This window comes from Coregonus clupeaformis, chromosome 37 (genome assembly GCF_020615455.1).
Source record: "Coregonus clupeaformis isolate EN_2021a chromosome 37, ASM2061545v1, whole genome shotgun sequence".
Lineage (NCBI taxonomy): Eukaryota > Metazoa > Chordata > Actinopteri > Salmoniformes > Salmonidae > Coregonus > Coregonus clupeaformis.
This window is the reverse complement of record NC_059228.1, coordinates 23637723-23781901: the sequence shown is the minus strand read 5'-3', so window position 1 is coordinate 23781901 and position 144179 is coordinate 23637723. Positions and strand designations below refer to the sequence as shown.

At 41.9% G+C, this 144179-nt stretch overlaps 2 protein-coding genes across 7 annotated transcripts; one reads left to right on the top strand and one right to left on the bottom strand.

The window, feature by feature from the left end:
- Positions 1 to 25179: 25179 nt before the first annotated feature.
- Positions 25180 to 99686, top strand: LOC121553193 (transcription factor COE3). Of its 6 annotated transcripts, none has more exons than XM_041866188.2 (16): positions 25180 to 25943; positions 26199 to 26355; positions 26619 to 26682; positions 26957 to 27012; positions 28718 to 28791; positions 30637 to 30705; positions 65359 to 65440; positions 67262 to 67403; positions 77131 to 77264; positions 77423 to 77549; positions 89815 to 89903; positions 95430 to 95495; positions 95597 to 95768; positions 95895 to 96080; positions 96314 to 96481; positions 97967 to 99686. In XM_041866188.2, exons 1-16 carry the CDS (start codon positions 25813 to 25815, stop codon positions 97996 to 97998), a joined length of 1749 nt encoding a protein of 582 aa, XP_041722122.1. In that variant the 5' UTR covers positions 25180 to 25812; the 3' UTR covers positions 97999 to 99686. The 6 variants fall into 6 exon arrangements, with proteins under 6 accessions (XP_041722122.1, XP_041722124.1, XP_041722125.1 ...); XM_041866190.2 differs by having other exon boundaries at positions 25186 to 25943; positions 67262 to 67379; positions 77134 to 77264; XM_041866191.2 differs by having other exon boundaries at positions 25187 to 25943; positions 96314 to 96403.
- A 16691-nt stretch (positions 99687 to 116377) lies between these two features.
- mgmt (O-6-methylguanine-DNA methyltransferase) lies at positions 116378 to 137350 on the bottom strand. Its single transcript, XM_041866483.2, has 5 exons — positions 137275 to 137350; positions 135542 to 135681; positions 127415 to 127581; positions 122423 to 122562; positions 116378 to 118629 (listed from the first exon to the last, which is right to left on the bottom strand). Exons 1-5 carry the CDS (start codon positions 137281 to 137283, stop codon positions 118501 to 118503), a joined length of 585 nt encoding a protein of 194 aa, XP_041722417.1. The 5' UTR covers positions 137284 to 137350; the 3' UTR covers positions 116378 to 118500.
- Between the last annotated feature and the right edge of the window lie 6829 nt (positions 137351 to 144179).

Genomic DNA, 144179 nt, shown 5'->3' with positions numbered 1-144179 from the left:
AAAGTCACTGAACTCTTCAGTAACGCCATTCTACTGCCAATGTTTGTCTATGGAGATTGCATGGCTGTGTGCTTGATATTATACACCTGTCAGCAACGGCTGTGGCTGAAATAGTTGAATCTACTAATTTGAAGTGGTGTCCACATACTTTTGTATATATAGTGTACTTTAAGCCTACCAAAACTGATCATTTTAGTAACTTAAGTTAGTAACTTGAGTCACAATTTGAAGAGATACAGGACCTTCAGAAAGTATTCACATCCCTTTACTTTTTCAAAATGTTGTTGTGTTACAAGGTGGGATTATTATTGATTGAATTGTATTTTTTTTGTCAACGATCTACACAAAACACTCTAATGTCAAAGTGCAAGTAAAATTCTAACATTTCAAAAAAATGATATATCTTCATTACATAAGTATTCAACCCCCTGAGTCAATACATGTTAGAATCACCTTTGGCAGCGAAGAGATTTGCACACCTAGATTGTACAATATTTGCACATTATTCTTTTAAATAATTCAAGTTCTGTCAAGTTGGTTGTTGATCGTTGCTAGACAGCCATTTTCAAGTCTTGTCATAGATTTGCAAGCCGATATAAGTCAAAACTGTAACGAGGCCACTCAGGAACATTCAATGTTGTCTTGGTAAGCAACTCCAGTATAAATCTGGCCTTGTGTTTTAGGTTATTGTCCTGCTGAAAGGTGAAGTTGTCTCCCAGTGTCTGTTGGAAAGCAGACTGAACCAGGTTTTCCTCTAGGATTTTGCCTGTGCTTAGCTCTATTCTGTTTATTTTTATCCTAAAAAACTTCCTAGTCCTTGCCGATGACAAGCATACACATAACATGATGCAGCAACCACCATGCTTGAAAATATGAAGAGTGGTACTCAGTGATGTGTAGTGTTGGATTTGCCCCAAACATAATGCTTTTGTATTCAGGACATAAAGTTAATTTATTTGTCACATTCTTTGCAGTTTTACTTTTTACAGGATGCATTTTTTTGAATATTTTTATTCTGTACAGACTTCCTTCTTTTCACTCTGTCATTTAGGTTAGTATTCTGGAGTAACTAGAATGTTGTTGATCCAACCTCAGTTTTGTCCTATCACAGCCATTCAACTCAGTAACTATTTTAAAGTCACCATTGGCCTCATGGTGAAATCCCTGAGCGGTTTCCTTCCTCTCCGGCAACTGAGTTAGGAAGGATGCCTGTATAATAAATATATAATATGCCATTTAGCAGACGCTTTTATCCAAAGCGACTTACAGTCATGCGTGCATACATTTTTGTTTATGTTTATTTCTGTAATTTTGTAGTGTCTTGGGGTATTGATATACCATCCAAAGTGTTATTAATAGCTTCACCATGCTCAAAAGGATAGTCAATGTATGCTTTTTTATTTGTACCCATCTACCAATAAGTGCCCTTCTTTGCGAGGCATTGGAAAACCTCCCTGGTCTTTGTGGTTGAATCTGTGTTTGAAATTCACTGCTCGACTGAGGGACCTTACAGATATTGTGATTGCAGAGACAGCGGAGGCTGCTGAGGGGAGAACAGCTCATAATAACGGAGCAAATGGAATGGCATCAAACACCTGGAAACCATGTGTTGGATGTATTTGATACAATTCCGCTCCAGTCATTACCATGAGCCCGTTCTCCACAATTAAGGTGCCACCAATCTCCTCTGTATAGAGATGAGGTAGTCATTCAAAAATCATGTTAAACACTATTATTGCACACAAAGTGAGTCCATGCAACTTATTATGTGACTTGTTAAGCAAATGTTTACTCCTGAACCTATTTAGGCTTGCCATAACAAAGAAGTTGAAAACTTACCGACTCAAGACATTTCAGCTTTTCATTTTTAATTAATTTGTACAAATTTCTAAAAACAGAATTCCACTTTGACATTATGGGGTATTGTGTGTAGGCCTATGACACAACATCTCAATTTAATCTATTTTAAATTCAGGCTGTAACACAACAAAATGTGGACAAGGTCAAGGGGTGTGAATACTTTCTGAAGGCACTGTATAGCCTACTGTGGTAGATGGCGCACAAGGGACATCTATTGGACATTTGGATACATTATTCTAAGTTCTTATAATTTAATTCTTCATTCAAAAATCTCCACTCGTTTTAAGTTTCATAACTGAAAAGCCCCAATTTCACACCTTCATAGAAATAATGTTTACTATGATTTTTCTATAATAGTTCTATTGAATGTGTACATAATCGGTGTACATTGTATGTTTCCTTTTTCCAAAGCCTTTGTGTGCACATGGGGTGTGTGCGCAAATGGGGTTCCTTAACCTCTAAGGTATAAGGAAAGGGGTATACCTAGTCAGTTGTACAACTGAATACATTCAACTGGAATGTTTCTTCCGCATTTAACCCAACCCCTCTGAATCAGAGAGGTGCGGGGGGCTGCCTTAATCGACATCCACGTCATCGGCGCCTGGGGAACAGTGGGTTAAAGGAGAGCTGTTGACTTTATTCCGCGCCTCCAGTAACACCACTGACTTCGATAGTTCCCCATCCCTTTGGGAATTCATTATAAGACAGCTAGAGGCTGCTTGTGGATGGTTACTCTGCTGCCTGTATGTTAACTTGTCACTATGACGCAAGGCAAACATTTGATGCAGTGGCTTTCTCTGGCTGTGGGCCACCTAGAGAGATTGATTGGTGAGCCTCCTGTTTTATCAAGGATCACATTCAGTTGACATGGTGCCTCAGGAGAAGTTGCCATTTCCCCCAGTAAAATATGCCTCATTACTGGCACACTCACAATAAAGGTATATTGACATCACCGGAGGCTGCTGAGGGGAGGAAGGCTCATAATAATGGCTGGAACGGAGCGAATGGAATGGCATCAAACACATGTATTTGATCCCATTCCGCTCCAGCCATTACCACGAGCCTGCCCTCCTCAATTAAGGTTCCACCAACCTCCCGTGATTGACATTGTTTCTCTCTGTGTAGTGTTACTTAGGCCCCTCAGCAACAACCTTGTCTCACTCATAAAAGTCGTCAGTGGGTATCTTTTCATATTATATGACTACATACAGATAAGATCCACTTAGGTGTTCATATTTAAGCAATAAGGCACGAGGGGGTGTTGTATATGGCCAATATACCACGGCTAAGGGCTGTTCTTAAGTGCCTGGATACAGCTCTTAGCCGTGGTATATTGGCCATATACCACAAACCCCCAAGGTGCCTTATTGCTATTATAAACTGGTTACCAACGTAATTAGAGCAGTAAAAATAAATGTTTTGTCATACCCGTGGTATACAGTCTGTTATACTACGGCTGTCAGCCAATCAGCATTCAGGGCTCGAACCACCCAATTTATAATATCTATTAATGCAACCATACATCATTTCATGCTTTTATTTTTTGACCAAACCATACAGTTTTGCAATCAGAAAATAGCATGTGATATCAGTATCATGCATATTTTAATCATCATGTTAAAGCACCTTGACCTATGGTATATTATTTTCATGAGCCATCAAAATCTCAAGCTAGATATTGTGTGTATGAAAGTCTGTCGAGAGGCTAACATATACGATATTCAGTGTGTTTTGCCCCAGTGAAGAAGCATCTGGTCACTTGAGCAGCTACACTCAAACTCACATATATAACACACAATACAGTATCACAGAGATCAATTAAACCTTCTGGATTCGATGTCGCCCCATTCCTCCATTCCACCCACCCCTCCCCTCTCCCCTGGTCAGTCTCAGACACAATCCAATGGACCTGTCTGGTCAGCTCAGGTGCATGAGCTCTGCCCAACCCTCGGTCTTCACACACAACAGAAAAGACAAACACAATCAATTATTCAGTACTGACTCTTGCTTGGCTTCTGTGATTTTCTCATTATTTCTCTGCTGTTGCTTCTACTCTCCTCTTGCAAGCAGAGAGGAGAAACTGAGAGATATGAGGCCTGAGGATTTGGTCTTGGTCTGGCTTGTTAAATTGGCCTTCAAAACTGTCCTCACTGCAGACCTACTAAAGAGCCCTATGGGTCTATATAACAGCTTGTAAGATAATATTCGGTTTGTTTGTTTCTTTTATTATATAAGAATACCTAACATGGTCAATTAGTCACACAAGTTGCACAAGTGCTACATAGATTATGTGTAGGGTATATAATTACCTGCACTTGTGGCTACTTTTTATTTATTTATTAAATCACACACAAGACATTTGTAAAGCTCTATAATGGTACTGTATAGTCATACTCTATAGTTTCAACAAGATACAAAGGGATGTCATTGCCTTTAGTATATTGTATTCCACTAGATGGCGTTATGTCACTGACTATAGAAAGAACTAGTAATGGCGTCTTTTTGTAGGCACTAACTCCGCCATGGTTTATTGGACAAAGCCTATGAGGAAAATGAATGCCGTTTTGGATAAACGCCGAAAATGAGGTCTGTGGTAAACACAGGCTTAGGAGACCTTATACCTTTTGTTCTATGAGATAATGTTAATCAACTAACATCACTTTTTTGTGAATTTTGAAGAATTTGTCGTAATTTTAAAAAACAAATCACATAAAGGCTTCATAATTAATAATGGTCATGTTAACTGACTACTATTATCTCATAGAACAAAATGTATAAGATCTCCTAAGCCTGTGTTAACCTCGTACCTTATTTTCGACATTTATTCCAAAACCCGATTCTTTCCCAATTAATTTTTCCCATAGAGATGGCTGAACAAACTAGAGGTAACTTATTTATTGGTTTTAGGACTACAAGCTGGCGAGCTCTATTCACAGTCCTTACAGCCATAGTAGCCCTCCTTTAGCATACAGGCCATTTTGAAAGATCAGCCTAAAACAATGTGAACAACTTACTGCCTACTTTCAAATGCAAACTTGTTTCTAGTGTTAACAATTATTCAATAGGACAGTTACCTCTTTTTTGTTTCACAATCAAAATGAATATATATCAAGTGAAGCTAAAACAAATATCTTTGTTTTAATTTGGAATTAATCATACCCGAATAGGCCATTCCCTGGCCTATTGGAATCCTTCTGTTATAACAACAGATAAGAAATAAGAGGGGTTCAATTGCACTTGGATCTTCTCTTCTTCCTACAGCCATGACCTCACTCTGGGGAAATGGTGGAGACTGTGTGTACCCTGACTCTCAATAATGCCAGACATTGAAGCATTGGCTCATAACATGCCACAGTACAGGACACGTTTAAAGGGCTTAGTACCTAATAAAGTAGCAAGTCTTCAAATCAATGTCAGAAGATCAGGGGGCCACTGGGACCTTTCATAACACATGTATGTGCAAGTTCAATTGCAGTGTAAAGGTTACACTTCCACATTGAACTGGTCCACTCTGAGTTCATGTACGCCATAGATTTCAAGAATTGTTTATTGAAGAAATGCAGCTTTGATAAATCTTAGGCTGCAGGTGTTTGAACTTAGTGTTGTACTCTGTCATTACTGTAATGTGTTTGGCAGTATACTGTAGCTACATGCTTTTCTGATGCTAAGAGATTTTAATATTTTCTATAAAGTACAATAAGTTGCACTGTTATTTTGTCACGAATTTACTTCAATAAATAATTTAAACAACACCAATGTAAATATGTCACAGATGTTATACAGTGTTAATAATGTTGCTAATTGAATTCAGGAGCTTCAGGAGCACAAACACACTATCTCAGTGATTAATTACAGTTTCTCCATCTGCGTTTCATAAAAGCTGTCCCTCTTTATCTCTGGTGAACGTGTCCTTTACTCGAACAGAGACACTCCTCCAGCATTTCCACCCACTTTGTTTGTCAGTCTTTGATCCACATTATTCCAGTTAAAGTTACACCCATGTGCTGCAAGTTGAAACGTTCATCGTTGCTCAGGGGAACCTTATACCCGTGGCGCATTATGCTGTTATCCTTCCCTTTAGCGGCAGAACTCTCCTATGGTGCGGGAGAAAAGACTACTCACGACAACATTTTATGATCTCTGTGATGAAACTGTTTCTTTCTCCTCACATGTTACATAGATCTGTCCATTTAATCCAAGATGTAATGTCACAGCACCAGATACAGCATTCACATTCTTTGTATTGTGACATACATTTTGAAAACGGCTGATGTTGAGCTGAAACAGCTATGAATATTATAATAGAAAAATAGTCAACCAAAACAACCTGTGCTTGTGTGTGTGATTGTGTGTGTGCGTGCGTGCGTGTGCGCGTGGTTTGAGATAAGACAGACAGACAGACATGAGGGGTACAAAGCAGGATTAATGAGTTAGCCTGCTAACTTGCCTAAATATTCTGAAATAACTTTCTATTTTTTAGAAAGATACGCTTGAAATGGGCATGGTCTAATTGACTCAACAAACAAAAAGACATAGGTTAGTTTAGATTTATTAATGAAAAGAGTTTGGGAAAGTCTGTTTGTGAATTATAGGGATGGTTACTTTAGTGCAAATAGACCTTAGAAAGTGTAGGCCTATTTCTGTATTCTGTATCCCAGACCTATAGGACATTTTATCAGCATGAACAAGATTTATCTCTTATCAAAGTGAAATAATTCAATAAATCTCAGAATCTCAGTCAAAATTGAAAGGACACTCTTAGTCAGATCAAAAATCAAATCAAATCAAATTGTATTGGTGAAATGTGCCGAAACCAACAGGTGTAGTAGACCTTAATGCTTACTTACGAGCCCATTCCCAACAGTGCAGAGTTAAAAAGTAAGACAAATATTTGCTAAATACAACCGGAAATAGTAACACAATAAAAACAACAATCAGGCTATATACAAGGAGTATCAGTACCGAGTCAATGTGCAGGGGTACGAGATAGTTATGGTAATTGAGGTAATACTGTATGTACATATGGGCAGGGGTAAAAGTGACTAGGCAATCTGGATATATAATAAACAGAGTCTGTGTGAGTGTCTGTGTGAGTGTGTGTGTGGTGTCAATATGCACGTGTGTATGTGTGTGTGTGTGTGTGTGTGTGTGTGTGTGTGTGTGTGTGTGTGTGTGTGTGTGTGTGTGTGTGAGACAGAGAGAGCAAAAGAGCTCAGTTTCCATGTTACTATGCTCCATCTCTGTCTGACGTGCACACACACACACACCATCTGGTCACTAGTGGAGTCACTGCTGTGTGTGTGTGTAGAGTCTAGTGAGTGTGCATAGAGCCATTGCGAGGTAGTCAGTGCAAAACAATTAAGAAAGAATAGATGGTGAACAACTATACTGAATGTCATACAGTGGAGGCTCCTCAGAGGAGGAAGGGGAGGACCATCCTCCTCAGTGAATCTCATAAAAATAGAAATAAAAATAGTGAAACATTAAAAAAGTTATCCTTTTTAGATAAAACTATACTAACTATATTCACGTCACCAAATAATTGATTAATACACACTGTTTTGCAATGAAGGTCTACAGTAGCCTCAGCAGCACTCTGTAGGGTTGAACCATGGTGTAGCCGGAGGACAGCTAGCTTCTGTCCTCCTCTGGGTACATTGACTTCAATACAAATCCTAGGAGGCTCATGGTTCTCACCCCCTTCCATAGACTTACACAGAGATTATGACAACTTCCAGAGAGCATCCTCCAACCTATCAGAGGTCTTGCAGCATGAACTGACATGTTGTCCACCCAATAAACGATCAGAGAATTAATCTAGTACTGAAAGCATAAGCTACAGCTAGCTATCAGTGCATAACATGTGGTGAGTAGTTGACTCAAACAATTCCAAAATATATATATGAGAGAGAGAGAGAGAGAGAGAGAGAGAGAGAGAGAGAGAGAGAGAGAGAGAGAGAGAGAGAGAGAGAGAGAGAGAGAGAGAGAGAGAGAGAGAGAGAGCTTTTCACAAGCGAAGGGAAAAGGTGAGGAGGAGAGTGCGCAGATAGATACGAGAATAATTATATATACAACGAGCTGTTTGTATGTGGCTGCTATGAAAGTGAACTGTGTTTGCGTGTGATCAGGGGTGTTAATTGCGCCGATTCTGTTGAAAAACGTTTCTTAAACGGAAGCAAACGAAACGGGGATAAATATAACTGAATTTATTCAATAGAAACTCTTGTTTGCAACTGTTGGACTAATGATTACACTCTAGATCAGCTCGATGCAGGCAAGACTGTGCAAGGAGGTATTGAATGTGTCACTGTCTGTCACCTTGATTACTCAAAATTCTCTCGACATGTGCACCTAGGTTGTACACTTTCATTCATAGGCTAGGTTGTAGCAACCTCATGATGGGTACAGGAATAATTCTAGCATCATGTAGTAGCCTAAACCTATCGATGTTACATTGAGCTGGGTGAATGGAATATGAATGACAGTCATCCAATATGCTGTAATAGAAATAAGGCCATGTTCATAAAAACAAAACAAATCCTCCCTCATTTTAAACAGCACTGACCGCCACTGATGTCATAACACTATAAAATCCAACAGGAATTGACATATAAATCCCACTGTTGGAGTTTGCCTGTTTTAGATTTGACATCATCTTTATGCAAGTTCAAAGAGAATGCCAAACAAATGAGCTAGTGAGTACAGTATGTATCTGAAATTGATCACCTATACTGTAGATTATGTTTTATGTACACCAGATGCAGTATGCTTCCCAGAGACATAATATGGGATAGTTGTAACACTCTCAATAGAGCCCTACAGTGGAGTAGTCATAATACCCATAAAACCTAGCGGTCAAACAGAGAAATGGTTCCAACTGTTTTCCCTCCGTTCATTTTTCCCATAGGGAATTTTAGAAACACTTAAAATAAGGGTTGTGTTTCGTGTAGGCTTACCCTGGCGTGACGTATTGATAACCATGTAAATCTCTCTTGGTCAAGGTGACTTTTATCAATATATTTGGATCTATTTACTCTCAGGTACGGAAATGCTAATTAGCATCAAAGTAGACACCATGCAAGACTACAAATCCCTGCAAGCTCCTTCACATCATCTCTAGCTGACAGCTTTGCTAGTAGGTATTGTGTCAATTTAAAACTTGCACAAGACAGCTCACAGAATTGTAAATTTAAAGACATTTTGCCAATTTATTAATTACAAAATGTTACTAACATTAGATCGTTAACCCAGAGATTCTTACCTTTGCCTCGATTCAGCAGTCTCGTCCAGATCATCATGGCATTTGTAGTTCTTTATGATAGCCACATTAGCAGCTAATTAGCATTTCATTTGGGGGGGGGGGTAAATACAGGCGAATATATTGATAAAAGTCACCTTGTCCTAGAGAGATTTACACGGTTATCAAAACATCACACCAGGGTAAGCCTACACGAAACACAGCTCTAATTTTAAGTGTTTCTAAAATCCCCTATGGGAAAAATAAATGGTGGGAAAACAATTGGAACCATTTCCTTGTTTGACTGCTAGGTTTTATGGGTATTATGACTCATACTGTGGTACTCTATATCTCCCATAAGGAACAAGCTAGAATCATGTGACTCACTGTGCACATGCTCAGTTTAGTCCTCAACCCTCATGCGAAGAAGCAAGACCTTGTGATATACTGCAGATTTTATTGACAAAAATCTGATTTTGAGATGAGAAAGTACTTTTTTTTTAAACCAAATTTGTTTTTGTGATGGCATCACCTGCTTTGTAGTTAGATTCACCAAACGTATATCAGGTTTATAACCAGTGTGTGTAGATACAGTATATTTGATATGTTAGCAATGCTAAAGTTGTAATATGTAGCTAAATTGAAGCTAGCTAATGGCTACAAGGGTCAGGGTTAGTTGTAACAAGCCTAAGGAGGTCTGGATACAATGCTGGGAATGGAAATTATTGGCCCACCAAGCCTGTACACCAGGACTACCATACCACCGTCATAACTGTGACTCTGATTGAGTGAGCATGTCCAACATTCACTCACTCACACACACAAAAACGTGCGCGCACACACACACACACACACACACACACACACACACACACACACACACACACACACACACACACACACACACACACACACAGGATTCACTCCATGTTGCTGAAAAGAAAGCTCTGCTGTTGGTACAGCTTTATGTAGGCCATAACAGTTTGTGGGCACCGTTTGGTACCGTTATAGTGTTGTGTTGTGGCTTTGCTGGCATACATTGTTTTGTTTTTTGCCCCACCAAGATTTACATGCTAAAATCGCCACTGCACAGGCCTAACAACATTTATAGTCATTTCAATTTGGAAAATGTACTGGGTGTGCAGAGGAGATGACAGTATGGGTCACTAGAAGTGAACCTGGCTATCAGCGGAGGCTTGTCTGGCAGCGAAACAGTTCATTCAGCCTCATTTACTGTCTTTTTTTTTACATAGCTGATATGGCTGACTTGCTTAAACAAATGTGGTTTCTACTGACAATTAAGATGTCCAAACTATGGCATAAGGGAACGATGAGCGGATAAGAGGTAATCCTTAATTTCGATTAAGACATTAATGAGCGAGCTAAGACAGACATAGTCAATGTAAGTATTAGTTCAGCACTTTAGAAATGTACAGCGACAGAATTCAGAACATGGGCCGTTCTTACAGTATTCTCCCTGTACACCAAGTCAGAACCGTAGGATAAATAAAGGGGGCATATAAGCAGACATTGACAACTCTTACAATATTTGATGGTGACATTTCACTAAAACAGGCTATAGGCTACATGTGCACCACCAAGTCAGAACAGTAGGCTAAGTTATGAGAGGGAAAGGGTCCAAATTATTAGGGTGAGGCACATGGGTTACTAACAGCTTACTACACAATATACACTTAGTATTACTTTCTTAGCTACTGTATACATATCTCCCTGGCATATTACATCATTAATGCAGCAGCATACAATACATTTTTGGACTCACCGTTGTGCTGTGCTCACTTGAACTGGAGGTGGTGCTTCTTGTGGGCAAATTTTGTCATGTAACTTTGTCATCAATGTCTGGCATTCTCTGGATTTATGGTGCTTTCAAGACAACTTGGAACTCTGAAAGAAAATAGGTTGAATCATGACGTCAGTGATCTTCGGTCGGAGCTCTAGAAAGAGGCCGATTTGGAATTCTGAGTTGGATGACCGTTCAAAACGTATTTTCCAAGTCGGAGCTCTTTTTTTTCCGAGTTCCCAGTTGTCTTGAACTCACTGAAGTCTGAGATTTCCTAGTTCCAAGTTTCCAATTGTTTTGAACGCGGCAGAAGTCATGCTGGATTGACAGCATAGCCAATACATTCAACCTTTTCTGGCCCATGGTGTGTTGCGTGTGAATGTTTATCCTTTCAAGCTTGGAAAAGAGACCCTTAAGCCCAGACATGGACCACACACCCTCTCCACAGAATAGCAGGCAGGGAAAGCAAAATAGTGATTGCTTTGCACGCTTGCAGTTAGCCACTGATTCCTTCCAAACCACTCATTGTTGAATGTGCGATTTCCAACTTGTTGTGTAATGTTTGAGTCCAATGGCCGATGAGCACCGACACGTTCATATACACCGATACGTTCAACACTGATTTCTCTTCATATGACAAGTATTGAAAAGGATTTGACAGTAGATTGTCGACGTGATTCATGATGATGACTGCTTCTCTAGCTTGCCAGCTAAGATTTTGAAAGTATGATGTTGACATGATCAGTCCAATCAAAGCTACTGTAGATATAATGTGATTTTATGTCATTTTATCGTTGGCCAATGACCTTGAGCCTTCTTGAATGGGCACTTCTAATGTAAAGTACCCAAGGGGGCTTGAACTTTCTAGCTCTCTTGTAGATTTTGCGGCGACGTAGTGTCCCCATGAATGACAGAACACTGAGCCAATCACGGCGCAACTAGAGAAGATTACCAACCCCTACGCTCTGTATTTTCCACTGGCTGCCCATCCACCACAAAAAGCACTAGGCTGAAACACTTGCATTTTGGAGCTGCCTTACTCAAGAAAGCAAAAAAGAGACCATGGTTGTATGCGGCTTTATTAATTCAAATGTATTTATTTTTTACATTGTTTTCAAACTGATATATGATACGTATTAATGCCAAAAAATATATATATATACAGTGGGGAGAACAAGTATTTGATACACTGCCAATTTTGCAGGTTTTCCTACTTACAAAGCATGTAGAGGTCTGTAATTTTTATCATAGGTACACTTCAACTGTGAGAGACGGAATCTAAAACAAAAATCCAGAAAATCACATTGTATGATTTTTAAGTAATTCATTTGTATTTTATTGCATGACATAAGTATTTGATACATCAGAAAAGCAGAACTTAATATTTGGTACAGAAACCTTTGTTTGCAATTACAGAAATCATACATTTCCTGTAGGTCTTGACCAGGTTTGCACACACTGCAGCAGGGATTTTGGCCCACTCCTCCATACAGACCTTCTCCAGATCCTTCAGGTTTCGGGGCTGTCGCTGGGCAATACAGACTTTCAGCTCCCTCCAAAGATGTTCTATTGGGTTCAGGTCTGGAGACTGGCTAGGCTACTCCAGGACCTTGAGATGCTTCTTACGGAGCCACTCCTTAGTTGCCCTGGCTGTGTGTTTCGGGTCGTTGTCATGCTGGAAGACCCAGCCACGACCCATCTTCAATGCTCTTACTGAGGGAAGGAGGTTGTTGGCCAAGATCTCGCGATACATGGCCCCGTCCATCCTCCCCTCAATACGGTGCAGTCGTCCTGTCCCCTTTTCAGAAAAGCATCCCCAAAGAATGATGTTTCCACCTCCATGCTTCACGGTTGGGATGGTGATCTTGGGGTTGTACTCATCCTTCTTCTTCCTCCAAAGACGGCGAGTGGACTTTAGACCAAAAAGCTCTATTTTTGTCTCATCAGACCACATGACCTTCTCCCATTCCTCCTCTCGATCATCCAGATGGTCATTGGCAAACTTCAGACGGGCCTGGACATGCGCTGGCTTGAGCAGGGGGACCTTGCGTGCGCTGCAGGATTTTAATTCATGACGGCGTAGTGTGTTACTAATGGTTTTCTTTGAGACTGTGGTCCCAGCTCTCTTCATGTCATTGACCAGGTCCTGCCGTGTAGTTCTGGGCTGATCCCTCACCTTCCTTCCGCAAACAGTTGTTGCCTTCTCACCAAGCTGCTTGCCTATTGTCCTGTAGCACATCCCAGCCTTGTGCAGGTCTACAATTTTATCCCTGATGTCCTTACACAGCTCTCTGGTCTTGGCCATTGTGGAGAGGTTGGAGTCTGTTTGATTGAGTGTGTGGACAGGTGTCTTTTATACAGGTAACGAGTTCAAACAGGTGCAGTTAATACAGGTAATGAGTGGAGAACAGGAGGGCTTCTTAAAGAAAAACTAACAGGTCTGTGAGAGACGGAATTCTTACTGGTTGGTAGGTGATCAAATACTTATGTCATGCAATAAAATGCAAATTATTACTTAAAAATCATACAATGTGATCTTCTGGATTTTTGTTTTAGATTCCGTCTCTCACAGTTGAAGTGTACCTATGATACAAATTATAGACCTCTACATGCTTTGTAAGTAGGAAAACCTGCAAAATCGGCAGTGTATCAAATACTTGTTCTCCCCACTGTATATATTTTTAATAAACAGGTGGGGCTCAAAACAAGTGGGGCTCATAGCGTTAAAGGGCTAGTGCGGTTAAAAACGTGATTTTCCTGTTTTGTCTTTGGTGATATTTCCACACTATGAGGTCGAAATCACACTCAGACTTGTGAAAATTATGATAATGCCCTTTTTGTGTAAGAGCTGTTTGAACAAAATGCCTGGAATTTCAGCTTGTTCAGGTGGGATGGAACTTTTGGCCCACATCACGATTATTATAATAGACCAATGACTGTTCATCTGGGTAAGGGGTAGGCTCTAGACCAGGGGTGTCAAACGTCCGGCCCGCTGGCCGGATCAGGCCCGCAAACGGGTTTAATCCGGCCCGCGAGATGATTTTGTAAAGTATAAAAATGAGCTGCAATTTTTCAATAAAATAAACTGCTGTTCCAATTGTGTCCACTGGATGGCGCAATAGCAATTGTGTTAAGCAAGCAAACTGTTTATACCGGGGCAGAGCAAATAGGTCAAGCAAGTGCAGCCAGTCCGGATGAGCTACTTTGTTTTGCCCGCGATATTTATTACGGCTTCTACTTTTAACATTATGTGCTTTGGCACCCTCATTGCCCCAATATGTCTCTGTCAAAAAAGAGAAAAGTGGACGCAGAGTGCAGAGTGTTCCAAGAAAAATTGTCATCCTTCTATTTATTCACGGAATTGAATGGGAAAGCTGTATGTTTGGTGTGTTCACAGCATGTTGCAGTGCTGAAAGAATATAACCTTCGCCGCCACTATGTGAGTCTTCATGCCGACAAATATGACAACTTTCAAGGACAGCGGAGAAGAGAGAAGGTGAATGAACTGTTGGTGGGTCTGAAGAAACAGCAGTCTGTGTTTACTCACAGCCGAGACATCAGTGACGCTGCAGTGAAAGCTAGCTACCTCATTGCTAATGAAATCGCAGTGGCTTCAAAACCATTTAGTGAGGGTGAATTTGTAAAAACATGCATGATGAAGGCAGCAGAGATTGTGTGCCCTGAAAAGCACCAGGCTTTTGCAAATATCAGCCTGACAAGAAACACAGTTGCAGACAGGATTTCTGACCTTTCAGTGGATTTGGACAGCCAGTTGAAGCAAAAAGTAAAGTCATTTATTGCGTTTTCGGTTGCAATTGATGAAAGCACGGACATTACAGATGTTGCACAACTGGCCATTTTCATCCGCGGAGTTGATGACACATTGACCGTCACCGAGGAGTTCGTGGAGTTGGTGCCGATGACAGATACAACGACAGCAGCTGATATTTTCACTGCACTCGTCGGCGCGCTGGACAGGGTCGGAGTGGACTGGTCCCGCGCTGTCAGCCTGGCTACAGATGGTGCGCCCTCAATTATCGGGAAAAACCAGGCGTTGTGACAAAGTTCAGAGAGAAAGTGCAATCTGCAAATGGAGGACGTGATTTTTGGACTTTTCACTGTATTTTTGCACCAGGAGGCTTTGTGTTGCAAGTCATTAAAGATGGATAACGTCATGAATAAAACAAAGCTGCGCTCAAGGCTCACGCACAAGCACTTGAATCACATCCTGAAGTTGGCTGCCACTCAGGATGTGACGCCTGATATTGATGCGCTGGTGAAAGCTAAAAGATGCCAGGTATCAGGAGTCAAATAAACTATGCAACCCCACTTAAAGTGCTGCATGAGACACCCTGATATAGTTCTGTGATCTGTGTTATACTTATGTGAATCACTGAGGCATTGTGTGTTTGTGTGTTGTTTGTCCTCAGAATTTCAAATAACTTGAGGTGTTTTATGATTAATAGTGATGTTGTGCTTTTGGACACACTGTCCTCAGGCTCCAGCTTTATGTTTATATGTTTTTATGTTGATGTGCTATTGTTTTTAATTGATTTTATTTTATTTGTATATTTAACCTATTCTTGACTCTGTGGTTCTTGCACTTGTTTGGGGAACAGGATTTCATTATTTGTATCTACATTTCTGCCTGAGAAATGACACCCTGATATAGTTCTGTGATCTGTGAAACAGTTATGTGAATCACTGAGGCATTGTGTGTTTGTGTGTTCTTTTTCTTTAGAATTTTCAAATAAACTTCAGGTGTTTTATGATTAATAGTGATGTTGTGCTTGTACTATTTTGGACACACTGTCCTCAGGCTCCAGCTTTATGTTTTATGTTGATAGTATTAAAACAAAGAAAACAATCTGAAGTTGTTGTTTTTAAGTTATATATACCATGATTTTACCGGTCCGGCCCACTTGGGAATAGATTTTCCTCCATGTGGCCCCTGAGCTAAAATGAGTTTGACACCCCTGCTCTAGACCATCCTATATACCAATCAGAGCTGTGTATGTAAAAATCTTCAAATTTGTTTCCTAATGACCACATTATCAGACTGAGCATCAAGGGCCAAAGGAGGCTCAGAGAAATACATGATAAAGTTATTTTCATTAAATAAACACACACAGTGATTTATTAGACATACAGTGATGATTTAAAAAATAAAATTACAAAGACTGCATGGGGGCTTTAACCTTTTACTGCAGTGGGCTAAATCAGGGTCACACAGAGTGATTCTTGGTAGTCTTAAACAAATCTACTTTGAAACAAAAGTATACACCTCACACACATTGTTAAGGGCTTAAAAAAAAGAAGACACCTTTACCATGTCAGATGTAGAGTTGAAATGTATTACATTTTGAGTTTGCATCCCAATATTACACTTTATTTACATCACAGAAGACTGAAATATAACAAAACTGTTTGACATAGAAACACCGGATTTTCATAGTAAAAAAAACAAATCTTTATTAATTGTGAAATTATTAAAAATATTAATAACATTCCACCATGAGGCCAAAGGGGGCGCTTTTGGTAATTGACTGCAGGAAAGGGTTTTAAGATCATCATTAGAACCTTCTTACTATGAATCTTTAGTAGCCAAAGTGTTTCCCAGAGCCTTTGTTATTAACTGGCTCTTAAAAACCTTTGCACATCTATGAGTGATCCAGACCACTTGTAGAGCAGACAAAGTGTGTAGTTAGATGCTTTTTTGCCCTTCCACTTTATTCATAGAATATATCGCTAAATATAGCCTAAACATCTTGATTCTGACTGTGACTGACAATAACTTCAGAACGAAGTTGACTACAAATACAAAGTTGTTACAATTGTTACAAACAAGTGAAGGAAAAAATTATGCTTCAAATGAAAACTGAGATGACTGCATTAAAAATACATAGGCTTCATGGGCCTATATAGGCTATTTCAATCATATTGAAATCAATTTCATATTCAATCAATTGAGTTATATTTTGTGACTAGGCTGCCAGTGGCTTAATTAGGCTTAGGCTTCCGGAGCTGGAGTCCAGAATTGTTTTGGTCCAGCCTTGAAACTTTTGAGGGTCGAATTTTGAAACTGCAGGCTGTATATGATATGATATATGATATGAGTTCCCATCACAGCATATCACTTACAGGCTTGGCAGTATGCCATAGAGAAAAACTGACCACCACTTTGTGACTATCATGGTTTCACCATTACTTTACTGAATACCGTGTGTCTCTAGCCCAAACTGTTCAAAATATATAATCAATTTTACCGGAGCTATGATGTTTTTATCTATTGTGAATTTGCGGGAAACATTTGAAAAATAAACCATGTCCAGGGCCATTTTAAAACTAGGCTACTGGTGGACTGCTAATTAGCTTATTTGTTCAATAACAAACAAGCTTGTTCAGCCATGTTACCTTAATAGTTAACAACCTGGTAACTGGACAGGCACAAATTTGGTTCAAGATGCCACATGGAGAAAGAGAGTATATGTTTAATCCTAGTGGGGGAACTGGGAAAACATAAATAGACATAATTTGGGTAGGGTGTAGTCCTAGGTAGATTTAGGTTATGTCATGTTGTCTTCAGGAGATATTCTGTTTTATTTATTTATTTCACATTAGCTGATGTAAGTCAGTGGAACAGTTACTATTCCTTATGATGGGCTATCATATTAGGCTATAGGAAAATCAGTGTGCTTGTCAGCAAGAACAGTACTGTTATTCCTCATACTACTTTTATTATTCCACTTCTTCCCAATTTTGCTGGTGTAACTACTTATTTGAAAACTAATATGCCTACTTGTGTCTTTGAAAATAAATTAAGAGAGGCTATGCATTTTTGTCGGCATTCACTAGGTAGGCGTGTGTGTCATGGACATGTTGATTGTAAGTCATAAAAATGAGAATAGGCTGTATTGAAATGCATATTAACTAAATTATTTTCTCATTTTAGTAGTGTGAACAAGTTGCTAGGCAGAAATGGCAACTGGGACTCTCAATAGCTCATAAACACAAAAGATCTTGCCTATGTATTGTAAGAATTTTGCAACTAGTCAGACTCAACCACCTTTAGATTTTTTTTGAAGGTGGGGAGACTTGGAGAAATTAATTGTTATATCATGAACATTTTCAAACCCCCTGCACTTGAGAAACATACCCCCCTGCAGGATTTTATTCAAGCCCTATTTTAAAGGGATAGTTCACCCACATGAATCTATGTATAAAAAAACCCAGATTGATGCATTTAGCTGTTGAAATTAAAATGGTATTTTTACGGGGGAGGATTCCCCCAGCCTAGACCCCCCTACTAGGGATCCCCATCTGGCTTTGGGCTAAGCCCCCAATGTCCTCAAATATTAGAAACGCCCCTGTAGGCTACCGTCTGTACTTTTTTCATCAATGTGTAATAATATGCCATTTAGCAGACGCTTTTATCCAGAGCGACTTACAGTCATGTGTACATACATTTTTACATATGGGTGGTCCCAGGGATCGAACCCACTACCCTGGCGTTACAAGCGCCATGCTCTACCAATTGAGCTACAGAGGACCACATGTAACTTTCATGATGTGTGACAACATGTGCACAATAATGTGCCCAATCTGTGATTTAGTGCATTATTATTGGGTAAGCATAATAAGCCGACTCAATAGCCTATTTGCAGCCATATGTGGTAATATCTCTCTAGGAGCTGATTCGTTGTCAGTATTGTGGAATAATTATAATGTTAAGGTAAGATTTGAATGGAGAAAGCTGATCAGAGAGCAGCGCTGCTTTTCTTTCGATCCTATCAGTATCGACACGGCCCTGGGCCTCGTTTCCCACAGCCTTCGTAGCGTTAAGATCATCTGTAGAACCATTTTACGATGTATCTTTAGTAGCGGATCTGTTTCCCAGAGCCTTAGTTAGTAACGTTGCTCTTAAAAACCTTCACACATCTATGAGTGATCCAGGGCCTCCTTTCCCAATTGCACTTTAACTTAAGCATTATGATGATTGTACCAGTTGCATCTTTATTTATGAGCTAACTTTTTAAGAGTGTTAACCAAACAAGCATGTAGAGCATCCTGGACTCAGCGGTAGAGGTAACATAGTAAATGTAAATCCGGGACACTCCAATTAGTATGATATGTTATGTTTGTATGGTATGTATTAATTTGTGGATTCTCTAACGTTAGCTAGGCTAGGGGTTAAGGTTAGGGTTAGGGTTAGGATTTAGGTTAAAGGTGTTAGGGTTAGCTAACATGCTAAGTAGTGGCTAAGTAGTTAAAATGTAGTAAGTGGTTGCTAATTAGCTAAAATTGTCCATAATGAGATTTGAACAGCAGGTCGCTAGAAGTTCGGTTGCTAGATGTTTGCAGTATACACCCACCCACCCAAGTAACCTTCTGTCTTATATAACATATCATACTAATTTGAGTGTCCCAGATTTACATTAAGCTACTATGTCAAGTCTAGTCTATAGGGTCTGGTTTCCCAAAAGCATTTTAAGGCTAAATTCATCTTTAAAACCTCCATAGGAGCATCTTTAAATCTCCGAGCCGTTTCCCAAAACCATCGAATTTAACATTGCACTTGAAATCGCACCTAATCTAACGCCTGCCTCAGACCACTTGTAGAACAGCTAAGGGCGTTGTTAGATGCTTTTTGCCCTCCCGCGTCACTTTATACACAGAAGATCTCTGCTAAACTTAGAATCACATGGTTTATCCATCTATATGTGACTGCTGATAACTTCAACAAAGTTGACTACAAATACAAAGTTGCCGATGTCTTTGCAATTAATACAAGCAAGCGATTTATAAAAATATGCTTCAAATGAAAACCGAGATGACTGCATAAAAATATAAACAGCATGTCTAGGCTATTGGCCTATTTCGTTCATATTGAAATACATCTCATGTTCAATCAATTGAGTTATATTTTGCTTCTTGTAGGCTACTGTCTGTAATGTGTCTCAATATATTTAATGATGTGTAGCCTAACGTGCTCAATGATGTGCCAAATCGGTGATTTAGTGCATTCATTGGGTAAGCATTATAATAAGCCGCCTCAAAATGTGCAGCCATAGGTGGTAATATCTCTCTAGGAGCTGATCCATCGTCAGTATTGTGAAATAATTATAATGTTAAGGTAAGATTTGAGTAGAGCGGCTGATCAGAGGGCAGCGATGCTTTTCTTTCGATCCTATCAGTATCGATACATGGTCTAACAACCCACATAGCGAACGTTCTCTCTATGTGCTTGTTTGGGAAACACTTAAAACGTTGGCTCGTAAATAACGATGCAACTGGTACAATCATCGTGATGTTTAAGTTACATCGCAACTAGGAAACGAGGCCCTGGTCTGGTGATAAAGAGTACCAGAATAGCCTCCTATTATGAGCGTTCATAGAGTGCCTTATGAATCTTCCCTGAAAACTCTAAAATCCTTGAGAATTTCGCAGACTCCTGTAGGTGGGGCAATATCACCGTAGAACAGCTCGTCAATCAAGTGGCTCAATGAGCGAAACAAAGATCTCTAGATTCAGAGGGAACACTACCAATACATGGCAGCATCTCTTTGGCCCGAGGACTGTAAATGCTTTGCTGGCATGCATGTCCATGTTCTCGATTGGCAATGGCAGTTATAATTGCCATGTAAAATGGTTAAGTTTGAGTTTTTCATTGTTTATTGCAGATGATTGAACACAGATTTAGGCTAGTACCTATATCATCTTCACTACTATTAATAAAGAAATCAAAATAACTGAAAGGACAACTTTCTTGTGTGACAATTTGTTGTGTGAAAATATCACAAGTAGGGGCTAGGCATATACTAGTGATCGGAATTTTTCAAGGGATTTTAGAACGGTATAAATGGGGAATGGTCATGCTGTTTTTTTGGCCTCCATTTCCAGGGGATATTTTAGATGTTAATAGCCCTGAAGTGGTCTCGGTTTCTTATTTAATTTATCTCGCCTTTTTTAAAATGTGAATCGCCCGCAGACTGCGCCGCGAGGCTCTAACCGTGCAGCAACTCTCATCATTGCCAGCAGAATGAAAATGCAAATTGTGCGCGCGGCCAATGCCCTTGACAGAACTCACCACTGCACACAATTAATAAGACAACTCTGACTCAAGTTGGTGACGAAAATATGAACTCGCTGTATCACTGTAAAATGCTATATAATAATAATAATAATAATAATAATAATAATAATAATAGATTTTACACTCAAATAGTCTCAATAAATTGCTCAGATTTTAGATTCAATCGAACTTGCAGTGCACATTTTACGCTCTTGAATAAAGCCCATGTTTTCGCTTGGTAAAATAAAATTGTCAAATATTTTGGGGTGTTGTGTCGAAATAAACTCCCCTTATAGATGCCTCCCTTTTCAGTAGTAAACAGTAGGGCAATAGTTTGGAGGCTACTCAAAGAAAGGAAGATAAACTATTAGGCCTACAAATAATGTAATCGAATCCATCTTCCTTTGCATACAATTGCCCGGGACCATTGGTTCAAACCCTTCTCATTCTGTTGGCGTAAAAAATGAATATTCGATTCATTTCATCACTGAGGAGAACAGATGCCCCCAATCGACAGAATATCTCTATTTTAACCAACGAGGGGCGCTGTCTATCAACTCCTTTTGCGTGTCCACATGTGACTTCAGATACACTGAGTGTACAAAACATTAGGAACATGACATATACTGACCAGGTGAATCCAGGTGCTCCCTTATTGATGTCACTTGTTAAATCCACTTCAACAGGTTAAAGAAGGTTTTTTAAGCCTTGAGACAATTGAGACATGGATTGTGTCTGTGTGCCATTCAGAGGGCCAATGGGCAGGACAAAATATTTAAATTCCTTTAAACGGGGTATGTTAGTAGGAGGTGTCAGGTGCACTGGTTTGAGTGTGTCAAGAACTGCAACGCTGCTGGGTTTTTCACGCTCAACTGTTTCCCGTGTGTATCAACAATGGTCCACCACCCAAAGGACATCCAGACAACTTGAGAAAACTGTGGGAAGCATTGGAGTCAACATGGGCCAGCATCCCTGTGGAACGCTTTTGACACCTTGTAGAGTCCATGCCCCGACGAATTGAGGCTTTTCTGAGGGCAAAAGGGGGTGCAACTCAATATTAGGAAGGTGTTCCTAATGTTTTGTACACTCAGTGCATGTTCATATAATTTATCTGTAAAATGCTGCATAGCCAATACTTGTTGTTGTTATGCTAAACTAATTATTTACAAAAATTGGGGGAAACTGCTCAGAATTTGGTTTTCAAATGTCTGAAATGCAGGCTTAGATGTAGACCCAATGCGTTTTTCGCTATGCCATTCAGTGTATTTTCTTATGAGTACATTTTCCCTTGTCTTTCATAATATTGTACTTATGTTTTTATTATGTTATCTGCCTATGTTACTCATTTGTGTCATATCAGATTGACTTTTAAACAGATGAGGCTACATGAAGTCTACACAATCTAAGACAAATAATTATGCTACAAGTGACATTTCTATAAAGAGTTTGATTCGTATGACCTATTTAGCCAACAAAGCAATAAAAAACAAGCCGATGTAAATGTGAACTCTTTGCAACTCTGAAACGAATTTTCTATTTCACCTTCAGAAACCAGTTGATGAATATACAAATATTGAGTAAAATAAATGAGTTTATTATGCATAGGCTATCTTGGTTAAACTATATTTCTCTTTCGAATCAAATTCATACGTGGGTTGTTTACTATATTTGACACTAGGCTTTTTGATCACAAAATAGTGCATGGCTTTTGTAAATGTGCATTAGGCCTATATACATTTTTTATTGTAAAAATGCTGAAAGTTCACAAAAGTGGCTTAAAGTTAAATCAATAAAGTTAAATCATGATGACTAATCAATGAATGTGATTATAATAGTTGTCCTAAAGTCCATAGTCTTCAGAACAGCTGGGTAGCGGCCGTCTGATTGACTTTGCCATGACATCTGGGAGGCCCGCTGGCCTGTGGCATGCGCATCGGCTGATGTCGCCATTTACATGCAAATTTACGGAGATCATGAGGGCCTGGCCCGGTAAATTCGTACAAAAAAGAAGACGTCACAATCAATACTGTGGAGACTCGTTCCTTCTAGACGGGAGGTCTTAGTCACAAGGCACAAAAGAGCCACGCGCCAATGATCTGAAGAAATTCAGCTTCATCACCATATTAGCTTTTGGGGATATCTGGGTAATCTAATAAAAAATAAAACATAAAGATAATTTCAATATGATCTAAAATATAGGCCATTGTGTATGATGAAGATGCTTGGAGAAAACAACTTATGCACATCCAGGAATCTTGTCTTCACTTACGTTCAATGTGGTAGGCCCCTATATGCCACAATTAACTTTTTGCGATGCAGAAAATAGTTGTAGCCTATGTGGCAAGTTGACCAATTGATTGATAGAAATAATAGATCAAAAATAAATATCAGATTCTTCATCCGTAAACTTGCAGTGTTATGAAATGGGAGATCAACAAACAACATCATTTTTTTGGAACGTGTGACTATAATATTATCTTAATGATGGCGAGCGAATTTTCCACGCTGTAAGCCCACCATGCAGATGATCCCGGAGAATGAGCCGAGACGGATTCAGGCTCCTCGCCTGTGTGTGGAGCAGCTGACTGCCTCTCGCCACGTCCAGATGGCTTCTGAACACAGATTTGCATTCATTTTCCTCTAATATCTTCTGAAATAGCGGGGCAGCTGCATTTGTTGTCAAATACGGTTTAAAGCCCCCTTTCAGGACAGCATCGTTACCTACGTGACGGGTGTGGAGATCCATTTTCCCTCTCCAGTCAACAGTATCAGATCTAAGAGGATTTGTCTCAAAGGCTCCTAATTTGATAATCAGATTTAAATCGGATTGGTGCGTGTAATTAGGGGTTAAGTTCTAATAAACGACTGAAGCCATGTTAAAAAACACACAGTATGGCTAGGACAAAGTTCTGTAAAGAAAGATAGGTTTGCAATCTCAAATGAACAGACACATTTGCTCGGTTCTGCTCCCAAGCCTGTTTTATATGTGTTCATAGAAGAATGGCAGTAAAAAAAAAAACGTGGTAATTGGGCATTTACTTGCTTGGCTTATCAAAACATTTCATTTTGACGCATGTATAAGGATATATATCTTATTATGTGGAGTGGCAATAGATCTTGAAAGAGGTGAAAGCAACAGCTTATTATTCACTTATCTTTGGCAGCAGCTATTAACCCTCAACACCAGATAGATTGCTGAGGATACATCTCTTCCTCTCTCCTACCCCCATTCCCTCCCCCCTCCTTCACATATTCACCCTCAATAAGGTGAAGGGTTTTCTGAAGCCATGGCTCGGACATTGGCTCTCCCCCAATTAATCAAAACATTATACTACTTATGACGTCTACTGTCATGAGATGAAAATAAGACACGATACCTTATTGTCCCCGAGTATTTTTAATACAAGACAATCCGGATCTTGGTTACATTAGAGGTCAGGGAATAGAAATGGAATGAAATTGCAGTCATTATGTTTTCCTGATTCATAATATCATTTGGAACATACCTAAATGAGTGGTGGTCATTTTCCAAACTCACTATCCACTTTCATTATTCTTGTCATTTTGTTTGCTAAAAACTTTTTCTCTGCATTATAGTGAACGACATCCCGAGGCGTTGCAAATATTTTAATATCTGCATCGAATTGAATTAATTAAAACACATTCAGTTTACCTACTCGGCCTTATTCCTATCGAGATTCATATTCGATGTCGTTTTCGATTAAAGATAGGCTACATTTGAGATTTAACAAAAATATGACACAAATTTCAATATTTTAATCCAAAACATGATTTATGTAGGCCTAACATATGGGCCTATTAAATATTGTCGTTAGCTTAGCCCACATTAGTGAATTCACGGCCGGCCATGTCAATCTTATGTGTCATAATACTCCCAATTAAATAACCTAATTAAAACATGAACATGCTTAATTACAAATCTTCTGAAAAATATAATGTACCATAACTTAAGCAAGCGTTCACAATAGACAAATGACCATTACAGGAATAGCTTTTTAATATAGTGAATGGATGTTGTGTGATGGTCACACCTCGTTGGATTCATATCATCGGAAAAAAAATCAACTCACCACATTGCAAGAGGAAAGTAGAGCGAGTGTTCTCAGGTTGCTTCTAGGCTATAAACGTATAGTATAGCGCCAAAGCATGACAGAAACCGTCAGAGATCCATATATGGTAAAAGCTACGCCCCATGAGCGTCATATTCTGACTTAGCCTCTCCCGTGGGTTTAGCGTTTTGGCTCCCGGGAAAGATTTCAGTCCTCGGGGAAAGAGGGCTTAGTTTTGCATGTTCCCATCCATCCTGCACGAAGCGAAAGGCCCCTTATCCACCTCTCCTGCGTACCGGGAACACCTCCACGGTGATCAGCTACTGCGTGTGTTTGTATTTTGGTGAAGCTGCACCTTTCCATTTCAGGAGTGGTTTATTCAACAGTGTTCTGAAGGTTTTGGATGTGGTGCTTTAGGGATGTCGCTACTTTGAGAGCATCATCCACACACAAACAACAACCATCGACTTTTTTTTGACAATAAGCATAACAAAAAGAAGGAACAATAGCCACAAAAAAATCATAGTCTGTTGAACAAGTCACTTTTCCAGTTTGTGGATACCACACGAACTAAGTAGAGTACTTTGAGAATTGTTCACATCGCTGCAACCCAGGACGGACTGAAGAGGGAGGCGAGACCTGTGGACCGGGTTTTTTCCCCTTGCAAGGCTGATACCGCACTTACGACATCCCGTAAACCCTCAAGGATAACTCTTTTGGACGTTTATTTACCCAATTTCACAGGAGGCTCTTTGCACGTCAATTGTTCTAAATGTTCGGGATTCAGGAAACTATATCGCGGGGTGGGACAACGATGAAGGAGGAACCGCTGGGTGGGCTGAATTCAGTCCGCTCATGGATGCACACAGCTGGGGTGGTGGATGCGAATACAGCCGCCCAAAGGTACGCATGCCAAATCATTTGATTTTCTCATGCATTTCTCATATCGACCCTCACTCCCCTGTATCAATTACGGTCTCCCAATGCCCCCCTTCGACTCTCCTCTCTTTCATTACATCATATTACCCTTATTGTAACAAATCAAGAAATCTCTCATACTCAAACGTGATTCCACATCTTCACTGTTTTCATCAGCTCCATCATCTATCCCCCGTGTCTGATACTTAACCGATATGGTCTCTTGTTTTCTCCCCGCAGCGGTGTTGGCTTGGCGCGGGCACACTATGAAAAGCAGCCGCCTTCCAACCTCAGAAAATCCAATTTTTTCCATTTCGTCCTGGCACTGTACGATAGACAGGGTCAACCCGTTGAGATTGAAAGGACAGCTTATGTGGACTTTGTGGAGAAAGATAAAGTAAGCGCTTCATGAGAATATAATTTATTGAATTTCATCATCTGTACTTTGAAATTAACTTTATGTATTTAGAGATGTATGTGGGTCAATAAGACAGGTCACGTGCAATATCGATTTTTTAAACCCCATTCGTCGATGACAGGAGAGTGGTTGTCAGAGCTAAGTCTTATTTTTGACAAATTATACATTTTAAATGATGAAATATCAGATAGTTAGATGCTTTATTTTCAACTCACCATCATCTCATTGTTGATTGTTTTCAGGAACCAAACGGTGAAAAAACGAACAATGGGATCATTTACAAAGTACAGTTGTTGTACAGCAATGGTGAGTGAAACAATTATTTTCATAAAGTCAGTATCACCCAAAAGATAAAGACTATAAATAATAATAATAATAATAATAATAATAATAATTTACAATTAATTGATTTGCTACTAAATAATTATTTACAGGTAAAAATATGTATGATGTAGATAATAGTTTTATAAATTCTCTCGGTTAAAAACAAATAAATGAATTTGTGTTTTGTCATCAAATGTACATCACATAGCCTATACAGCCCTACCTCTGTCTTAACTTGGTATCTTTTCTCCCCCAGGCGTCAGAACAGAACAGGATATTTTCATACGGTTAATCGATTCCATGACGAAGCAGGTATAACCTACTGTTACTCATATATTCATACAGCTTGCTTACACTAGAGACATTGCTTCTATACTTCACCTGCATTCTTCACGCATGCATAATATAGGCTAGGCCTATTCATGAAACGTGTTTTCTTTATGCAATCATGCATTGACTGAAATTACATTATAGACAGCGTGTAGACTTATAGCATGTTTTTCCGCAACTCTTAAGTAAAAATGTATCAAGCACTAAATTACCATAAGCTTAGCCTACAATTGTGTGCCTATACAATATAAATTGATGGCTTGTAATGCTGGTGCCTTCTGCCGATACGGATAAAGTATATCAATAGAATAATAAATACACTTGTTTTGTTTACATATGAGATATGATAGGCTATTGCATAATAAAGTAGGCTATTTTATTGATATGGAGTTACAAGTACGCCCAGTCATGTTTACTTGTTGAGTCCCTTATTCTAATCTGGGACATTTAGGCATGTTGCTAGGCTTGACCCATATTAGGCTAAACATAACTAGGCCTAATGTTTGGAAAGATATTCTGAAATAGCTCGTATTGCTGAAACATTTCCATTCTTATAAGAATTCTCGAAATTACACCCCTAATCTCATCACATTAAGGTAATTACACATCTGTAAGAGGCCTTATCTGATATTTTTCCACCATGGTGGTTGTTATTACTACTAATTTACCGAGGGTTACAGCAGATCATCGGAATAGAGCCGATAAAGCTTCCACCACTCCGAGGGAAAATTCCTCTGCGAATGATCAGAGTCAATGACGCAGAACAAGCAGTTTATGGATTTCTCTGTTTCTACAGCTGCAAATAGCGACATAAATCAAATCAATAGAGATAATCGCCCGGTGCTCAACAAATAAAAACAGAGCCATCAAAAAAGTAAAGTGGGGTTCAATCCCAGTAAGAATAAAACGTCAACATTTCAGAGTGTAATTGTGTATTCTTTCCTCCTAATCATATAGCCCCACTTTTCATTCAAAATGTCTTCATTTAATAAATAAGTGCTATGATAAATAAAATATGGCATGTTACAGTGCCGTATAATATGCTAGGTAGCCTAGTTAACTAAAGGGGAGCAAAGTGCCTCTCTTCAAGATAGAGAGAGGGAGGAACCGAGGGAGCGAGAGCGGCACAACTGATAGCTGCACACCATCTGTTTCAGCCAATGCTTAAAAATTACTCAACCGTACTGCCAGACACCGCTTTTTATCCACGGAAAGATCATTGTTAGCAGCTCAAAATAAACAACAGATTGCCCATTAACACTTTCCCCCAAATATCCACAGATTATAACCATATTGATGACACTTCATTGAAACTTCCCATAAAAAGCTTCTTCACATAGGCTAATTTGTTATTACAAAAATATGTCTAGGTTATAATAATAATAGTACTTATTATTATTATTATTATTATTATTATTATTATTATAAGTATTATTATCTGCTATTATCATTTGACAAACATTGTAACATGTTATCATTTTCGTACGTGTACAACATTACACTTGTTTTTTTCACCAATAACAACATAGCGTAGTTATATATTGGACTCAATTATTTTTGATTATTCTATTTTATTAAACATAATGCCGTTTATATTTAGGCTAATGTAAAGATGATTATATACAGTTGCTCATGTATTCAGATATTTAATGTAGGCTACACATTTGTGTCTTTATTTTTTCCAAAGGCAATTATATATGAGGGTCAAGACAAAAACCCTGAAATGTGCAGATGTCTTCTTACACACGAAATTATGTGCAGGTAAGTGTTGTTGTTTTTATATTTTACATTTGAGTCATTTAGCAGATGCTCTTATCCAGAGCAACTTACAGTTTTTTAGTGAGTGCATACATTTTCATACTGGCCCCCCGTGGGAATCGAACCCACAACCCTGGCGTTGCAAACGCAATGCTCTACCAACTGAGCTACACGGGACTTTTTCTCCACAAACTCAAAGATGTTGAAGAAGTATACAGTTATACATTTATATATTTTCTCCCCACACTTGTTTATCGTATTGGCATATGACACGGAATAGGCCTACAAGGAGTGGAATACAAACAGACTGGTACCCGGCTAGTTGTAGCCTACAGGGCCTCTTAGTGAATCTATTAGTCTGATGCCAGTGAGTCTGCGCCTCAAATCATGGAGTCAGGTCTTGGTTGATCCCACCTGTCATCAGTGACCAGCGAGCTTTTCAGCGTCGTTTAACCACGCAAATCTCAAGGTCTCATGTTCCTCTGCTATTCAACGGTGTCATTGATACTAAAAGGAAAAACGTATTTTGTTTTTATTGTTGAGCTCAGCGTGAGCTTTGTGAGAAGTTACTGAATTCGGATACTGTCGGTTAACCTTTCTTTTGTTTCACCGGCGCATTGTTCAAGTTGTTTGAGAGCAAGTGCACCGACCGAGAACTGAGAATGATTAGCCTTAAAAACAAACAAAAAAACTCATCACTCATACAAAATTTTATACATGCATCCATCACTTATTTGTGACACATGGAATATGGTGCGCTCTAGATAAAATGTTACTGTCAGTGTCAAAGAGAAAGTGCATTCTGTAGTGGGAGGCAGGTAGCCTAGAGCTTTGAGCTAATAACCAAAATGTCGCTGGTTCGAATCCCAGAGACAACAAGGTGAAAAATATGTGGTTGTGCCATTGAGCAAGGCACTTAACCCTAATTGCTCCTGTAAGTCCCTCTGGATAAGTGCGTCTGCAAAATGTAATAAGACTTACTGGAGGCTATCATCATTAAAGAGGGCATGAGGTTATAAGTAGCCTATAGGCCTACTCCATGAGAGTATTCTTCTGATCTTTTTCGCTCTGGTAAAACATTAAGTACATTGTTGCACTAATATGCAGTATTAATCAAATACACTCAACCTATCCCTGTCTGCATGTTGTGGAAAATGCACATCACGTGATTTGACTGATAGAATGGACTCGCAGTAGCTTTTCAAATGCATTGTCTGTCTTCACTTGCCATATGGCATTAATCAATCTCATTTAGACCTGTGGCCATTATACAAGTATACATGTTCATTTAATTTCAAATGGTAAGCAGTGGTATATTTGTGTTTAATTTCAGGTTTAATTAAAGCTCCAGTCAAAAAACTGGAGGTATACTGTAGGTTTAGAGAAAAGATGGTGGAAACATGTGGTGGAGGATAGATTAGTGCTTTTGAGGCCATAATTGATAAATGCCCCGCAGAAATATTGGTTGAGGGTGGCATCTTGCATCTCCCCCAGAAATAGCAGCTTGGCAATTAGAGGTAAACAAAAGCTGAAGCTGTGAAAAGTGACTCCCCTGCCTCCTGGCCCAGTCCCCTTTCTACTTTTCTTTCCCTCTTCTCCAGCGCTAAGGCAAACGCTGTACCACAAAATGTGTTTTCTCAATTTTCCATTTTAATTATCCATCAGCATCCATTAAAGGATAGATTTAGTGTACGCTATTTCTCTATTATTTTTTGTGTTCGAATTTAACACAATGACGTTTTACCTTAGAAGGTGGCATACATTTTTATGGATCTAATGTTCACTCTATGGTCTTATAAACAGTAACAGCCACTGTGGTGATCTCAAACACACTCTTTCTTCCCCTAGCCGGTGTTGTGATAAGAAGAGCTGTGGCAACAGGAACGAGACTCCGTCAGACCCTGTGATCATCGACAGGTAGGCCCCTGCTCCATGTCTCCTCCATACTGCTTTGATTGTGATTTGTGTTAGATTCAGCTCTGTTGGGTAGTGAATGAGTTAGAACTCCCAAGTGTTTGGGTGCCCAGGTGGATTGACTCCAACCTTCTGGTCAACTCTACGGGAACTGTGGCTGATTGCTCTGTGAGCAGGTGAGGGAAGTCTTTCCCAGGTACCTGTGCTCAGAGGGGCGGTCACCACCTGGAGAGGGGCGTTCAATCACAGGTGCATCATGCAGGGTATTCGTCTAATTAGCTAAGGGGTTTATCATGTTTTTTGTCTCATCCATTTTTTGTCTATTGAAGTGGTCATTATCCAGTGCTACGATTGTGAGTAAAGGTGGTTAGGGCTCTGTAGTGATATAATAGGAGTTTGTGCCAGTGACTTTGATCTGAACCTTTAGATTACAGTATGTCACATATATTACAGTTTTTGGATATTCAGAGAACATATTCAGTGAACATAAACTGCATATTGGCTACTTACATTCCTTCCACAAAGTATTTCTGTTATTCAGACTCCTCTATCTCACGGCTGAAAAATGAATATGCGTGCTTGTGTGCGTGCCCCCGTGTCTGTAGGAGGGAATATCCTCAGCATTGAGCCCATGTAACTCTCACCATGGAGTGCGGAGAGACAGCAATGCTAATGTTTGACTAGCCAGAATCACTGTTTGCTTAGCGGAGAATGCCTGGGATCTGACAGAGGGGACAACTCTCTTATTAGTAATCAAATAGGGCTGAACAGTTGTTGCCGCCACTCCAGAAGCTTCTCATGTATCAGGAAGTAGGGGCTGCCCTGAATGCCTGCCTGGCTGGATTACCACAGCTACTGCTTCTCTAGACAACTCTCTCTCTCTACTAAGAGAGCTGGTGTTCCTCTATTATGTAGGACTGGATGTAACATTATGTTGTGGCCATTATGTATGTGATTTATATCGAGCAGCTCAAGGCAACACTTATAATTATAAAGGGCTCTCATCATGTCTTTTATGAAGCTGATTGTGTAATTTATTAGTATTTATTGGATACAGTGTTCACACAAAAACCTAAAGTATGACAGATAAACATTTCACTTATTTCCACTACTTTTAAGTTTGCTTTGTAGTACTGCCATGCCGCTAGCTTTGGGGAGTAACTGATTACATTAAATCAGTTACATGTAAACTGATTACAAAAAAACGAACTGTAATCAGTTACGTTACCATAAAACATATTGTAATCAGATTACAGACACTTTTGAAAAAGTAGATGATCACTTCTAGGATTCATTTTAAATTCAGAAAGGATGTTTGTGAAAAATACATTAAAGCACTTTTTTGTTTTCTCAATGACATTCAATTTAGCATTGAAACAAGGTGCAAGTTTAAGTTTGTTCCACCTGAGTGAGTCTGACCACAAGTCAGAGACCACTATGATGACACACCAAATGCTTTGATGGATCCTTTTAGTCTTCTTCTAATGCCTCTTAAAGGGAAAGTCATCCAAAAGTAACTGAAAGTAATCAGATTACGTTACTGAGTTTGGCTAATCCAAAAATTATGTTACTGATTAACATTTTTGACAAGTAACTAGTACCTGTAACAGATTACATTTAGAAAGAAACCTACCCAACCCTGCTCGCCGCTTTTATTGCGTTGAGTTTCACACTCTATTATTCTTAATTCTGTGGGATAAAACATGTAACATAAGTACAATAGACAAAATGAATGCATGGAGAATTAACGTCAAAGAGGAAAAAAGGAGAAGCGGATGGATATTGTAAACTCAACCGGCTCAGATGTTCATTGTGACGGGAGTGAATGGGAGTAGAGTATCCCTTTCCTCACACAATGAACCGGTCTGTTGAATCACAAAAGCATATGTTCCTCATTAGACCCTCCCATTGTCTCCATGCTGTAACTATGAGCAGATCAGTTCACCCTCCCGGACCCACACTACTTCCCATTGACTTCACACTGACTAGAGGGGGGTTGCAGAAAGGCTAGTTCTGGAGTTTTGAGGTTTACACAATATCACTGAAGTGTTCTGTACTGCATGCACGTCACCCAGTTTATCATCCTGATATAGTAATTTTCAGTGAACATATAAGCGAGATTTTATGAAGCCTCAATGTGTTAGACTCTCTTGTTACATCTCTCAGTTTCTCATGCAAATTGTGAGTGGCACCTGTGCTGCAGTTGCTTCTGGCTAAAAGTGATTACTTTCAATTGAAGAGAGCTGAGAGTTTAGAATGTGAAAAACAGGAGAGAGGTCTGATTGTTAAATCAGTCATGTCTTAGGTATCTGCCTACATTACAGTATAAAACATCTAGTTCAGCTCTGCCACATTTCCTAGAGAAACAGTAGCATTGCCCAACCGTTAAGAAACAGATTTGGAGTGAATCATGGACGGCGTTGCCTTGCTGTTACATTTTCCCAGATGGTAAGACGGGAAAGCGCACACAGCTAGCTGGCATCTAGCAAGACATTAACTGGCGTTCCCATGGATCTGGCATATCCGACTGAGTTTGGGAAACTTATCATTCCAAATGTGTCCTATTTTCCTGTGGTCAAGCCAGACATCTGTTTACCCTATTTTCTCTCCCAGTTCGATGTAGATTTTCAGTAATTTTTTTGAAAGGAAAGAATTCTTTAAAAAAGTTAGTTAGATTTAAGCCTAACAGCTGTCACAAAGTTTCAATGCTGGTGGATCTTTAATGCTGCAATATGTAACTTTTTGGGCGACCTGACCATATTCACATAGAAATGTCAGTTATAGATCTGTCATTCTCATTGAAAGCAAGTCTAAGAAGCGATAGATCGGTTCTATGTGCGCTATTTCTATGCTTCTCGTTTTGTTTTGCATCTTTTACTTTCAGTTTTGTACACCAGCTTCAAACAGCTGAAAATACAATATTTTTGTTTATGGAAAATATATTTCACAGCAGTTTAGATGGTACAATGATTCTCTACACTATTCTTGCCTGTTTTGTCACATAAACTGAAATTAGGCAAACCTTTTAGAATTTTTGCAACCAGGATATGGCGGTTTCTGCATAGTGCATCTTTAAATATTTCACAAGTGACTTTTGATGTCATTGCATTATTCATATTTGTTTTCTGGGGAAAGAAAGTTACTATTGTGTGTGTGTGTGTGTGTGTGTGAAGGGAATCTCTAAACTGCTGGGTAAAGGCTGACTATTTCTGCTCTGACTGTACATTTAAAGTCTATTGTGTTCTGTGTGTCTATGCATACATATTTTTTTTTCTCTTTTAATCAGGAAATGAGAATGTTGGAAACTATGTTGGCCCTTGCAGAAACAAAAAGACAATGATTGAATTTGGGCATTTATTGTATCACTATCGCTATGACTACAGTACTTCTCAGATGGTTATAATCATATCTTCCCGTTATGAAGTCAGTGGTGGAACGCATGTCACATCTATAAGCTAGTGGCGCCTTAAAGTGAGTGAGGGCGTGGGTTTACACAGGCAGTAATTTGAGTCTCGAGAGTTATAGTGATGATGTGCCCAATATCTGATTAGTTGGTTTCCCCATTTACAGTATGTGTAGAGCAGCGCGTGCCAAACATAATTCAATTTGTGATGACTCTCCTGCCCTGGTATCGGTCTTCACTCTCCTGCATATTGACTTTGTCTTCTCCTGTGTGAAAGATTATATACATGGTCCAGGCTTACACCTGGATTTTGTAATAAGAAAGAGGAACATGCTGTTGGAAAAAAAGGAGCGAAAATGACTAATTCTCTATGTCAAAGTTCAAAGGTCGCGTGTATCACAGAGGAGATGCAGCAGATTAGGTGAGGATAGCAGAGGAGGGAGTGTGTTTTCAGAGCTCAGGCTGCCCATACATTAATTTTGAATCTAATGTATGTTCACACAGCTTAACATCCGTGTCAATTTACGCTCCCATCCAGAAAGGAGGACTGCGGACCAGACCAAATCATGTCAGCTCCGCTTATTCCAGCTTCAACCGCACTCCCTTTCACTTCCTGTCACAAAGGTCAAAGAGCACTGACCTCTGGAGGCCGCTCAGGCACTGAATAATTCATGACATGGACTTTTTTTTTTTTTTTTTTGTCATCAGCACACATTGTTGTGCTGTGGGAGGGTTTTATTAATTTAGCTAATTTATAAAGGCCTCCGCACCTGTTCACGTGTTAATGCAATAACATTTTTGGCCTAATGCCGCTCATTAGTGCACTGTACTTTTAAAATTACTGTGCGTTATTGTTCATTTGTGGAACACCTACGAGGTCATATCCCGGAGTGCAGTGCACTTGTTGTCGAGTTGTTTGTCAGCAACAAAAGACTCTGGGTCGGACCATCTCATTTGTGGTTTCTCTTCTCTCTACCAACAAATACGAAAATTGATGTGGTGGTGTGTTCCCATCTGGGTTTTGCATAAGCGTGATTAACTCCCAAGATGAACAAATGCCAGTATTTATAAGGTCAGCTTTTTGCGTTGCAAACGCTATGTAAATGAGAATCAGAAAAAGGGGACATTAAGCAAAATTATATTAATTGTCTCCTTTAATGTAATTTACATTTTTGGCTAAGCCCCGGACTGTCAAAGACGATTTCAGAGACCATTTTAATTACACATTAAAAAGAAGTGGTGTGTCTTCATAGAGGCAGTGTTTTGATAACCTGTGAAGAGAGGTCTGTTTATGATTGATTGATTGATGAACCACCTACAGTAAATGACATGTTTTCACTGCATCTGCTGAGGCTAATTAAAATTGCACCGTATATGTAGTGTTAATTCACCATCCATCCACAAGTGAGAATGATGCAATGCAGAGGTGCAGAGCAATGCACAGGTTGTGTTGTTGAGTTCAATGCTGGAGGTGTTTCTCATGGACTCTTTGTATCATTCAGTAGAGGAATTGGATTTGGATCGGGGATGGTGAGCATACAGTTTTGACGTACTAAACTGTGCAGTCGATTAAAGTAGCTGCCTTTGGGTCTAAACATCCACACACACATCCACACACACATGCACACTATGAATGCAGGCACACACACATCCGCATGTACACACACACACACACATCCGCAAACACTCAAACTTTTCATGTTCATGCCTCAACATTATTTCCATCTCCGCTTTTTATTTACGGCTGTTTTCAGTGTAATTTATTTGACAGATGTGAGTTTTTTGACACCCTGTGAGAAAGGAGAGAAGAAAGTGGCCACCGCACCCTGGACTGGAGTGATGTTTGAGTGAAGCCTGTCTCCTCTTGAGCCAGATTAGGAAAATCAGGAAGTGTTGAGAGTGAAACCTGTACTTGGCAGCTCTCTGTTGGCCTGCACTTGCCGAAAAATGAAACCCAGACCCTCTGTGCAGCCTTGGAGCCAGAAACTCCTTCCCACTGTTCCAACATCCAGGATTGGGTAATACTGTTCACTAAGCAAAACATTACCTCAAATTATTCTGCTCTGTTTCTTATTCCCTCCTCCCTCATGTCGGTTTTATCACAGTTTGTAAATGTCAAGACTTGTACAAAGACGCACAGTATAAATTATATTTTCCAAATGATGCTCTCATGTTTGGGTTCACATGAGTGGCGTCTGAAGGTAACATGGTGCCTGGCGTACCCATGGGAGACTCACCTCACTAGGGTAGGATTTCCCAGGGGCATCAGCTAATGGCAAGACTTGACAACAGCACAGAAGATGGGGGTGTTATGTTTTACTAGCGCTGAGCAGGGGTGATGACTTTAACATCTGTGCAGAGAGAGCAGGAGATGTGTGTGTGTGTGTGTGTGTGTGTGTGTTAAAGAGAGTGTGTGAGACAGAGAGAGCGAGAGGTGTGTGCTGTACAAGAAACTAGTCTGGACCAACAAAGTGACGGATTCGGCTCCAGCTTGACTGCACTGAAAGACGAAACATGGTTCCACATGTGTTGAGAAAGAGCAGTCCATCTGTCCATGGAGACAACCCCTCCCCCTTTTCCACCCCTCCCCCTTGTCCACCCCTCCCCCTCCCCCTCACCCCCTCTCCTTCTCTTCCCCTCGCCCCCTCTCATTCTCTCCCCCTCTCCCCCTCTCCCCCTCTCCTTCTCTCCCCCTCTCCCCCTCTCCTTCTCTCCCCCTCTCCGTCCCTCTCACCCTCTCCTTCTCTACCCCTCGGCCCCTCTCCTTCTCTTCCCCTCACCCCCTCTCATTCTCTCCCCCTCCTCCCCTCACCCCCTCTCATTCTCTACCCCTCTCCCCCTCTCATTCTCTCCTTCTCTCCCCCTCTCGTCCCCATTTTACTCCCCTGGTTCACTGTGCTGCCAGAAAAAAGGCCAGAGCTGGGGCGATGGGATGAAGGAATGGGCAAAGAGCAACATGGACCTCACACACACACACACACATGCATGTGTACATATGCACCCCTGTGCAAGCACACACACATTTTTGATTTGTAAAATGAGTGATATTTTTTGTAACAATTTTGATAGTTTGTGTTTTCCAGCTTCGGTCAAGTTTCGTTGTCTCCTATTACATCCAATAACTCTGTAGAGTATCATGGTAACACTGTACATTAAGTTGCCCTAAAGATGATTACAATCAAGCATAACATTTGGAAATGACCAAATATTGTGATGTTGTAGAAAGATAATTTATAAGTGTAATACACAATGAAAATCGTACTTTATTGAAAATTAAATAGAACCTAAGTAAAATGTCGCTCTGTCTCAAATATTTAACAGCTGTCCTTTATAATTAGACTCTGTAGCTGTTTAGTCTTCGTTTGGTTTCTTAATGCGTTAATGGTGCAAATGCTTTTTCAAACATCCTCGGATCCTATGAATCAAATTTAGGTCACCCATCACACTGTTTTTACACACTTTTTTTCCTTTTGAAAAAATATTTCCTTTCTTTCTTTTGGCATGTTTTCACTCCCATTAAATCCTTATTAGGTTCCCCCTAATTGTCAAACTAACTGTGGGGTGAACCTCAATCATAGCTGGCCGTAAAACAGCACATTAGGCCCTGGTGAGGGATATATGTGGTATTTCATCGGAGATGGAGTAATGCTGGGGTTTTATGGTTAAGTACCAGTTCACGCCCACGCCATTTGTTTCGCATTAGGCTGGAGGTTTTGTAAATCAGATCAATATGTTTGCCGTGATGTGATTCCTCGCTGGGATCTCCCAAGTCGTTCTTTCCTCCACTACTTTTCTAATGGGACCGGTTGTCGATGCACACTCTCTCCACCCACCCCTCTCATCCATCTCTCTCTCTCTCTCTCCATCCCTCCCTCCATCTCCACCTCAATCTATTTCCATTTTCTGAATGTAGCAATTTGTAGTGTGACATGGCTGAGATTAGGATGGGATGCAGTCGGAGGAGGATTGCATTGGACATGGTCCTGCTCCCATGGTGTGGGGTCACATGACAAAGATGGGGAATTGTGGGATGGGGTCATCAGTTACCTCGAGGAAACGAGCAGGTCTTCTGGTCGCTACGATGGCCCCAGGGGTGCCTGGGATGGATCTGAGGGAAAAGCCCCAGAGAAAGTCCTGAACCAGTGTCATTTATTAAAAGTGACAAGTTATTTCTAAGTATAGCTCGTTTTTTTTGTTGTGGCCCTCTGTCCACGAGTCACGTGGATATGATAAATGTAAGGATGACCCCCTCTTTTTACATATACACATCTTCCATTCAGTCTGGGAACATTTGTATTCTGTTTAAGGAGCTAGTTGTTATTGTTTGAAATAAAACAATACAGAAATTATTTGACAACAGCTATGAAAATATTTCAATATGCGTTCAAAAGTTTGTTGTAAAAAATGTGTCTTTGTAAATGAAAACCATCTTGTTGCATTTAAAACAATACGCTTCAACATCTATTTTGGTGGCGTAGTCAGATTCTCATAATTTTTATATTTCTGTAAAGCGTAACATTAGATTTTCCTAACCGATATTATTGTATTCTACAATAAGCCTCCTTTCCCTTGTGGAGTGGTGTGGTCCTTTTGACCCCCCCCCCTTTACAGCCTGCCCCAACTGTGTTAATGATATATGACAGAAATTTCCTTGTGCTGGTTCAGTGGCAAGAAAGGTCCTGGCTAGTCTATATCAATCCATCTGTCTTATGTTCCCTTGTCTTGAATTACCACTTGATGGAAACCTGCTGCTGGCTCCTCTTGCCAATTGAAATCAGATCTCCTCTACAGCCCGGTGTAATATTGATCCATATTCAACACCCAAGCTGCCGATCGATCACTATTGATTTACAATAAAAAACACTCCTATGCTTGTTCAGCACCACATTCGATACGGTGGATGAAAAAACAGCATTGTGTCTTTACCATGCAGGGACCAGAGCCATATAAATATGTGAGGAAATATGTGAGGAAAGGAAAATGTATTCTTGATTTGAAACCATGACAACATGGTTAGTGTACACCATCAAGTGCTGCAACAGAAACAATTATCCACTCCAGTCATGTGAAACAATGATCCATTCCAGTCATGAGAGACGACGATCCACTCTAGTCATGTGAAACAAACCAATGGCAATTGTTTAATGGGATAACACTTCTATTAGGAGTCATTTATTGAAGAAGTCCTGCCCCGTTTCTGAATTAGCATAGATCTTTATTTCAGTGGGGAAGTATAACTGTCACGTCAAATCTGTCTGAAATCGAAATGGAATGCTTTAAGCGTGGGTTCAGCCATGTGCACTTCAGATTGATTCCTGCATGTTAATACAATGACAAGACTTCCTGTGGCTTGATATGAATTGGCCTCTCCCGTTATCCCACTCTCACACACAGACATGCCCCTCCCACACCCTCACTATTAGAGCCCAGTGTTGAGTATAGAGCAGCGTTAGTAGCTCCAGACCATGTCATAGTCCTCCCACCCGACCCTCTGTAAAATAACTATTCCCATCCAGCGGGTCCGAGTCCCGGCGCAGGCCCATGGACATCTGAAAGAAATTATCCCCAATCTCTGACATCCAGGAGTTTACAGTTATATAATGATGGGGAAAACCACATGTCCCCTGAGGGAGCGCACATTTTTGGGATACCTCCCCATCTGTTTGGGGCTAAACTCAGGCCGGACCAACAGGACAGGATGGCACATTTTACCATCCCTGGTCCAGCCAGTCTGGAACTCATTACATTGTGTGATAAAGCAAATCCAATAGAGTTCCCTCCTCAGTGATTGTGGCACCATCTCTCCCCTGGTTGTCCCTGTGTAAGTGCTGGTTGTTTGTTTGTCCTGGAGAGGCTGACTGAGGGTTAATGCAGGGACCGGGCCAGCCAGGTCGGAGGCGACGCAAAACCCGAGCTGCCTGGCATTGCTCGGCTCCCTCACCGCTGGCCTTGTTTGGACTGCAGCTCCGGTTTGCTTTCTTAGAGGGAAGCTGAGCCCTCATAATCACTGGCCCTTCCTTTGGATGGGGAGCGTTGCACAGACCGGAGGGAGTGATGACATAGTCCGAGAGGCCTTGCCAGTCCACCGTCGTGCTCTTAGCATATTTATTTTCTCTGCTCATTGTATGGTTTAAGTCGCACCGTATTATGTTCGGCCCCTATGCACGTGCAGATCACTCTGATGTGATGAGGTATATGCTATAGACCTGTGGGCTTTGTTTTCACAAATCATTGTGGGGATTACTGACTGGCTGACCTGAGTGTAATCTTTATCAGTCTGTTGACCATATCTTCTGCTTTTGGCGCCTTCATAAGTGAACTGATAGACCCTGACACAAAGAGGATCCTTGTAAGATCTAAACCTATTCAATATAAGAACTCCCCTATTGTTATAGACTACCGAGCGGGGAAACGTGTGGTGAGACGGGATTGGCCACAGCACTTTTGATTTAGTTTAATAAAATATATTGACACAAAGCATTAAAAAGAGGGGCAAAGTGCTGTTTTTTAGACAGATTTGCCTCATAATTTTTCAACTCGCACACAATTTATCTGTCCTTCAGATCGGAGTGCTGCTGCTCTTTGCATGTCTTGACCAATCAGATTAACGGAAATCGCAGGTCGTGAAGGCCGGGCACCACTTTCTTTTGGTATTTATTTAGCAAGCGTGATAACACATCACTCCCGACAGATATAAGCAAAAACTCTTCCTTAAATGTAGCAGCCTATACATCTAAACAATAGAGATCTGACATGCTGGATGGCATGGAAATTAGACTTTTTCAGTCTGATCAACTGTAGGCTACTGTCAATAGCAGCTGTATAGTCTAGCCTACTATACACCCTGTCCCTCTGGCTAGGGTAAACGAAGCAGTAACGTTGTGTATTTATAGCCCATTTGTTTGTGAGAAAATGTGAATGAGATAAAATTAGGTTTACATTCAAACTTGGGCTGACTAGGCTACCTAGACTTTTCAAATCCAAAATCATTAACTGGAATTAATCAATAAACACAATAGCTGACAGACTGAGTAAATGTTTAATTAGGCCTACAGTTGCATAGGGCAGGACTACACGATGTAAACCTGCATAAAGCAAGCTCATCCCTGTGAGTTTTATTGTCCAATCATGTTATTTTCTCTATGCATAGAAAACCCCCTTCTTTATTAAAATATAATTCATATGAACAAGTACAAGTTTACTGCAGTTTGACAGGTTTTTCATCCTCCACAAGTTCAGGAATTTTCCAATAGTTTAATCAAAAAAACATGTGACTATGATTAGAAAAACTCTGGTCACATCATAGCCCATATTAGAACTGTTTACAACAGATGAATCACGTAGTACTGTATAAGGTCAGAAGTTTTACCTGGTTAGGTTACCAGATCAGGAAAAACTACGCCACATCACTCTGGGACCTGTGGTGCCACCTCTGCTACCGATAATGTTTTATTCAATGCCTCTGTTATGTTTTGTTATGTTATTGAAATGGCTTGTCGATTCGAATAGGGTCTACCTGGCCTGACAAAACAATCTCATTGTATCCAGTGGAGAGTGAAAGACATAGCAGTAGCATAGACTCACCAGAACACACAGTGAGATTGAAGGAGGGGGGCAGAGTGAGTGGCTCCTTCAGATGGAGATCCAGGATAACAACCCTTTTCCAGAGATTCCATAATAGGAATCTACCCAGGCTCGCCTATTAAGTTGCGCAAACAATGAGCAGAGAGAGAGAGATAGGGGTAGAGGAGATTATGTGGAGTGAGATGGACAACCCACATGGCTTCACCTCTCTGGTGCAAGTGCCAAATAGACACTGTCGGACAAGTCTCAGGTCATGCAGTCTACAATAGTCAAAGAACAGCCTTGCAAAAAGGGCAATTTTTTTCAGTCACAGAGGTGCATGACAAGATTTGTTTTCTGTTGGGAAAGGGGAAAGTACGACATGCAGGTCAGGAAGGTCAGTGTTGGGGTTAAGAGGTCACAACCTCTTTGGTACCTGAGCAACCTCATATGGCTAAGCCATTTCTCAGGCTCCTCAAAAACGGGGTTGAAAGGTGTGTGTGTGTGTGTGTGTGTGTGTGTGTGTGTGTGTGTGTGTGTGTGTGTGGTTGAGGGGGTTGAAGGGTAGGTTCTCTAGTGATCTATCATCAGCAGCAGAAACACAGATAGGATGGCAGCTACTGCAGCTAATCAGCGTAAGACAGATTGGAAGGACTTTCTCAGTTAAGATACATAACACCAGGAGCAGAAGGAGTCAGAAAGACTGAGTACAGTGGATGTTGAACTTTGACCTCTCATCCAAATAAAGAGTATGTAGAACAACTGTATAATCATCCAATGAAAATGCTTTTTTATAACCAAAGTGTTTTCTTCTTGTCATACATAAAAATTGGCAATTATTTTTCTAGTGTCAGTTCTACCAAACACGACATAGTCCCCCAATATCTCTAAAGTGGCATTTTTCTCAAAGACAGTCTATTTGTGTACAGATTGGCCTGTCACTTTGTGAAACAACATTCCTGATGTTTTATTGTTGCTCTGCCATCACCCTCTCTTCCTGTTTACAAAGTGGCTTTTTGTCGTTTGAGGGAAGGAAACTTCATCAGGTCGACGCTGAGGTGTGCTTCACATGTCACTCAGTGGAGCTCTCCCCTAATGAAATGCTGCATACAGATTTTTGCCTGCGGGCTCAGGGGGATAAGACCGTGGAAACAGAATGAAAAGAGCCCCTTTCCATGCACACAAACACACACACACACACACACACACACACACACACACACACACACACACACACACTTGCTTGAGTGCATCCATGTGAAGAGATCCAAATCTGCAATTTATTCAAATATTGATATTTCTACTTGTCAGGAGAAAGGTGCCTTGAAATTTCCTCTGAGTACTCCTGTCAGAAAAATAGCGAAAAATATGTCAGATCATTCATAAATGGAGTTCAGCACTGTGAAGTCAGTAGGGAACAGCTATATATATATATATATATATATATATATATATATATTGCAGGCCCATAGTGTAAACTTGTGTAGCAGTGTGTGTTTGTGTGTGTACATGTGGATGTATATTTATCTTCATGTGAATGAGTGTGTGTGTAGGCCATGTTGTGACTCCTGTTTGTTGTCTTTCTCCATCGAGACGCATCATTTCCCATCCTGCATCAGCCTATGGGAGCGTGGCCCTCCTGCAGAGGTCCGTAACTGGACGCTGCCCTCCATGTGGTTTGAATTAGGGCCCCTGAAGCTGTGAAGGACGCCTCAAATGACATGAGGCACTGACACACAAATTCCAATCTGCTGAATGGTGGAGGAAAATAGCTTTTTCGGGAAACATCCACGATTTTTTGGCTCGGGCCCGCAGCGATTAAAACAGGGTGGAAACCAATAACTCAATGAATCATGACTATTTGTTCCATGAAATCTGCCTCACTCAGTCACACCCACATGCACGTCCAAATTGGCTCTCTCAGATTAGAGCTTTTCAAACTAAACCAGAGAAAAGCCTTGTTCGGTACTCCCTTGGCTGAATGGAACTCTCAACACTGGGAGCAGATTAGGCAGACAAGGTTCAGATGATGCATGGGGCAGCGAGGCTCCATTGTGCCAAGGTGATACAGAAAAGGACCCAGTATCTCTCTCCGCTGGTCATGTGACACTATAGTTCATAGCTGTTGACGAGGAGCGGTTTGGCACAGCTTGGGACCCATCTGGGTGGTGCAGATACCCAGACAGGAGCTATTTTACAGCTAGGCATCTGTGTAGCTGAAGAGCTATTTAGCATATGCTGCTATACCGGAGAATGTGCTTCCACATTGCCAGTCATAGATTAGTGCTTATTTCCTAAAGCCCCATGGAAAAGCTGGTAGATGCAGTACAATACAAAATAATCATTTTGGTATTTGTGTTGCTTTAGAAGAAAACACATCCAATTCGACTTTGCAATGACTCCATTGAATAGTTTTTTTTATACAAAATAAAATAATTACCATGTTACCAAAATAATTGCATTACCACTTAGTCCTACATGTTGGAGCTCAGAGCCTAAGAGTTTCACTGTACCCTGCAATCACGCCTGCAACCTTGTACATGTGACTAATAAACACTGAATCTGAATCTCTGAATTTGAATCTTAATGGCTGATGTTAAGGCTAGGACCATGGCTGGCAGTTGAGACAATGCCTGTCCATCTGGCTGCATGACACCTTTCATGCAGTGTGTCCACAGTGGGGGCATGCTCAGTCGTCTGGGCTGCAACACGGAACAGTCCTCTGCTGACAGGGAAAGGGTAAATGTTTACCGCCTCAATCCCCCATTAACTCTGTGAAGGCACTTTGATCCTTTGTGAAAATAATTATATTGATTGGGTTGGTTTAACAAAAGCAATGGCTTCCACAAAGGAAGGATTACTTGTTGATACAGTAATAATATAGTTAGGGGTTATGAGAGTATGTGTGCGTTTCCGAGTAGTCAAACTAGTCTGTATATAAGTACTCCAACTGTCCATATGTGCGTCTCATAAGATTACACACCTCTTCCCACAATCAAACAGCAACATCTTCATCAAACTATTCAAATGAAGACATACAAAACTGGTGGTAACAACATTGTCTGATAACGACGGCCTTGTAGACCCTTTTGGCTTCCATATCTCTTTCTCTCCATACCATTCCTTTTCCTCTCTCCACAAGGCTGTCACACATTCACCCCATCACAGAGCGCTCCTCCACAGAGATCAGGAGCTCCTTCCCTGTCGGCGGTACTTTGTCACGTAGCAGAGTAGCGTGGAACTCACCCAGAGCTGTTTAACAAACACCAGCCCAGCCTGTCAATAGCACCTCCGCAAACTAATTGCCTGTTAAATGAACCATCCCCAAAGCTGCCCACACACGCTTTGACTCGAAGCGCACCTTGTTAGAAGACAAGAGACACTCTTCTGTTTATTTTTATAATCGTTGTAGCCGTGCACAGTCCAGTGACCGTGAGATGGCTTTTCTGTTATTCATAAAGAAAACGTAGTGTACAATTAGATTGGTGTGATTTTACTACACAAAGCAAGGGTTACAGTATGTATCATTTTATTTTTCTTGTTACACTCATTGCATGGTCATAGACAGCTCACCTTGCACCATCTGTTATTGTTGTGTTTTTTCTGTAGTCATTAGACGGTAGTAGTGTAGTAGCCCATTGGCTTGTCTGGAAGCCTGTATTAACAGTGCAGTGGGATTGACACAGCTGGGGAGAGCAGCTTGAGGCTGTACGCTCAGGTATACACAACAGGGTTCAAAGCTCCTTTCTGAATCCTGATCAGAGCGCTACCCTGGCCAACCGATGGCCTATTAAATATACATGGGCAGGGGTCAGATCTGGAGGTCCCCGCTTCCTCCCAGCCATGTGCACTTAAGCAGAAGGGCTGGGCAACAATAAAAACTCCTCTCGCTCCAGTGAGCTCTCCCCTGACACCTCCACCCCCAGTGTGTACGTCAAGGACAGCGCTCACCTAGCGCTACATTACAACCCTGCCTTTGTGAAAAGGCCAAATGGTGGATTTTTTTTACACTTGTCATTATATATTTATATTCAATAACACCCAAGACCACTCTGTCTCTCCTTCCTCTAGACGTTGATACAAAGAGAAAGAGTTTAAACTGTAGTTTTACTGTGGTGTGATGGTTGGACATGTGATTAAGTAGGCTAGGAAGCAGAAACAGCGAGGAATGCTGTAGTGGTCCTTCATGCCCAGGCATGATTAATATATTCAGAGTGACAGTCACTCTGTGTTGTTCGTTAAGCCTGCTCTGTCGGCCTAATGAAGTGGAGCAGCAGTTTATCAATTCACCCAGCGGTGAGCCGCTTGTGTCGGGATAACCCTTTTACCAGGCGTCACAGTGATCAGGTTGGTGCCCTTTCACCTCTAGCGAGTGTCCAACGAGACAGCGACTGTGACAACGACAACGGGACACACAAGCCTTCAATGGGAGATCCACTAAACAGGATTGGTGTGCGTTGTTGTAATCCAATGAAAAGGCAGATAGAAGAGAAAGGATGTTGACTGAATTGAGGATCATGAAAAGGGGACAAACTGGCTGTGTACATCATAACACACAACTTAGGGGGTGTCTCCATCAACAATTCCCCCCTGCAACTACGTCCCGTCCTCCCCACTGTTCCTTCCTCCATTCCACATTGCTTGTGTTCATTTAGACTGCAGTGACCTGCCTTACACACATCAGCCCTTTCTCTCATGAGTAATTGCGATGGTCTCATGTAGGATAATGTGGTTTAAACTCCACATCGCCTGTCTATTAGGAGAGACATGATGGCAACCACAAATAATAAAATACATATTTATTCCTCTATATGTGACGCTAACTAGGCAACATATCAAGCGGGTGCTGCTGCTAATGGTCTCTCTCTGTCAGATATGGTACCCTCTATTCCATTTCCCAAGGGCCTCGCCTCCACATATCTTCTGCTTCATTTTCCATGGTAGCCCGGTCGTAAATGCACATACACCTCATATATATTTGATAGTTAATATTTATCCTCGCTAGGGAAGTGCACTTTACATGTGGTAACATACGATTACCTGCGATTCGTATGGCAAAGAAACAAAAAATCAATGTGGATATATAATTCATGACAGAGGGGCTATCAGTTTTTATGGCTCTCTATCCAGGCTCATTAAATTTTTATCATAATTGACTGGAAGCAGGAGTTTTTAAAGCATGTTTCATTCCCTCACTTTCTACCTTTAATAATTAAGTCAAGTTTAATTGGTTGTATTTTGAAGCACCTAGATGATAGCACTTTCCAAATTCAGAATCATGAATTATAGACGATGATATGTTATGCATTAGTGTGTGAATGTATTTATTCAGCAAGGCAGAGAAGGTATGTCATTGCCCCCTTCAAACACCACTTTTGGCTGTTTAATGCTATGATATGGCGCTGTCTCGCAAAACTCCCTCACGAACTATGAACCCTGAATCGACTCCACTGATTGGTGGTCAAGTTGCTCTCTTGACGGCAGATTGACAGAAGAAAAATTGCTCTTTCAAATTTCACCCTTCATTCGTTGCAGTTGTTCTTCCACACATCAACTCTCTCCTCCATGTCTGAGACAGAGGCTTTATCCATTAGGCGTTAGCAAGGTGGAGGGCTGGACAGATTGAGGTGGGATGGAGGACACAGGGCTGGAAGACAATCCTACATTTGAGCACTCTGAAGGAAAATCAATCATGTCATCATAAGTGAGAAGTATGGATGAATTTCATCAGCTGGTTTCTGTCCTGTTCACGCCACTGGCTCCCTGACAGGTCTGTCCTGCTGATTGGCTGCCTCCGATTTTGAGATCTGTTGTAATAAGAGAGATGGGTCAGTAGTCTCAGTGCAGTTCTCTAGTAGTGTGTTAAGTGCACTACTGCTGGAAACCTCTGGTGGAAACCTCTGACAATGTGGTAATGGCTTAACCATCTAATTTTAAACAAAACATATTGAATGATTTTGTAAGAGGATGTTTCGCAACAATCTCCAGATATGATGAAGTGTTTTAAAGGGCACCAGGACTTTGTCTCTTGAGATCTTTACCCCATTGTTTCATGAGGTCACATATGAGCACTTAAAGCACTGTGGGTATAGGGTGTGAAACAATCCAAAATGGATGAAAGTGATGACATGGAAAGCAGCGAGGAGAAATCGACAGCTAGTTTACAGCCTTGTTGTTGATTCGAGCGACAGAGAGAGGGAGTGAGAGCGGGAGAGAGAGTGCGCGCGAGAGATAGAGAGAGAGAGAAGGGGTGGGTTAGAGTGGTGATAAATTTAATGGAAAAATCAAATACAAAACAAATTCATTCCTCTCCACTTGATGCTTGAGTCGTTCCTTTCTTGGCCTGTGTTAAGCCTTTCAAATAAACTGTCACTCCTTATCGATTGCATCTGAATTGTTACCGAGATTTCTGAAAAGTAGTCTTGACACACACCGTGCAAATGGTAATCTGGGGAGATGAGAACATGCAGACTGAACAGCCAACACTTCAGACTTCAAATAAAATGACTTTTCTTCTCACCTTTCAAATCTAACTTAATGCACTTTGTAGGATTGCACATTTCATTGATTAATGTGTTGTACTACAGGATATACAAATAGAGTATATCAACACCATTGCTAATAAGGTGTCAAGTTTAACCCTTGCTTGCTGTTAGACAGAAGGAAGCCATGCTCTCGGTCATTGGAATTGTTAATAAACAACAACAACAACATGAACAACAACAGAACCTGAAACGGTTGTGTCTCAGTTTGTTTACCATTTGCGTCATATCAGTGATGGAGATGCCATCATCAAATTCAACTGATATCATATAAAATATTCAGCGACCAGTTAAATGAACATTGTAAGTGACAGATAGTGAAATCAGTATGCCATGGTATGGTTCAGTTTACAGTATGTGTACAGTATGGTGTGTTAATTAAAGATAGAGAGTGTAGCAGTGGAGCTGTGTGCCAGTCGGAGCTGGGAGAGACAGAGCTCTGCTTGTATCTACTCATCCTCTAGCTGACAGGCCGGCAGCAGGAGAAAAGGATTTCTCCGGATTGAGTGCCATTTTCTCTTCTTTAACAAGGAAATTAGTGTGTAAAGGAGATCTGTCAGGATGAAGTGCAGCTTGACTGCTGCCACCCTCCCTCTCTGTCTCTCTTGCACCCCTCCTCCGCTCTGTCTCGCTCCCTCTCTCCTCCCGCACCTCTCTCCCACTCCTTCACTGTCTCTCTCTTTCTTGCTCTCTCGCTCTTTCTCTCTCCACTCAATGGCTCCCTCAGGGGATCTTCCTTGAGCATTAGCCGAACACATCCAATGTCCCAGCTACATGATTTCATGATATGATTTGTACCGGGGATTGAGAATAATCCCCAAATAAAGTTGAAAGTGAATGACTCTCAATAAGAGACACAGACAAGCAAAACCAAACCTTTTAGAGATTTTCTTTATCTTCCAGAGCATGAAAAATGAATTGGCTTTGCGTTAGATAACAGCATTTTAGCAACAAATCCAGCACGTTGTTTTGTCTTTTATGCTCATAATTAATTCCTACACAGGAACCTCATTGATATACATAATGCATCACACGCTCATTTAAATGTTCAGTTCCTCTGTTTTTGTAGTAGCATGTCATTACTCTTTACCTCTGTGTGTTTGGTAGAGTCTGCTACTCACTTGTAGACAAAGATATCTGCTGGAGTTGCAGGATGTCATAAATTGACAATGCAATTATAGTTACTTCTTACCCCTCTCTCCACTTTCACCCTCCTTATGTTAATCCTTTTGGCTCAGCATTAGTAAGAACTAACTTTCTGCCTCAAGTGGACAGGGATGAGATTCACCCGCATGTTTTAATCAGTCTGCTAGCTTCAGAGGTTTGTGGTAAAGAAGAAAAACACATCCAAGGCTAATTTAAAATGTGCTCTTGCATCCGTGATTGAAAACAGCCTCACAGGTGAGCAAGAAAAATACAATTAGTGAATTTCCGCCAAAGAAGGAGTTGCATAGAAAAAACACTGAGCACTATTTCTCCATCTGGCCCCTGGTGTGCAGGGAGCAGCAGCTGAGGTCCGCTTTCAGCCGTCAATCACAGCAGCCTCACTGTGGGGTGTGTATCCTGGTGAGATAGCCTAGCGCCAGTCATTAGCCAGCGCTGCCAAACTGTACTGGGAACTGCCCTGCACCACTCTTCACGGTGGTTTAAATATCCCCAGCACTGTGACAGGATCAGTTTAGCGATCTGTTGGATTGATCTCCTCTTTAAAGTTTGGCCTGAGGCGACTCTAATTGGGAACGAGGCTGACTCCCACTTCCCTCTCTCCCTCAACTGTCAGTCAGTGCTTTGTTTACTGAGGACATGCCCAGACCTATTTACTGAATAAAGAGGAGACGTGGTGAGGATGCTGCTGATCACTCCGAGGGCCACAGCGGGATCTCACCACTCTGGGGAGGGAACTCTGTTTTGGACTTTTTCGGCTGCTGACAGTTAGCTACTACAGTAACCATTACACAGAGGAGTGGTTTGTATTTTCTCTGTTTATCCTATGCACCCTACAAGGCATGGAGTGCAGACAAGGTGCTTGTATACCTCAGGAGAATTATTCTGACACCTTCCAACAGTATGCAACATATGAAGGGATGTTTACAAGGAAAAACAGAGGAGGAAATGTGGTTCACTTCCACCATCTTACATATGCTGCTTGTGGAAAATGAAAACCCAATTTGACAATCCTCCTGAGATATCTGGAGATTTCCTGATACACAGCAGCTTATTGTATTTGTTCAGCTTGCTGTAGGGCAGAAACCCTGAAATCTATAAGCCCCTAAAACCTTACAACCAAACCATGTACAGGTGTCTTGGCTACTGCCTTCCAGTGGACCATTCTGGAGGAGAGTGCTTTTGCCCGATAGACCACTTCCTAGTCCCTCTGAATGAATGCCTCCTCAGATTAACATTCTCGTTTAGGATGTTTTCAGTGGCGGTGAATAACAGAGCCTTTGGTTGTGCTGGAGAGGCAGGTCCATTGATGCCCATAGGGATTTATGAATGATGAAGTACAGGGCCAGCCACTATCAGAGGAACACAACACTGCTCTTAATAGAAAAGCATTTAACAGGGAGAGGGGAGGGGTGCTGGGGGAGCTTTCTGACACTCTACTGATAAGAGGCAGCTCTTCAGAGGTGATGGCGGTTACAATGAAAGACGATGGGGTGTTGGAGATACAATGACACAGATGTTGCGTCTGACAGCCGGTGATTTAGACGTGGGGGAAAGCTGGACCGGGAACACAGTTTCTCTATGAGCCACCCTTTAGCACAATAGCATAGCATAGCCGTAGTATCAACTAAGCTACGTATATGTAGATTCTACAGATGTATTTTTGGACATAAAAATCTGACATAAAAATCTGAACACAAACAAAAAATGTGTGTCATATGTACCTACCGTACTGTACATTGTAGCATACGCAAGCTGAGGAGGAGAAGAAGACAGATAGAGAGGAGTGAGAGCAGTGTCTCAGAGATAGAGAGAGAGAGAAAGAGAGAGCTGTCAGTTTGAGGAATGAGCAGGATAAGAGGAAGGGAGCGACTTGGCAGATGGGCAGAAGAAACCAGGAGTGCACTTATCAATTAAACATGTAAACAGCGAAAGCAGGCAGAGACAGAGACATTTAAATAAACATTACACCACACTGTAATTATGGTACACTCTGAAAATGCCACCATTTTAAACTGTCACCTCTCTCTATGCCTTCAAGATGAAGCCATTGGACTTGGCCTGAAGGCTTGTTTAGTTAACCCAGCCTTAGTTCCCCATCCTTACTTAGAAAAAGGTAATGAAACAGAGTATTGTTTCAGGGCAGAACTAACAGTCTCCTACTGTAACAGACCTCTGTCGATGTAAAACGTTAAATCATGAATGAGAATCCCAATCCTGTTGACATTATCATCTTTTTGTTGTTATTATCAGGTCTTTGAAACATTATTGATTAATTACGGACTCCTACTGTGGCAGGTTTGTTGCACGCAGAGTTGAGCTCACCAGGAGATCTGAGATGTATGCGTAGGAGAAGAAATTAGTAAAGGGAAATGTAATTAACATTCTCTCTCTTTTTCTTTGTTTCTTATCTCTCTCTACGTTGAGTGCATTTGTGGTAAAATGGGGCAAATATCCCCACTTTGACATTCAGCGCAGATGCTATCGCGTGGCCTTAGTATTTAAGAACACAGAGAAGGCAGACAGACATCTGTCAGTTGTTGTGTTTGAAGTGAATGTGAGTCGGCCGCTGAAAAACACACTGGACACCAGCCCATTCAGACCACAACGTCTCAGGTGTTTACAAACGGAAGAGAGAGTGACAGCAGAAACCAGAGATGAATGGAGGACTGGGGTTGATCTCCGTCCTCATCCTGTGTGTTAAGTTATTCTTTAGCTGCTCCCCCAGTGGGGTGCAGGGGAACAGGAAGTGCTATCCAGGTAGCAGACAAACACAGCCCCTGATAGACTCCATATGTATGCACAGGGAATTTGGGCTCGTCACCGCCTATTCATAACTTATGCCTCTATGTAGCAGCGTGAAGTAATATAATACAAATGAGTGGATGACAACAATAACAGTGATTGTCAGTAATTATGATTATCTTGAGTTGTTTAGTAGTATAGTAATGGCAGCAATAGGAAGGATAGGAGTTACACAGCGGTGGTTGTATAACAGTGCATTTTGATATCATTGTTAGAGGAGTGGCCATAGTCATGTATCTTCTGTCAGCTCTCCTCAGACCTGTATCTATTTCAGGTGGCGTGTCAAGTGAGAGCAGCTATATCTGGCTGGCAATTAAGCCTGCCCTGCCTCCCCTTGATGCTTGATTAGTCCGATTGATGGAGGAGGCCATATGTGGCAGAGTCAAAACTTGGCAGCCATGTTCCATCCTCTCAAATGAGAGGCTGGCAATAAAGAGGCAGGCTGCCCAGGGACGCTGCACGTATGTGGGCCCGCAGCGCCGTGATGTGGCCCCCTTTCTGGGGCCTTTCTCTGGAGGCCTAATGGCCGCTGTACTGTCCGGCCAAGTTCCCATAAGGGCCAGAGGTGGAAACTGGCTGGGGGTGTCACTGTCACTGGACGACCCCTCTGGGGTGCGAGCTGCAGGCTAGAGGGGGGAGCAGGGTTGGTGGTGGTTGTGTGGAGAGGCGGAGAGAGCCGAAAGCCATGGCCTCCTTCCCAGTCTGGCTCGGAGACAACAAAAAGAGAATGCTTGAGAAGCAGCGAGAGGAGAACATAAAGACAAGGTCAGCCCAGCTAATGGGCCGGAGCTGTAGGCTGCCTGGGGCGAGGCACACTTCTGTTCTCTCTCCCACACCACATCAGGCCTTCAAACACCCCCAAGTCTACTCCTCTCCTCTTCTCCTCTCCTCTCTCCACACATCCTCGGGTGATGCACCCCAAAGATCCCATGTTGGTTCCTTGAACACACACCTATTTTAAAAGACACACATGGTATTGCTACGATGATGTGTGGGGGTATTGAAGATCACTACTCCCCTCTCCACAACCCCCAAACCCCATAGCATATCCTAGTCCCTTGCCCCCCCCCTCCCCTTATAATTCTGTCAATCACTAAGGAGCCGAACTCTTCAGCTTGGTCTGCTATCCCCTATAGGGCATATTCTCAGTGAGTGCAGGCAGGCAGAGAGGCAGGCAGGCTGGCAGGGGGTGGACTTGTTCAAGGAGGCACAGTGTTGTCAGGTTGGCTGCCGCTGCTTGGCTCCACTCACAGACTACTTTAATGTGCAGCAGAGTAGAATAAGTGAGTGGTTGTGGGCACCAGCTGAGCTCAGCCTCGTCTCTGCCTGGTCGCAGTGGGGCGAACTGCTGCCACCTGACACTGGGCACCCCGCTCAGGGCTCCTCTTGGCAACGTGGCACAGCACACATGTCCCCTCATTTGGATGAAGATTCAGACGCACAGCACACAAAAGCTTTGCTCCATCCCCCCCTCCACCCCTCACTCCCTGTCTCCCTCTGTTTTTTTTCTCTCTCTTTCAGTTTTTACGGCATCATAATAATCTGGGTATCTTCTTGATTATGCCCCGTATTTTCTATTTTTTTATTATTTTATCCTTCTTGGAGACGAGTTTGAAATTGCCAGCGTCAGGACTTTGCTAATTAAAGTCATACTTTCAAAAATGCCATAATAACTGTTAATTAGCTTGATGCTATTTTCAGCATAATTAGCTAATTAGTGGAAAACCTGTACAACGTTTCTCTCTAATTACAGTATGGCTCCGCACGGCGCATCTGTGCCTTGACTCCAAATGATACCATTACAAAGTCCCATATTACGCATTCTCTCAAAACAGATAATTGCCTCCACAGATACTGAGAAACTTCAGTCATAATAATAGTGGTAATAAATGGACAGGCACAGACACATCCTCCCCTAGTTTATGTTTACTCAATATGGAAAGGAAAACATATTCTGGAAGAGATGCAGTGAGTTGGGAATATAATCTATCTAACTGGTAGGGTGATTTGGGTTGGGTGGGTAATGCACATTTTACAGGAAACTGCCAAAATCAGATAATAGTTTCAACATGAATACAATAGTGAAACAAATTGTCTACCGATCAACCACCTGCCTAGTATAATCTAGCAAGTAGAGAATCACATAGAATCTCTACATGACCGAAGGATGACCCTAGACCATGTGTATACCAGAGACAAATTAGGACTCGTTACGTGTGGGGATGAGCATGATTGGCATGACCTTTGACCCCTCTCAGCTGTGTCCATCCTCCTCCATGCCCTGTGCCTGACAGCCACCAGCAGTCTGACAGGGGTAGCGTCGGCGTTAGCTAATTAACGCACCACTCCAGAACCCCTTTCATTTATGGCTTCTGAAAGGCATTATTACATTAATTAAAGTACCAAGAGTTAGTCATTATGAAATGAGGAGATTTACATGGATGATAGCGTTTATGAATTAAACATCTCAAAGTTCCTCGCAGGAGATACCCGGGGATGAGTGTGGGTACCTAGCGCGACAGATGTTTGCCCCCCCCCGAGCTAACCTGTATGGCAACAAATGTAGGTCTTGTTTGGGGGTTTCAAAACTGGGAAGGGGAGAGAGGTAGGTTCAGGGTAGCTAATGAGCAGAGAAAGAGAGGGGGAAAGAAGGTCACAGGCTCTGTTCATCTGTAGATTGTACAGATGGTACTTTTTCATACAATGCAACAACGAAATATATTAATTCTAAAGATATTTTCAACGCTGACACAAACAACAGTGGTTTCTTGAACCTGACCAGTTGAAAGAGCTACAGCTAGTTCGTTATTAGATCATTATGGCCATGTGATCTTAAAGCTACAAACACTTTGAGAAATAAGGTCCTTAAACTCTGGCTTAGCTGAAGTGCACAGAGCAGAGTTGAGTGGCTCACTCAAGAGCTTGGACGATACACTTCTTTCATCTGTCGACTGGGATTCACAGAGAATCTCAAGAGGCTCTCTATCTCTGTCCTCTCTCTCTCTCCTCTTCTCTTCCCTCCCTCTCTCACCCCTCTATTCAGGAAGTTTGCCAGCAAGTGTCTTTGTTTACAATGCCAAGGGAAAATGTCAGAGATGTTGGAAAAATATTCTTAGAATCTTTTATTTTTTCCTTTTTCATCTTCCTAATCTAACAGTTTACTGAACTTGATAAGTGTCCTGTCAACATGCTAATCAAATTACTTCGGAACCAAAATTGACAGTTTTCATTAATTATACAAGATTATTCTAATTGCAATTCAAATTTATTCATTCCGAACAGAAGGTATTCAGTAATATTTTACAGAATTTGCATATTAAATGGAGGGAGTAGTGCATTATGCATGGTAATGTATGCACAGTTTCTTATTTTTAACTTCACGGCCATATGTGGTGTCGTTTTAGGAGCTGGTGAAAAGTCTAAGTGTGTTTAATTTGCTTGACAAACATTGGGCTGGAGCTTGTCAAGGGGAGTATTGTGAATGCCAATCTTTATTCCCTCTTTATTGATTACCCCAAACTCTAAACATCTGTATGTAAATGGCACTGAGAAAGATTAATTGAATCTTGGGATTAGTCAATGGCTGTATCACTATAAATTAATCTAATAGCACAATTGAAGTGTGCTGTATAAATAAATAATGGTACCTGGTTTCATCTGGGCTTATTGGCACATTTAAAATGGTTTGTAGAATTAAAGCATGGGGATTATAAGTAATACAACCTACCATGTAACCGTGATTTAAATAATATACCGCTATCTCAAAGTTTCCTCATTTGTACATTATTTACAGCTTTAGTTCAAATGCTCAAAGCGGTGAGAAACATTATGTTTGAAAAAATAATGGGTTCCTGGTTTAAAACAGCCATATTTACTTGGAACGCAAAACCTCCCAGTTTGTTCCTTGTTTTTATTTCCTAGAGCGGCCACTGAAGTGCAAACAGCTTACTGGGAGGCTGTTTACTATATGAGGAGGTGTGTGTGTTAGCTCCACAGGAAGAGGCTTGTACTGTAATGTAAGCGTAATAATTATCAAATAGCATTGGTGGCTCAGAGTATGGGCTTAACAGTGGGAAAGCATGTTTGATGTGTAGAGGCAGCCCATTGTGCATCCACACAGGATGACAAAATCTCACGGTTCAGGGAGCACATTAGTATGGCACTACAGTACATCCACCCGCATTCTAAAGGTGATTTCCATTTAGACGCACATTTCCTCATGAAGATAAATATGACTTGAATCGTAATTTCCCTGAAGTAAATAGAATACAAATACAACATAACACAGAGTCAGATCAAGCATCCTAATAGATTACTGTCATTTTCCATTTACATGGTAAGTGGTGAACCTTGTGGTGGTCTAGCAAGTAACAAATTGAATGTTTAATCCATCTCAGGGCAGATTGAGGATCTCAACAGACTGGTGCGTAGCTGCTGTGAGTTTTCCAGTGACTGCTGGTACATTAGATATTTCAGCTCTTTAGGGGATTTTGGAATGTCTTGGCATAGCTAAAAGTGCAATGCGGCAGATAAGTGTAATTTCTTATCATTTCTAAAGGTGTCTGTTATTTCTCAAATAGGCATTTGGACTTGACATAATTTATAGTCATGCATGACTCCCTCTCTAAATGCTACTAAACAGCTTCTAAATATATATTTAGTTGTTTAATCAATATTTGCCATGGCACTCAGTGTAAGCAAGATTAACTCGAACGCTCTCAACATCTCTTATAAAGTGTGACAAATGTATATTTTTATATGGCTTAATCTGTGGACTATGATGTTTATATGATACATTATTACAAACTAATTAAAGAAATCACTTCGATATAATTAGTCAGGTTTCAGGAAGCTCATTAGTAGTAATTTGCATGAAGAATAAGCCCTGTATTGGTGCTTCTAGACGGAGGCACCAGAACAGTGTTTTAGTTCTACATCAACCCCCATTGTTGGTTGTCTCGGCTGTCTGAAGCGCCCTGAGATGTTTTCAGTCATTGCCCCTAGAAGCAGCAGGGTGTCTTTCAACAGATTCCTCCCCTTAAGCAAGTCAACCTGTATAGGGAAGCAGACTAGTACACAAGCCAGGAAGAGTGAGAGGCAAAACACGATCTGTTTATCTGTCAGTGTTCCTGACAAAGAACTGAGCTGACAAGTCAGGGTTTCCCTCTGTGGAGAAGGTGGGAGGGGGGCTTCTGCACACTTACATGCCCACTCTGTGCCCAGTTTCATGTTATTTGCAAATCACACTCTTTGAAACTCACACAAACGGGTTAGACATGGAACGCTAGGAGTTTGTCAGCTGCCTTCACAACAGCTAGTGATCGCTAACAGTGTGCGGTTCAGTAGGAAGCTGCTTTCTCTTAGCATTTGCCTCGCTGTCACTTTCCCAACACACACGATGCGTCTTCTTCATGCTGGGCTCAGCTAGCCTACTGCTCTTGGAGGCATCTCTCCTCCCTCAGAGACTTCTCATCCCCCCTTTGGACTGAAGGAATCAGCATCTTACAACGACATAAACTCCCCAAAGAAATCATACTCCAAATGAGAGCTAAATTAATCATGTAGAAATATCAATGAAAGTAATCCACATTTTATGATTAACCCTCTCATCATGTACTGAGGAGAAATGGATGTAAAAAATAAAATAAATGAAAAGGTTTGTTTATCCTCTATACTATTTTCCCACCATGGACGAAATCCTCTCCTAAACATCCCGACAGAGAAGCACTTGTGTAGCGCTGATGTCACAGAGCTAGCTGGCCTCTCTCACAAAGGTTAAGGTATCATTAGCTTGCTCCATACAATGGCCATTCAAGCAGCCCGCTGCACTCCTCAGGACCCCTGAACAATGTTATTATTTGTCTCCGAATTATAAAGACAGGGTTTTGCAGGAAACCCGACAGGCAAAACCCTTTAGAGGTAAATGCTTCGGGCGGCTTGTGGGGTTTAATCTTGTTCAATTAGCATTAGCTTCTTTCTTTTGGACACAAAGACCATAATACATGTTCAAAAGTAAAGACTTTGGTTCAAAGTAAAGACTTTGGGTCTCAGGAGCCATTGACCATGTGTATTAGTATAGTGGCTAATTATTTTATTTCTTATTCAAGAGTCAATATTTCCCATAGTTGACTCCTCAATATCAATATTTTATACTATGAAATGTACACTGGGAGATGTGAAAAGAGGACAATCACAAATGCCTAGAATACTTTTAATGTTGTTCTAAGGAAGGTTCTATTGTACAGATTGTTAAAAAAGGAACATATTTCAAGCATGACCTGAAAATATGGAATACGCAGTAGGGGGAAACAGCGCCACTGGCTGCCCCATCACAGTTGTTATGGCTTTTGTTGTCGAGATGATGAGCGTCGCGCAACATGGTAAAAAAAATTGCAGTACATATCGTGCAATGATGTCCGAGGGAAAAAACAGTGTTGGTTGTTTGCTGTAACTTCTTTGTTGTTGTAATATCGCAAACGGACGTGGCTGTTTCACCATTAAGGATTCCAGATTTAACAAAGAATATTATAAATCACACATGTAAGTAACAGCAAATATTTTCCCTTTATTATTTTCTGGGTTTATAGTCACATTGTCAACAGTACAACAGATGTGTGAAGTGTTCTTATGTATTAACTGTGTGTGTGTGTGTGTGTGTGTGTGTGTGTGTGTGTGTGTGTGTGTGTGTGTGTGTGTGTGTGTGTGTGTGTGTGTGTGTGTGTGTGTGTGTGTGCATGTGTGTGTATGTGTGTGTGCATGTGTGTGTGTGTGTGTGTGTGACTCCATGTGTGTGATTCATTCCAGGGCGGTTTTAGTCCTTATAAAATATTCATTTTGGTTGTGCAGGGCCCTGTAATTGCCATCTCTCACCCTGAATTATTTATACCTCGCACAGACTGACAAAGCTTTGCCATACGGCCCCAGATGAATCAGAAAGCAGTCATCTCTGCTGCCAACAGCACTGGGCTTTCACACAAATATGGCAGCCACGTCTCTCAGCCTGGCCTGTCTTAATTTGACATTTTCTTTCCCCCCTGCCTTTTTCCTAGGAGTACAGAAAGGTTACCTGTTAGCTTTAAGCACACCAACCTGCTCCTTCTCTTCCTGCATCTCTCTCTCTGTGCCTTGCCTACATTACAGTCCACTGTGGCTGTGTTTTGAGACAGACTTAATGTGGCAGCAGTAGCAGAGTGGCTGCCTCATGCTTTATGATGACTGACCAGTCCTGACAGTCACTTTAGATACATGTATTATACATTAGTAATAAATAATAGCATGTAGAAGTAGACATGCATACGCACACAACTCCACAATCACTATCCTCCTGGATGCAATGTAGCTATGCTGTCAGTGAACGGTCAAAGCCCCCAAAGCTCCCCTGTACAGCTTCTGGGTTCTACTGTGTCTTTCTGCAGCCTGATCACTCCAAGGTGCCTGTGGAGGAGAGGGCAGGGGGAGCCTTCCAGGCCCTTCCAGGCACCACTACAGTACGTCCAACACCCTAAATACTGCTATTCACTCCAGCATCTGCTTATCTTCCATCTCACCAGTGCAGGGAGGTGTTGACTGGTATTTCCTCAGGCCCCAAGTCCAGAATGCTAAGCACTAATCAAAGCACAATATTCCCCCTAGAAAGACCATTTTTCACGCTGCTAGACCAGCTGGCTAGCAGTTTACACATTTAGGATAAATATTAACTGTATTGTTGATGTGCGTGATTATTGTATAATGTCAGCACCCTCCTCACCTGTATTGTTGATAAGGTGTAAGTAACAATAATGTATTCATAGTAGTTATACATATAGATCAATAGAACTGGAATGTTTCGAAATTCCAGCAAGAGTAGAAATAGTATTGGTTTTATCACTGAAACTAGCTGTTGATTCATTTTCACAGTAAAGACACATTTGACAGAAAATAGCAGAATTATTATTTATTTTTTACAATGTTTTTATCCATTGTACAGATATCCCAGATTCACTGTAAAACAACGAGTAGTAAACACACTACACAGCTTTAGCAGATTGTTGTGTGGTGACGGTAGAGAGCCTGGGGTTAAACATGTAGTATGTGCTGAGTTAGACCTAAAGCATAGCCCTAGTCCACTGTTACCCAGTGATGGATAGTTAGCAGGGCCACTGAATCTCTAGCTAACTTGCTACAGTAGACCCGGACTGGAGCCTGAAGGGAATCAGCTGAAGATGGTTAGGGGTGTGTTTGACGTGAACCATTTGTGAGACAAGCATTTCTCTTGCTTGAACAAGAAACTGACAGAGTTCAGAGAGGGATAGACGGAGAGAGAGAGTGAGAGAGTGAGAGAGTGAGAGAGAGAGAGTGAAAGAGAGTGAAAGAGAGAAAGAGCGAAAGCGAAAGAGTTAACTTCTGTAATGAGTCCTGCAGCCATGAACTAAATGAAGAGGGATTGACAGATCTGGGGATCCTCAAGTAAAATATTGTCAATGCCACTCTGGCCATTAGAGAACAGGAAATGGTGTAGATGATAGAGGGATGAATGGGGAGGTTTTATTGTTTGAATGTCTCAACAGCCCACCTCCCCAGTCATGGGGAATAGTATATGTTGAACAGGAAAACAATGATAGTGAAATGTTTCAGCAATAGCATTCTCAGCAATAGCATTCTCAGCAAAAGCATTCTCAGCAAAAGCATTCTCAGCAATAGCATTCTCAGCAATAGCATTCTCAGAGGAACGGCCCAGAGAGTGGAAAGGGTTAATTTTTCACCTGCCCAATAACATTAGATAGTAAGGAACTTGTTTCCTGATAAAGAAGTGATAGGATCTGTGAGGCTGGTCCCTGGGAGCTTGTACAGGAGTAGGGCAAATAATTGTTAATGCGGGGAAGGGGAGGAAAAACAGCTGTAGCTGATGAGGGAAAACAGCAAGCAACCAGCGTACGACAACAATGTACCGATTACTTAAAATCACTCTGGAATTTTAGAGGTTAATTTCTTTCATCAGTAGGGTAAATTAAGATGTGTCAGTACAGAACAACCCACAGGTAGACCAAAAAGCTTTCTCCCTTTTTATACGGGAATATTGTTTATAAGAACAAGCCAGTGTAATGGAGCCTGGCCTGTCAGAACAGGGACTTGAGTGAGTACATTTCATAGTAGAGTGCCTTACATAATGGAGCTGGTGGGGATGCAGAAGGCTTGACATTAAGACCCTGGCGTTTTGGAAAGCCAATATGTTATTGACCTGTGTACTACTATCTCAGTGAGGAGACCTGCTGTCAGCAGATCATTGTGGGGCATTGTGAGACGCTGGTTTCAGGTCTCCTCCATCCTCACTGAGGCCCATCGTGAGGCTCATACTGGGGTCTGATTGGCTGTGGCTGGGTGGTGGTCGATACGCACCGCCCTGCAACGATGACTTCACTGTCATGGCCGCCGGCTGTGGACACTCCTTGGTAGTCATTATTGCTGGGGCGCCAGTCAGGAGCTAAGGACTGTCAATGCCTGACACTCATGGATGTTTCAGTCTATCTGTCAGTGGTGAACTTCTGAAATGGGCGGTGTATAAAACACTGTGAAATAAATGCTGCATGATACCCTGTTAATATTGTAACAGTGCTGTAATAATACAATGGAGTCAATACTTCCCATTTTTCCCTGAATCAAAGGCAGAGATGTCAAGGAGTGGGTGACATCTCCCCCCTCCCAATTAGCTTAGCTCCTTAAATCAGGAAGCGTCTCCTCACTTCATCTGTTTGTTTTCTACATTTCTCCTCTATTTGATGGTGGGAGAGGGGCGAGCTAGAATTAGGCCGACGGGTCTCCCTTTGAGTGTAAGCCTAAAATGATCACAGTAGAGATAAATCAGTCTGCCTTTTTCTCCTCAATTACCAGGCGTGTGAAGCACAGGGAGTGGAAACCGCCGAGCCCGCTGCATTACTAAAGAGACAATCTATTTCCCCTTTGACCAGAGGGAGAGAAGCCATTATGGCATGATTAGTAGCTAGCCTCGGCAGTGTGGCGAGCATGGAGGTACAGGCTACAGAAGAATCCTATTAATTGCCCTAGTCTCTGTTAGAAGGGGATTGTTTTAGCGTTGATTTGTGGACCTGTAACTCTGCCTGTCGGAAGATAAAAGCTGATGTTAGGTCTTAGTTATACGGGCAGACTTCAGATAGGGAGAGGTTTGTGTCAAAATGAGCATTTCTCTCCAGTACTGGAAGTCTATCTCTTTAGGCTTTCGCCTGTCTCCCTCTCTCTCTTTTGACTTTCTTCCCACTTCATAGTTTCCTCCTCCCTTCCTCTCCCCTACTCTTTCTCTCCCTCTCCCACCCCCACTCTATCTCCTCTCTCAGCCTCTCTCTGATGAACTACAGCCCTCTCACTCTCTCTCTCTCCTCCAACTGATAGCTGGCTGGGCCGATGATTTCCTCCACGGCGGTCCGCTGAGAGCCTCGCTCGTCTCCCGGCTTTGGAGGAGTTGCTTTAATTAGCCATGTTAATATCCCCTTCATTGGCCTTAATATTACTCTACACCTTCCTCCATCTCCACGGCCACCAGGGTCCTCTTGTCCTGTCTCTAGCGCTGATTATTGAGAAGGATAGCTTTAATCAAACCTAATTGCAGTTCATTCTTTCTCTCGATCCCCCCTTTGCCCTCCGTTGCCAACATATAATGGCGTCGTCGCCTTGATATCCCATTAAAAAACAATTAAACAACCTCGTTTTTGTCTCAGAGCGTGCCAAAACACCACCACAAAGTTCTGTAGATATTTAAGAAGTAAAAGAGAGATGCTGGTCTTAATTGCTTGCCTTTTCACCAAGGACCAATTTCCAGTGTGCTCATGTAGAATGTTAAGCAACTCTAATGTAATGATGCTATACTGTTGCCACTAACATGGACTACCGTTAAAATGAAGCTTATCTGTTAGCTGGGAAATTGTGGTTAATCGTCTTCATAACAGTAAACATAAAAGAGGTAGTTCACGATAGTACGGCTGCTTTCTATTCCCAAGTTGTCCTTTTCTATTTATTGCTCACTTTTTGTTTTATTGCAGTTTTACCGTTTGTAATTGTACTACAACACAACAGAAGAAAGTACAGGAAAGCCCCATGTTAAAAATAACATGTGGCTTCAATAACATCTACGTTATTTTTTTCCATATACAGTATATATATATATTTTTTTTGCACAAGGTGCTGAACATTCAGAGCACATCAATCTTGGACACACACAGGCGCTTACCCACACTCACACTCACACACTAGTCTAACCCAATCTATATGAGAGGCGACAGACAAATAAAAGTTGTATTTCAGGTCTGCTTTCGGCAGATGTCTACTGCTCTGCATTACGACTCTTTGGGGAAATAAAAACAGGGTCAGGGAATTAGAGTACATAATGGTCATTTTGATGATCGGCCAACAGATGCAACCAAAAACACACTGAACACAATCAGGCGAAATGCGCTAATGACAAGTCAGGTTTTTTATGGCCTTGCCGCACACCAACAGGCAATCAGCATTTTGGCGTGGCTTAAAACATTTTTTATTGATGTCGGAGCCAAAGCTCCTTGGATGGTGAGTGAAAATATTTTCTCACCTCTCATGTTCTTTGGGGCTGGCAGTGGTGCTGAGGGGTATTAGAGTCTATTGGAGAACGCTTCTAAATGACCAGTGCATGTATTAATGTGGCCAGGGTTAGGGGGTTGTTTCAAGACACTGATTTATTGCATTGGCCCAGATCCCACTATGGAGTGAGAAGTAGGAGGCTAAGTGTTGAGAAAGGGCCCTCCTAAGCAACAAGCTCTACACGAAGCAAAGAAACACACGGTAACAAAATAACTGGCCAATTTTGCTTTTCAATGGAAACCATGAAATTGCACATTAAACCAATGAATGGTGGTGTCATATTACCATTACTGTTTACATCAAACTTGGCGGGAGCCAAGTAGCATGAATCCATATGATTCTGTAGCATGTATATACTGTACATGATAAGGAAGTCAATTAAAGTGTGTTGCAGTACGTTCTGCTGATATAATCATTGATCCCACTGTCAGGTTTAGGAAGACATTTGTAGTAGGAGACAGTAAACCAAGTCAGGGACCGTTAAGCGTCTTCCACTTGTCTCCTTTGTCATGTTATCTACTGGAACACGGAAAGGTTATGTTTAAAAGGAGAGCTCACGATAGGAGGCCTTTTCAATAAAATCACAGGGACCTGACGTTCATTTGACGTTCACAGGCAAACACTTGGCAGCTGAAGCGCAGCGAGAGAGAGAGAGAGCGAGAGAGAGAGAGACAGAGAAAGAGAGAGAGAGAGACTCAAAGACTAACCAACCCCAGATCTCACTCTCTCACATGACATTTGTTCGTAGACAATTAGCCAGGTTGTAATTTGTGGCATAATTGCCTCACCCACCCATGAGTGTGTGTGTGTGTTTGCGTGTGCATGTGCGCGTGTGTGTGCGTGTGTGTGTGGCGTGAAGCGAAGGTCCCAGGAGTGGCCGCCTAATTGTCTGACAGGACTATAAGTTTTGTGGCGCGCTCTCACCTTGTTAGGTCCTTTCTCCCTGATGCTCATCAAACAAGACCTGGTCACAGGTGGGCCTCATTTGCCTCCCTATTGAACAGCACAACTTTAATTGCACAGGGGGTGTTCTGGGATTAAATAGGTGGGTGGAATATCAAGTGACTTCCTGTATGCTAGTAGCAGATGGGTCTGGGAACAGGCTGTGAACTCAGGTGAGAGGATGATATGACAAAGGGTTGCTGCTAAGGGATATTAGAAGCAACAGAAGATATCTACATTATTTTAAACAGATGAGTAATATCTATTGGTTTGATACTGGTGTAATATATTTGTAGTTAACAGGTTGAATGACATGGATCTGTATTGGCTTTTTGGAATTCCATTCCATATGAATTATTGAATGGCTCTATGCTTAAATTTTATTTTATATTTTTTACTATTTTGTAAAACATAAAATCACACCTTTGTACCTCTGCTTCTCATTTCTTGTCACCTCTCTCCTGCTCACTTACTCTAAATATTCCTTTCTCTTTCCTCCTTATCTGTCTATGGTGACTGTACTGTCCCCCATGCAAGACTGGCAATACTTCTGTTCCGTTCTATTCTATTCTATTCCGTTCCATTCTAGAACCGTGTACTTAAATTCTATTTTTCTTTTGTGCTCTTATTCAGATTCTTCCTGAAGTTCTTCCTGAAGTGCAATCAGAACTGTCTGAAGAATGCAGGGAATCCCAGAGACATGCGCAGGTTCCAGGTAACAGAAATTTACAAAGAATTACACACGCACACACACACACTCACAGGTTTACACGCACACAGCTTTACACTCACACAGGTTTACATGCACACACCCTTGCAGAGCGTGTCAGTGTGCTGCTGAACACATGTAAGGAATATTTATTGGAGAACACCATCTGACACAAATAAGGATATGGGATTTCAGAGGTGCTATCAATTGTGGCCCTGACAGCTTTCTGAACCACAGCACTGAAGGGAGAATGATCCTACCACATGTAACAACAGTGTTAACTCAGGGTTAGCCCCCCCCCACACACACACACATACACACACATACACACACAATTATTCACTGTGCAGCCAACGAGAGGTATTTTCCAGTACACTGCTGCCAGCAGTGATATTATAGAACGAGCAAAGAAACGTCTATCTTGTTGAATACTCCCATGTCTAAGAGGCTACAGAAGCTAAAATACATGCTCTATTAAATGTGGAAGGGTGCCATTGAAGTTAGTGATCGACATATCGAAGGAGGTCAGGCCTGAATAAAGTGGAGGTATCCTATCTGCCTTGCCACAAACTCCAAGGGCCATCAGTCACTGCCAATCATGGGCCATGACAGACACACCAAACTAGCTTCCTCCAGCAACCCTCAGACATGAAACAGACAGACTGTTTCTGATGTCACCACTAGACCTCCCTCGTCTCCTTTTCCCTCAGGGGGGTAACTGGACTTAACAGAGTCAATGTCTTCACAAACAGCTCAGGTGTTCACTCTACCATCGCATTACTCCTAGATTCACAAGAGACTGGGACATACTGCCCCAGCTATGACAGCTACTGAGCTATCAAAAAAAATCTCCCTCAGGCATATGTAACAGGAGGTGTATGAGTTAGTGTTGTATACAACTTCTACCCCATTTGTATTTAAACAAATCTAGATTCACAGTATTTATAGGGAATCAACTGGCAATTATTTTTGGAGTATTTTGGGGTGGAAGGGGGTTATTGTAGGCCAAGGCTTACAATATTTTTGGCTATCTTTTCTGGTCTCCATTCTAATGGCCTGAATGCCGTTTTTCCCAGATAGTTTTACCAGATGCTCCACTGTAGGTGTTTCTCCGGCCAAGGTTGTGTATTCTGCCTTTGACTCTTATTACCCCCCCACCAAAACCAGCTTGAGGCCAGAGAGGGCCACATCCATCATGCGCAGCTTGGCCCAGCTCTGAACCTGTGAGCAAGAATGGAGCTCTTTCACCTCCCTACTCTGCCCCCCTACCTCCTTCCCAACTCCCCCTCTTTCCCCCCAAAACGAACCAAAAAAGCACCCTCCAAATTCCACGGCTACACCGAGGTCACTCACCGGCAAAGAGAACCTGAGAGGGGCTCTCTATTTCCAGCTCGGAAACACTTTCTCCATTCATGGCCTAGTCCACTGTTTGGAGATGTGGTGGAGAGAAAGCAGAACAACAACAAGCACTATGATATGTTGAGGCTTTAAGAGCCACAATGCCTTTAACCCACGATCGGATTGAGTGAGACTTTGATCCAGGGGAAATGTTTGTTGAACAAAGAAGAGGTTTGTTTTAGTTGTTCATGAGTTTGTCCAGTTTGTCCACCGTACGGAACTAGATGGATGAGTCGATCAATGTTTTCTGTGAATCAATGACTTCAAGACAACAATCGTCAGAGTGGAGTCAACAAAAGTGATTACAGAGAGTGCTAAATGTTGATGTGGAAATCTGAAAACAATAAAGTGTGATTATGTTTTGTACGTGATTGTGCCCCTTTCTTACAGATTGCTAAATGACACGCTCTACCTTCACTCTTGTTGCAGGTTGTTGTCTCGACGACCGTCAATGTGGATGGCCATGTCTTGGCTGTCTCAGACAACATGTTTGTCCACAACAACTCCAAGCATGGGCGAAGGGCTCGCAGACTCGACCCTTCAGAAGGTACGCCTCCTTATCTGGAGAATGGTAGGCACATTTTACATCCTATTATTTGCCATGCTTTCCTTAATTTTCTTTAAATTTAAATGTTCCCTCTGTTCATACATTTTTCAAATTCTGTGCTGTAAGTCGCTATTTGCCTCCCTCATGCATACTATTTGGATTGGAAATAGTATACAATAATCATTCTAATAATGCTAGTAATTCTGGTAATTTTAATGATTATAAAATGATATACTATTTTCAATCTTGTCCAAGTGTTTAATTGCACTTAAAACATTATGAAATTGGCAAATAATTCACAGTGAGGTCGATTTCCTGTTGCTGGGTGCTGCAGTTTCAGCTGAGAGGAGAGGGCGGGAGGAGGAGTGTGATGAGGTGGTGTTGAAGAAGTCAGGCGCAGGAGGGTAAATCACAGAATAACAGGCTTTAATCCGCAAAATACAGGTTTACGCAGAAATGCGTCAAACACACTCCAGGGCACAAAACAGGCACACTGGAAAATACAAGGCACACAGGAAAATACTCCCGTCGATACACAATACACGAGCTCCACCGAGCTTCACAAACCTCCACAATAAACAATCACCCACACAGACAAGGAAACAAGAGGGAACACTTATACCATGACTAATGAGGGAATAAGGACCAGGTGTGTGTGATTGAAGACAAGACAAATGGAGTGATAATAAATGGATCGGCAGTAGCTAGTAAGCCGGTGACGTCGAACGCCGAAACCTGCCCGAACAAGGAGGGGAGGCAGCCTCGGCGGAAGTCATGACAGTACCCCCCCCTTGACGCGCGGCTCCAGTAGCGCGCCGACCCCGGCCTCGGGGACGGCCAGGAGTACGCGGTGCAGGATGAGCCGGATGGCGACGGTGGAAATCCCGTAACATGGTGGGATCGAGGATATCACTCACCGGAACCCAGCACCATTCCTCCGGACTGTACCCCTCCCACTCCACAAGGTACTGAAGGCCCCCCACCCGACGCCTCAAATCCAGGATGGAACGGACAGAGTACGCCGGGGCCCCCTCGATGTCCAGAGGAGGTGGAGGGACCTCCCGCACCTCAGCCTCCTGGAACGGACCAGCTACCACCGGCCTGAGGAGAGACACATGAAACGAGGGGTTAATACGGTGGGAAGTAATAACCTATAAGTGACCTCGTTGACTCTCCTCAGGACTTTGAACGGCCCCACAAACCGAGGGCTCAGCTTCCGGCAGGGCAGGCGGAGGGGCAGATTCCGGGTCGAGAGCCAGACCTGATCCCCCGGTACAAAGACGGGGGCCTCACTGCGGTGGCGGTCAGCGTTGGCCTTCTGACAACGCACGGCGCGTTGGAGGTGAACGTGGGCAGCATCCCACGTCTCCTCCGCGCGCCGAAACCAGTAATCCACCGCAGGAGCCTCGGTCTGGCTCTGGTGCCACGGTGCCAGAACCGGTTGGTATCCTAGAATACACTGGAAAGGCGTTAGGTTAGTGGAGGAGTGGCGGAGAGAGTTCTGGGCATATTCTGCCCATGGCAAGAACACCGACCACTCCCCCGGCCGGTCCTGGCAGTAGGACCGCAGGAACCTACCCACGTCCTGATTTACCCATTCCACCTGCCCATTACTCTCGGGGTGGAACCCAGAGGTCAGGCTGACCGATACCCCCAGACGTGCCATGAACACCTTCCAGACCTTGGACATGAACTGGGGACCTCGGTCAGACACTATATCCTCTGGTACCCCGTAGTGCCGGAAGACGTGTGTAAACAGGGCCACCGCAGTTTGCAGAGCCGTGGGGAGACCGGGCAGAGGAAGGAGGTGGCATGCTTTAGAAAAGCGGTCCACAACGACCAGGATGGTGGTGTTACCTTGGGATATCAGTTAGAAAATCAACACTTAGGTGAGACCATGGTCGTTGTGGAACTGGTAAAGGTTGTAAAGTACCAGCTGGGAGGTGCCTAGGTGCCATACTCTGGGCGCACACTGAGCAGGAGGAGACATACACCCTCACATCCTTAGCCAAGGTAGGACACCAGTATTTTCCGGTGAGGCAGCGCACTGTACGGCCGATACCTGGGTGACCAGAGGAGGGTGACGTGTGTGGCCAGTAGACCAGACGATCACGGATAAGAGCAGGCACGTACTGTAGCCCGTCTGGACACTGAGGTGGAGAGGGATCCGGCGTAATGCCTGCTCTATATCCGCGTCCATCGCCCATACTACCAGCGCCACAATGCAGGAGGCCGGCAGTATGGGGGTGTTGTCTCTGGGCCTCTCCTCTGTGTCATACAGCCGGGACAGCGTGCATGTCTGCCTTCACGTTCTTCGTCCCCGGAATGTATGATAGAGTGAAATAAAACCGGGTGAAGAATAGGGCCCACCTGGCCTGGCGAGGATTCAGCCTCCTCGCTGCCCGGATGTACTCCAGGTTATGGTGGTCCATCCAGATGAGGAAAGGGTGTTTTGCCCCCTTGAGCCAATGCCTCCACACGGTCAAGGCTCGGACAACAGCCAACAGCTCCCGATCACCAATGCCGTAGTTCTGCTCCGCCGGGCTGAGCTTCTTCGAAAAGAATGCACAGGGGCGGAGCTTGGGTGGCGTACCCGATCGTTGAGACAGGACAGCTCCTATCCCAACCTCGGACGCATCCACCTCCACTACGAACAGTAGTGATGAATCGGGGTGTGCTAGTACTGGGGCTGAGGTGAACAGACCCCGCAGTTTGCTGAAGGTCACTCTCAGCAGACCAGCGGAGCCGGGACGGCCCACCCTTCAACAGGGAGGTAATGGGAGCTGCGACCTTGCCAAAGCCCCGGATAAACCTCCGATAATAGTTGGAAAAGCCAAGGAAGCGCTGCACCTCCTTAACCGTGGTTGGAGTCGGCCAATTACGCACAGCTGAAATGCGATCTCCCTCCATCTCCACACCTGAGGTGGAAATGCGGTATCCAAGGAAGGAGACGGACTGCTGGAAAAACATACACTTCTCTGCCTCAGCATAAAGGTCATTTTCCAACAGTCGGGCCAGCACCTTGCGAACCAGGGACACATGCTCAGCGCGTGTAGCGGAATACACCAGGATGTCATCAATGTAGACCACTACACCGCGACCAAGCATGTCCCGAAACACCTCGTTCACAAATGACTGGAAAACTGAGGGAGCATTCATCAAACCATAGGGCATCACCAGGTATTCATAATGCCCCGTGGTTGTGCTGAATGCTGTCTTCCACTCATCTCCCTCTTGGATACGCACCAGGTTGTACGCACTCCTGAGATCTAAATTGGTGAAGAAGCGCGCCCCATGCATTGATTCAATCACTGAAGGAAGGAGGGGGAGAGGATAGCTAAATCGTGTCGTCTTCCTGTTCAGTGGTCGATAATCAATGCACGGGCGCAGACCTCCGTCCTTCTTCTTCACAAAGAAGAAACTTGAGGAGGCGGGTGAAGTGGAGGGACGTATATACCCCTGGCACAGGGACTCGGTGACATATGTTTCCATAGCCACCGTTTCAGCCTGTGACAGGGGGTATATATGACTCATGGGAGGTACAGAGTCTACCCGGAGGTTTATCGCGCAATCCCCCGCCCGATGAGGTGGTAATTTAGTAGCCTGCGTTTTAGAGAATGCTTGCGCCAGATCGAGGTATTCAGGGGCAATGCGCACGGTGGAGGTACTGTCTGGACTTTCCACCATGGTTGCACCAACGGAAACACCTAGACACCTACCCTGACACTCTTGCGACCAACCCGTGAGAACCCTCTGCGGCCATGAGAAGGTGGGGTTGTGGAGTGCTAGCCAAGGGATACCTAATACCACAGCGAAAGCAGGAGACTCAATAATGGGAAAAGTAACCTTCTCACAATGAGTCTCCTGGGTAATCATGGTGACTGGTGCAGTAACTTCCTTAACCAACCCGGACCCTAATGGGCGACTATCAAGTGCTCTGATGGGGCGTGGAATGGATAGGGGAATCAATGGAATGCCTATACGGTGTGCGAATGCCCTGTCCATAAAGTTCCCAGCTGCGTCTGAATCGACTAGCGCCTTACACTGGGGAACATCCATGTGCTCAGGAAAGGAGACAAGCATTTTACAGTGCGCAGCAGAGGGCTCTGAACGAGTGTGGGTGTTCGATACCTGGGGTGATGCGAGAATGTCCTGCCTGCCACCTCCAAACCCAGAAGAGCGTTGACGACAACGTGTGGTGAAATGTCCCTTCGCGCCACTAGTGTGGCACTGGCACTGTCGTCCTCCGCTCTCTCGGCTAGCGGTTCCACCCATCTCCATCGGTTCTGGATGCGAGTCGGCCCGGGATGGAAACGGGCAGACCTCCTCCAGGACGTCCTCTGGTTGCCAACAGGTTGTCTAAACGAATGGCCATGTCCACCAGTTGCGAGAAGGACAACATGGTGTCACGGCAGGCTAGCTCCCGTCGGACGTCCTCTCGCAGATGGCACCGGAACTGGTCGATCAGGGCCCGCTCGTTCCACCCGTACCCAGCTGCCAGAGTTAGAAACTCCAATGCGAAGTCCTGCGCAGCCCTCGTCCCCTGCCTCAGGTGGACCAGCCGCTCGCCCGCCTCTCGATCCTCAGGCGGGTGATCGAAGACAACCCGGAAGAGGCGAGCGAACTCCCTGTAGTTCTTCAACGCGGCTCCTCCTTCGTTCCACACCGCGTTGGCCCACTCCAGGGCTTTCCCCGAGAGGCAGGAGATGAGGGCGGACACCTTCTCCCGCTCCGATGGAACCGGCCGGATGCTGGTCGGGATATCTGGATCCCTCCGGGTGCTGGGGTGTAGGTGGCGGGATCCGGTTGACCAGCTGGTCTCAACGGATCGGGCTCTCTCCTCTCCAGGCGTTGGACGACCTGAAGAAGCTGACCCATCGCTTCACCCAAGCTGGCTAGCATAGTTGAATGCTTCTGGACCCGTTCCACGACTCCAAGCATGTGCGTCTCTCCCGCTGACTCCATAATCGAGTGGGTGATTCTGTGATGAGGTGGTGTTGAAGAAATCTGACGCAGGAGGGTAAATCACAGAATAAAAGGCTTTAATCCGCAAAATACAGGTTTACGCAGAAATGCGTCAAACACACTCCAGGGCACAAAACAGGCGCACTGGAAAATACAAGGCACACGGGAAAATACTCCCGTCGATACACAATACACGAGCTCCACCGAGCTTCACATACCTCCACAATAAACAATCACCCACACAGACAAGGAAACAAGAGGGAACACTTATGCCATGACTAATGAGGGAATAAGGACCAGGTGTGTGTGATTGAAGACAAGACAAATGGAGTGATAATAAATTGATCGGCAGTAGCTAATAAGCCGGTGACGCCGAATGCCGAAACCTGCCCGGGTGGGGGACGGACTAGGAGAAAAAAAGAACTTACTGTTTTTCTTCCAACTGATTCCATATGATAGACTGATTGCCTGCTCTGCCAAAAGAGAGAGAAGTAGGACCACGAAACCATGGGAAATCCAAAAAGTAAAATGCACTAAACATAACCTCCTGACCCCTCCTGGCCTCCTCTCGTAGATGAGAGCACAGAGCAGAGATTATGGAAAAAACGGAGCAGACCAATTGTGCAAATTGCTTATCTTCAGATTTCAAGGGGCAATTATGGCTAGGCAAACAGTTTATATACACACACCACTGCCTGAAACGGCCTTCTCTCCCCTTTAATATCCATAAATGGTCCTATCACCAAAAGCAAATGTAACGTTTAACACAACAACAGTTATAAAAAAAAAAACAGACAAGACAATTAATACATCTTATGTAGTCCAGTCCTAGTGGGGAAAGGAGCTAATCTATTTGTTTTAGTCTTTATTAATGACTCCTCTACTAGAGAACAACATCTAATAATTAAAGTCCTGCCTCAAGCATCGAAGTCATTATGCTCAGTGACGTTCTGTTGGTGTCTGTGTCTCACGTTTATGACACGGTAGGTGTGGATCGCCTAGCAACCTGCGTCTTAATGAGGAGAGCAATTAAGGAGGTTGAGCCCTCTCCTCCATGTTCCCCCCATCCCACGGGACAGTGTGTGGGTGTGTATGTGTGCGTGTGTTATGAGGGTTACACACAGATTTCCCCTGCCCACCCCTTCTCATTCTTCAAAGCGCAAGAGCAGTAGGCTTGCCTCGTAAAGCAATCTTCTTTCAATAACACAATCTAGCTTAGTATCTGTCTTAGCTACATAGATATTCATACAATATACACAAAATAGCAGTCCTTATTTTGAGTGCCTTATCACTAGATAACTTTCAATTATGGAGTTTGAGAAAATGTCACTTAACTATAATATACTCAATTTCACTTTCCAATATATCTCAATCTATTTTTCATCCCAACCTAATGTACTTGAGTGTAGAAAATGAACCCTTTGTGTGTATTAGCAATGTATCATAGCTCTTTAGCCAAAACGTTGCTTGTTTGCGTCCCCCGCACCCGACACTCATAGACGTGACACATGAGAACAGGATACCCGGTCATAAAACGTAATCCCATCCATGTCTTCCATAGAGTTCTGACACCAGGCAAACAGACAGCGTGCTTTAAATTAGCAACACATTCTTCACTAGGTGTTCACTGGGTGAGAAGTCTCAGATATGGCTGACTGTCTGTCTGTGTGTCTGAGAAAGCCAGGCATACTCTCAGTTCATTGTCTCAATGCTGGGGTGACAGTGTAAGGCTGCTCAACAAGTGCTGCCCTCTATTGGTGCTGAATGGGAATTTATTTTAGTGACACTGAACTGAACCATGCATGTTTGAGCTGTCACACAAGCATATGCATTTAGACATGAATAGACAGAAAATTCTTCACTAATACACACCAACTTGCAGACTCACTCACACACACTCCCTCATACACACTCACTCCACCCGTTCCTTAGCCATTGTTCCACCTCCACCGTAGAGACTTGGAGAATATGGAAGACTCAGCATATTGCCTGCCACGCCCCAGTCATTTGCATGCTGTAATGCTGTTATGGTTTATGCAATAAAGACAAGTGAATCCAGTCTACTCCATCTGAAAGAGAGCGAGAGAGAGAGAGAGAGAGAGCGAGAGAGAGAGAGAGAGAGAGAGAGAGAGAGAGAGAGAGAGAGAGAGAGAGAGAGAGAGAGAGAGAGAGAGAGAGAGATGGGGGAGAGAGAGAGAGAGAGCGAGAGAGAGAGAGCGAGAGAGAGAGAGAGAGCGAGAGAGAGAGGTAACAGATGGCCCAGGGAGAGTAAAAAGGTATAATCCCATCAGCTGCACTATCATCCGACCATCTGGACATCCCACAGCACAATTACAACACATTTCAGCAGGCAGAACAAAGGACGCAACATCCACGGACACATCAGACCTGTTTGAGTGGCTCAGTAGGCCTACTAGAGCTTCAGACGGAAGTTGGCCCTTAACTCAGATCTAGGATCAGTTTTCTGTACTATAGTGCTAACTTGAACCATTAGGAAGTAAAGGAACCAAAATTGATGTTGAATCTGCACTTAGGGCCATTTGACAACAGTCACATTATAAATAAAAAAATGCTCACAGATAAACTAATATTGTTTTAACCTACTTAAAGATGCATTATATAGAAATCGCTACACCATTTCCTGATTGCTAAAGTTCTAATATTTTGCCTGATTTCAGTTTATGTGACAAAACAAGCAAGTATAGTGTAGAGAATCATTGTACCATCTAAACTGCTGTGAAATATATTTTCCATAACCAAATATATTGTATTTTCAGCTGTTTGAAGCTGGTGTACAAAACTGAAAGTAAAAGAAGCAAAAATGAAACTTAAGAACGGGAAGCATAGAAATAGTGCACATAGAACAGATCTATCGCTTCTTAGACTTGCTTTTATTGACAATGACAGATCTATAACACACATTTCTATGTGAATTTGGTCGGGTCGCCTAAAAAGTTGAGTGATGCACAGACAGGCCTTGTTTCAGCCATCCTCATTCCCTCCCTGCAATGTTTATCATCTGCTGCGGGGAATTGTGCGTGTCTATCATCAGATCGCCTGCGCTGCCTGTGTAATCCACTTGGCCACGGTTCCCATTCAGCACATGCTCCCCTCTCTGTCTGTGCATTGAGACATATGCAAATTTTCAGGCAGAAGGGTGGACGGCTTAGGGCCCCGGTCGCTCCCTCTCCATGGGTCCTTTCTGTGTGTGGGAGGGGGGCGTTGGGATTTCCGAGGTGGTGTGTGTGTAGGTTTCTGTCTGCAGCTGCCCCCCAACAACCACCATCAACAACCCTCTCTCTCTCTCTCTCTCTCTCTCTCTCTCTCTCTCTCTCTCTCTCTCTCTCTCTCTCTCTCTCTCTCTCTCTCTCTCTTTCTCTTTCTCTTTCTCTTTCTGTCTCTCTCGCTCTGTCTCGCTCTGTCTCGCTCTGTCTCTCTCTCATTCTCTCTCTCCCTCTCTCTCTCTCCCGGGCCCAAAGTCAATTTGTTTACAGTCATTTTGAAGGGGGAATTATTTGCCGTAATCGGCAGCACTGATGAAGGTCACCTCCTTTGAGGGGACACGGCGATCCCACAGAGAGATGGTCTTCTTTCAGATGCTCTGCTTAGCAATTAAGCAAAGCAAATGTCACTCGTCCAGACCTCAGAGATGAAATTCTGTAAGGGGTGATTAGCATGAAGTCAACAGCGCCTGTTAAAGTCCGATTTCCCGTAGTGTTTGTGTGTGTGTGTGTGTGTGTGTGTGTGTGTGTGTGTGTGTGTGTGTGTGTGTGTGTGTGTGTGTGTGTGTGTGTGTGTGTGTGTGTGCGTGCGTGTGCATGCGTGCATGTGCGCTTCATGGGGAGAAAGCAAACATAACCTGCACAGCCCCAACAGAAAAGCAAACAAAGGGATATGTCTTGTCTGTAGTGATCCATACAGCAAAGGCAGATGGGGATTTACTTACTGAACTCGAGTGATAATAGGACTACAGCAATGTGCTCATATAAATAGTACAAAATGTTAAAAGAACAAGAATGTGTGCAGTTTGCATTGTATTCACAAAATATGAATGTAAAAAGATTACATTTAATTTTGCTGTTTTATGGTTAGCTTTCATGCTATGCCTGTTGTAAACATGGTGTCAGGGTGAGCACCATATTAAGGTAATGCATCAAATGACAGGAAGAGTTTGATTCGATTATAGTAACTCACAGCCCTCTGATGAATGGCAAAACTATGTCGCAAAAGTCATGGCAGATGAAAAGCATTGTAATAAACAATGTGAAATGGATTGAATCGATCACAAAAGGCAAAACTGAGCCTGAATAATTCATGAATTTATTCATGTTGTGAAACTGCATTCTAAACAACATGCCAGAACGCAGGGAACAAAGACAATGGAATGACATGAAACCAACAACACAGCTTTGGCTTGTCATTTACATTCTACAGCTTTATTCTCGACTCATATGAGGTGTTTAACTTTCAAATTCTACTGTACATGCAGGGCTATGCCTAATAAATTTTGATAGCTACATTTGCCCTGACACATAATTTGCTACACCAAATCATTTCCACTCACGAGCCCAGCGCTTAGCCTTTGTGAAGCGGACCATTTGAAGGGTCTGCTTACATCACTCCAACATGCTGATGAATGATTTTTATTCTCGTGCCTAAAAGGACAAATCCATCATTTTCTCTCTCTCCAGGCTTATTTCCATGATATGTCTTTCTATTGGGATAAAGACATCAGGCTATGTAGAAGTGTAGGTACTGAATAGGCTCTTATTTTCTGTGTGTTAAGCAGCCACCCCTTGCATCAAGGCCATCAGCCCCAGTGAGGGATGGACCACAGGAGGGGCCACTGTCATCATCATTGGGGACAACTTCTTTGACGGCCTGCAGGTCGTGTTCGGGACCATGCTTGTATGGAGTGAGGTACAGTATTTTTGTCACACCATTGATTTGATTGAATTTCAGCCTAGGTTTTAAGCCTTTACTATAAACACTGGTAATGATATCAATTTTTTTGTAAGTTTGTACGAGACCTTAGTAGGCATGGTCAGACTCAATGGTTCCTGTGCCCTGTCATCCAGCTCATCACCCCCCACGCCATCCGCGTCCAGACCCCTCCCAGGCACATCCCCGGTGTGGTGGAGGTCACGCTGTCCTACAAGTCCAAGCAGTTCTGCAAAGGGGCTCCTGGAAGATTTGTCTACACCGGTGAGTCAGGATGCTTAATGTCCCTTTTCAGTCTCTCCTCCCTGAGTTTAGTGCCCTGACTATCCATCCTCTCTGGATGGAACACAAACTCTGTTCAAAAACGTGCACACTTACTTCCTCGCTTCCTTAAAGTAGTCACTGATCTAATACATTTGGATAAAAAAAACAAGGGTTCCCTGATATACATAACTTTGACCCATCCAGTCATCTATGGTTAGGCTGGAAGTAAGGATGCATTTTCACAGTATTGGAACAGGGCCCCAGTGTCAAGGCAATAATGATGGACTAACCAGGCCCCTGCTTTCTGGGTCTGGAATGTTCAGTGTGTGAGAACTGCACAGCTAGCTAAAGGTGTTTGGTGGAAGGACTTCTATGAGTGCAACTTGATCTCTCCCTGAACTGCCATTAGAAGTCGGTGCTGCCAAGCTCTGTTAAATTCAATCTGTCAGGATAATTCACTCTGCCAATTATATTTCTCTCCTCGCTTGTCAGATATGCATCTACTAATTTGCAGATTTTTTCCAATATATTGTAATTTTAATGAAAGCAGTGACTGAACTAGAGAGAAATGGAAGGATGCAGTTAAGGGTATTTGTGAGTGTGTGTGTGTGTGTCTTGTGAGTGTGTCACACCATAAGTAAAGGTGGATTATCTTGGCTAACAGAGAGATGTGGTGGTCTTATCTGTCATCATTGGTGAGGAGGTAGAGGTCATGAGGGTCAGAGCCTGTCTGACCTGGACGCCTCCGTCTGTTCTAACACCGATGGCTAGAATGAGACAGGGGCGTCAAAGCACTCTCCCTCAAAAAAAGTGGAGTGGTGGGGGTGAAGGGGGGGTGGACCCCCTTAAACCCCCCCTAGACCCCTTCCATCCTGGGCAGCTGTTTCTCATCAAGCCCCCCCAAGCCATCCGTTCCCTTCCCCTCCAACCGTGCAGTCTGGCCTGGCACTCCTGCGTTTAACCTTCCTAGCAGAAGCAGAGCAGAGGCCAACAAGGCACTGGGATAATGAAACAAAAGTGCAGTGTGCTGAGTGTGTGAGCGTATGCGCATATGTGTGAAGCCTGGGAAGGTGTATAAGTTAAGAGACATTATTGGCTTCTATAGCACCCCGGTAAATGTGCCAGGTCTCTTAAGAACAGACCCCATTAGTCACACGGGCTAAGCGGATTGGGATGATTACCATCAGGTTTTACTGGGGGAACCCCCTTCTGGATCCATGTTGATTTTCTTCCTTCTTCCTTCTCTGGTTCCTGCTCTGTTCCAGTTAGTAGAAAGATACAATTACCCTGGGAGGCAACGGCAGTACAATTGATTAGTTTTGTGAATTAAAAGAGAGCGCCACCAATAAGACAAGTCTAGCTCCTCAGCCTACTGCTATTCCCAGATTGGATCACCCTGATTGTACCAGGGTCGACATGAAACTGTTAACGAGCTCCTGGAACTTAACGACAGAATTAACACTTACTCCAGATGTACAGTAATTGCTAGTTGATAGGGGGACATTACCTCTCGGACAGTTAAGTACAACGTGGACAGGCAACAAAAAGAGGACATGCTCCTGTCATTTCGGTGGCCAGGCATCGTGTGCATATCAAAGGTCCATTTATCAAAGCTATCCTTCAAGCGTGACTTTGCGGCATGTCGTTGAGAGAAGCGCTTTTAGACCTTTTCATGTTGACTCTTCTCGCCCGACCGGCCCTAATTGTGGAGATTTAACTCGCTCAATTTAATAAATTATCACAAATTACCAAGAGTCAACATAGAGTACATTGCAGTCAATTCTAATGGCAGAGGGTGGTGTCTTGTAGGGTTAGTATTCTGGACCACCTCCAAAACTAACAATTCAGTCAGAGGATGTGAGCACCACGTAGTATACATCAATAATCCTGTATGCATTGAGTATGTTCAATCATGGAAACACCAGCTACAAAGACACATAATGCTACAAAACTTCAGAGGATGCTTTATTAAGCTATGTACTGTATGTTTCACTGTGGCCATAGGTTTATTATCAGTAATAAATCAATTGCTTCATAATCCACACATGCTTAATGTATCAATGTTTACTGACTTGTTCTACTTTAGGAAAAGGAGATAGTGTATTCCAAAAACTGGTTTAATCAATGTTGTTTCCATGTAATTTCAACCCCAAAAATCTGTGATGACGTTGAATCAACGTGGAAAACGAATTGGATTTGCAAAAAGTAATCAACGTAATGGCATTTGTATTTTTTTTCACCCTACCTTTAACCTAAATCGAATGACATGGTGACACTTTCTGTTGATTTCACGTTGAATTCACATTAGTTGACAACTCAACCAAATGTAAATCAAAACTAGATGTTGAACTGACATCTGTGCCCAGTGGGTTATTGTCACATGGAGGTGGTTTGTCCTATATCTGATCCCAGTATTGGTTATCAATTGGTCAGGGTGGCTGGAGGATCAAACTAGGTTAGCAAGGTTAGCAAATCAAAAAGGTGCAGGTCCAGCTGTCCTCTTCTCAATACTTCACACTTTATGAACTACTGCATAGAGGATCTGTGTTTGTTCTTAAAGGCTTTTATAAAGGGCCATATGTGACTTAAATTGGGTAAAACTTATGTGATTGCTTTTTTACCATAAAGTTACTATAGGCGACGCCAGTGCAAAAGAGTAAACTATCAGTAAAAACATTGACTTTGAAACTCTAATTGCATGAGAGCTTTTGGTTTCTAGCTAGACTTGATTTCTACGAGAGCTACCCTCCCAGGACCACTCCCTATGGAGACCCTTAGTAATATGAAGTGCTAGCACTGCTGCTAACACACTCAGCTACTATTTATCCTAATCAGTTACATCCCTATACCCGGGATTGTGTTCAAATGAACCCCTACCTCGCCCCAGAAATAGCACATTAACCGGGACCCCATTTGTCATGGGTAAATTGAGGGTCAGTAAACGTTGCCTGTATATTCTAGTGGGGATCCGGGACATGCATCATAAGGTAAGAGAATGATAGATGGAAGGGTAGCTGTCATACATTTGTCAGGGGGAAGGGAACGTTATTTGCTAATTTCCCAAGCTGGGAAGTGACAGAGTGCTTCGTTTTCAGACCTTTGGTGACCAGTTTGGTTTCTGGGCTATTAGTACAATTTAATTTCTTCCTCCCTATAAGGCTGACTGTAACGAGAGCCATTTATCTGATCTCACAGAGGGCTGCTATGTAACACACTGGGTCTGGGTGAAGGGTTTTGGATGATGCTGATGATGCCCCATACAGTGAGCATCTCTTGCCAGGTTTGGGTTGAGGCTAGACAGCCTTGAAGGCTGATGAATCATAAAGTTTTCTTGTCAAGGTGACAGTATCGACTCCACTGCACCAGAATCTGACAAAATGGCTATACGGCAGTCATTCATCAACATAAGGACAAAGGGGTCATGGGTGATTCACTGAATACTGTTGGAGATCAAGAAATGTCAGTCTGGTAGGGGATGGAAAATAAAGGCGTTAATACTGTATGTGCCTTCAGAAAGTATTCATACCCCTTGACTTTTTCCACATTTTGTTGTGTTACAGCCTGAATACAAAATATATTACTTTTTTTTTCTTCACAGAGCTACACACAATACCCCATCATGACAATGTGAAAACGTGTTTTTAGACATTTTTGCTAATTTATTGAAAATGAAATACAGAAATATCTAATTTACATAAGTATTCACACTCCTGAGTCAATACTATGCAGAAGCACCTTTGGCAGCAATTACAGCTGTGAGTCTTTCTGGGTAAGTCTCTAAGAGCTTTCCACACCTGGATTGTGCACATTTGCCCATTGTTCTTTTCAAAATTCTTCAAGCTCTGTTAAATTGGTTGTTGATCATTGCTAGACAACCATTTTCAGGTCTTGCCATAGATTTCCAAGTAGATGTAAGTCAAAACTGTAACTCAGCCACTCAGGAACATTCACTGTTTTCTTGGTAAGCAACTCCAGTGTAGGGCCTTGTGTTTTAGGTTATTGTCCTGCTGAAATGTGAATTAATCTCCCAGTGTCTAGTGGAAAGCAGACTGAACAAGGTATTCCTCTTCGATTTTGCCTGTGCTTAGCTCCATTCCATTTCTTTTTTATCCTGAAAAACTCCCCAGTCCTTAATGATTACAAGCATACCATAACATGATGCAGCCACCACTCTGCTTGAAAATATGGAGTGGTACTCAGTAATGTGTTGTATTGGATTTGTCCCAAACATAACACTTTGTATTCAGGACAAAAAGCTTTGCTACATTCTTTGCAGTATTACTTTAGTGCCTTTTGCAAACAGGATGCATGTTTTGGAATATTTTTATTCTGTACATGCTTCCTTCTTTTCACTGTGTTAATTAGGTTAGTATTGTGGAGTAACTACAATGTTGTTGAACCATCCTCAGTTTTCTCCTATCACAGCCATTCAGCTTTGTAATTTTTTTAAAGTCACCATTGGCCTCATGATGAAATCCCTGAGCGGTTTCCTTCCACTTCGGCAACTGAGTTAGGAAGGACGCCTGTATCTTTGTAGTGACTGGGTGTATTGATACACCATCCAAAGTGTAATTAATAACTTCACCATGCTCAAAGGGATATTCAATGTCTTCGTTTTAGGTGCCCTTCTTTGTGAGACATTGGAAAACCTCCCTGATCTTTGTGGTTGAATCTGTGTTTACCTTACAGATAATTGTATGTGTGGGGTACAGAGATGAGGTAGTCATAAAGAAATCATGTTAAACACTATTATTGCGCACAGAGTGAGTCCATGAAACGTATTATGTGACTTGTTAAATACGTTTTTACTCCTGAACTTATTTACGCTTGCCATAAAAAAGGGGTTGAATACTTATTGACTCAATACATTTCAGCTTTAAATTTTTTATTAATTGGTAAAAATGTCAAAAAACATAATTCCACTTTGACATTATGGGGTATTGTGTGTAGGCCACTGACAAAAAAAATCTAAATTTAATCCATTTTAAATTCAGGCTGTAACACAACAGAATGTGGAAAATGTCAAGGGGTGTGAATACTTTCTGAAGGCACTGATACTGTTAAAAGTAACGCTATTCTACACCGCAATGCTTATGATTATGAACATTTATGTTGAGGGTTCATATTTACTGTAATGCTCATCAAGATGTTACGCATTGTGAATGTAATGCTATGAATATTGATGTGTACCTTGACTGACCTCTTTATCCTCACTCAGTTGGCCAGAGATCCAAAGTGACATACAGTCTTCAAATCTAAAATGAAACCCTTTGCCGCACTCCAAGCAGAAACTGTTGGCTCATGACAAAAAAAATGGAGTTCAGTAAACATGGACTCCTTTATCAAAGCACATCAGTCCGGGCTTTGTGCAGTTCAGTCTGTGTATCAGTTCTAACCCTACAGCTCCCCTCCGCCCTTCAGCCGAGACACTCTTTGAAGTTCCGGATTTGGCGCTGATCAGATACAGAGCCTCCTCACTGTTTCCTCCCCTGCAGGGCAAGGTTTGGTAGCAGCTAGTCAGGGATGGGGTGTGGCCTAGACACACTGTAAGATACACTGTAATCAAAGGCATTCACAGAGGTATTTACATTTTAGTCATTTAGCAGACGCTCTTATCCAGAGCGACTTACAGTTAGTGAGTGCATACATTTTCATACATAGGTATGTAAACAATGTAAACAGATCTGTATAAGAGGGGCTTTCAATGGCATCTCTTTTAGCCTAAGAGCGTAGTGTAGTAATATGAGTAATGTATAGATAGCTCATGTCGCCATCACTGTTACTCAGTTCCCCTGTCTGTCTCATTACAAGCCTGGTATTTAGCTCTAGCTCCTCATGAGTGACTGAGACACTCGTCACCTAGTTACACGGTCTCAGCCAGAGAGCCTTTGTGAACGTGTGCAGATAGCGGCAAGGTTTCAGGAGGAAGGTCCTTTTGTCCAATTAGAGGGCTGACTTGACACACACTCTCTCACTCCTTCGTTTTCAAGCAATTTGTCAGGTAGACTTTGAGGAGCACACTGTGACATTATTTCGCACAGTGAAATCATTAACAGTCCTGGGAAATCCTGCTCTGGAAAATGTATTGAAATAAGTGGCGTCAGATGAGCATGTCTTTTACCCCATTGCATCCCTCTGTAGAATGTATTGCAAGGAGTAGCTTTAAAGTTTAAAGGATAGTATCGGTACAGGGGTGTTTCTCTATAAGGATGATAGGCCTATTCATTGATTTGGATTTAATTGGCACCTCTATAAGTTCTACTGTATTGTTAGATACAGGGGCGGCAGGTAGCCTAGAGGTGAGCCAGCAACCGGAAGGTTGCCAGTTCGAATCCTGTGTCTGACGGGACAAATCTGGTCCTAGATGCCATTGTGTGCCCTTGAGCAAGGCACTTAGCGCCACACAACAGCTACTCCATGGGTGCCCAGTGTGGCAACCCCCTGCTCCAACCTGTATATGTAGAGTGGGGGGGTTGGGGTGAAATACCAGTTGGACCTTGTGTACAATTGATGAATAAAGTGATCTTAATCTTAGATATCTGTTTGGTAACGGTTCTCCATATTGATATTCCTCACTAAGGCACAGTATTAGTCCTCTGCAGCAAGATAGATGAGTTTTCTCTCCTCCCTCCCCATTTTCACTATGTTCCACACCCAACGGGCTTTAAAAGAACTCCATCCCCCCACCCCCACCTCCACCGCTGCCTTTGATTGAAATTCATCTAAAGTTTATTGAGAAATGAATGAGAGATGCTGCACGGTATTGACTTTGAGAGGAAAACACAACTCATCTTGAATGAGGGGGAAAACGCAGCCGTAATTTAGCCGTCATCGATTTGACCCCGTCCATGTATTGATCTTCATTTTACAATATTAATTTGCGGCTGCAATCAGCTGTGAAGGAAGGCCATTTGATTTCTGTTGTACGGGAATGTGTGAAAGTCCCCCTCTATGTCCTTAGAGGAGGGGAACACTCACTTTAGATGTCATCGAAGGGGAGAGAACAGGTGTCTTCACCAATTTCCAATACAGAGATGAAGGGAATTTTGAGAGTATGGAATTGTGAACTGATACAGTACATCCCTCCCATTTAACCTGTGTTATTTAAATTGCATCTGTTGCAGAAGCAATATCTGGTGGAATTGTAACTGTCGTTTCTTTTAGCTGTATGTATCAGCTCAAAGTTCATGAAATTTCAATGAACATTGATTTCTCTCTATTGATTAATCTTACCAGCAGATCTTTGAAATATTAATTTCCTGCTCAACCTGAGACTCCTGGAGACGGAATAACTCTCTGTTAGCTTGGATTGGATGGAGAGAATAACGGTCAGTGTTAAATGCACTGGTTTGGTTTGCTTGGGTTTGCCGTGAGTTAAGATTGGTTGGTTTGGTTTGAAGTTGGGTTCTGACTGCATGCTTCTTTAAGATCTCTCTCCACAGAGGAAATCTACAGTATATTGCTGAACAGCATGACCTCTAAATGTCTCATGTTATCCCTGCAGCTGTATCACTTGTTTAAGTTAACCTATTTACCTTCAATAACCCCTGAGTGATAATGGCCTTTTTCTTCCCTGTTTGATACTATTGATGTCAGTAAAATAATGTAATTTCCTGTTGTGATTGTGATACTATGTGTGACCCATATCTGTGCTGCAGCTTTAAGATGATCTCAGGTGCCCATGAGGCTTCAGTTGGACACTCTCACAAGTTCCAAACTCACTAACACTTGAATGAACTTCACCCCGTTCTGTTTATCTGCTCCCTTTCCAACTCCCTCTCCACCTCAGTATAATCTGTGTTAGAGGGAAGGAAAAAAAATAAATGTGTAGGAGGAGTGGAGATAGGCTCCATGCAGTTAAGTATAATTAGTAATAGCTGGCAAATGGCAACAAGGCTAGTATTTATCTCCTGGAAAGATAGAGTTATCGTAATAACCAATAATGGCTGGCAAGAATGCTAGCGCTCTGTGCACGCTTAACAAGGAACCATTTTCCTTAAATGTACTGCTTTTCTCAAACATTTTCCCCCTGTTACTGACTGTTACTGCAGGCCAATACAGTACATGACTTCAGTAGACTGCCACATACTGAGAGCATGCAGGCGTATTGCCATGTAAGTGTTTTCATCTGCCAACGACGGCCATGTTACATTGTTCCTCTAGAGCGGTTACTCATGTCCTATTTCTAGAGTACATGGAGAAGGAGCAGTAGACCGTGCTCAGTCGCATGTTTGGCCATCCACTCTGCATTTTAAGCAAAAACACTGGGCTCGGAGCCTTCTGGAGTGAATGTGTTAGGAGCATGAACGGATGACAGAGTAGATTAAGGGCATTAGATCAAAATAAGATCGAGAAGTACACATGCCAGGGAGAGGAATTCCATTGAAATCCTGCCATAGATTGTGTATGCGTGTGTGTGTAGTGCTTGAAATTAGATTTGATATGGTCACAGCTGCACACCAACTCATGCATTCAATTTTTTTCATTCTGAAACATGACCATTCAATCACTAGTGAGGAAATTACTGAAATATTCATAGTTTCCACTCAGCTTTCGCATCCAAAGAATGAACTTTGCTGGGCTTTTAAAATAAAAAGTTATGTGCATACTATTCAAAAGTGACAGTAATTTTGCTCCTTCAGCTGTCTACTAAACATCACATATAACGATAAAATGATTGGCATTACTTTATTTAATTTATGTTAAGTGATAAACATTTTATTATGAACACAAAACAATTATAGCTTTTCATAAGTGATGAGGAAAAGATTAAGTTGGAGTAATTGAACTAAACAAGCCAGGTGTTTCAAGCTGAATTGCAAGTTCAGAAGATGTTTTATTTTTTATCAGTCTATATCATTCACTCTTTTCCTCACTCTTTCTTTATTCACGCTCTTTATACCTGGCGAAGTATTCAAATGAAACCCTTGCCTTACCTCACTGTGTCTCTTTCTCTCTAATTATCCGTGAGGTCAGTAGGCAAAATGGGGAAGAAGCCAGGAGATCAATACAAATTATCCCTGAGCAAACCAGTGCTGACAGTTTGAATTGCAGCATATGTTTACCCAAAATCAGGCAATTTATCTTAATATCAGCCGAGTAATGCAGCAGGGGTGAGAGGTCAGACAATCTCTCCACCTCATAATTACCCACCTCTAAAACAGGAAAGTGGTATTGATTGGCCGCGGGCCGGGAAGCGGTCGTGACTGGAACGTGCCACCCCCCCAGACTTCCACCCAGAGCAGGATTTATGGGATGTGTGTGGAGGGTTTCATGTTTCCTCACAGTGGCTGAGAACCCCTCGTAGGGGTGCCAGCTCCCCTACCTAGTCTACTCCAGCGCTCCTCTCCTCCTTAGCTTACCTCTCACAACACTGCACTGGGCTGGTAGAATGATGGAGATGAAGCTCATGTTGGCATGCATGCTGGCAGTCCAAGGGCATCCTAGAGTTCCGAGCTACAATATATTAAAGGGTTAGAAGAAGGTGGTGGGAAGTAGATAAGTTGGGGGGTGTTTGAGGGAGTATAGTGGTGTATGTATAGTAACACTGACCTCAAGTTTGATTGTTAAGAAATCAACCTAAATATTCAGCTCAAATATGATACACAATATAATACAATGTAACCATACATTTCATGTACAGAATGAATACAAGTGCTCAGTATATGTCGTCATCAGCCCTTATAGGATTATTGACAGTGTCTGTCACTGTGTATACACGGTCTGACTACAGAACTGTCAACTCATCAACTGACAGCACCGTTTAGCGCAAATGTAAGTCTCCATCAGCTGTCAACTTCATTTGCATGAAATCGATAGCAGATGGGGGTCTGTGTCACCAATTTCATTACGTGGGGTTGTTACAAAGATCATCTCCATGATAGATGAGATGGCGACATGTCGACATGCGCTGCTCATGGCCCAGAGTTGCACCCCAATCACAGAACCTTGAGGCATTATCATGGCTCAGGAAAAGACCCAGATGCAGACAGTTCGAAAAATGGACATTTCATATATAAACAGGGGGCAGGCAAATGACAGGTCAAGGGCAGGCAGATGTCGGTAGTCCAGGGCAGAGTCCGTAAGGTACAGAGTGGCGGGCAGGCAGAGGGCAGTGTCAAAATGGTGCAGAACGGTAGTCAGGGTCAGGGCAGGCAGAAAGATCAAAACCGGGAAAACTAGAAAACAAGGCTCAAGAAAACAGGAATATGAAAAACACGCTGGTAGGCTTGACGAGACAAGACGAACTGGCAACAGACAAACAGAGAACACAGGTATAAATGCACAGGGGATAATGGGGAAGATGGGCGACACCTGGAGGGGGGTGGAGACAAGCACAAAGACAGGTGAAACAGACATGCTTTCATCCTTATCTTAAAGAGCAAGAGAGAAGAGACATCTTGTTTACTATCTGTGGTATTTGATGCTCATGTTCTAGGCCCTCTTCCCCCTAACAAACAGCGTAGTAGTTTAAGTAATTTAGTGTTTTCAAACAGAAATGATAAAGAATTAAACGTCAATTATGTTTAAATGTGTATGACATATCAAGATGTTCAAAAAGGTGTGCCGTGCATCCTGTTTTTCAAACTACATCAGGCTGCATTACTTCAGGATAATTGTAATTGTAAATACTTCCAAAATACACATCACATACTTCTCCGTTATTACCTAGGTCTTGTGGTGTAGCTAGCTACTGTATCTATACCCAGCATGCCCAGCAGCAGTGTTGAGTGCAGTGTAGGCCCCAGCTGAGGCAGTGGACAGGAGAGCGTGATGCATCACCCTGCGAGAGCCTACTGACAGCCGGTGATGATGGATGGCCTGATTATGGAGTGTTTTTTACACATGCACAATTTACATCACACTGGGCAGCGGGGTCTGGCAGGGCTACAACAGACACACACACACACACACACACACACACACACACACACACACACACACACACACACACACACACACACACACACACAGACACACACACAAATGCATGCGTCTTGCGGTGTGTACAGATAGAAGGGGGGAGGAAATAACTAAAGAAAGAGGGCAAAATCCCAGCCAGGGCCTTGTCATGTGAGAGCAATACCATGGATCAATCCTTTATAATAGAGAAAATGCGGACCTTTGTCGTTCCGGGATGCATGATGAGATGTCAAATCAGATTTCTAGGAGTGTATGTTGTGACGTGCAGTGTGTGGTGCGTTTGGTTGTTGGGAGTTCACTTTATGTGGTGCACAGCCCTGTACCTGTCTAGCAATTATTTGGTAGGTTGTGTGTGTGTGTGTGTGTGTGTGTGTGTGTGTGTGTGTGCGTGTGCATGTCTCCCCGGTCTGTGTGTCAGTGTCCCTGGCTGTACTTTTGGCGTTTGCGTTTATGTTCTCTCGTGTTCAGCAGGTTCTGCGAGCCTTATTCCGTTAATGCTGAAATTACATGCTGAGTAATGAGTGATGAGCCAAATTACAGGCTGAACAATGAATAGAGGCAGGCAGCTCTTATTAGTCTCCACAGAAAGCTATTGATTTATGATGCACCGCCGCACTCGTCTGAGTTACTCTGCCGAAAATTATATCTACATTGAGAAGTGATGTTCTCTATTAAGTCATTCCTTCCCCTGTTACCGCTCCTCCCCTCCCTCTTCCTTCTCTCCCTCCTCTCTCCTTCCTGGCCTACGGGTGTACATGATTGTTTAGAATCAGCGAGAGCTGTAAGGAAGCCTTAAATTACCCATTATGACTGTCAGACATAAAACGCCTTAGTCTTACCAAAGTCTGGCTTATGATTCATTTACTTTGTGCCTCTGATTCATAGCACAATACGGCTCACTGCTCCAGATTACTATTTGAGGGGTGGGTAAGATTGATTGCTCTGTGTGATCTGCTGCAGTATTTCAGTAGAGCAGCGGGGTTGTACAGTAAGTGCAGCGCTAGAGTGACAGCAACTCACGCTAGATCAATTTGTGGACTTTCACAGATTATTAAAGCTCGGTTTGATTAACACACCCCACTATGTCGTTTGCACTCAATATTCCCTAGCAGATAAAAAGAGGAGGGCCCTGAGAGAGATATGAGACCTGCTCTAGACTGATGTACTGCATCATGTCATCATGGCTATTTTGCTAAATTTGAATTTAACTGGATGCAGGGGGTTTGTGACACTTGTGACAGAGTATTCCTGCTAGTTGCTGTGCATTGCAGACATTGGTTTACAGAGCAGTTATTTATTTCACTACACATTGTCTAACCATTGGATTTATTTATTTTTTTAGCCCTCAATGAGCCAACCATCGACTATGGATTCCAGAGGCTGCAGAAGGTCATCCCCAGGCACCCGGGTGACCCTGAGAGGTTACCAAAGGTCAGTGTTATGTCTCATCTTCACAAAAACAGACAGAAAACACCACATAGACACAACAAACCACACCATACACACACCAAAACTGCTAACCCAACAACATCATCAAAGACCAAGAAACAAAACAACATCAAAAGAAGTTCAAACATTTTAACCCAGTAGAAATACGATACACAAACACTCTGGTGCGTCCATCTAGCATTGATTTGGGATTTTATTGGTTTAGTGAGAAGAGAGAGAGAGGGAGGCAGGTTGTGGTAAACTTTCTGTGTGGTAAAATAGCTCAATCAGACGTCTTTCCTCTCCAGTAGTCTGTGGAGATTATAATCTACTGGTCGTCTGGGCCGTCATTACCCCACTCATGTTTTCCTTTCATTCTACACAGCTCCATTTGGTTTAATCTGTTGTTTACATGACTACGCTCGTAACCCCCCCCCCCCGCCCCCGTTCTAGTGTGGCTAATAAGGCCAGGGACACATTATAATACGCTAGGTCTCACTGCTTTCTTTAGAACTCATTACAGGTGTTGAAACTCTTGATTTTCACATTTTGGCATATTTCAACATGAAAACAAAGCCACATATTTCAGCCATTCTTTGATTCCTTAGTATTTCCATTTTCTCTGATAAAATCTATTACTGGGCTCATCTGATTGCACCCCTGCTAATTCCAATTGGGTATAACTGGCATTCCAGTTGCGTCAACTGTAATATTATGACTGATTCGTCTGCACATAGCACTCCCTTGGCATGCAGTAAAGTGGTGACTACCTCAGAGTTGTAAAAATACCAGAAAGCCGTTTAAAACCTTATCTGTTAAAGCCCAGCATGCAACACTGCAATATCATTAACGTCTAACGGACAATTTAATAAAGACCAGGCTATGTGGCGTATCATGGTCCAAACACCCCAAGACAGTCGTGAAGAGGGCACGACAAAACCTATTCCTCCTCAGGAGACTGAAAAGATTTGGCATGGGTCCTCAGATCCTCAAAAAGTTATACAGCTGCACCATCGAGAGCATCCTGACTGGTTGCATCACTGGTATGCCAACTGCTCGGCCTCCGACCGCAAGGCACTACAGAGGGTAGTGCGTACAGCCCAGTACAAAATTGGGGCCAAGCTTCCTGCCATCCAGGACCTCTATACCAGGCGGTGTCAGAGGAAGGCCCTAAAAATTGTCAAAGACTCCAGCCACCCTAGTCATAGACTGTTCTCTCTGCTACCGCAAAGCAAGCGGTACCGGAGTGCCAAGTCTAGGTCCAAAAGGCTTCTTAACAGCTTCTACCTCCAAGCCATAAGACTCCTGAACAGCTAATCAAATGGCTACCCGGACTATTTGCATTTTCTTAAAACTGCATTGTTGGTTAAGGGCTTGTAAGTAAGTATTTCACTGTAAGGTCTACACCTTTTGTATTCGGCGCATGTGACAAATAAAATTTTATTTTATTTGTAGTATGGACACTGGGCCAAGTCAATAGGAAGATATACGACATTGCAGCCAGCAGTCTCTGGTGCACAATATGAAGTGTTTCAATTAGTCTTTGGTCCCCGTTGAAAAACAACACCTGGACATGAAATGTAACTCTAATTTCAACAGTACATTTGTAAGACCAAAGGAAAGGTTCACTTAGCTTTTATGGCTGTGAGTTATGTCTGCACACTCAATAAGAGCGGCAGGTAGCTTAGTGGTTAAGAGCGTTGTGGCAGTAACCGAAAGGTCGCTGGTTCTAATCCCCGAGCCGACTAGGTGAGAAAATCTGTCGATGTGCCCTTGAGCAAGGCACTTAACCCTAATTGCTCCTGTAAGTCGCTCTGGATAAGAGCGTCTGCTAAATGACGTAAATGTAATTTAGTCAGTACATTTCTGTAAAATCTACAATTTGAACATAACAAGGAATACAGTGATGCATACTTGTATTACAGCATCCATTTTTTCTTCTTGGAGAACAAAATGCCTTTTGGCGATAAAACTATCTTTCACTCAAAATCTGAGATGAGTTTCCTCAGTGTGCTTACTTACTTAATATAGCAGGATCTCCCCCCAGCCCTCACATGGCCCAATCTTAGAGTGAGATGAAAGCCTGCACTTCTAATAAATAATATACATATTTGATTTGCTCTCTAATGGACCCAAATATGGGGTTCAGGGGGCCATGTAAATGATCCTACAGAGTGATTCATCATTGTTAAGCTTGCCATCTGAGGGTCGCCTCTCAGGGTCAACAGCACATTCTCAGTATAAGAGCCTCAGGCTAGCTAGCATGTACATTTTGAATGAGAAGAGATACGGCGTGAAGAGAACAGCCATTATGGGCTGCAGGTGTAGCGAAGAGACACTATAAAAAGTGTGCATTAGCAGAAAGGCAAATCGACACCGGCCCCCCTCCCTCAATTACTTCACCCTCCAGTTGATAATATTACGGCGCTATTGATTTCCACCATCCTTTTCCCCAGGACCAGTAAGACACGTGGTAATTGTGAGGAGACAGAAAGCCAATATAGGAGTGCTCATGGATTGCAAAGGATGCACGCTAATATTGTTGCTACACCAAGGAAAAAAAGGGGGAAGTGTGCTCTGATTGAAGTTTACCTTGTAATTTTAAGACAACATTGCAGATGACAGACTGGCCCTAAGGGACGAGCAGCGATATAAAAATCCAATGCAGAGTCCAGAGTGAATATGAAAGTAACAAGTGTGAACAGTCAAGTGATGCGAAAGGAGATTGGTTTGTGGGCATGGCGTTAAGTGAACAGAGACTTCGGAATTCACCCTCCTTTTTAAAATCTTGTTATAAAACAATTTTAGATTCCTCCCATAAAAAAATACCATTTATAATACCATTTTGTGCCCTGTGGCAGTAATGGACAAATAGACTGGATATCACATTATACCACACTCAATTTCTCCTTTCTTCTGTAACAAATTAGATTCATTACAAAATTAAAAGCAGAAACCCAATATTGTTTTATTATTACGTTGATTGCATTCGCTTCTCTTTTTTCTAAATGAACACAAACCTATTCTTTTCCAATTCTTTGTGAAATCCACAAGGAGAAAATAAATATTACAAATGTGTTCATGTCAAGCAATTATCCATGTATTTAAATGAATGTCTATTCTTGTGCTCTTTGAAGTACCTACATCTAATGGCCCTATCCTTCTGAATGTATTCATTACCTCAGGCTAGAGCTAACCCAGTAATTGCCTTACAGTTTTATAATGGCATTACCACTCCAAGCTACATAACCTGGGCCCCCTTTTCTTAACTGTGATAACATAAATACACAATCTTAGCTAATCTACCATGTGGACAATCACATTTAGACAGGTTTTAGGCTACCGCGTAGAACATGTAATACCTGAAAATGTGTAATGCCTTTGTCAGGTAACAACAGAGCTAATTTGTTGGTTTTAATCGTGTCAAGATCTTGGCTGATCTGTGATCAGTTGTTGAACATGTGTAAAACATGTGTAGAACAAGGAATATCAGAAAAGCTGTCATGCCTCTGTCACAAAACAAGAGATCATCTATGGGCTTTAATTGTTTTCAATTTAACATGGTGTTCTGATATGTCTGTCTCCATGACAAGAAAGCCAATTACATTTTATGCTGAAGCAGTATCCAGATTTACATGGAAATGCCCTCAGAACACCATTCGGTGCTAATCGTATTCACAGTGTGAGCCGATACGCGTGAAAGTGTCTCGTCGGAAAACAAAACAAACTCCTTGGTTGATTGGGTATCACACTTCCCATCATCCTGGGATATGACTAGGCTACCACTTAAGCATAGCCCTACGAGTGAGCTTGGTTAGTTAAGACGCCACGCGGTAAACGACAGATTAAGGATGAGAGGTAATATCGTTTTCTCTCTTTTTTCCAAGCTGTCCTTATGTTGCTGCTGCAAAGTGCCATATGGACAAGGATGGAGAGGAGGTTTTCAGAGAATGAAACATGGCTTGCGAACGTGACAGTCTTAATTGCTTTAATTGTTGTTTGAAATTGAGAGGCATGTAGAAGATCTTCAAATATGATAGAATAGATTATTGGTAATTATTAACTGCAGGAAAAAGGAAAGAAAAAACACTTTGTCTCACTCATCGAGCAAGAGAGGAATCTGTTCTGCCTGATGAGAACACATAAAGACAGCTGGTCCTCTCATTTAGTGAACCTGGCTCATGACAACCATAATTCTTTATTTGTATGCAAACTAGATGCATGCAACGTTGAGCATACACACCAATTTCAGAGGTAAATGCCCATTTTAAAGAGAGCCACCCGTCCGGTAACTTGGTGGATTAAACTCTATGTTTCTATAAGAGCATGGCACATGCTAGAAGCTTCTACAACGTTTTCATCTTGATAAATCAAGGACTTCAGGAAGATATGGCTCTTCGGGATGAAAGGAGGCGCATACACACTCCATACACACTCCATACGCGCTGCCTTGGAAACGCAGGCCAAGTCTTGGAGGCCGCTGTTTGAAGGCGCGATGGCTGTGTTTACATTCATTTACGGCAGCTGCCGTCTTAATCCCAGATTGCTATTGCCAAGTGATGGAACACTTCACACAAATTACTGAGGCCCGCGAAGGAAAACACGCAATGTGGGAAGAAAACAAGCGCCATCTGAGATGTTTCTAGTGACAGATTTGCATCGCTTTTAACCGAGGTTCTGACGGAAAGTCAACATACTGCTGCAATACAGCAGGTGACAGTAAACAAGCGTTCAAATAAAACACCACAGCAATAGCTCAAGCATTTCTTTGTGCGAATAAATGCTCTTAAATGGAGGAGATGGTTTTCCTAACATATTGCTTGGAGCATCACACTAAACAAAGCAGTGCCGTGCTCCATGAAGGATTTCATTAAGTGCTCAATTCAAAGAGCAGATAAAAGCACACTAACACGCTCTATTCTGAAGTAGAGCAGGGAATAGGATCCAGGGCCAACTCATTCTCAGTGTTAAGAGCCAAAGCAACATGGCTAATCCTTATTGTGAAGCAGGGACAAGCATGCAGACATGGATAAGACTACATTCCATGCATCCATGTCCCCGAGGCACAAGCACCCAGCTCTCGCTGGATGGGAAGTCATTTGTGAAGTCCTTTACAACAGCCAGTCGAAGAGGTTAATTGAAAAATGTCTTAATGTCATTACGGGAGAACTAGATTAACCCAAGCTAATTCACTTTATTGTTCTGAAGAAAGGAGACTCCAGTGCTGAACTCTTGTGCAAACGCGAGGCCAGAATTAGAGGGTGAGGTGTTGTTTTTAAGGCCTACGCTGGTTTAATTAAGAGATGGGACATTATTCATTGTTCCCAGTGGTTCTGGGAAGGGTTGGTGGCCTAATGCAGTGTTGGTGCCTCTCAATACAGGGTCACTTTTATTTACCCACCTAACAAATACCTCTTATTGTATGTGTAAAATAAATGACTCTTATTGTTACATTACATGTCATGGTGTTTGTTGAACAGTATCATTGAACATAATAATAATGTCTGTGTTTCCATTTTTTTTCATCAGGAGGTATTGCTGAAGAGAGCAGCTGACCTTGTTGAAGCATTGTATGGGATGCCCCACAATAACCAGGTATGCAGACCGACAGACATACACACGTCTTTCGCTACCATAATGGATGACTGAGGGAGAGCAGCTCAATAACTCTTAACTTCTCCCTCCATGTTTCACAGGAGATCATTCTGAAGAGGGCAGCGGACATAGCAGAGGCCCTGTACAGCGTTCCCCGTAACCACAACCAGATCCCCTCCCTCGCCAACACAGCCTCCCACGGCATGATGGGAGTCAACTCCTTCAGCAGCCAGCTAGCCGTCAACGTGTCCGAGTCACAGGGAAATGACCAGGGTAGGTGGAAATTATGCTTAGTGGTCAAGAATTACTCACAGTCAGCTAAGTAAGTCATGAATGAAAGAATGAATGAATCCTATAGACCTCGAATCACCCCATCCTCCTCTTCTTCCTCCTCGGTAGGCTACAGCCGGAACACCAGCAGTGTGTCTCCACGAGGGTACATCACCAGCAGCACCCCACAGCAGTCCAGCTACAACACTGTCAGTAACAGTATGAATGGCTACGGGAACTCTGGCATGTCCAACCTGGGAGTTTCCAGCTCCCCTGGGTTCCTCAACGGATCCTCTGCCAACTCTCCATATGGAAGTGAGTAGAGCTGCCATCTCAGACCTGTTCAGGAGGGAGCAAAGTTACACAATGTTCAGATAGAAAAGTATTGTGTAGGGCAGTTATACTCGTCTGTCAGGTAGAGAATCTGAATCATGTTAGACTCTATTCTTTACATTTCTATAGGCAATGTTCTGAATGTTTCACCTCACTAAATACAGCCCAGTTTAGTCCGATAGCATGTTCTTACCCCCCCAATATCTTGTCTGCAGTTAAACAAAAGAGCGCCTTCGCCCCTGTGGTCCGACCCCAGGCCTCCCCACCCCCTTCCTGCACCAACGCAAATGGCAACGGACTGCAAGGTGAGCCCCCCTCACCCCCTCATCCCTTCCCTTCGGACTACTGGGCAGATACCGCGGCTCATGCCTCTGTCCGGTTTGGTGAGGGACTAATCATTACAAATATGCATTTTAACAGGCTGCAATTCATTACTTACACCTTTTGAGTTTACATTCAAATACACAAGCAAGCATGAGTGCACACACGTACACACACACATACACACACACACGTACACACATGTACACACACACACTCACACAAGCAAACACACGCACATAAGCAGACATGCAAACACACCACACACACAACCCATCCAGTATAGCAAATGATATATTCCAAGGTCTAAGGGCAACACCTTCCCAGAATTGTTTTAGTAATTATGTTTATTAGGTTTTGTGTGTCTGTCATGACCAACATGATTGCTTTGAAAACAAGCTTAGCCGTAGCGTGCGCCCCAAGATTAATAACATTGAGCTTAATGAAGTGGGAAATTAAAGTTCATCTTGCTACACGATCATACTTATTAATACATGTTGTGCAGAAATTAATGAGCAATGCCTTGCCATCATCTGTGCTGGCAAACTTAAAAGCATTCCAACCATGACACTATGACTTTTCATCCTGGCATTTTACTAGCCACCTAATTGTTCAGAATGTGTGAAATACTGAGTATATCAACTCTCTGTAAAAGCTAAAGTTTCTAATGATATCCTAGCAGATGGTCTGGGTAAAAGAATGGAAACTACCTTTGATCTCTGTCGAAGCTTGTGGATAATGATTTTGAAATAGGAGTAGTGTAGTGACTGTGGAAATAGGAGTGTAATGCAGTGGCTCCATCCTCAGTATGGAGTCTGAGGGGAGTCCGCTGAGTCTGAGGGGAGTCAGGTGAGTCTGAGGGGAGTCAGCTGAGTCTGAGGGGAGTCAGGTGAGTCTGAGGGGAGTCAGGTGAGTCTGAGGGGAGTCAGCTGAGTCTGAGGGGAGTCACCTGAGTCTGAGGGGAGTCACCTGAGTCTGAGGGGAGTCAGTTGAGTCTGAGGGGAGTCAGGTGAGTCTGAGGGGAGTCAGTTGAGTCTGAGGGGAGTCAGGTGAGTCTGAGGGGAGTCAGCTGAGTCTGATGGGAGTCACCTGAGTCTGAGGGGAGTCAGCTGAGTCCTTAAGTGACAAAGGTGGGGGTTGTAGCACAGCATTGTGGGTAGTGGTTGTGTTGTTGTTCCATGGTCGGCAGGGCCGTTTCTCCTTGGAGTCTGGTTCACTGTTTGCCATTACCTCAACACCAGGAGGAATATCACACGGAGCCACGCTGGCCTAGTGGGGCCTGAAATGTCAGAGCAAGAGGGAGGCTTTTAAAACTATCGTGTTAGAGGTTTGCACTCAGACATGCACAGACACACCACACACATACACACTCACGCATCACACAGGCGCACATGCACACATACACACAGTCTCACTTACAACATCATAACTTAACATTTGTTTTAAAGTTCCTTGATGTAAATAGCTAAATGTTTTGCTTATCCAATTTAATACATTGGAAAGGATGAATGTGCTAAATGCAATTTCTCTCTCTCTGTCTTTTCCAGCTATGTCCGGTCTGGTTGTACCTCCAATGTAAATGCACTTTCATCGTCTCAAGCACCAATCTTCTCACCACGATACAGGACACCCCTTTATCACACAACAAAGACACTGGCGTAATCTAAAATATTGAGGATATAGTCAACAGTTTATTCTGTTTTTAATGAAGATAAAAACATGATTTTCTTTTAAAAGACTATTTCAAGAGTTAAGATTTGGACATTTGGACAAAGCATTTCATTAGGAACTCAACAATTTTAGCTTTTTTGCTCATTTTATTTCCATTTGATCAACCTCGAAGAAGACAAAATATGATGGAGTGTTTATTTTGCATACCTATCGGGTTGAACTTTGGCTTTGTCCAGTGAACCATATCCTGGAAGGAACTCTGTGGACTCATCATTTGGTTTTAATGTAAACACTGATGTACATTTACCTATGAACTTGTTTGCCTCAGAAAATGTTTTTTTGTTTTAACTCTCTTTCAATAGATTCACAATTGTGTGTCTTTATAATGTGACTTTTTTGTATTTTTATGTGTGATAAAATACAGTGGGGCCAAGAAGGTTTAAGATTTTCAACTGGAAAATATATGAGATATATAATGTAGAAATCAATCATAAAATACAGGAAATGCAAGTAAATGGGTGGGGCTGGGTGGGTGGGTAAGATTGTGTCATGTTTCATTCATACATCTTAAATTAAATTAGTAATTTATTGTAGCTAGAATTTCATCTTCGAAGTGAAAATGATCTTGGATTCAACAAGTACACTGGCGTATGTAGAACGCCTGGCTAGAGCTTCCTTTTAAGCAAGTGTGTTTTGCCACGTTTCTTTAAACTTTTTTGCTAGCACTGTATATTAATGCATTCCTAGGCTACTGTGAAGTCTGTTTCTTGTTGAAGAGGGCCATCCTCTTCCTTCTAGCTCCAAATCCCCTTATGTGTTTTATATGTGGTTATAAACTTGTAGACTATTGTGATATTGCCAAAATTGTGCTAAATATTTAGGCATCTGTCTTTATTTTAGATCAACAACATTTAAAGCAAAATTAAACTCCATCTAAAATGGAAAGTAGTTCATTGTCATATTTCCGTTCCAATACACACTTGCGCTCACTTGAGGGAGATTTTGTAACATATCAACTATAAATATTGTATTTATCTCTGATATTTTGTATATTGCTTTTCATTATGTATGTATTAATTGTCATGCCCTTAATAGTGATGCAGCACAGAGAATTTCAGCCAAGAACTGTTGCCTTCATGTTTTTTTTGTATTTGATCAAATGTAATGTCCATATATTTCACATGTATCTTCAAAGTTTTGTTACTCTGTCAAGACTCTCTGTCCATTTTTTTTAAAGGGAAGTCAAACTTCATTGTTTATTTTTATATTGATTTTAAATTATCTATACATACCATTTTTGGAGAACTTTGTTGGTTGTATTGTCAAATAAATTGTTTGTGACCCATATGATAGTTGTTAAGATACAATAGAAACGATGTGCATGAGGGACAACCTTGGAGGAAGGGACTCCATTTGTGGTAGTATTTTCTTTCTGTTTTGTAGAATGTATACAAGTCACTTTTACTCACCACTTATGACTCTGCCACATAGCTTAAATGTGTTTACAGGGAACAAAAATTCAAAATGTCAAAATTTGGAATGGAAACAGAAATGAATAAGTGATGTTTTATTAAAATTTTCAGTAAAAAAAAACAATACTTGCTAATGCCTGTGGATTTCTTCAGTTGTTATCTTTACCTGAAATACGACAGCAACATACATTGATTAAATACACAGAACACTTTTGTACATGAAACCTTGGATTACACCTGTAAGAGCCAGGGATATCCACTCTCTCCATGGTGGTTTCTAGCCTTTTAGATTCAGAAACAGGTTGCAACAGACAGCTGGGCCAATAGAACAGAACTGCACAGAGCTTTGTTTTGACAATTTCGGGAAGATTAGAAATACGTTTTAAAAGAAACTTAAAACGTATTTCTAATCTTCCCTAAATAGTCAAAACAAATCTCTGTGCAGTTCTGTTGTTCTATTGACCCAGCAATTTGACTTTGAGGCACATTCATATTGATCTTTATATCTGAATCTTTCTCTACAACCATGCTTTAAATAGCCTGTTAAATGCATTGTAGCCTTTCATAAATGGCGTGAGCTTTTTTATTCAAAGCACCCTAAAGAGGCCCCATTAAAATCCCTCATTTCATTGCATTAGGCTGCCTAGTTAATAAAGAATCAATACATTGAAAGAGCAAGGTTATCTTTTGTCTATAAGGGGTTGGTATTGTTTTGAAACTCATAGTTTGAACGCTGAAAGGGGGCCCTGTGAAATCTATACTCATCAAGTGGGTCAAACAGAGATAGAGAAGCAACGGGGAAGAATAGCGCCTCTCCTGTAAAACAACTAAACATCTTATCTGGCTTTCTGAGTGGTCCTGGAGACCAGGTCACAAAATGTCAATTTCTCATCAAGGCAACAGTGTCCATGACCATCTCACCCTATAATCATGTTTAAGTGAATGCAAGTTGAGCAGGAATCAGCGAATCACAGCTTATTATGCCAGCGGTGTGCATAGATCTCATGGCATATAAGATAATGCAGGTGATGCTGATAGTGTGATGTCAGATACACCAGAGAATGATTCAATTTTCAACTGCGATCGATGTGTGCTTCAAAGCATTCCCTCGATAATCTGACGTGTCTAATAACAATAGTCACATACCTGCTTCCTTATCTGTTTCTTGCTCAGTCTCTTTTTTTTCTTAAAAAATTCAAAAACTAGTTAAAGGAAAAACTGAATCCATCTACTCCATGTAAACACTTGTAATCATTTCTAGTCTTAGCATAAATTAAGTGTTATACATTGTTTATCTACAGTATGTCTGGGATGGGCAACTTTAACGGGGGTGGGGGCCACAAAAAAACTGAACTCATCATAGTGGCTCGTGGGTCGAAATTGCACCTTGTTTTTTCTATCATTCTAACTCTCAACAGTAAGTTGAGACCCCGACTGGCCTAGAAAAGGGGGGCCGCGGGCCGCTAGTTGTCCCTCCCTGATCTATGTCTATCAATGGACAATGATTTAATTTAATAGTAGGATAACAAACATAGTAGGCAAGCATTTTGAGCATGCCCAGTAATGCCAGGCAGGAATGTACTACTGCTTGGAAATCAAACCAGGCTCTCTCTGTACCAAAAACCAGCCCATAGCCACAACACTCAATCATGGTGAGAGCCTCTTTATTGGAGAACTCTAATGGCCTGGCCGCCCTCCACCATGCTCTTAATGTTTTCATTCAATATTTATAAATCCTGAGTCAATAACGCCCTATAACCAGGGCCTGACAGACACCCAGACAATGTGGCCACCACGCTCTCCAACACAGGCTGGGGTCAAGAGGTCATGCAATCAAAGGAGGCCAAGGCTCACCACATCCATATGTTGCTACTCTTATCAAGCCTTTCCTCAGTAGTGGTTATCTGTCAAAGGAGAGAAATATTGAAAGCAATATCGATCTTAACTGCCCACATATTGTTATATTTTAAAATACCCCCTCTTCATTACACAAATCAAAAGGTAATGTTGAATATATCTATTCAAGGTTTACTAACTGACTATTTTATTTGCTACTCCTGTTGTTCTAGATGTCTCTGCCATTGCTTTATTCCTTTCAGACGTGGTTGCCTCAGATGCTATACCCGACCATATCACTGCGATGTTCCTATAGTGTTCAGGTGAAAGATTGCACTCCAGTGATAGCGCCACACAAAAGCCTGGCTGGACAATGAGCCAGTCAATGGAGAGATCCAGTTGAAAGAGTCACAATGGCTGTGCATGCTGGGAATTGGGCTGGATGATATAAAGGAATGAAACCTCCATGGAGGACAAGCATTCAGAAAAGGGGTTTTGTTTGGTCTTTATCAATCCACAGTTTCCCATGAGGAAAAACAATTCAAACTGACCTTAAAAGAGAATATTACCTTACACATCCACTCCCTATGTAAGACTTATTCAGGTGCTTATATGTTAACTTTCAGGGGTGCTGATGTAATGGCTTTGTAGCCTCATGTGTACAATATCAAGATGTTCATTTATACAGTAATTATTATTCAACCTGGGATTTGAACTCACAACCTCTTGGTTCACGGAATTCCAGCATTCTTCCTGCTACGCCACCATGCGTGTCAATGACTGATTTCACCTGTATTCCTACACTTTGGACTTCAAAGTAAATCTCAGTTTTGTTACAGAATACACTCAAGAAAAACTATAATATTTATCATTGTGATTCAAAAGTAACATTAAAAGGTCCAATACAGCTATTTTTATCTTACTGTGATTATTTTCAATTAAAATGGTCAAAAAGAAACAAAAACAGCTTCTTAGCAAAGATACATTTCTCAAGCAAGAATGTTCCTAGGCCGGTCTGGGAGTGGTCGGAGTGGGGGGAACTGAAAACTAGCTGTTATTGGCAGAGAGGTTTGGAAAACTAGCTGTTATTGGTCTATTCATTAATTAATTTACCACCTGGTGATGTCACCAGGCAGGCCAAAACTCCATCATACCAAAACAGGCTGAAATTTCAGGCGGTCTTTTCAAACAGCTCTTACACTAAAAGGGCATTATCATAATTTTCACAATTTCACTGACCTCCACCCTATAGGCTATCTCATCGTTGTCAGTGATATGGCCTACCATCGTCGTGTTGTCAGCAAACTTAATGATGGTGTTGGAGTCGTACGCGGCCACACAGTCGTGTAGCTCAGTTGGTAGAGCATGGTGCTTGCAACGCCAGGGTTGTGGGTTCGATTCCCACGGGGGACCAGTATGAAAACAAATGTATGCACTCACTAACTGTAAGTCGCTCTGGATAGCGTCTGCTAAAATGACAAAAAAAACAGGGAGTATAGGAGACTAAGCACGCACCCGAGGGAACCCCCGTGTTGAGGGTCAGCGTGGCGGATATGTAGTTGCCTACCCTCACCGCCTGCACGCGGCCCGTCAGGAAGTCCAGGATCTAGTTGCAGAGGGAGGTGTTCAGTCTCAGGGTCCTGAGCTTAGTGATGAGCAGCTTGGAGGGCACTATGGTGTTGAGCACTAAGCTATAGTCAATGAACAGCATTCTCACATAGGTGTTCCTTTTGTCCAGGTGGGAGAGGGCAGTGTGGAGTGCAATAGAGATTGCATCATCTGTGGATCTGTTGGGGCGGTATGCAAATTCGAGTGGGTCCAGGGTGTCTGGGATGATGGTGTTGATGTTAGCCATTACCAGCCTTTCAAAGTATTTAATGGCAGTGGAGGCTCCTCAGAGGAGGAAGGGGAGGACAATCCTCCTCAGTGAAGTTCATAAAAATTAAAATAGTGAAATATTTAAAAAGTTATCCTTTTTAGATAAAACTTTTAAAAATATATTCACGTCACCAAATATTTGACTAAAACACACTGTTTTGAAATGAAGGTCTACAGTAGCCTCAACAGCACTCTGTAGGGTAGCACCATGGTGTAGCCAGAGGACAGCTAGCTTCCGTCCTCCTCTGGGTACATTGACTTCAATACAAATAAACTTCCGGAGGACATCCTCCAACCTATCAGAGCTCTTGCAGCATGAACTGACATGTTGTCCACCCAATCAAAGGATCAGATAATTAATCTAGTACTGAAAGCATACGGTACAGCTAACTAGCACTGCACTGCATACAATGTGGTGAGTAGTTGACTCAAAGAGAGAAAAATACAATAGTTGAACAGTTTTGAGCAAATTAATTTCTTCAAAAATGAAGGATGAGCAAGAGAGAGAGACAGACAGGCAGACAGACAGACAGAGAGAAAGAGAGCTATATTTTATCATTTCTTTTTCACTTTCACTTACTTAGGTACCAAATGCTGCTGGCTAGTTTAGTTACTCAAACACCCGGCTCAAACAGAGGGATACCATGTTAGCTAGCTGGCTATGACTATCCAACACTGGAACTCTTCCAAGTCAAGGTAAGCTTTTGGTTTTACTAGTTTATTGCCACCAGGGCCCGCCGGTGTAACTGCTAAACTGCTTACTAACTGTACACACTGTACTGCATGATTGTAGCGGGTTTACTAACGTGTTAGTTCTATTATTAGCTATGTTGACTATGACGTTACTTTAGCTAATATGATGACAACGATGTAGGCTGTGTGTAGCGGTTATGATATGTTGTGCATTGAAGTCCACAGGCAAAGGGAAAAGGTGAGAACACGTAGATGTGAGCAGGAATAGAACAAGCTTTTTGTATGTGGCTATGAAAGTGAACTGTTTGCGTGTCATCCGGGGTGTATTCATTCTGCCGATTCTGTTGAAAAACATTTCTTAAACGGAACCAAACGGTGATAAACATACCTGAATTTGTCCAACTGAAACTCTCATTTGCAACTGTTGTACTAATGATTACACCCTAGATCAGCTAGATGTCGGCAAGTGCGTGCAAGGCGGTAATGAATGTTTAACTGTCTGTCCATTTCTCACTGTCTGTCACCTCAAATCTTTCTCTTGACCTGTGTGCACCTACATTGTAGACTTTCATTCATAGGCTAGGTTGTAGCAACCTTAGAATGGGTATTGGTAAAATTAGAGTATCATGTAGTAGCCTAAACCTATCAATGTTACATTGAACTGGGTTAATGGAATATGAATGACAGTCATACAATATGCTGTAATAGAAATAAGGCCATGCTCATAAGAAAAAAAAAATGGTCCTCCCTCATCTTAAACGGCACCGACCGCTACTGTTTCATAGAGGTGTGAGTGCTATGGGGTGATAGTCATTTAGATCACACAGTCGTTCGGAACCGCTGGTGCTCTCATGTATGGTTCAGTGTTGCTTGCCTCGAAGCAAGCATAGAAGGCATTTAACTTGTCTGGTAGGCTCGCATCACTGGGCAGCTAACGGCTGGGTTTCACTTTGTAATCCGTGATAATTTGCAAGCCCTGCCACATCCAACCTCATAGTGTGAAAGTATATTCTGTATAAAACACAGGAAAATAACATTTTTGACTGAACTGGGCCTTTCAAACAGAATAGTATGCCCCACCAACATTAGACAACTATACAGAAAACCATTCAATTACTGAAATAAGTATGAAATCAATGATGAGAGAATAATCAGATTAACTGATAACTACAGTAGTAGTGCAGATGGCAGTCTTTTGCTAAGTACAGAGATGTATTATAGGCAATGAATGTGTAGGGGAATGCTACTGACTTTGATGTGCAGCAGAAGGATCAGCGTACCCCAAATCCAGAGGTTGTGAGTTCAAATCCCAGGTGGGGTTATATTGAAAAGTCAGTACTAAGTGATCATGTAAAATGTACTGTAATCATGTTGTCATAGATTAAAGACTTTTACACTATTTTAGCTTTACAGCGTACTTACTTTAAAACACCCCCACCATTTCAATAATTTACTTATAATGGTTTGGGACCATCACGTGATGTCTTGACGACTGGTAAAACAAATGTCTTGAGAACATCTTACAAATGTCCTAACATGGCCCTCAATGACGTTCTTGGGTGGTTGTGTCATGGTCCCTAGGAAGGTTTGTCTAGTTCACGGTTTGTTCCAAAGATATCCCAGAGGACATTTTAAGGACGTTCTCTGAATGTTGTGTCATGGTCCCCTGGAGGTTTTGTCTAGTTCCCTGTTTGTTTCAGGGATCCCTTATGGAAAAAACACATGAATTTCATGTGAACACGTAAAGATAATGTGATAACGTGTAAAGCAACTAAAAACACTTTATCACATGATTTCACATGAAATTTCACATCCCACATGTGAAGTCATGTGATTTTCCATGTGATATCATGTGGTTCAACATGTGATAACATGAAATTACATTGTTAGCCATTGCTGTTAATTTTGCGGGAAATGATACAGTAATTTTACAGTACATTTCTACAGTAATTGGATACTGTATTATTGTTTTGCTATATATTTACTGTCAACTGCAATGCACTTGGGTACTTTTTGGCCCGACCTGCAAATTAACTTGGCATGCCTCACTGGAAATTACATTTAAACTTATAGGATATTTTAGATGCACTGTAACAAAAAAAAAAAAGAATCCTTAAGATGCTCCTGTCCATTTTCCAGTAACTTAATGGCAGCTGATTGACAGGAAGTTCATGTTTAATTTTCAGTTACTTACTGTTAACTAGCTGCAAGGGGGTTATTGTAAAATTCACAGTAACTTACTGTGGCTACTATGACACTCACTGACCTGATGGTGTGGCAGGGAAGTGAGTATGTTGACAATGAGCATGTAATGTTGCATGTTGCAAAGGCACAGTATTTTACTGACAAGTACAGTATTGCCAGCGGAAGCAAGTTGTCTGTTAGGTTACTGGCAACATTTTGCCAGTAAGTTTTGTGAATTTTACAATAATTTACTGACAAATGATTTCCAGTTAGGAAATTATCAATTCACAGCAACTTCTGGCAACAGGTTGCCATTAATGACTGGAAAATGCACAATAACCTCGTTACAGTGCAGCTCATTAGTGACACATGCTCTTACAAAGTTTGAAGAACAGACAGTGTCAAAGGAGGTGCTTAACTTGCATCGGCATAACCTTAAAAAACTGCTACAACACTTCCACTGACGGTTGGCACAAATACAAACATATTTGAAAACACCCCCCAAAATGCTAATGAGCCCTACCAGTACTTTGCCCCCACCTATATTTAAAAGAAAAACGTCCCATTATACCTACATGTGAGTTCATACGTGTACATGTGAAATGTATCTTTAACCTTTTTGTGCCTCAGGGAACAACACTGTACCCTAACCATACCGTTATTTTTTGAGAGTGTGTTAATATACAGTATGTTCCAAGCAATAAGTATGAACCTGGTGGCGCTGCAGAAACATCGTTGCACAGTTCAAATCCCCGAAGCATTCATGTATACCCTATGTCAGTGGTATTCAAAGGAGATGATCGTGGACTACAGGAAACAGAGGGGCGAGCACGCCTCCCATCCACATCGATGGGGCCATAGCGGAGCAGATTGAGAGCTTCAAGTTCCTCGGTGTTCACATCACTAAGGAATTAACATGGTCCACACATACACAGTTGTGAAGAGGGCACATCAGCACCTCTTCCCCCTCAGGAGGCTGAAAAGATTTGGCATGGGCCCTCAGATCCTCAAAAAGTTCTACAGCTGCACCATTGAGAGCATCTTGACTGGCTGCATCACCACTTGGTACAGCAACTGCAAGGCACGCGACTGCAAGACGTTACAGAGGGTGGTGAGTACGGCCCAGTACATCACTGGGGCCGAGCTCCCTGCCATCCAGGACCTCTATACCAGGCGGTGTCAGAGGAAAGCCCAAAATATTGTCAAAGACTCCAGCTACCCAAGCCATAGACTGTTCTCTCTGCTACTGCATGGCAAGCGGTACCAGTGCACCAAGTCTGGAACCAACAGGACCCTGAACAGCTTCTACCCCCAACCCATAAGACTACTAAAGAAGACTGCTAAATAGCTAATCAAATGACTACCTGCTTTGACCCTTGTTTGCACTAAGTCTCTTCCACTGACTCTGCACACACACACAGTACGTACACTGACATCCCAACTACATATACCACATACGCTGCTGCTATTGTCTATTATCGATCCTGTTGCCTAGTTACTTTATCCCTACCTATACTGTATGTACATAGCTACCTCGTACCCCTGCACATCGACTCAGTACTGTTACTCCCTGTATATAGCCATGTTACTTTTACTCGGTTGTTATTCACTGTGTATTTATTACTCATGTCACTATCTCTATTATATATATATATTTTTAATCTTAACTCTGCAGTTGGAAAAGGACCCGTAAGTAAGCACTTCACTGTTAGTCTACACCTGTTGTTTACAAAGCAAGTGACAAATAAAAATTGATATTGGGGTCGCAAGAGATGAAAATGTAATGAATTGAAGGTTATTTGCTGATGTAAAACATTTAATTTACAAATTTTTAGGTTGTGTCATTAGATTTGAGGTGGGGTCGGCAGAAATTCTGTCCCAAAAAAATGGGGTCCCCAGAAATTCTGCCTAAAAAAATGGGGTCATGTAATGTATACACCGGGAGTCAGAAAGCAGGTGCAGAAGGTGAGTTTTAATACTAAACAGATACAAAAGCACACATGGGACACGTACTGAACGTAAGAGAAAAAACCAATAACACCTAAGGGGAAGTAATCAGGGAAGTGATGAAGTCCAGGTGTGCCTAATGATGAGGTGCAGGTGTGCGTAATGATGGGTTGCCAGGACCGGTGGTTAGTAGACCGGCGACGTTGAGCACTGGAGAGGGGGAGCGGGAGTCGACGTGACAGGTCCCCGCTGAAAAAGTATGAATACCACTGCTCATCAAGTGGCATTGAGCACTGTTAGTTTTACATTTATGGTGATAATTGTACAATTATTTACTTGATTCTGGGCAGCTTTTAGCATAGTGCAGAAATGTATTCTTGCCAATAAGTCTGTGGCCATATCTCTTTCATGGATCTGATACTGTAGCAGGGGATTTCAGGTTGCTAAGAGGTTGTGAGTTCAAATCCCACGTAAGGCTCAGTCCCAAGTGTGGTCACAGTGCAACATTTTAGAAGATTGTACAGTAATTGAAATCAGAATACAGCAGCATACTGTCATTTTATAGAAATAACACCTTCAAGTTGTTGTATATATTTACTTTATTTTTACTGTAGCTTTCGGCAAAGTGCAGAAACGTATTCTTGGCAATAAATATACAGCCAATCTCTGTTATGTCCACAGGCCTCGTGGCGCAGGAGGAACTTCAGGTAGCTAACAACCTAAGAGATTGTGAGGTTGAGTCCCGAGTAATCAACATACAGTCCATTAACGCCTTAATTTAGCTGTTAAAACACAGTAACTTGTTGTAGATGTATCGTATTTTCACCGCAACTAGACACAAACCTCCAGGGTACCACGACACAACGTTCCGAGAAACGTTGAAATGTTGCATCCCCATGTTGTAAAGAAATTCACATGAGATCATGTTTTCACATGTGCTCACATGTTGTTTTCATGTTATCACATGTTGCTTCACATGTTGTCATGTTATCACATTAACTTCACGTAAAATCACTTGTTCACATGGGTGACCATTGGTCCGTCTATCTGCAATCCAGTCCAGAAAAAATAGATAAAGTTAGATCAGCAGAAATATATCTACTTCATTCACTGTGGAATAGCAAATAATCCTAATGGTCAAAAATCCATTAAACTTGTATTTGGGTGTTATTTGATACTATTTCAGACCCACAGATGCAGGATTTCCTATATTATTTTCCATAAAGCACACTCAACCAAGAACAGTCATAGTACAGAAACACAGGTCAGAAAGTGAGAGATGACAGTGATAAAATAATATAACTTCAACTGCATTTTTATGCCATACTCTGACACATAGAACTCCTTTCATAGTACCCCTCAGTAGTGCTTTGTCCACTAGTTCTGGATATGATATCATCTATTAATAATGGATTGGCAATGGATTACATAAAAAAGAGACCAGAAATAACATCCAATATTCATGCCCCCTGAGCTTGACTGTGTCGATTCCTTTTGGCCCATAAAACCTTACCCCCATTTCCATATACGCTGAGGGTCGAGATCAGGTTTGCCGCACAAAGACTCACAGAACAGCTCAACTCAGGAAAAGGGCTATAAAAATTTCTGAACCCTTATGAAACAGTCCTCCTAGAAAGAAAAAAACTCTTCAGATTTCAGCGCCTGTGAAAAACCTGGTACAGTATTTCTCCCTTTAATTGTGCCACTTGAGAAATTGACGTGACTCTGAAACATGCATGAATCACACAGTTATTGTAGTCCCCTTGTTGGGGAATGTTGATACAACATCTGCATATTACAGAAAATAATGGAAGTAGCAGAGGTGGCAGCTGCAAAGCAACAGGAAGCGTGCCATTTTCAGTCAGCACCGCTGTACAAACCACTAACTGTCTGCCAGCCATGGTCTTACAGTCGACACTGAGTGGGAGACTGTAACAAACAGGCAGGGTCTGAGAGCTGTACGTCCTAGGGGGGTGACAACACCAGTTTGACTGTCAATGAGGCTAATTAACAGTGTGTTTTAAAGAAACCTGAACAGTGATTAGGAAGCTTGAGACAGGGTCCTCTATCAACCGACATGAAGTTCCAAAATTGTTAAACTACTCTTACCCCATATCCCTGAACTCCCCAAAGAGGATGTGCCTGGGCCCTTACTGTATCTTTCTGTTCAGCCTTTAAAAAATTCTCAGCATTCAGCATGTAATTTACCCCCATTTACCTAAGAAAACTAGGGCACTATGAAAAACATTATAATTTACATCCTCTAAAATAACGTCTCATAAATTGTCTACATGCTACAGAAAATACTATAATCTACAAGCTCCAAGAGAAATGTCATCCTTCATGGCCTTATGAAGACATCTCCCTCTAGCTTCCACATAACGGAGCAATGGCCAATGAAAGCCTGCGTGTAAGGGCCTTTCCTGAACAGTCCATGTCACACAGGTTAGCGTTTTTTGTCATTCATCTTGTTCTGGAGGCAGCGCTGCAGAGTGGTCACTAGCTAGCATGTCATAAAATCTGATTTTAAACCTAACCTGAAAAAGCAAAAAAATAAAAAATCCAGACATTTTTACCCTATAGCCAATTTTGACTTTGCAGCGGGCCTATCTAAGGGGAAATTCCTCAGTTCTGCCTCCAGGACAAGATTCATGACAATAATCATCAACACCGCGCCAAACCTCTGTGATTATCATTGCTTTTGCAGAGTGTCCAGGCCTGCCAATACCACTGTTCCATAAATGAATTTGGCCTCTCGTCAACAAATTACCTAACACGCAGAACTGTGTATGTGTCAGATTCAATTCCAACACACAGGCTTTTTTAGTGCCATGGCAGGTGGACTTAATTATAGATCATCAATCATAATATAATAATCACATCTATATTATTTTAAATAAAATATCTCAAACATTTTAAAGATACTGAGTTGACTGTGCCAGGTGTATTTTTTATCAATTAATAATAATTAATCATGACAAATCAGTGAAAGCTTTCCTGTAAGAGGATGCTCCAGCTCCACCAATCAAACACATATAACTGATCAACAGTTATCTCTGGATGAGTCCAGAGTTTGACACATACAGTAGGTCTACATGAGTATTTGTATGAACATGGAATCCAATCTGTAACACACTTCGCAACACAGTATAAATACTGTATGTTACACTAATGTTATTGACTACTACTACATTCAGACAGACTTGTGCCCAGACGCCATACATACCCCCACTCCAATTTAGAATATAATTAAACTGATAGAATTACAGAAAATCAAGACACTAGACATTGGTAAATATATACAGTACATCTTCTCTAGTCATACAGAACTTCTAATAGGTAAAGTGTATTTCTCACAAGGCTGCAGACAGTATTTGGCACCAAGGCTCTTATTTTCCCACTCCCTGATCCAGTCCACTCCTCTGTCCGGGACTCGTCATATAGATCGCAGTCTGCAGGGGCCAGAGGTGCTGACGGAGCCCAGATGCTCCCAGTCTGTCTGGGGGACTGGGGAGACTGGTGCCAGGGGGTCCTGGAGCCTCTGAAGTGCAGCCCCTTCGTCAACAGAACACGGCTAGACCTGCACTTTCCAGCCTGAGACACTCTGGTTCCCACTCTCTAAAAACGAGGCTGTAGTCATAGGTTAATAATACGTGAAGGAATACACACACTCAGTCTCAGCCCATGTCTCTCACTGCAGTGCATACAGCAGCATACACGTTCACAAGTTCACACGGACACTCACACATACATAAGGCTGAGTGTTCTGGACTATATGCTACCTTTTGGAGATTCCCTTACGGAAAAAACATATGCATCACATATCTTGTGATCTTATGTGAAGTTAATGTGTTAACGTGACAACATGTAAAAGCAACATGTGATAACATGAAACTACACATGTGAAAACATGATCTCATGTGAAATAAATGCAAAATTTCAACATGTGATACACTATATTACAAAAGTATTTGGACACCCCTTCAAATTAGTGGATTTGGCTATTTCAGCCACACCCGTTTCTGACTGGTGTATAAAATCAAGCACACAGCCATGCAATCTCCATAGACAAACATTGGCCTTATTGAAGAGCTCAGTGATAAAAAAAATTTACCCCCTTTTTCGTGGTATCCAATTGGTAGTTACAGTCTTGTCTCATCGCTGCAACTCCTGTACGGACACGGGAGAGGCGAAGGTCGAGAGTCGTGTGTCCTCCGAAACACAACCCAACCAAGCCACACTGCTTCTTGACAAAGTGCCTGCTTAACCCGGAAGCCAGCCGCACCAATGTGTCGGAGGAAACACCGTACACCTGGCGACAGAGTCAGTGTGCACTGAGCCCGGCCCGCCACAGGAGTCGCTAGTGCGCGATAGGACAGGAACATCCCTGCCTGGACAACGCTGGGCCAATTGTGCGCTGCCCCATGGGTCTCCCGGTCGCGGCCGGCTGCGACAGAGCCTGGACCACGATCTCTAGTGGCACAGCTAGCACTGCGATGCTGTGCCTTAGACCACTGCGCCACTCGGGAGGCCCCGAGCTCAGTGATTTTCAACGTGGCACTGTCATAGGATGCCACCTTTTCCACAAGTCAGTTCGTAAAATTTCTGCCCTGCTAGAGCTGCCCCGGTCAACTGTAAGTGCTGTTATTGTAAAGTGGAAATGTCTAGGAGCAACAACGACTCAACTGCGAAGTGGTAGGCAACACAAGCTCACAGAACGGAACCGCTGAGTGCTGAAGCACGTAACGTGTAAAAATCGTCTGTCCTCGGTTGCAACACTCACTACCGAGTTCCAAACTGCCTCTGGAAGCAACGTCAGCACAAGAACTGTTCGTCGGGAGCTTCATGAAATGGGTTTCCATGGCCGAGCAGCTGTACACAAGCCTAAGATGCGCAATGCCAAGCGTCGGCTGGAGTGGTGTAAAACTCGCCGCCATTGGACTCTGGAGCAGTGGAAATACGTTCCCTGGAGTGATGAATCACGCTTTACCATCTGGCAGTCCGATGGACGAATCTGGGTTTGGCGTATGCCAGGAAAACGCTACCTGTCCCAATGCACAGTGCCAACTGTAAAGTTTGGTGGAGGAGGAATAATGGTTCGGCCTAGGCCCCTTAGTTCCAGTGAAGGGAAATCTTAACGCTACAACATACAATGACATTCTAGATGATTCTGTGCTTCCAACTTTGTGGCAACAGTTTGGGGAAGGCCCTTTCCTGTTTCAGCATGACAATGCCCCTGTGCACAAAGCGAGGTCCATACAGAAATGGTTTGTCGAGATCGGTGTGGAAGAACTTGACTGGCCTGCACAGTGCCCTGACCTCAACACCATCGAACACCTTTGGGATGAATTGTAACGCCGACTGCGTGCCAGGCCTAATCGCCCAACCTCATTAATGCTCTTATGGCTGAATGGAAGCAAGTCCTCGCAGCAATGTTCCAACATCTAGTGGAAAGCCTTCCCAGAAGAGTGGAGGCTGTTATATCAGCAAAGGGGGGACCAAATCCATATTAATGCCCATGATTTTGGAATGAGATGTTCGACGAGCAGGTGTCCACATACTTATGGTCATGTAGTGTACCATGAAACTACACGTGACAACATTTGAAGGTTTTTCACATGTGAAAATGCAAATGTGATTTTCACATAAATCTGCAATTCACATGGGAGGTGAAAACGTTATTCTATTCATGTGAAAAGGTGGTGTGAGCTCTAAATGTTATACATGTGAACATATGGTTTCACATGAGAACAACTGACCTCACATGTGACTCTTTTGATTTCACATGAACATTTCAGCTCAACATGTGAAAACAGCTATTTCATGTTTTCACATGTTGAGCTGAAATGTTCACGTGAAAACAAAAGAGTCACATGTGAGGTCAGTTGTTCTCATGAAACTGCACAGTTCATGTTTTTTTTTGTAAGGGAAGTAATTAAATGGTGTGGGTGTTTTAAGGTAAGTGTTAAGATAGTGTAAACATCTTTAATCAACATGATTACATTAACATGATCACTTAGTGCTGACTTGTCAATATGACCCCACCTGGGACTTGAACTCACATTTGGGGTATGCTGATCTGTCTGCTGCAGCACAAAGTCTGTAGCACTCTCTGAAGTTCCCTACACATTCATTACCTATAATACATCTCTGCCCTTAGCAAAAGATTGCCATCTGCACTTCTATTTTAGTTATCAGCTAATCTGACTATTCTCTCATCATTGATTTAATTATTTGAGGGTTTTCTGTATTGTTGTCTAATGTTGGTGGGGCATATTGTTCTGTTTTAATGTTACTCCTGAATCACTATGATAAATATAATAGTTTTTCTTGAGTGTATTTTTTAACAAAGCTGAGATTTACTTTAAATCCAAAGTGTAGGAATACAGGTGAAATCAGTTATTGACACAGACTTGGTGGCGTAGCAGGAAGATTGGGATGCTGTGAACCAAGAGGTTGTGAGTTCAAATCCCAGATGAAGACATGTTGAATAATAATCACTGTGTGAATAAACATGCACAATGTAACCATGTACATCAAAGTGTGTCAAATATGTACGTTGAAAACACTACGACTGCGTGACATCCTAACAACGAATTTCTGTTTGCAGAGGGCATCACCTGTGAAATATCATCACGTTAAGTGTTCCATAACCACATGTGCAAACATGGACATTTCACATGTGGTTTTTCCGTAAGGGTTAACATTAAGTGTGACATTGCAGATGATACAATGTGCCCACTGTCAAACTCAGATCACATCTGCATGGCCTTGCCCCTGACTAGCTGCATCCTGTTATGCCCCACAGCATGGCATAACTACTTCAGTCATAAAATCTGAACCTTTGGCCAATAAGGCAGAGTAGAGATAGGCTCCCTCTAAAAGTCTGGTTCCTCTCAAGGTTTCTTCCTTTTATTTACAGCTGAGTTTCTAGTCATTTAGCAGACGCTCTTATCCAGAGTGACTTACAGGAGCAATTAGGGTGAAGTGCCTTGCTCAAGGGCACATCGACAGATTTTTCACCTAGTCGGCTCGGGGATTAGAACCAGCGACCTTTCAGTTACTGGCACAACGCTCTTAACCACTAAGCTACCTGCCGCCCTTACCACTGTCATCCTAAACCGTCTCTTTTTGGGGAGTTTCTTTTGTCAAAATAGACAAAAGCCCAATCCAACCCCCCCACTCTCTCAAGACCCCAAAGATCATTACAATAGCTTCAGAGCATGCCATGTTTGAAATTATATTAGTTTTTGAAGTGCTGGGCTATGGCGCCGTGTGTTGGTATTAGACTGCTGTAGCAGCAGCTGTGGAAGCTGGTCTGGCTGCATGGTGCCTTGGTGTCAGAGCCTCAGAGACATCAAGACAGAGGGGGAGGCAACATGATAGGGCAGTGGAGCCCAGTATAATATCGGTTTGTTGGTCAATGCTTATCTGCATGTGTAATACCCTGGAATCGCAAAGGCATTACACTGCCTCTTGCTGGGTGCTGTGATCTAGTTCTACTAATATGTTAAGGCAATATAATACACAACCAAACTGTATGTGTAAGCCTACAGTAGCATGTAAAATGAGGCTGCTGGACTGATGTACATATTGCATGATAGGGTAAGCAGAGAAGGACTTTTATAGAAATTGCCAATGTGAGTTGTGACTACACTGGTATGTGATGGATTAGTATAGGGAGTAACGATGGTTGACTGTATGAGGTGCGAGCACAGAGTGTCTGTATTTGATGTGGGGGCAGACAATTACTGTGTTATGAGGAGGGATGGCAGGATATGAGATGGGAAGTAGGGAGTTACATTAGAGACAGGATATAACTTATGAAATGGAAATGTTGGGAAATATTGTTATAGAAGCCTAAATATATCTTAACACTATCAGCAATGATTAATTCAGCCTGACTTGGTCACAGCCTTGTAATAACGATGTGAATGCCACCGACCCTTTCCTCGGTCCTTCAGAAGCTCTTTTGAGTATGTGTGTGTGTGTGCACGTATGTGTGAGGGCGTTAATAAATGTTGAATCAAACGCCGCACGAGACACCCACACTCCTTAAGGGTTGCCCATTAGCGGTGTGTGGGTGTATGGGGAGTTTATCAGTGTCTGGGTGATTTATGAAGTCAGACTCAATATCCTCCACTTTACCCCCACACACACGCATGTACACGCACCACACACACACACGCACCACACACACGCATGCACACGCACACAGAAGCAAATATTAGGACAAAATTAGACGTTTCACAGAGATTAACAGAGCAGATAATAAAATAGTAGTCTCAACCGCTTTTAATGGTGTCCATAATTCCATTATAATTCCATTGAATCACATGGCCAGGATGATATTAAAACAGAGTACTAGCACATGCATGATACTAATATAAGTTATCAAAGTGCATACCGCATTTTTCTCTGATCCCTGAACTGTAACGGCCAAACTACTCGCACATCTGCTAATCGGTTGGCCTGTATCTCTGACTTAATACATATAACATATCGTTGACCTTTTACTCCCCTCTGTTGTGTAGTGTAGCCTATTACATAGACTTGACTTAGCCACAAGAAAAGAGGGCGCTTACAGTGCACTTCAGAGTGTGCTCCTTTTAAATATGATCCCCTGGTGGCTCTGTCACAGCAGCCTTGGTTACGGGCTGACTGTAGCCTGTAGCCACCACAGGCATCATTAGCCCTGTGTGAAACCACACACTGAAACTCATTCTTCATCTGCCAGTCTACAGCAGTCTGCCTGCTTCAACATCGAGGCTGGAATTGTGCTCTGATGGCAGAGTGCTGTGAGTCCAACAGTACGGCAGAGATGCATTCAAAGATGCTTCAAAATGTACCACAGTTAAGTAGAAATGGATGAATCAGTAAAAGTCGGTGAGATACTGGTTTGCAAAAATAGAATAGCAGAAATTATATAATATTGCATAGATTAAAATGACTGTCAATCTAATCCTCACAGAAAAATGTTCATGCACTCTTTACCAGGCTGCCTTCATATACCTCGCTCTCAGAAAAAATATATAATTTCTCTCAATGGCATTAAATTGGAAATTGATCCCATTGTTCAACTTACAGATGAAATGTGCCTGAAGAATTGAAAGCTGAATGTTTATGCCTGTTTCCCGTTCTACACTGCCCTCTATTGGAAAGCATATTTTTTTATAAAGAAAGAAGCACTTATATTATTTTCAATGGTGCTTCAAATTTCAGCCATATTTGAGATGGCTAACTGCACACAATAACACATCTATTGCAAACTATATCTACAGTTTATTCTGGTATAACTACAACATTTAAAATAATTAAGTGACTGGTTATGCAAAATGAAGCTTTTGAAACTTTAAATGTATTTCTGAAAAATATAAATAATTTTCAACACTATCGTTGTAGGTGAATCTTAATGAAGAAAAACTAATGACTCAAAACACAATTTCGAGCATTTTTCCTGGATGTTGAACAAAGCATTCGCTTGGCAGGAAATACAATAACCAACGAAAGGTACAAAGAGTGATTTAGCATAGGAAGGAAAACGATTCAAGTGACATATTTTGGATAAATAATTATTTAGAGAAACCATTCCAACAATAACTGGCAACACAAACTGGCACCCATGGGAACATATGCTTGTAATTCCTACTGTTCAATGTTAAAGTTATTTTAGTGCCTTTAATTTCAGATCAACATTAACTATACAGTATGATTAGTAGAACAGAAGAGCAGTAGTATTGGCATAAACATAGTTGTTATTTATGGGTGTCTACTGGTGATTGTCTTATCTTGTCCCGCTGCAGTATAGTTAGAATCTATTTCACTGTACTGCTGGACTGTAGAGAGCGTTGTTACCGCCGTTCTAAAACTGAGGACCAACTAGGGGGGTAGACTGTGCCCTCTACACTAACCCTCCCAACACCTCCACTCCTTTAAACCTACACTTTATTCTTTCACATGAATTAAATTAGAACACAGATTGGACAGTAGGACAAAGCAGAACAGAAGCAAATTGAAAAACAAAAACATGAAAGCTCTCCCTTGGGTTATAGACAGCATTTTCAAAATAAGGCACAGCTGACACACATTTCACTTGTGAAGCCGCCCCATGTGCACGTCTTGCAACTATGTGCAGGTTTCCTCAGCTGTGGTTAATTGTTGACATCGCATCTTGCTTACTGTTGTATTTCACAAAGCAGGATAAAGGAGTTAGCTTGCTTACTGTGATAAACAGTCAGAAATAATAGTTGGTGTTCATTCATATAACACAAAGAAAGCTCTTAACTGTTTCAGGAAGTACAGTGATTTCAGAATGGTTATACAAGTTGTCTGGACAACACTTCAACCCTGCTTTGTAAAAAATATCCCACACTGGTCTTACTATATCACTCCATTGTTCTTCAGTTTTCCCCTTTGACCTTCTCGTGGGTGAGCAGCCATTGTTTCAGATGGTTACCTTTGCCGCCCATGTACATCCCACTCTGACCACTGCTGGAGATGACGCGGTGGCAGGGGATGAGAAGAGGCATCTGAGGTGGAGAGATAAATTAAATTGCATGTTTTGGCAATATTGGGGGTACAATTGGTTGAACAAGCCTGTCCTTGTTCTTCACACCACTAGTTATGAAGAGAATACGTCCATGTCATAACAACGTTTAGTCAAGTGACATGACAATCCAGAGGCTGCATTCTCATGTTGACACAGACAGACACTGTGAATGTAGCATAATTGTTGATGCTTTGATAACACAGAACCACTGAGGCATCCCTGATTTGCTATATATGAAAACATGAATCAACAACATTTTCCCTTCATTTGATCATGTAAAAAAGCCACGTCAAAAGTGTCTGGTTTGATCCTGAACAGATCCACATTGAACGTGAACGCTCTGTCTTTGGTTATAAATGATTTTTGACTCTTTAATAGTATAAAGCAAAGCAGCAATCAAAAATTAATGGGCAAAAACACCAGCAGGATGAATATTCAATGGAGAGGGTGTCAACATTAAGATCTGATAACCCTGTGATCATTAAAAATAGGAAGTTGATGGTGCGTTTACTCTTGTTGCAGACGACTGCCAGGGGCTCTGGATTTCTTTGTAAACTAAATGACTGGTGAAGGATAAAAAAAGTGAGATTACACAAGTTAATTCATTGTGGAATCCAAACAAGAATAGTGGCAATAGGGCGGGCACTTTATAACAGTTGTTTGCATTTTCAAACGTTAGCCTAGCTTACATCGAGTTGCTCTTACTCCGCCTGTATATTGCCTGCATATTACCTGTATTTTGCTGTCATTATCAAATATTAAAAGTATGTTATTAGTAATTACATATTAGCTGGCATACTGCAGCCCTGTAATTTAACTAGATGTCACTAGTTCAGGGTTGGTTGTCATGGTTTGATGGTTGTACCTTTAGCCCTTCTCTAACTGTAGAACAGTAGGAAATCCTATGCGTTTTAAATCTATCATTAAAACCACTCTCATGTCAACAGCAATAAAACTTTCAGACCCCAGATTAACCTTACTGACAGAGGGATGCTGCAACGCTATGTGGATCAATACTGGGTTCCCCGGGTTTGAAGAGCAGTCTGGGTAGGGTACTCTCAAGGCCTTTGGATCAGCCTCTTCACTCGGGGAAAGAACACTAAAGCTTATCAATACTCAAATCCTGGTAAAGAAGTGCCACAGAGAGGCAGAAATCAATACTTTGCAGAGCTTTTCACAGCTGAAGCCCAAGTGTATCAGCAGTACTGTCAAGTAATTGACATTGAGAGGATCTGATTCTAGATCATGAGCCAAAAGGCTAGACTCTTTATTGTTTAACTGGAAGGTATTACTCTAGAATGTAATAGTGAGTAAAGGTACTTTTAGTGCATATTACAGAGCAACAGCGTAACATAATTCATAATATTGTATTTATATTTCCATACATTTAGGCTTTAAAACGAACATTGGTTACCTTGTAAAAACACAATGCATGTGTCTGTGTCTTCACAAAACTACTATTACTACTACTGCTATACAGTGCCTCCATCACATGCCCACAGCTAGCCAATTAAACTCAACTCCACGATTAATGATGGAGTTGAGCGGCGACTAGTGTTGGCGGATGGAGCGCCGACGTCACATAAAATGAACAACATTGTTCTGTGTAATTGCGGGCTATTCTTTGGGTGCTGAAATCAGCAGTTTTTGATAAAAACTTCATCTTATCTGAAGTCGGACCTCCAGTCGGCCCACACTAGTCGCCGCCCAACTCCATCGCAAATCGTGGAGTTGAGTTTAGTCGACTAGCCCACAGCACTACAGTCGTGGTCAAAAGTTTTGAGAATGACAGAAGTATTGGTGTTCACAAAGTTCGCTGCTTCAGTGTTATGAGATATTTTTGTCAGATGTTACTATGGTATACTGAAGTATAATTACAAGCATTCCATAAGTGTCAAAGGCTTTTATTGACAATTACATTAAGTTTATGCAAAGAGTCAATATTTGCAGTGTTGACCCTTCTTTTTCAAGACCTCTGCAATCCACCCTGGCATGCTTTCAATTAACTTCTGGGCCACATCCTGACTGATGGCAGCCCATTCTTGCATAATCAATGCTTGGAGTTTGTCAGAATTTGTGGGTTTTTGTTTGTCCACCCGCCTCTTGAGGATTGACCACAAGTTCTCAATGGGATTAAGGTCTGGGGAGTTTCCTGGCCATGGACCCAAAATGTCGATGTTTTGTTCCCCGAGCCACTTAGTTATCACTTTTGCCTTATGGCAAGGTGCTCCATCATGCTGGAAAAAGCATTGGTCGTCACCAAACTGTTCTTGGATGGTTGGGAGAAGTTGCTCTCGGAGGATGTGTTGGTACCATTCTTTATTCATGGCTGTGTTCTTAGGCAAAATTGTGAGGGAGCCCACTCCCTTGGCTGAGAAGCAAACCACACACTAATGGTCTCAGGATGCTTTACTGTTGGCATGACACAGGACTGATGGTAGCACTCACCTTGTCTTCAACGTACAAGGTGTTTTCCGGATGCCCCAAACAATCGGAAAGGGGATTCATCAGAGAAAATGACTTTACCCCAGTCCTCAGCAGTCCAATCCCTGTACCTTTTGTTGAATATCAGTCTGTCCCTGATGTTTTTCCTAGAGAGAAGTGGCTTCTTTGCTTCCCTTCTTGACACCAGGCCATCCTCCAAAAGTCTTCACCTCACTGTGCATGCAGATGCACTCACACCTGCCTGCTGCCATTCCTGACCAAGCTCTGCACTGGTTGTGCCCCGATCCCGTAGCTGAATCAACTTTAGGAGACGGTCCTGGCGCTTGCTGGACTTTCTTGGGCGCCCTGACGCCTTCTTCACAACAATTGAACCTCTCTCCTTGAAGTTCTTGATAATCCGATAAATGGTTGATTTAGGTGCAATCTTACTAGCAGCAATATCCTTGCCTGTGAAGCCCTTTTTGTGCAAAGCAATGCTGATGGCACGTGTTTCCTTGCAGGTAACCATGGTTAACAGAGGAAGAACAATGATTTCAAGCACCACCCTTCCTTTTAAAGCTTCCAGTCTGTTATTCTAACTCAATCAGCATGACAGAGTGATCTCCAGCCTTGTCCTCGTCAACACTCTCACCTGTGTTAACGAGAGAATCACTGACATGATGGCAGCTGGTCCTTTTGTGGCAGGGCTGAAATTCAGTGGAAATGTTTTTGGGGGATTAAGTTCATTTTCATGGCAAAGAGGGACTTTTCAATTAATTGCAATTAATCTGATCACTCTTCATGACATTCTGGAGTATATGCAAATTGCCATCATCAAAACTGAGGCAGCAGACATTGTGAAAATGTGTATTTGTGTCATCCTCAAAACTTTTGACCACGACTCTACATGGACAGAGCTAAACAGACTTTGATCAAAGGTTCTGATCAAAAGCAGCCACACCGTTTTCCCTCTGGCTTTTCATTTTGTACAGACTGAATAACATCACCAGTATAAAAGATAGAGGGTAGGGCTGGTTTCCTACAAGAGCCATACATTTGAACATAGCCTTTACAATAATGCAGATACTCAGAAAATGGAGCCCAAAGTTATATTGGTTATGGTTAGTATACTATAGTATAATAAAATGAATCATTGAGTTAAATTATTATTTTGAATAAATCATTGCTAAAGCTGTCTGTGCCTTACTGAAGCTGTAACAGGTATGTACTTGATACCCACCACTAAAAGATGTATACCTTTGGTAAAACTAAAGCCAACTTTGGTGTCCTGACTACCTATGGCTAATCTCAGAGGAGTGTGCGTGTCAATCAAAGAGAGCCCTACTGACCGGGTTCCTCCTCATGGCCCCTCCCACAGCTCTCACAGCCCTGGGGTTTCCTGCCATATCAGCCAGCCGCTTGTACGACACCGTCTCTCCCAGCTTCACGTCCCGCACCAGAGTCTGCAGAACCCGGCTGGTGAATGCATCTACAAGATAAAAGAGAAAGAGAGAAAAATGGAGTGAGTGGGAGGTATAAAGGTAGAGACTGATGCTCACTTAATCAGTCACACTCCTGACACCACCACTCATAATAAAGGACAACATGTCCAAGGTCTACTTCCTTATTCACAATATTGTGTTTATAACGTGATTTTCCTGTATTTTATATACAGTATATTTCACACCATGAGGTTGGAATAATACAGTGAAATTGTGAAAATTATGATAATGCCCTTTTAGCTGTTTGAAAAGACTGCCTGAAATTTCTGCCTGTTTTGGTGACATCTCCAGGCAGTAAATTAGTTAAAGCTGCAATATGTTACTTTTTGGGTGACCTGACCAAATTCACATAGAAATGTGATTTATAGATCTGTCATTCTCATTGAAAGCAAGTCTAAGAAGCGGTAGATATGCTCTATGTGCGCTATTTCTATGCTTCCCGTGATTACGTTTGTTTTTGCGTCTTTTACTTTCGGTTTTGTACACCAGCTTCAAACAGCTGAAAATACAATATTTTTGGGTATGGAAAAAATACTTCACAGCGGTTTAGATGGTACAATGATTCTCTACACTATTCTTGCTTGTTTTGTCACATAAACAGAAATTAGGCAAACTAATAGAATTTTAGCAACCAGGAAATGACAGAGCAATTTCTGAATAGTGCATCTGTAATAGACCACTAAGAAAGAGCATTCCAAACCTTTCTGCCAAATGAAAGCTCGTTTTCCCCTCCCCACTCAGACCAGTCCCAGACAGTCCTAGCAACATTTTTGCTTGAGAAATTGCTCTTTGCTAAGAAGTTTCTTTTTGACTATTTTCATTGAAAACAATCACATTAAGGTACTTAATTGTAACCCAGAAATGAATTGATATTGAGATAAAAACGGCTGCATTGGACCTTTAAAGGAAGTCATTTTCTTTTGTTGAGCAAACTACAATAGAGAAAGAGTAACACAGATACCTAAGTTTTACCTTTAAAACACCAGTTTAACATGGCATTTTACATGAAGGAAATTATTTCTGAAGAAGGACAATCTAGGTTATATTAGATAAGGTCACAGCTAAAATTATAAGGTCGCTCTTTCATTTAAAAGGATTAAGAGAGGCCAAATCTGTTCTATTTTCTTTGAATAAAAATAATTTGAATGTTGCACACAATTTGTGGCAGTGGGATGACTTCGAGGTTAATAAGACTAATTTGTCCTTTTAATTGCTTTCTATTGAGAGTAGATTCATTATATCAGGCTCTCTTAAATGGTGGAATTCACAAATTATTTGCAGCTTAAGAGGCCACATTAACAGCTTTGATTTCATTAACGCTTTAGCGGTAGCATTAACTTTAACTGTCCTACCAGACTACTGATTACTTACAGTAGAAATGCAATACATTCAAATCTGACCTATTTTTACTCTGAACATTGACTAGCTGTGTACAATTGAACTGTACCTTTTGTAAAGTGAAATAGTGAACACCATAAGCTTGTTACTCCTTTAATTCATGTATCCTACACAGTCAATTAGTCATCTAGCATTCCATCTCATTCTGGTCTAAGAGAGCACCTGACAAGTGATCTACAGTATGTGAAATCACTCTAAATTGGCATTGTGTGAAAACATGTAACCCCCCAGTATCTCTTCTACAGAGCGAACATCCTTCACTCCCTAGGCTCCCACCTTATAGTCACTCTCCGCTACACAAAGCCACGCCAACAAGGCAATTTGCCTAAACTGAGGGGAATAAGTATAACACCTGAAGGAGATATATTTGATTGATGCGTACCCATGTGAGTTCTTTGTCTTCAACAAGGCCCGTAGGTACTGTTTAATAATTATTCAGGTAATAATCACGCTGTCAACGAGCTGATGGGTTCTTACGAAGGCAGACTTCATGTTAAGAGGAGAGAGGAAGCTTTATCCTCAATTTTTAAATAGATTATTCTTGCTCGTAAATTATGGATTTGCGTGCATGGTGTGTGTGTTACATATTGATACTGCTGCTACTCTGGTGGCTAAACAGCACCACTTCCTGACTACAGATACAAATCAGTGTTTATGTACACATTAACGACAAACAACTAGTCAATGTCAAATTGACAGACTCTACATCATGACCAAGGCTATGTTAACTTGCACTATATGTCTTAAGTGAGTCTACACCCCCAGTTTCTTGGTCCAACAAGAAAAAGGTTTATACTGGTTCCACAGACATAAACCTACACGTCTAGAGGTTAAACAACTCTGGCCTCAACAGTGTTGGAGAGAGAGTTTCATGAGGGTCACTTCAGGTGACCAGCAATGATTTGAGAGCGGTCCCCTAGCCCCATACTTCATAAAGGGCTTAATATGGTGTGTCTGGGGTCAAGACCCTGTTTAGATAGGGTCACACCGATGTCAATTGTTTAAATAAAAGTTGAGGGGCACCACTTACACCTTTACAGACTTCCCATAATGATGTCACAGGTCATTACCTACCATAAGGGCAGGTGACAGGGACATTGGAGAGGCCAGATTAGCTGGGACTAAAATCGATGTGTAGGAATGGATTATATGATTTTAAATCTACTGACGTAATTGTTCTTTTTAAATGTAATACTGTACATAAAATAATAAATCCAGTAGTTTATTAGCTGTTCATAATGTTGTGTAGGTGACTGTGTGGAACATTTGCAGACACTACATAAGCCTAGCTAACTAACACAATGAGATTTGGAGAGATAATTTTCCAGTTGCTACCCAACCCTCTGTAGTTGTGAGCATAAAGTACAATAGTGGAAATGCGGCCCCCTCATTATCCTTTGTGTCTAATGGCAGGGAGGAGAGAATTTGGCTCCTAGTCAAAGTGTCTCCTGAGTCTTGGGGGATCCATACTTTTGAAGGCTAACGGGGTGTTCATGATTCTCTGATTATTCGATATTCTGAAAACGTTCATTTCCCTAATTCCTCTCCACATCACAGGGGCGGGTCCTGGAGAGTCTCATCTCGCCCTGCGCTGTGCACAGAGGGAGGTTCAGACTCCTGCAGGAACCCAGTCAAATGGGCTTTGAAGAGCACCCTTCCCCCTCCCAACACGTTCCCCGTGCCGCTTACCCAGACTAAGATCCTCTCGTCTTTTACATATGGATGTATAATTAATGAAAGAATATGCATCATTCTGAGAACCTGTGGTGTCTGTGTTTGAGGAGACACACACACACACTCACTCTCTCCATCTCTTCTCGACCAACCAAAGTTTGTGTGTGATGTGGTGCATGACAGCCAGAGTGTAGGGAAACAAGTTTCACAACTTTACGCAGAGAAGCTTAATATTAAAAGTGGTTCCATTTTTATGAACCGAGCAAATGAATGTGACAACATTTAAAAGTAGAGGCAATGATTCATATGTGAAGCTGTGAGTACTGTGACATCCAGCTTTTCTCACCCCAAAAAAACAATTCCATTATGTTGGACATGAACTGTTCTAATTACTCTATGCATTTTATGAATCTCCTGAGGACACTTAACAGGTTAGTATAACCAGCAATTCATTTAAACTGTAAACACATCCTTAACCTGCTCATAACCAGAGGAACATTTACAAATTCTGATGATCATCAAAAATATAGAAAGTACATTTTCTTCCCTCAATAGACAAATACTCATGCTGCCTGCATTTAACATGTCTTCACTGACAACCGTTACAGCTATAGGACCACTGAGAGCAATTCACTCCTAGGCTACCATCTATTTACCCAACCTCACAACAACAGAGAGGTGTGTGTGTATGTGGGGGGGGGTAACAGAGCACAATCATTTATTCAGATCAGGTACTAATGAAGAATTCCATCTATCCAGAATTTTAATTAAAACCCCAAAGACTTCAGATGAGATGCGATTTGAAAGAGCCCGGGGCGGGTACACAAGCACTTGGTGGTGGAGGGAATCACGCTGGAAGTTGATATCGTAATTGCTCCTGATGTATTTCTGCATTGCCTTTGCGGGAGCGTGGGACTCGTTGCAGTATACAGAGTCTCAATGGAGTACCTACTCATTGAAAATGCCATCACTCAAGCACTGTGTGGATCTGCATGAAATTAGACTGCAACTAAAACCTAATAGCAGGGGAAGAGTAGTACGGTTGTTGAGTACATGCAATGGAGTGGATTTGAGTGCTGTCATATTTTTGGGTGTAGTTCCTCCTAAATTAAACCTCTTCAGAAAATGATCAGCTTCAATACAATAAGCATTCCGATTTAAAAGTCTAATTGACTTATATTTAAATTTTCTTGGAAATGATTTTGAGTCCTCCAAAGTTTATCATTTCAATGTCTTATGACATTATGATACTCATTTATTCTTGCAGAAAATGCTCTGATAATTGCCTACCTATCTTCGGTCAAATGTACTGCTGTGTGCTCTATCATAAACTATGAAATCACAGCTATTTCTTGAAAGCACACTAACTGTCCATTGTGAAGGCTCTCTTGTCCCCTGCTGTGGGTGACTGGTCAAGTGAACAATGCCCTCATTGAAACTTTACTAACATTCACATGTTCTCATTAAAAAAAGCTTCCCTTCTGAACATGTCAAGAGTGGAATTTGATAAGTTTTCAAGAATGTGCCAAGAATCATGGGAACAGCGGCCAAGACTAACACACGCGGTAAGGGCTGCCACAGATTACTGAACCAAGTTACAGCTCCGGGTTCTGTTCTCTCTCTCTGCCTCTCCCACTCTCTCTCTGCCATAAAATACTTCATTATAACACAGTGATCCAGAGAGTGTAAGTGTTGTAACTGACAATTAAGAGTGAAAGCCAGATTCCAGTCATGGCGCTGAAAAAATATTTATCCATGGCGACAGACCTCCATGCAGGGTGGGGTGGTGAAAGACCGGGAGCGGGAGCCTCCCCACGGTCCACGGCTTGCTGAAGTAGGCCCGAAGCCATTCCACGCAGCGCTGCAACTCTGAGCCCATTTCCTCTTGGCCATCGCTAACAGTGACCACACAGCTTAGGGAGGCATCGTCACTCCTGAGAGAGATATGAGAAGCACCCCCCCCCACAAAAAGAAGATTAATAACAGACCATTCTCGGTTAGACAGTATCATAGCATGTCATATGTGTGTAATAAAAGTCATGAATGAAAGGGCATGAATGATAGAGTAATGACAAAAGTATTTAATTGTATGCAAACTGACAGACGTTGTTGATATGAATGAAACAGCTGAATAGTTTGGCATTACATCAAAAGCTAAGTATTTCATGCTTCATGCAACAGTGTTATTGCATGTCAGTTGTCGAAAATAACAGGATTTACAATTAATCTTATGGCAGCAAGGCTCTAAAACTAGTTTAGTCCCAGACTAAAAAAAGGCAGCATATCAATTTAAAGGGGTGCCTACAAGAAACAGACAAAACTTGGATGTGGGAAAGCACTTTGCCTATGGTTGAGTTGGCATCACTTAACAAAGATGAGGTTGCTTGGTGATGCTGACCAGCCTCTAGGTCCGTGCAAGCGGACTGACCCATTTTGGACATGTAAAGACCCTACTGGGATAGCCATCTCTTAACATGTACATTTCGGTAAAGTAGACCCCAAGCTGTGTTGCGGCTCAACACCGCCAATTCCATTAACTGGTGTACAGACGTGTAAATAAATAATGACACCATTTAAGTGCCTTTTTGGAAGATTGGATTATCCTGTATAGTATTAATAATACACATTTAGTTTGTTAAACACAAAGAGCATATTTTTTAGAACCCTAAATACATAAGTCAACATGGTGTACTTTTTAACACTCCTGCAGGAAACAGTTTGTGCAACAACAAAAAAACGAAGGTTGAGGTTTACTAGCTAGTGTGTTATGGTGCAGTTCAGTTTTCAGAGAGCACCATAGCCTAGGTGTTTGTGGCTGTAATGAAACTCTCAGGGGTGCTATTTTACAGTAGGTGTGAACACTGTAAAAGGTGAAAATACTCATTTCAAAATACACCAAACCACAGTTGAGTTTATAGTCAAGTGCTGACAACTCAGACAGCTAGCCCTGGTCCATGCCGAGACCCAGTCAAACAATGGCTCTGGCTCATAGCAATCTCTTTCGGCATGGGTGAGTGCCCAGCCAGCCCCTACTTTTCATTGTCTCTCCCTCACCCCCTTCTCCCCCTCCCCAATCTCTGCTCCCCCATTTCCTCCTCATTTCTCCCTTCTCTGAATTTCTCTATTCCCTCTCCAGATCTCTCCCCACCCCACCCTTTCTCTCAGTGAGGATGTTCCAGCCACTGCACACTGACAGCTCAGGGATATTGTTTGTGGAAATGTTCCTGTTGGACCCGTAGGCCCTTACAATCTACTGGACAGAGGCTAGAGCACCTTTGCTTAACGCATGGGACCTTTGACCTTCACTCACACTTTAGACCTGTCACTATGGCTGTTATCCCACAGCCCTTTGCTACAGACCCTCACTATGAGCGTGTCTGAGTGATCCTACATTGACATTTACATTTAGTACAAGTCAATATAATACAGTCAGCAATGTAAATGTTACAAAGTTAGTTTAGCTGAAGACATATTGGGAGAGGCTGGGCATTTGTACTCTTTATCATCATACGCAATTTGTAAACTCAGATTATGCATGAGAGCATCTCTCTTTCACCAGAATACGGATTATAAAAAATTAAATAAAAAAACTGAACTTTATGGAAGGAAGATTAGAAACCATGACCTTGAAATGAGAGATCAGAGATATCCAATCAATGTCTTCAATGTTCTTCCAATTACAATAACACTCTCCCAGGAGAAATACTTGTGTCTTGAGATAAACAAAAAGAAAGCCAAATTGCATACAGCTTTTGTATACCGACCAACCCACAAATGAAGTGTTCAATTCCTGTTGGCCCTTTCAAATCGCACAATTTTAATGTTACTTATCCATAGTTTAGAATGGAATATTTTTAACATCCTGTGACCTGTTTTCCATTGGTTATCAGTTTCCACACAGGCAAGGGTTTGCGTCAAAGGACAACATATTTCCCTTGATAGTGGATTGTGAGTTGAAAGAATTTATAATATTGTGCTCCTGTCACAATCGATTTGCAATTACCATAAATCACTGCTGTGCAGTGTGAGAGTTGTTTAGCACTCTACCTATTGTATTTGAACTAATACAAATAATGAATTGAGCATGTATATAGTTATTAGGTTGGCTATTTAATTTACCCTAGGATGAACATTAAAAAAAGAATTAGGGAGCGATACCGCATCAACAAAAATATTGTTGCCATATTTTGTCAAAACTTGTTATAGTTCTTCTACAGTATGACTTACGCTATCTACTGCACAGTGTGTATCAGGGACATACTTTGGTGGGAGTATCTACTGTCATTTAAAGGAATTGCTTTAATCTAATTGTGGACATTGTTGTCAGAGTACTTTAGAAGGAGGAAAAACCTTCAGCTTTCATGCCTCCATCCTGTGAAGTGTGATCTTGCTCATCCTGTCTCGATTGGCAGCCACGTTTGGCACCACTTACCCGAGTTCTCCTTCACCAATCATGGGTAACATGGCAGGTCAGAGGATGAAACAGAAAAGGGCAATACTGGTCCATATTTCCCTTAGCCTTACAGCAGCAGATACTTAACTCTGAGATGTCAGGACTCGAGAGAGCATGAAAACAGCCTGAAATGACTGTCTAAAAAGGGAAGATCTTGATAGACTTCAAGGCAAAGGTTGTGTTACAGTTGTATGCCACTTGCTCAATGAAGCTTACTCAAGCAGCTGAAATTCCATTTGATAGCCCACTACAGTATCTAGCTACAATAGCCACAGAGACAGTGAGGTACTTCAAGCTGGCTGTAGCACATGGCTTAGTAACCATGGAATCAAAGTAGACACACATTACCAGTGCCTTAGTTCTTACTCTATCATCCGCGTACAACCAACTCAGCAATATGTATCTACATGGGACTAGTGAGCAGTTTAATAGTGTTTTCAGCCTCTAGTCTCCAGTGTCTTCCAAGGAGATTATAATTACCAGAGTGGTAAAGTAAGAAGGCAATGAGGGAGTCAATGTATTAAGGATCCCCTGGAATGAGGACCTCTGGAGCCACAACTGTCTATCCCATGATGAGAGAGGGGGGGACAGTGACCCTGCATGGATAGCCTCTGTCGAAATTTGACCATGTCAAGCACAAAGGCATTATGGGAATCCAGTGTCACCAAGTCCTAATTGCCGTCTGTGTTCGGAGCAAATGACTGCCTTGTTCCTCTGATTAGTGAGGAGGGTAATCTTCACCTGTTATGCCAGCCCTGCTGAGGGCCCTTGAGTGTTAGTGCTTCTTCTTCTGTAATTTATTTTTAAATCAGTGCCCGTTCCCAGGAGTTTTGAGTGTTTTGTTGTGAACCGCTTACCATGATCCCCACCACCGCCCCCCCCCCCCCCCCCCCTAAATCCTTGACTAAATCCTTGTTTGGTGCCGTAGGAAGATAAGCAAGAACAACACTTGGCCATAATTGACTCATACTCCTCTCCAAGATGTCAGAACACAACCATCTTCCTGCTTACTGCTTCAGTACACCACACACTGTACAGTGTTTTATAGCAAAAATGTAGAATACTTTCAGTCTCAAAAACAAGCCACATGGCATCATGCTACCATCAAACGTTTTCAGATAATAATAGAACATTTTGATCTAGAAAGGTTTCTCAAAATACAGCTTCCCTGGGTGAAATAAATCCAACCCGGCCTAACTTGAGATTTGTGCTCCCAACCCACATTTTCACACAGATCTCAAGTTAGGATTCAGCCCTGGGTGAATCTACATTCACAAATGAATGGCTGTGTTGGGCAGTTTACAGGTAGTGTGTCAACACAGGTGTTGGTTTCCACAGGAAATGACACAGACAGCCTGATTGGGGACAGAGTCCCAGGAGACAGAGCTATAGGCACAGAGCACAGATGGGTCCAAGGGCCACGGGGAACTGCACCTTAATGAACCTGCAGCTGAGCACTAGGCCAGATAAACAAAATACATCTACAGTACCTAAGGCCATTCTAAAATCTAAATGCAAAATGATGACATAGTCTAACCCAGCGTTTCCCAAACTCGGTCCTCGGGACCCCAAGGGGTGCACGTTTAGATTTTTGCCCTAACACTACACAGCTGATTCAAAAGCTTGATGATTAGTTGATTATTTAAATCAGCTGTATAGTGCTAGGGCAAAAACCAAAACGTGCACCCCTTGGGGTCCCGAGGACCGAGTTTGGGCAACCCTGGTCTAATCGAACTTGTAATTTCATGAATTATATAACATATATGTCAAAAGCTCTCACAGAAGCTGATTATTGCGTCTTAAAAATTGCTCACAAAGATCTGAGTGTGAGCTGTGCCTTTTTTCAGTCTCTCTGTAAGGTATATAGCACTATGGAGATATATTAAACATTTTGATAGAAATCTACAGTAAACTGTATATAGCACATCCACTTAAAATCTATAGCACTCCCCGTCCACTCCCGTCCCCAGAAAGAGGCCTACTGTTGACGGGTCACTTGATGAGCATGAATCATGCAAACATGCCCAGAAAACAGGAATAGGTTTCTGACACTATTCTGTGTGAACCAGCACATTGATTACCAACACTGCATGAGTGTGAAAAATAGATAGACACACCACTCCAGGTCATTCACACTAGTATTAGTAGTGTGTTAAAACTGCTGTGACACCTGGGGTATTAGACAGAATATAGAAGGCATGCTTAGACAGTTTGACAGTGAAAATGTTGAGGGAGAACAGTTACAAATCAAACACTCGACCTCATGTGGTCTATGACAATGGAGGGTATAGGTTATACTAACTGGGGCTAAATAGACTAAAACACTGAGGATATCCATTCCTCTTGTGTGTAACACAGTCTTCCTCTCTTATGCTTTACTATAACATGGCGAGCACATTCGTACAAAAGACTAATTACTCTTGTACTGTAAGGTTTTCTTGCCTCTTTCTCCTCTCAATGGGTATTTCTTTTACAAGCAGGCCTGATGCTGAACAAAAGCATTTAAAAATCTGTGATTGCTTTCATCCATTTTAATTACATTCAGAAATGGCATTTCTGCCACATAATACACCCCTATTGTTTCAGAATTATCTGGCTCGGAAAGGAAAATCTACAATTTTTGATGATATTCCTGAGTTAAATCGCCTCTTGAAATTGAAATATGCTGTTGAAATACAAAATAAAGACAGCCTTTCCTGCTGATATACCACAAGCTCCTTGGCTTTGTGCAGGGTGCTGCTATTATTATGCATATCCAGGTAGAAAGTTAATTAACCCAAAGCTTAAGCTAATTATGGTAGCAGAATGCTATCAACCAAATGCTTTCAGTCAGACAGCTGTCCAGAATTTCATTTGCTAATCAGTTGTCTTTTGGAAGAGCATATGGTAGATTTCCCTGCTATCAGAGGCAAAACAAACAGATGAAAACAATTAACTAAAAACAATGTGCACTGTTGAAAAATCAGACACAGATTTATACAGCTTTGTGAGGGAAGGAAAAAAGCTGGATTTATGGCATAGGGAAGTATAATGACAATTTTGGTTTGAGCCACTTAGGCTTTCCGGCGCATCACATGATCCATGTGTGATGGGAATTCAGATGCACAAATATATTGTTTATATCTATATGCAAATGAGACCGAGTGTTCATTGTTTATCCGTGTAGTATTAATGAGAATATCTATGGAAGCATATGCGGGCCGGCCGGCAGTTTTTCTAACAGTTTCTGTTAGAGCACCACATTTTCTGTTTGTCCAATGTTCTTTTTTTGTTAAAGCAGGAATATATCACTGTAATATTTTACCTTTGAATTAAATCAATTATTTCTGTCAAATATTGTATGCATTATTTTTGTTACAAAATTGCAGCATAATGGTAGCTGTTAAAGAATGATTGATATCAGTATCGCCTTGCAACATTATCAGGCAATAAAGACTACTCAAGTACTAATGCAACATGTCACACACAGGCATCTGTAGTACATTTCTATTGAGGACCTCACAAGCTAAATTGCTTTTTCCAGCTCTCCCACATCTCAGCAAGGTTGACAGACAAATTGATCAAAGCATTGTAAAATAATATGCCCACAAAATGTCTTGGGGGCAAAAGTCCAGCCCTTTTCCATTTTTCACTCTAATAAAAAAGTAGTCTGTTTTTCGTCTGTATAACATGTCTCTGTTTTGGTGTGAGAAGCATCATATTTCAGATAATAGTAATCTCCTGTAAACAAAATGTGTATCATTTTTCAGTGAACAATGTTTTGGCCATGTTAAACAGGGAATGCTGGTTAACAGTGTGTTGGGTGGATTGAGCCCCAACAGGGGTTGTTGAGATATAATGAATTTGTTCATCTGACGTTGCCTTCAGGGCTGTCGTTAGACTGGTGGAGGTTTATTTCAGCAAATGTTGCCTAGCTATATCAGTTAGGAAGCAAAAGGGGCTTGAGACGTTTCTATTAGAAAAGCTGACGGTCATGGTGTGTAAGCAATGCTTCAAGTGCATTTGTGTAGCTATAATGTCATTTATCAATCACAATTTTTCAATGTGGCAAATGCTTTGTTACCACTGCTGTTGTTTTGCTCTGAACAATGCTAACCCTAGGGTTCAACCAAGCACACATCTTTGGTTGCCAACTCTTCTAGTGCAAAACACTCCTGGACCAAAACCAAAACATTGTTGGAAAATTATACACTTTTTGGACAATTATAAATCTTGAGGAAGACTGGCTTAGGCAATTGGATTCTTGTTGCTTTGTTTTGCCATTTTGATGCTAATTGTATCGGCTACTTTACAATTAAATTGTTGCTGACATACTCAACTTAATTATCAATGCCAGTATCCAACCGATTGTGATAGCATTCAAACATTATCCAAGTTAAATCCTTACTTGTTCTTACATTTGGGAAGATACATTGCAGTCTAACAGAAACTACGCTGATGGCCGACATAGCAAATTATATTAAACGCAGCATCTACTGATGCGAATCATTAAATTCATTTGCATATTCTCACTGAACCTGAACACACAAATTAAACCACATCCAGAATGAGGGGCAGAAAAGGTGCTTGTGCATGGTTACAGTACATCTTCCATAATCACATTCCATATTATTCATTTCTACACTTCTGCTGATTAACAAGTTGAATGTTTTTACTGCTTGATTAATTTTAGGGGATGGGAGACAGCTAGGAAGCAGACATATTGATTTAAAATATACAAGGGCATTAATATGTTTCCATAAATTACAGTTTGCCATACATTACTAAAAGGGTGACTTCCTTTTTGGTGAATGTAAAAAAGCTTTAATTTCCCAAACAAATGAAGTTGATCAAATTTGAATCTGTGATACAGGGATATTTAATTTCCATCTAATCAAAACAAATGTGAAATGTAGGGCATGGACCTGAAAATGTGAATTTCTGGAAATTAAAGAGTACATACTTATTTATGCAGATATTAATCCGTTCCAATCATTCAAGATTGCAAATTGTCAATATTATTGAGCAATGATTGCTCTGAAATCCCACAGTACCTGTTTGAGGAGTGTAAAAGGGTTTTCTAGAACTGACAAATATCAGCAAAATACATACGGGTATACAGTACGGAAAAGGCCATGTTCCCTTAGCTGACCCTAGCCTTCCACACTAATACTCACCCCTGTGGGTAATAAACAGTTAGGTTTCAGAAGATCTCAAATATACTGCAGGAAGAATGTGCCATCAGAAATCAAATTTCGAGCTCAACTGTATTCTAGCGCCCCTCATATTTCTAGTGTCTCCTATATTTTGCCCAACTTTCTTCGGGATATTTCTTAGGGGATCAACAAAAATGCCCCTGCTTCCAATGAGGAATAGGGGGCACTCGATCACATGGGTGGATTCTGTCTGCCTGTAAATTGCACACCTTTGTTTAGAATGTCAGTGGCTCTACAGTACAGTACCTTTCTGCAGGTGGAACATCCATTAGGATCTGGATGGTGTGCACACCATTTTCACATCCGCTGACTTGGATCTTTCCCAGGGGACTTTGCAATGAGATGGTCCTCTGTGTGCACTGACCGGGACTCTTCATGTCATTGCCCTGGTAGGGAAACATATGCATTGTTGTATTCATGTAGGTGGCTAACTTTAATAATTTTTTACACATTCTATATTGAAGGAATTGTTGAAATGATAGCAAGCCACGTAAGAGTCAAATATTAATGATTTGTACACCTACCCTTGAAATTATGTCATGATGTGACTTGATCCTTACATTAAAATCCTGTATTTCTTTGTTTTATGGTGAAAAAAACTATGTGCCCATCTAACCAATAAATCGCTCGTTTTTTCCCGCATTTCTTTTTTATATATCATATAAATGAGAAAAACAATGCAGTATGTTCCCTTGTCTGGTGAGGGATTCCCTAGATAGCTCAACATTATTTTCAATCCATCATTTTTGGTTGATGGCCGGGATGTTTTCCTAGCATTAAATTTGTTCCTTAGGGTGCAACTCCAAGGGGATTCCGGTTTCCAGCCCTTAACAACAGTGAAAACGTGCAGCTTTTCTGACGACTGAGATGGATTTTGGCAATAACCAGACAGCACTTTCTTTTTTATTTTTACTTTGAGGGAAGGAGAGATGATTGACTATGTTATATTGCTACTTTTTGAGGTATGGGGGTTATAATACATAAAGGTCACATTGATTCCAAGAAACCTCTATTTTCTATACAGGCCTGCACATTAGTTATAAAGTCTAGAAATAACAATGGGTTTACATTTCCCCCATTTTCCTCATGCACTTGTTAAAGTAAACAGGAGGTACAGTCAAAAACACAACCATGATACAATCATTTGTTGCTGTCATAATAATTTAAGTGATTTTGATCTGTTTAACTGGACCTATTGCTCAATTCCCTTCCTCTCTATCTACTGAAACCACACAACAGCTTCCAGGAAAAAGCAGAGCACGTAAACTCCTCCCTAACTATTCCAGCAACTCCCAGGTTGTGTTCCATGAGGGGGGGTTTAGGCTATGAACTAAACAATCAAGCTGCAATGTTGCAGAGCAGCGCCCACATTGGCAAACCAAGCAATGAAACAGCTTTGAGACTGGGGTACTGTACACATATGAAACACGTACAAAATGTTTATCCTATATAAATTATAAGGAGGGATATAGAGAGTTCAGCTGTTTGATGTGCTGATTAGGCCTAATATACATTATCTAAATGTGGTGCAAATAACTTTGTATGCATTTAGGTATAGCTTAAAGTATACTAGGTTTATTTAGCCTATTTGTATACATAATGAACAGACAAAGCGATACAACTATTCGAACAGTCTGTCTGTAGCCAGCGTGACGAGATTTGGATGGCCTCGCGAGACTAAATAATGTGCAAACTACTCGAAATTCGCGCGCATACTATCCCTACCCTAAACATAACCCTTACCATTTTAAATGTCAACTTCAATGTGATAGGGACGTAGCAAGGACCCGAATAGCACGGACCATGCAGATATTCGCGGGTAAATGAGGTGCGCACCACACGTTATCTTCTAAAAACCGAAAAATAGCAAACATGTATGACATGTGTTGGTGTAGTAATATTGACAGTAGCCTAATATTGTCAGGAAAATAACAAACAAGAACGTAGCCTACAACTTTATATAATGCCCAAATACTTGCCTGCTCCATGTAACAATGTGTAGTTGATTCTCTTCCTGGTTTCTTCCACAACGTGTATGAGGCAGCCAATCAAAAGAGGCAAACGGCTGCATCTACTTTATCTTTACTCCGTCATTGGATAGACGTGCTTCCCCCTCTGCTCCCCACAACAAATAATGCAGCTATACTGCTAAAAGCACACATGCACTATAGTATTCAGTTAATAATATACAATTTGTCATCAGCATGAAGGCTGTATGCCTAATCAAACTTTTAAAAGCAGGTAGGAAAAAATATATTTAAACAAACTGCAATTTTCAGCCCAAATCTCACCCACTAGAATACTTCAATGATAATATTTGTAACACCCAAAACTTTCCTGGTGCTTCTTTGATCCACTCATAAATCATGTATCTTCATGAGCTTGCAGCAGCTAGGTAGCCTACTCTCTACACTTTCTCTGTACTATATTTCCATGCAAGTTTCCAATTGAGCTTTGGGTGGCAAGCCAGGCAAGGCCCACACCCCACTCAGTGGTAAGGGTGGGAGCGTGGAGAAAACGCCACCCCTGCAGAGAACATTTTGAAATCTTTGAGGATTTCCGTGCCATCTGGACCCTCTGCCAGTCTGCCCCAGATAGTAAGGGTTGGCAGCGCTACCCGACGGTGCAATATGGCTCTCTCTCTAATGAACTACTAACTGTCCCCCGTTTTAATTGATGTGACATTTGAGCCATTTATCTCTGACATTTCAATGAAAGATGATTCTCAGCCTTGCCATTTACTTTTTTTGTGCAATTTCTAAGTCATTTGCATTTTGCTGCTCTAAACCTGCTTTTTGTCTCTCGTTAGCTAATTAGAGGAACATGCACAATTAGGCCTAATAAAAATGAACATAACCTGGTTTGATATTAGCTTGCATGAGTGATAATATAAATTAAACTTTTCTTAATTCTGCATGTGATTCTGATGTAGGCTATAAGTAAGTGAGTTAGGGATTATTAGAGGCATTTCGACCTTTATTCACATATCTTCATGTAGGACAGCTTATGTTCACAGCATGGTGAGAATCAAGCTCAATTAATCACCATATGATTGCAGTAAGCAGCCCCCTCTGCTGGAAATGCTGGGCCATGATGCCTTGACTTTGGTTTAATGATGATAATGTCCCAACAAAAATATAGGCCTACCCTGCTCTTAAAGCAGTTTACATTGGAGTTTTTGTAATCCAATTTTAGCAAACAAATATGTTTTAGTAACTCAAATGAGCATTAAGATAGTTTTTTATCTGTTATACATACTCATGCTTTTGCCCTCACCCATTGTATTGGCTCGATGCTGTTTTGAAACATCCAAGTCACATACATTCTGTATTGGTTTAAGCATCACCACAGCGGTATTCATTCAAATCAAATGAGTGGAAATATTTAACAAAACAGGAAAAACTCTGACCATGGTGGGGTCAAATGAATAATGTGTGTGTGAATGACCTGTACAGTAAAGCTTCCAGTCCCGATTGTTTTCCATCAGTGGCACACAATTTAATCTTTTTAAGATATCCTTTAAAAACACAGTTCCACTGGTGACGGCTGTTCCTTTGATTGTGAGCAGCATCAGTGTAAAGGTGTGGTGCCCTGTCTGTGTTGGCAGCAAGGCTGATCTCTTTTGTTTGAAACTCAAAGAGCTCCTTTTCCTGTTCGGTTTCCCTCACTATTTTTGTTTGTGTGAGGTGTTGATGGACTTAGAGTACAACTTCCTTTTAGTGTAGCCTATGGCACCAGATGTTTGTGAGAATAACAGGACCTTCTTCATGAACACATAAATTGTTTATGAGCAATTTCGTCCATCCGCTCCTCTACGTATGATTGTCATGGCTCTATCCTATACTGTCTGTCTCTGTCTCGCCCTTTTCCTTTGTTCGCAGACTTCTCCTGATATTGACATGGGAGGAGCTGCCGTTTATAATACCCAGCATGCTTGAGGAGTAGAGGAAAGTCCTGGGAGATATGAACACCATCATTCTTTCACAGGTATGTGAGTGAATTTTCATCAGGAAGAAATGCTTCCTGGGCCTCACACTGTGGAGTTCCTGGGTTCTGTATTGTTCGTAATGTACAGTACGTGTGAACTGTTTATATTAAACCCCTTCTATTCGCAGTACTGTATGAGATACATTTTTATTTAGTTAGTTGTATGCTTATTTCTAATTGATTCTTTTCATCCTTCTACCGAAGAAGCTTGACCACTACATTACACCCCCTCCCCCCTAAAAGCGGTGATGCCATAATTCTCCATACCCACTGGTGTACACTTATTCACTGCCTCTGTCCTGCTCTCCCCCTTTTTATGGTATGATGTGGCTTTTCCTATTTTACTGTTGACAGTGTTAACAATGTCTGAGCACTTTGCAAATGAAGAGGCTTGAACTCCTGACAGGCTCTGTCGCCGACGCTGTGACACACTGGCCTGCACATGCTGCGCAGCATAATGATGACATTAGGATCCAGTGATAATATCAGGACACTCTTCAGATAAATGACTGATAAACCAGGGGTTGTACCTCTCGTATTACACGCCTGACAGAGCAGCTAATCAGTGTCCAAGTGACTGCTATTACATAAATCATGAGCTCGACTTTGATGCATATTCCATCAGCGTTCCCTATTCATCACGTCATCTGGAGAAGACTGACTGGCTGCACAGGGGGACAGACATTTTAAGAGCACGTTATGTTTTCATTAGAATGTGATATGATCTATTTCACTGTTGAATTGATTCGATTTTCTGTGTCGGGCCATTTGATAGGAAATTAAAGAAACATTTCCAAAATGTTCAACTTCATATTCATCTCCAGCACCACCTCAACATCAACATATGTGAAAATGGTGCGTTTCTATGTTTTGTAGTAAAAAAATAGAGAAAGATAAATGTTTTCAATGACATCATCAACCATTTAGTAGACCATTAGTAGGTAATGCCTACTCATAATTAGTTAAAATCACACAATGCACACCGATGATGTCATTGGAAACACTTATCTTCCTATCTTTTTTACTACAAGACATAGAAACGCATAATTTTCCACATATGTTGATGTTGTGGTAGTGCTGGAGCTGAATATGAAGTTGAATTTTTTTTAAATTTCCCTTTAAATAGTACTAAGCATATTGCTACATTGTGTGAAGTTTGTTACAGTGGGTGTCCTTTTCCACTAATTTACAGTATTTATATGAAAGATGTGTGTTGATTTTACAACATTATGAGTGGTACATAGTGAATGGTTATATCAACTGTTTCATGGTGTTTTTTGCAGTAAAGTTTCAAAGGTGTCTGAAGATGACATATCCAAATATGTCAGATAGGGAAATAATGCACGTTCTAGAATGCCCTTCAAGCCAATCAGAAACAAGTATTCAACAATGCCATGGTATAAGTCAGTTATATTCTACAATATTGTTTAGTATCACTCAATTGATTACAACATGTAGAAAACAAAACAAAACCCCATCTTTTTAGAAGACCACCAAGTCCATAAAATGAGGTCTGAAGCATGAAGTAGTCTTTGATTCAGTCATGGTGTATGTTTTATTCTGCACTATTGGGGTCACAAGATGTGAAGGTAGGTGGGGGTGTTAATTTAATCCCCATTCTTACCCAGAGCATGGCCACACTCTCTAAGGAGCTTTATCTCTGACAACTGTGTCAAATTAGAGAGACCACGACTCTCTTATAAAGAATATATCTGTCAGAGCACATTGTTCCTGGCTCTTCAAATTGTATATAAGGCTAGAAACAAAAACAATCGGTAACACCATAGTTGGACTTCAACATGTTACATTCATTTTAGGCTGTGTAGGCCTGTCACAGAGACAAACCACTAATCCAACAAATGTTCTACATTTTTGTGAGGTTTGGCTACTCTGAGGGTCCAATGCATTATTTTTTAGTTAACCACATGTAACAGTATAATATGCTGCAGCAACGCAGTTCCAATTCAGTTGAGCCTCAATTTATTGTAATTTTCATTTTCTAATGGTTATGGTTACCGGATTAGTCCAGTATGATACGTGCCCATCATTTATCTCTCTGGTATCATTGCTGTCCTGCAGTCAAACATGTAAATCAACTCTTAATGTTCTCCCTACTCCCCTATAGGTGTGTCCTATTGTCATTGTTGGTCGTATTCTAATGGGACTTCCTCTTGACTAGTGAATATTTACAAGCATGTTTAATATATAATAGATCTCATCTATGGATATCAGGAGCCGTTTTCTGCTCAGTCAGCCTTAGCCTGATGCCCTGAGGTAATGGGTGACCCGAGCCTCATTTAGGCCAAATAGCATGCACACGTATTTTAACAGTCCTTAGGGTATAGGCTACATGTTCATAACAAGTAAAGCTGCCTGTCTCTCAAATGTAAACATCTTAGCACTGTAATATTATTATATCACCAAAGTCCCAGAAGGTGGAAGATTTAATAAAGGGGGTGGATTATATTAGAGAAAATAAAGTAATAATTTGAAATTGTTAAGAGACCCTTTGTGTCAATGGGTATATAGAGGCTAAGGGACAATTTCAGTCCCTTAGGCCACTGTTAAAAAGCAATAGCTTTTCTTGCCGTACATGCACAGCATTTTGAAATCAACATGCATTGCTACCACCAAAGGCTATTATCGTGATTAGTAATACATAATACATTTGATACCATTATCATGTAAGGAGAATGAATTAAGGTTGTAGAAATAATACATTTTCTGTATTGAAAACAGGACTGCAGTTTGAATATATGCGTATTACGGAATAAAAGTCATGGTTTGCAACTCTGGTGCTTATACAACCACAAGGGTTTTTAATCTCTTTTCTTGCCGATGAAAGTCCCAGTAATTGCTATATTTCCCTTTTTTGTTTCAAGGACCTTTGCTGATCCCTTGGCTTGCATCAGGGGGCAAAGTCATTAGTGGCAAAATGAGCTCAAGTGAAGAGAACGAGATTGCTGGGCTCCCAGCGTGGTTTGAAACTTTACCACACATTGCATTCTAATTTGAATTTAATTCCCAATGTATGCGTGTGTCATAAAGACAATTATAAAAACATATATTTAGGCCTATAAAATGCAATTGTTATTGTCTTTATTATCCTCGCCAGTAATATTGAACTCTTGACAGCCCTGTTCATGTTCTCTGTCAATTTGTGTTGCAATTGCTAATGTGAACAATTTAATTGTATCCCTGCAATTACAATGTTGACCTGATTTTGCTATCACTCCAATTCCTTGTTTACTTATTGTCATACCTATTGTTCTAAAGCCTATTCTGTTGTCAATTTTGATAATCTCATTTTGATTTTATATCTAACTAGTTTGGAAGAACTACAGCTGCATCTGTTTTCTTTAAGCATCTTATGTTCATTAAGACATAATGCTGTTCAAACACATAAAAATATGCAAACTTTTCTTGTGAATGTGTGATAGGGATTCTGTGACATATCACTTATATTCCAATTAAAATATAGCCCTCTTGAATAGTTGTACACGCACTGTGAGTCGATAGCCTAGCATGTGTTGCTCTCGCCGTAGTCTTTCTCTTGTGTGGAGTCGCTGTCCCCTGAGTCCTACCACCGGTCCCCAGGGTGCACTGCACATAATTACCCACAATCCACCCTGAAACAGCTCTCATTTACAGTAATCAACAGTCTGCACCTCAAAGGATCCATGTGGCATCCGACACAGCGAGTCAGCGTGTGTTATAACAAATTATTATTATAGATTCACAATTACCTTTGTGCTGAGGGTGAACACTATATGGTGCTAACAACTTCAAAAAGCCAAACATAGGTTCAGTATTATAGGTTTGAATAGTGATAACATAGCAATCTAGATAAAATCACGACCACATGACTAAAACATGTAGTCACATAGTTGCAAGTAAAAAATGCATGGTAATTTGGCAGATAGGGTAGTCACTGTGATAATGGTCATTAACATGAAACTTTGCAATCATTACGGTTGATTTCAGATAATGGTCAGCATAGAAACCCTTTTAAATAGTTGTACCCCTTTTCCCATTAAATATGTATTAAGAAAAGTACCACATTATGAAATGGGAATCACTATGGTGCAGTGCCTGGTAGGTAATGTAGTTATAATGTGAGGTGATTTCTCCAGACTGAAAACACTCTGTTTGCATTCACAATGCTTATGTTTATGATATTGCATTAATTTTGGAATAGAGCGTTCTCTCTACATTAAGCTAGTATTGTACAGGAGTACCATGTTTTGATAATGGCTCACTTTTTATCTGTCTTCCATTCACCCCTAATAGTGGCAAAATATCTTCTACATCTTAGAGACCACCTTCACACAATGCATAGTATGTACCCCAGTGTACTGTGTAGCGTCCTCCGCTGAAGCTGCCTTTGACCCTCTGGCACTGCTGGGTCTCATCATTGCCGGTCCATTAGGGATGCTAGAGTAGGTCTCCAAACGGGCATGCTTGCTTCTGCTGCACCACATTACTCCTCCCCATCACTGCTGGCCTGCATGGTCCCCTAGTGGCCAGGTCATGTCATGGCATGGGTACCCTGTGAGTGAGCTTGTACCGGGGCTGCCCTTGACATGCACCCCCCACCCCCCTCCCCCCCTGGCAGAGAGGAGAGAGCAGACCATCCGGATAGGGCATCAGGGGTGCCAGCTGGTGCCAGCTGCGAGGGGAGGTTTCCAAGGTGGCAGACACCTGTCCTAACTTGCGCCCCCCAGCTCCCAGAATGCATCAGCTGCTGCCCGGCAGACCCATCGTAGGGAAATGAGGCGCTAACCTTGAGGAGAAATGCTCCCAGCGTCACATTAAGAGAGAGCCTAATTGCCCAGTGCTACCACTGCCAAACGACATTAGGAAGTGCTGTCGTTTACTTTAACATAATGGCTCAGTG

Bases quoted from the DNA above. Each gene is read 5' to 3' on its own strand.
- LOC121553193 (XM_041866188.2), top strand. From the start codon at position 25,813: ATGTTCGGGATTCAGGAAACTATATCGCGGGGTGGGACAACGATGAAG. The intron at 28,792-30,636 runs GTAAGTGTTGTT...TTCTTCCCCTAG, and splicing joins ACACACGAAATTATGTGCAG to CCGGTGTTGTGATAAGAAGA. The intron at 65,441-67,261 runs GTAACAGAAATT...CTCTTGTTGCAG, and splicing joins GAGACATGCGCAGGTTCCAG to GTTGTTGTCTCGACGACCGT.
- mgmt (XM_041866483.2), bottom strand. The intron at 122,563-127,414 runs GTCTGTCGCCAT...TTTATCTTGTAG, and splicing joins CCACCCCACCCTGCATGGAG to ATGCATTCACCAGCCGGGTT. The intron at 118,630-122,422 runs GTCAGTAGGGCT...TCTCCACCTCAG, and splicing joins GGGCCATGAGGAGGAACCCG to ATGCCTCTTCTCATCCCCTG.